The 144,179-nt window shown below is 43.2% G+C and overlaps 3 protein-coding genes and 1 long non-coding RNA gene across 5 annotated transcripts in view; 1 reads left to right on the forward strand and 3 right to left on the reverse strand.

Moving 5' to 3' along the window:
• LOC120537962 overlaps nucleotides 1-1,640 on the reverse strand; it is a 20,782-nt gene extending 19,142 nt beyond the window's left edge. The window contains exon 1 of the long non-coding RNA XR_005635422.1: nucleotides 1,540-1,640. This is a non-coding gene — a long non-coding RNA (uncharacterized LOC120537962). The remainder of the gene's footprint in view (nucleotides 1-1,539) is intronic.
• A 24,346-nt stretch (nucleotides 1,641-25,986) lies between these two features.
• Nucleotides 25,987-70,229, forward strand: rnf11b (ring finger protein 11b). Its single transcript, XM_039767270.1, has 3 exons — nucleotides 25,987-26,507; nucleotides 66,975-67,144; nucleotides 68,333-70,229. Exons 1-3 carry the CDS (start codon nucleotides 26,385-26,387, stop codon nucleotides 68,502-68,504), a joined length of 465 nt encoding a protein of 154 aa, XP_039623204.1. The 5' UTR covers nucleotides 25,987-26,384; the 3' UTR covers nucleotides 68,505-70,229.
• A 3,247-nt stretch (nucleotides 70,230-73,476) lies between these two features.
• Nucleotides 73,477-96,143, reverse strand: ttc39a (tetratricopeptide repeat domain 39A). The gene is made up of 18 exons (XM_039767271.1): nucleotides 95,781-96,143; nucleotides 89,595-89,702; nucleotides 86,854-86,985; nucleotides 83,043-83,116; nucleotides 82,895-82,962; nucleotides 82,720-82,784; nucleotides 82,548-82,647; nucleotides 82,138-82,203; nucleotides 80,208-80,316; nucleotides 80,056-80,123; nucleotides 76,825-76,884; nucleotides 76,133-76,294; nucleotides 75,937-76,028; nucleotides 75,736-75,856; nucleotides 75,542-75,653; nucleotides 75,302-75,416; nucleotides 75,097-75,213; nucleotides 73,477-74,028 (listed from the first exon to the last, which is right to left on the reverse strand). The coding sequence occupies exons 1-18, from the start codon at nucleotides 95,975-95,977 to the stop codon at nucleotides 73,854-73,856; spliced, it is 1,941 nt and encodes a 646-aa protein (XP_039623205.1). The 5' UTR covers nucleotides 95,978-96,143; the 3' UTR covers nucleotides 73,477-73,853.
• A 6,825-nt stretch (nucleotides 96,144-102,968) lies between these two features.
• Nucleotides 102,969-144,179, reverse strand: part of eps15 (epidermal growth factor receptor pathway substrate 15) — a 73,015-nt gene continuing 31,804 nt past the window's right edge. The window contains exons 6-25 of one of the 2 annotated variants that reach the window (XM_039767273.1): nucleotides 143,622-143,687; nucleotides 142,873-142,998; nucleotides 139,607-139,666; nucleotides 137,356-137,550; nucleotides 136,808-136,953; nucleotides 135,313-135,469; nucleotides 130,981-131,066; nucleotides 121,952-122,024; nucleotides 118,806-118,967; nucleotides 117,163-117,360; nucleotides 115,981-116,175; nucleotides 115,138-115,221; nucleotides 114,449-114,551; nucleotides 114,281-114,325; nucleotides 113,738-114,066; nucleotides 110,553-110,622; nucleotides 107,879-107,955; nucleotides 107,440-107,593; nucleotides 106,403-106,587; nucleotides 102,969-103,807 (exon numbers count right to left, since the gene is read on the reverse strand). In XM_039767273.1, coding sequence (XP_039623207.1) covers nucleotides 103,661-103,807; nucleotides 106,403-106,587; nucleotides 107,440-107,593; nucleotides 107,879-107,955; nucleotides 110,553-110,622; nucleotides 113,738-114,066; nucleotides 114,281-114,325; nucleotides 114,449-114,551; nucleotides 115,138-115,221; nucleotides 115,981-116,175; nucleotides 117,163-117,360; nucleotides 118,806-118,967; nucleotides 121,952-122,024; nucleotides 130,981-131,066; nucleotides 135,313-135,469; nucleotides 136,808-136,953; nucleotides 137,356-137,550; nucleotides 139,607-139,666; nucleotides 142,873-142,998; nucleotides 143,622-143,687 — 2,658 coding nt within the window. In that variant the 3' untranslated portion in view covers nucleotides 102,969-103,660. Of the gene's footprint in view, nucleotides 103,808-106,402; nucleotides 106,588-107,439; nucleotides 107,594-107,878; nucleotides 107,956-110,552; nucleotides 110,623-113,737; nucleotides 114,067-114,280; nucleotides 114,326-114,448; nucleotides 114,552-115,137; nucleotides 115,222-115,980; nucleotides 116,176-117,162; nucleotides 117,361-118,805; nucleotides 118,968-121,951; nucleotides 122,025-130,980; nucleotides 131,070-135,312; nucleotides 135,470-136,807; nucleotides 136,954-137,355; nucleotides 137,551-139,606; nucleotides 139,667-142,872; nucleotides 142,999-143,621; nucleotides 143,688-144,179 lie in introns of both variants that reach the window. The other variant, XM_039767272.1, reaches the window with a different exon arrangement.

Genomic DNA, 144,179 nt, shown 5'->3' on the forward strand with positions numbered 1-144,179 from the left:
TCTGCCGCTGAGGCTTCAGATGCCCTCGCGTTTCCGTTCACTTTCACAACAACAAGGCTCAGCTTTGTGTTCCGGCTGATTGAGAGATCACCGAAGAACTGGGGGCACCTGAAGGCAAATCGGGGATTTTCGGGGGTGAGCGGCTGCAATCGCCGTCAATGTCTTTCTGTCATTGGTGCACTCGTTGAAAAAGGTGCACTTAAAGGATGCCTATAAAGTGAAACCGGAGCGCAAAGACTCGTGTCCGTGAGCCATCTTTGCATCATGAAGCGTTTAATCTATAATCTAGCTATGAAATGGCGTCTTTGAAAATATCTACTGTATATGGAGACCTGTGTATCCTCGAACCAACTATCGGGGTTACGTCCTGCCTAACACACCCTGACACCTTGAAATGGATGTATGGATGCCAATCACCTTCCTAATAAGCGTATTCCATGACTAAGTATTTTCGCCTTATATAGCGCCCTTCCTATTTATACGCTTACGATTGTATAGCATCTTACAAATCTATGTACAGCCTTTATATAGCATCTTTTCAAATTTCTTTCAATTCGTCTTTTGTGTGGTGCCGTTCATTTCTGTCATACTGTTATATAGCGTCTTTCATATCTATCTATCTATCTATCTATCTATCTATCTATCTATCTATCTATCTATCTATCTATCTATCTGTCTATCTATTATTATATAGCGTCTTTCATATCTATCTATCTATCTACCTATCTATCTATAATTATTTAGTGCATTTAATATCTATCTATCTATGTACCTATCTATCTATAATTATTTAGTGCATTTAATATCTATCTATCTATCTATTATTATATAGCGTCTTTCATATCTATCTATCTATCTATTATTATATAGTGCCTTTAATATCTATCTATAATTATATAGTGCTTTTAATATCTATATGTCTAGCTATCTATCTATTATTATATAGTGCCTTTAATATCTATCTATCTATCTATTATTATATAGTGCCTTTAATATCTATCTATCTATCTATCTATTTATTATTATATAGTGCTTTTAATATCTATCTATCTATAATTATATATTGCGTTTATCTATTGTCTTTGATGTCTATCATTCTATTATATAGCGCCTTTCATTATCTATTTATCAATCTATCTGTTAAATTTCGTTTATCTATTATGTTGTGTTTCATGACAATCTATCATTCCATTACATGGCGCTTTTCACGTTTATCTCTCTATCGTCAATCTACGATGTATTGCCTTTCACATCTGATTATCTGTCTATCGATCTACAGTGTTTTTACATCCATCTGTCCATTTTCTATATAGCGCCTTTCCTTGCTGTCTTTCTGACTATCTTTCTCTTGCGCATTTATTATCTCTCTGTGCCTCTCGGAATTAAATGCTCTTATTAATTATTAAGCCCCGTTTTAGCACTCGCAGTTTTGCGGACTGCACGCCGACTCCACTGTTTCTTTCTTTTCCTCCCCGATATCTCAGACGCACGGCCCGTACTTCTTAATTCATTCGCGATATACAAACGTGTGGCACTTACAGACTGCAGGCGGTCCTTCTGTAGGCCAGGACTCTCACACGGAAGTGACTTGGGCGCCGACCATCATCGAAGACGAATAAACCGTTATTTTTTGAAAAAAAAAAAAATCCGTCTGTGATTGCGTCCTCTTCATGCACCGTTTATTTTAAATTATGGCGCCACCAGCAACTGTTTCAGTTTACAAATCTGCTTACTTGGAAGTGTAATTACCGTAAGTACTGCATCAGAGGCGCACAACAAAAACCCGACGGCTCCCTCTGCTGCCTGGAGCGCCGCCGCTCACATGTCGCATCTCCTCGTCGCGCCGGGACAGGCCGCTCAGTCTGAGTGTGAAATCACTCTTTTGCTTTTTCTTTTTCTTTTTCTTTTTCTTTTTCTTGTTCTTTTTCTTGTTCTTTTTCTTTTTGTTTTCCTTCCTTGCGCTCACCACGAACTCTGCTCGGCGCGGTTTCTCGCGAGCTGACTTTAGACTGAATAAATACGAGGACGTCACTCTTAACGCTGGAAGGCGAGACGTCGCGTACAATTCACGGATAGAAGCGTCCATCATGTGTTTGAACGACTGCGGCATTTGCTGAGGAATGACAGCGAGAAAAAAAAAAAATAAACCTCGACACTGTAAACGACGTAAACGGCCAAAGCCCATTAAATATCAAGGAAAAGGCGGCCCTGACAACTTCAAATTAATGACGTGTCTGTAGGGGCAAAAGGATATGGCGACAGTAAACGATAAGGACAAGGAGAAGATATCCAGGTCTACTTGATGTCAGGGAGGCTGGAGGACAGTGACCCAGACTTTGAAAGAAAAGCGTCGTAGATGTCGTTAAATAGAGCACAGCGTGGAAAGTTTATTAGAAAGGAAGCGACTTATTCTTTCGCGGAAGGCGCTATATATATCGGTGATTGTATGCTGATTTTTTAAGACGTGCATGGCAACATAACTGCCAATGTTTTAATAAAGACGCTACATGGCATAACTGTTAGCGCGAATCAGACAAGGTGAGGCCACCACAATAGGACATTTGCGACCAACGTCTCAATAGGTGACACACACCGTGAGCCAGCGTGGGGATAGAGGGATGGATGGCTGGAGGTAGCACTTTGGAAGATAAATTGACAGATAGATGGACAGATGTATGGGCAGATAGATAGGTGGAAGGAGTAAATGGTTCATAAGATGGGTGGGCGGGTGGATTAATGGATCCATGGATGGAGGAAGCAGTTCTAATGTTTAATGTATAAATTGACAAGCTGGATGGATGGATAAACAAATGGAAGGATAGATTAAAAAAGGAAAGTGTTTAAAAGACAAATGGATGGATGGATGGAAGGAAAGAGTAAATGGTTTATAGGAATGATGGATGAATGGATGGATGAACGGAGTAGTTTAAAATGCAAATTGATGGATGGATGGATGGAAGGGGTAAATGGTTTATTAGATGGATGGATGGCTGGATGGATGAAGCAGGTAATAAGATGGATATATAGATTGACAGATGGATGGATTGATGGATAGATGGATCACTTTGAAAGCTAAATTAACAAATGGATGGGTGGATGAATGTAAGGAGTACATGGTTTTTAAGATGGATGGTTGGAAGGAGGAAGCAGCTAGCAAGATAAATTGATGATGGGGTGAATAGAATGAGTAAGTGGTTTATAACGTGTGGTTGGATGGATAGATGGATGGATGAAGTGGTTTATAAGACAAATAGTTGGATTAATTTATGGACGGATGGAAGAAGTAAATGTTTAATAAGATGGATGGAGATGTTTAGAGAATAAATTGACAGTTGCAGCTATCCCCAACAAAGAGACTTCCATCAATGAGTGACTTGTGCAAATAAAACATGAAGCTCACATGCTGCCTGACACGTCCAGAGTTCAGGGTTCCAGTTGTCCTATGTTGTTGTCCTATATGAAATTACTCCCTGGGTGTTTCTTTGGGTACTGCAGTTTTCTTCCCAGGCCCCAAAGACATCCACACTCGCTGTCCCAGTGACTCTAAAACTGACCTTGTGGAGATGCATTGGCCCTGAGATGGACAGGCACAGTGGCGTCCCGTCCTGAGTGTGTCCCTATATACACTAAGAATCGGCTCCTGTTCTTCGTGGCTCTGACTTCGAAGTGAGAGCGACGTTCGTGTGTTTCTTTACCTAGCAGTCTTGAGCAGTGCGCCCCCTAGTGGCCAGGACGTCGCGCTGCAAGTCAAGCGGCCGCCCACCCAACTCACGCCGCTAACCCACGTGTGTGTGCGCGAGTGCTTTTATCAACTGACCGCTGGCGCAAATTCATGTACGGTAGATCATTTAGTTACATTTTGACAGCTCAGAATTAGAATTTGAGACATCTGGAAGTACGTGTTGTCCAGTCCCGATCTGAATTTTAGATACAGTGGGAGTAAAACTGAAATGTGGACTAATTGAAGTGTAATCCAGGAAATCTCAGATTTTAGTAGTAGCAGCAATACAATTGCAAATATCTATGATCTAAAGTTAAATAAGTCAAAGGGAAAAACACCTTCAATGGCCTCCACTCATCTCTAACTCGCAGTCTGAATCGTCAGTGGTGAACTGAGTGCGTCTCCGGTTCTCATTTTGATGAATCACACGCATATTGTGGATATCTAAAACATAATCTGGGCTCTTCAGGGTCTGATCACGACTGGTCAAACTCAGGCCTCAAACCTTAGTGTGGCCGGATCAGCCGGATCTATCTATCTATCTATCTATCTATCTATCTATCTATCTATCTATCTATCTATCTATCTATCTGTCTGTCTGTCTAATCCTGCCAACTACGCTATCTATCTATCTATCTATCTATCTATCTATCTATCTATCTATCTATCTAATCCTGCCAACTACGCTATCTATCTATCTATCTATCTATCTATCTATCTATCTATCTATCTATCTATCTATCTATCTATCTATCTAAAACATAACCTCTAGTAAATACTCTATATAATAGATAAAAAGGTATTAAAGGCACTACGTAACAGATTGTGAAAGACAGTATATCATAGATAGCTAGATGGACATATATAAAAGGCACTATATACAAGACTATTTATATGATAAGTGGATACTGTAGATAGATGGCATATTTGAAAGGCACTATATAATTAATAGATTGATAGAAACATGCAAAATGCACTATATAACGGATGTGAAAGACACTTTATAATAGATGGCTAGATATGAAAGGCACTATATAGAAGAAACCATCTTTATGATAGGTAGATACAGTAGATAGAAGATGAAAGGCACTATATAATTGCTGGATTGATTGAAAGGCACTATATACAAGGCATTAGCTCTGTGTCAGGTAGATAGATATGAAAGGCATTATTTGACAGGTAGATGTAAAAGGCACTATATAATAGATAAATGGATAGCTAGGCACTGTCTCTGTGACGGGTAGTCACTGTAGTTTGAAGACAGACATGCAAGGCAACAGCTAACAGCTCTGTGGACCACATGCTTGTTAAGGGGCACTGACTTTCTACACATAAGGTCACAATCTGTGGGCAGGACAACAGCCAGGCCGTGCCATTTTGTCTGTGGTCCGCGGTGCCCCCAGCCCTCCACGTTCCTTTCTGTTGATTTTCCCCACTCTGTCTGTGGCCCGCGGCTTGGCGTTTCCCATTTGTTAAATCGTTACGATGATTGTGATCGTCTCAGGGCAGATGTCTGGCATGCCATTGCTGTGATTTAGCAGCTGTGTGCTGCTCCACTGACAATTCCTTCCAGGGAGCAGGGCAGATCTTGGCAGTTTCGTTCAACTTGAAGTTCTCTTCAGAGTGTGGCAGGCAGATGGCAGAAGACGCCTCCTTGTTCTTTAGCAGCAGACCCCTGCAAAATGCTGGTGACTCAGCTCGAAGTTGAAAGTCTTGGCTTATTTTTACATCCAATGTTAAATGTAGGTGACTCAAGCTCAGCGGGGGGGCCATGCCACATAGCAGCCCTTGGCCTCTGCCTACTGTGCCAGTTGCAAATCAGGCACTGCCTCCAGCTCCTCTTTTCTCCATTCAGTCCCCAAAGCAAATCATGCCAACTGTGGGCCATGGAGAATCAGAACTGAATCCCAGAAGCAGCACCTTTAAGGCAGGAGCCAGTTCTGTAGGGAGCGCCAGTCTACCACAGGGCACACTTCCCCAGGAGAAATGCAGGGAGGGCGAGTGCTTTTGGCCCCGCCTCCTGGGGATCCACCCACAAAATACAAGGAACATCAGAGAACCGCAAAGCACACAAAGATACGACATAAAGAGAATAGAAAGAACAAAAAAGGCTTAATTAGATCATCAAGAAATCAACAGTCCATGGAGTCTCCGTGTTCTCTCCGTGTCTGTGTGGGTTTCCTCCGGGTGCTGCGATTTATTCCCACAGTGCAAATGCTTGCAGGTTAGGTGAACTGACGATGCTAAATTGGGCTCTGGGGTGTGTGTGTCTGTGTGTCTGTCTGTGTGTCTGTCTGTGTGTCTGCTGCTTCTCCGTATTGAAAGGAGGCGGCTGAGGGGCTTCGGGCATCTGATTAGGACGCCTCCATGTGAAGGTGTTTTAGGCGTGTCCAGCCAGAAGGAGAACTTGGGGCAGATCCATGACATGCTGGAGAGATTACACCTCTTAGCTGACCTGGGGACACCTGGGTAATTCCCCATTCCGAGGGGGCCATCTCAACAGCATTATAGCCCCCGGGCAAAGCAGTGCACTAGGACCCCTACCTACACAACATACATAGATTAGCGTGGGGCCCCCGGGCAGCTGCTCAGGATGCCCATGCGTTAAGACAGCCCTAGGGGGAAGGAGGAGGAGGTGGGGAAAATGGACACCTAAGCATCTTTTCTAAGAATCTTGTCCCCGGGACCCTTACATGGATAAGCAGCAGAAAAACAGATGGATGGATGAAAGGATGAAACTGCTGAAAAGTTCAGCGTTTATTTCATGACACCATCTTCTTTTGTTATGGGCGCTGCCATTTTAGAGTGGTCAGTTTAGCAGTTGCTGGGGTGATGCTACCTGGCGGTTTGTCGATGTCAGGGTTGAATTTTTCGATAACAGACGCCATTTTGCATAACCGTCATTAGGGTCACATCCCACATTTATGGGGGGGGTTGGTCTGTAGGGTCGTGACCTCAAGTTCCTCAGCAAGACAAGATAAAACATCAGCGGTAGCACCAAGCTTTACCCGATCTGTGCATAATTCCTTCACAACCCTAATAGAAGTTCTCTCTTTGTGATGACTTCTCATGTCTTGCCCGGTTTTCGACTTCCTGCCTCTCGTGCGGGTTTTGGTCGTTTCATTTATAATGTTATTGGTTTCGTTTTCTTTCCCAGTTTGACTCAAAAAGTGAGTTATCTATTTCTTGCCAAGTCAAGGCACGTATGATGTCACCGGAGCAACCACAGAAAGTTTGCCACACGCATTTTTGGATCATCTGAGATGAAGGACTGAGAAGGAGTTGGGGTGCGAATCTTCTTTTTTTCCCAGTAACGGCACTAGGATCTTTTTTTTTTTTTTCCAACTTCACCACGGATTGTTTCGACTTTGGCTCGATTTTCTTTGTCTACATCTCTTCTGATCCTTTCCATTAGAAAGCTCACTGCCTCCTTGTGAGGGGAGATGTTAGACATTCAATAAATAGCCTTCGTAATATGCTATTTGTACGTGGAGAATCCCCTTTTACTTTCATTTTGTAATTACAATGTGTTTTTGGGTCGCCTCTATATTGGAACACATCCAGAGCCCCTTACGCCCCCCAGAGAGATAGCTGGCAGCCCCCCCGCCTCAGACTCCCACAGGGCTCCATGGGAGTTGGAGTTTGGTGCAGCCCGGTTGGGTTCCAGGGGTGCCACCAGGGGGTGCTGCAGGTACCGTGGATCCCTGTGTGGTGCCACACCCAGAAGGTTGGATGCCCCCTAAACGGAGCCAACTGCCACTACCCCGGGAGCCAGAGTCGGGAGGTGGAGGGCAAAGCTTGCTGGAGAAGGAGTGGAGGCGAAGAGAGAGAAAGCTTTGCTGTACAGGTGGGAAATGGGAGGAAACGATTGCCACCTGGAAAAAATGAAATAAAAGCGTGTGTCCTGCCCCTGTGTGTGTGTGTGTTTCGAGCGCCCTCTACAGGCCACAGCTTGTTGTTTTATTTTAGGGGACACTGTGCTCGAAGGCCAAGGGGGTCAATTGCTGCTTCCTCTCTCAAAACGAAGCTTAAACATCAAAAGTCGATCAGCAGCCGTGCAAAATCCTAATCTTGAAAGTCGCCATGTGTGAAGGCCGCAGCCATCCATCCAATAATAATAATGACGTCAGACCTGCACTTGCTGTAACCATGGCGATTACGAGCGGCGCACTCTGCTCATTTCGAGACACGCACACATGAAATTCATCAGGATGAACCTCAAGGACGCACCTTCACACCTTCCATTTCACACACATCTGGAACTGACTCTGGACTCAGCAGCCATCGAGTCGTGCCAATGGAGGGTCACTGGCACCCCGGGCACCATGGAGTGGCTCATCGCCAGCACAAAGGCCACCGTTAGGGGTCAGCCACAATGAAGCACTTTGATGGCGTCTGTTTTGCTGCTTCTTCGTCTCTCGCGCCGCACACCAGCTGGCACATGAATGCGCCTTTTGTGTGACCAGTCGGAGGCCAAACGCGGGCACTGTTTTTAAAAGCTAAAAATATAAAGGATAACAAAAACAGTTTTGTTATTGGAGGCTTTTTTTTCCAGTAATAATACAGCCCGTTCCTTTAGATTTTAGGAGGTCGAGGGGAAGACCTCGCTGGGCATAAACTGGGAGACGGGTTGATATTGATGTGCTGGGAGTCCACATTCCTAACTGGTCAGCCGGAATTCAAAATGGTGACTCTGATACACTGGTAATAACTGGTTAAACTGGGGCGTGCTGTGGTTTGGGACTCTCTAGTTCAGAACCCTGAATGAGGGCAGTGCCCAGAGCGGCATGATGCCCTACTGGTAATTCTCTGTTTTTTTATTTATTTATTTATTGTTTAGGTTAACTTTATACATTTTGATTGTCTTTTATATTTGTCTTTTTAATGCACAATCTTAGCCCCTTAAGCATTTTACGCTAATATTTATTTTGTTTCAGCCAGCATTTCCTCCTGGCTGGGGTTCAAAGTCCTGTCTCTGGTCTACTGTGTCTAATTCTATTGACGTGATTTATTTCTATTGCTGTTTCTTTTATTCATTGCATACATTTTTCTTTGTGCTTGTGTGTAAGTGGATTAGGCCCGGGTTATGTCCCATGTGTTTTGTGGGTGGTCCCCCAAGGGGCGGGGCCACCTGCCAATCAGCCTGTTTATGGGAGGGCCTTCTGGTTCATTTCTAGAGTGGGGAGTTCTGGCGATTGCTGGGCCTTGAGCTGCTGCTTTTTGAATTTGTGGTACTTCGACCCTGTGCTCTGTTGTTCGTCTACGTCTTTGGAGTCTGTTTTGGGAGTGTGTGTTTTATCATTTCTGAACCTCTGCTCTACTTTACGCCTCTGGATTCCATATTGGGACTTTGTTTACTGCGATTGCTTTGTCTTTTCTTTGGCGCTCTTTGGGTTTCTAGTCAGGGTTTTGACAGCATTTTCCCCCTCTAGTGGGCAATTATTGAAAGTGCTTTTGAATTTGTGCTTTTGGGACTCCCGTATCATGACATATCGTCCTCTGTGTGTGTGTGTGTGTGACAAATAAAATTTGATTTGATTTGAAGAGGACATTGGTGATATAACATACACAATAAGAAAAGGTAAAGAATAAATAAAGATCCCTGAAAATGAAAGAATGCCTAAGTCAGGGTTGAGAACAAGCAAAGTCCTGTCAGCATAACCTGGTGGCAAAGCTGCTGGAAATCGACACATGTAGGTGACACTCACTGGGACGTTTCTATTGATCATCTGTAGTGCCGAGCAGAACAGTTTGAAATTATTTTACAACCAAACTCAATGCTAACTTGGCATCAAAAAATTGCAAAAGAAATCCCATGAAATTTGTGCCATTGATACACGAAGTAAAGGAGTGTCGTTCCTGTCTGGAAGTGTCTCATCTCAAAATGTCAATTTGTATTTAAAGAAACACCTCTACGGAAAAACTCCAGTGAGCTTTAAAAGCCAGGGCTTGATTTTAGGCCTGTGGAGGCCACAGCCTGTCTGCTAAATGTTGGGGTCAGGCTGCCTGGGAGAAGGTCAGCGAGCGGAGGTCCTAACCTGCTTTTGTGGGTCTTTTTGGAAGCCTTGCACCCAGTTTTGCTATTTTGCGTGCTCATTTCACAAGAAAGAGAGAGTAAAACCGTGAAGTCGCCAGGCCTGAAGGACTGAAGCCAAGTTATGTTCTTCAAAATTCAAAGAATTTATGAAATTAGCAAAAGAAAAATGAAACTCAGCAAAACAATGTTAAGGGGGGGGCAACTTAAAGCTAAACGGCAAACTGAGAAACAATTTAAAGGAAAAAGCAGGAGAGACAGGAGCAATAAAGAAAAACGTAAAATGAAAAACAGTGAAACAGCAAAGACGGACGACAAATCAAAATCAGGAACCAAATAACTCAACTCAGAAACAAGGAATTCTCAGGAAAGGTTTTAACAAAGGTTTGTTATCCGCAGCCTGGATGAAGACACTTTAAAATGGACGTCCCTTTAATTACCTGGGGTTTACGACCTTGGGAGACACGCCCCCTAACGACAGGGAAAGCTACCCCGGCAACGGGAACAAAACTGCGCCACTCCCAAAAGAACACAAGACAGCTGCCAATACAGAATAACACCCAAAAAAATAAAAACTGCAAATCCGGAATCCGGAAATCAGGCATTTCTGTCCAAAATTCAATTAGGGGATTTATTATTTTTTTTTTTGTAAAGGATGGAGAAAAAGTTGAAAACCAGAGACACGCAGGGGTCGAAAACCAGGAAACGAACCGATCCCTCGTCAAAATAAGGGAAAAGGCCAAGAATCACAGCCGAGAGTTGAGAACAACAAGTGAACAGTGATGACTATAGGAATTTTAACAAGGCCTGTCCAATCTGAGATCCAACGTAAAGGAGGCGCCGATATTTGTATGGATGTGTCGGCGACGTCACATGTTGTGCAACCCTGGAGAATTCAGGGACCCATTGAGAAAGGTGAAATCCACAAGTCCATAATATCCAAGTGTTCTTCTGTGGAAGGCTGCTATGACGAAATAAATGTCAAAAATGAATTCCTTGGGCATTAAAAACCCATAAACGTTGTATAAATTGACCCAAAACTCAAGGAGGTGCTAGAAAATTCAAATGCAGAAACCGATCACAACAACAACAACAACATTTATTTCTATAACACATTTTCATACAACAAATGGAGCTCAAAGTGCTTTACATAATGAAAAATAGAAAAATAAAAGACATAGGAAGAAAATAAAATAAGTCAACATTCATTAACATAGAATAAGAGTAAAGTCCGATGGCCAGGAAGGACAGAAAAAAACAAAAAAAAATAGAGAAAAAATAAAATCTGCAGGAATTCAGAGACCATGAGACCGCCTGACCAGTCCCCTCTGGACATTCTACCTCACACAAATGACACAGCCCTCTTTGGATTTAGGGTTCTCATGGAAGGACTTGATGATGATGATGGTCACATAGACTTCTGACTTTTAGTCCATCAATGTTGGAGCATCATGATGAAGATCAAAGAAACCGGAAAAAGAAACAGAAGAGAGAGTAGGGGTTAGTATGGAATTTAGAGCCACCATGAATAGTTATTATGATGAATTGAACATACAGAGTATCAGGATTAAATTAAAGTGAAGTTATGAGAAGGCCAAGTTAAAGTCACAACAAATTCAAAGCAAAAACCCAAATTAGCCGGGCTGATCCAAGAAGGGACTTACTCAGGATACGCACACCTCAAGAGTCAGTGACACTCTGCTGGACTCATCTTGTCATCTTCAACACAAGGTCCCACAGCCTGATGTCATGGTGGCCCCACCTTTTGGAAGTTCCACCAACAAAACACAAGGACAAGGACCTTGAAGCACCAATACTAGGGAACAGTGAGCGCTCTGGTTCTCCCAATATCAAGGTTCCAGCTCCAGCAGTAGAATGCCGTGCCTGATGATGCTTAATGGACGCCAAAGCTGTCATTCTTCTTTCTGACAAGTAATTGGTTCTGCAATTTGCTTTACACTCAGCAGGCGACTCTGCTTTTGATTTTCTTTCTGCCATGTCACCTTTTTGATCATTATGCTGTGAGAAAAATACAAACCTGGATAATTTTTCTGAGGTGGGTACTATCCCAATATTTTGCTTCACCACACACATCCTAAGGTTGAGATTAAGACCAGGGTCAAGGTTCTAGCCCCAGTTGTTCATGACCAGCTGCATGACAGATGGACACAACTCTTTCATATACAGCATATGGACTAGCTGTACTACCTGTCTGAGATGGGTTGAAATCTAAATAATCAAAGCAGACCTTAGCATTAATATTTACAGTGCACCATCTATTGAAATGTATTTTGTAATGCATGTAGTAATAAAATGCATTGCCTTTGGCATTCCAACAAATGGTGCTTCACAGATATTTGTAATAAAATACATTTTATTAATACAAATGTTTGTGATGTTCCATCTATTGGAATAACGCATACATAGCAACTGGGTAACACTGTGAGTTATTAACACTGCTTGTGTGAACCCTATACCAAATTGTGTATAACAGAGACATATGCATTGCATTTGCCATTTCAAAAGATAAAACCACCAAAATGTATAGTAATAAAATGCATTGTATTTGTCATTCCAACAGATGGCGCATCACAGACATTAACACTGCTTGTATGAATCCCATACCAAATGATGTATAACAGAGAGATGCGGTGCATTTGTCATTCCAACAGATGGCGCATTACAGACAATTGTATGAATCCCAAACAAAATGGTTTATAACAGAGACAGGTGCACTGCATTTGTCATTCCAATAGATGGTGCATCACAGTCATTAACACTGCTTGTATGAATCCCATATCAAATGACATGTAACAGAGACATATGCATTGCATTTGTCATTCCAGCAAATGAAACATCACTAACATTTGTAGCAATGAAATGCATTGCATTTTCCTTTCCAACAGATGGCGCATCACAGTCATTTGTATGAATCCCAAAGAAAATGGTTTATAACAGAGACATGTGCATTGCATTTGTCATTCCAACAGATGGCGCATCACAGTCATTAACACTGCTTGTATGAATCCCATACCAAATGACATGTAACAGAGACATATGCATTGCATTTGTCATTCCAACAAATGAAACATCACAAATATTTGTAGTAATTAAATGCATTGCATTTGTCGTTCCAACCGATCGTGCATCACAGACATTCACACTGCTTTTTTGAATGTCATACCAAATAGCATATGACAGAGACATATGCATTGAGTTTGTCACTCCAACAGATGGTGCATCTCAGATATTTGCAATAAAATGCATTTTATTAATACAAATGTTTGTGATGTGCCATCTGTTGGAATCACAGATACATAGCAACTGGGTATAACCCACACAGACACCTATCCTTTTATTAAGGTGGATTAAGGTGGATGTACATAAAATAATTACATAAAAACAAAGAACACATGAAGTTAAATAATTTAAAACTGACAAAAAAAAAACAACAAGAAGAGAAATAAATATAAACCGGGGAACAAACTCTGTGGGTAAAAGAACACATAGGAACAAATGGACCTGAGAGAGCCATCCTCTCCTAGCACTGCGCCTCTACAGTGATTTACTTTTAATGGAGAGAAAGTGTGCGGAATGGCAGATCAACACAAGCCCACCACAGAAAACCGCAACAGCAGGAGTATGAAGTCGGCAGAAGTCACTTTGCAGTGATGAGTGTCGGCCAGAAGGAAACCCAGCAACTTCCTGATCAGGTTTTTTGGTTTAAGAATGAGGAGCCTGCTCTGCCTTTCCTCATTACTACTTGGGGGGCATCAGCTTGTGCCTGGTGCCAGGCACCTCAATGCTAAAATGAACCTCCTTGGGTGAAGGGAGCTCACCAGGGCAGGAGAGACGAACAATGGGCTGTCATTAAAACTGATAAAAAGGTCCTGATGTGCAGCAAATGTGGTCATCTATGAATCAGCAGATGAATAAGGGATCTTTTATTTAGTGCCTTCCATATGGTCATCTCAGTTCATGTCTGGTCAAATCTAGTTTAGTCATGAATTCCGATGAAATCAGACAAATGGGAACCACACATGGGCCCCACTCTGAGTTACTGAGTCTACTGAGATGGACCAGAAGGTATATTTGTGTGGTAAAAAACGCTTATAATGATTCGGTCTCATCTGATGGCCAGTGTCCCCTGAAGAGACGTGCAAAGATAAAGGAGGAGGAGGATGTGACAAAGTCTAAGGGCTAATGGTGTAGGGGTAACTAACTAAACCTGACCCAAGGATTTCTGCAGGTAGTTTCATTTTTGTTTTGACCCCCTTGAGTTAAAGACTTCCGCGTCGAAAATCTACAACACAATTAGTGCCAATAAACGGGGGCAGCGGCGGAGACAAAAGCCTTTAAAAAGAATGGAATGTTACGCTCTGCTGCCACCTGGTGACCAATTTGTAATGTGACAGCACTATCAATATTTGAAGAGAATTGCTTGCATGGTGTGCAAGTTCTGCTGGTGGACCCTCATAATCCCTTCCCAAATCCCAAAGGCATGGAGGTTAGGTTAATGTGTGACATTAAAATAGTCCTGCATGAGGAAGCGAACAAGCGTAGCCAGCAGCGGACATGCAACCCTGTGGCAAAAAACATAAAACAGATGGATGGAGGATGATGATGATGAAAGGACAATGAAATGGATAAGTGGAATTGGATAAGTGGGTGGATTAATAATAATAATAATAATAATAATAATAATAATAATCTGTGACTCTGAACTGGATATGTATTGATGCTCCTGTGCACATCATCAGCGTTGTTACCGGTGATCATCGGGTGGTCTTTTCAACATCAGAACCTCGCCCAATTGACCTACCTGTGGTTGATCAGACCATGGCTTCTACTCCTCTCCATGGATCTCCTCTCCAGATACAGAGCCATACTGTGGCCCTTTCGTCCATGTCCTTGATGGCTCCTTTCCTCCTCTGTCCGGTGGTGCCAAGTGTACCAAAGGCTCTATTAGAGTGATGGCCTGGCAAAGCTCCTGTAAGCAAGCCTGATGGTCATTCACCTTGCTTTAGAGTCTTCTATACAGAAGTTCAGCGTAAGATTATCGCACTTGACCTTCTTCCACTCATGAGCATCGTCCGGTTGGTCCTCCCATGGGACTGTCCGCTCTTAATGAACGACGCTCTTCGTTGCTTCTGAGACAAGATGGATGTCTGACCTCGAGAAAGTTGAGGTGGTGTGATGTGCCACTTCTCCAGATCTACAAGGCTCCCACTGACTTTGTATTTCTTGCTCATGACTCTTCACAAGGTTCCACATGTTGGTGAAGTTAGACTTGCTCATCAAGACTTGCTGTAATTATCCAAGCAGACAGCTTCTGTGGTGGGTTTAGGGCAGCTGATTATGACCTCAGATGTACTGATCTTGCCCTTCAGCTTGTGGACAGCAGTTGACGATGTGCCCCAATGTCCCCTCCCTCTCTCTCTCTGCCTGGCCATTGTGGACACACTGTTGACCCCACTTTGCCTCAGTTAAAGAGCTTTGATGGACTGAGAAAGACAACGTACTCTGCCTACACTGGGAACTTCATGTGTCTGACAGACTCTGCCTTCCATAAGTCAGACCAAGTCGTCTTTCGGTCCACAACCTGCTCCCACTTCGTCCAGGTTCCTTGCTGTCTCATCCTGACGGCCCAGCAGAACTTCTCTTCTTCTACTGCAGCTCTTCTTTGTTCCTGAATCATTCTGTGCTTCTCTTTTGCCTTTGCTGATTCATACCGAGCAGGCCTGCTCTTCACCGTGTCACGGCTGCCACTGGGATGCTATGACGTAGCCAGGTAAGTACAATAGCAAATGTATGGATTGATAATAATACCAATCTGTGACCCTGAACTAAATAACTAGAATAGAAAAGGGATGGTATTATTATTATTATATTGATAATTTAATTATATTTATAATTTATTATTATTATTATTATTATTATTATTACTAGGGGGCTTCGCCAACCCCAGCGTCTCTGTCACTCGTGTTTGTGGATTTCACTTTCACCAAACAACAAATCCTTTAATTCTGGCGGATAGGCCTCTTCATTGGGAGGCTTTTGCGCGATGGCAACACGAATTAGACGACCTACAAGTCGCCGACTTAAACTTCAAAGCTGACCGATATCTACGTACTTCTGTCATATCACCTCTGTCCATATATTCAATCTCTTTTTTGCCATTCCGTTATTTCACCAAGTAATAATTTCCATTTGTTTGCACTAATGTGATCTTCACTATCATTTTTCTGAGACTTTCGAATTTTATCACTTCCATTATCTCTAACCTGTGTGTATCGTGCCAACGTTTTTGAATTCTTAACAACATTCCACTTTGTCATCTTCTCTTTGTCTTTTACTTCCATGGTTAAATCTCTTGGCACAAAGTCTCGTCTTGCGGGGCGTCAAAGTGTCTCTCTGGTCAAAGTCACGTCTCATCTTTTGTCCCATGATTGTTTTATGATAATAGAGAGATTACTGCAGTACGTACGCAAAACAATTGCTGCCAGGATGGCCACCCAGTCCCCCAGAATCCTGAAGCAGATCAAACAGGTTTGAGAATCAATGTCTGGATTAAACGTTCTGTTCTTCTATAAATTCAGCTTCATTTTTTTATTATATAGTGCACTGCCATCCTATACTGCACATATCAAAGACATCCTCCGAGCCACTTAATCCAGTTGAGAGTTGCTGGGGGCTGAGCCCACCTCGGATTTCCCACCAAACTCACTGGCCGAGTGCTTTGCTCACATTGATTTTCTGAGGTCCTCACATGTGAAGAAGCGGATGACCTCCCAGTGGTAACAGGGACTACTAAGGAGGGATTGAGGGATTTGCAAGATCTAGAGGGAGAAGAGCTGTGCTGATGAAATAGGCTGAAATGAAGCAAATCACCAGGGCCGGATAATACGTCTCACAGAGTGCTTAAGGAAATTAGTTGAGTACGGATACAAAGCCTTGACACATATTTCTAGGATGGCAATTCTGAAAGATTGCAAAATGGCAAAAATGATTGGGTTATAAATAAAGGGTGGCCAGACAGATCCAAGCAGCTGTAGGCCAGTAAGCTTAATGTGCATCACAGCTTAATTAATGGAGGGAATTATTAAGGAAAAGGGCAAGAGCAGGAGTTAGGGATACATTTCCAAAAGTCTATAAGAGAATGCAGAGGTGAATTGTGGTATCCTAGGGAAGGTCCTCATTTTTTCTGCTGAAATGTCACCCTTTTGTAGAGTTAGAGAGGTGGCAGCTTTCCACAGTCGATTTTCCTAATGCCCAAGGTATTGTAACTTTGTTATGGAATGTGCACATTATTTCATAACTGTTTCATTGTTAGGGATGCTGAGATCGATCAGCCGCCGACGTAAATCTGCCGGCTGTGACTCTCGATCGGTGATCAGTAAATTGGCCAATCACAAAAGCTGATATGTTCAGCCCCTGGTCAGCATGGGCTCAGAAGAGGGAGGTCAAGTTTCACCAACATGCTATGAGGAAGCAAAAAAAAGGATATGGTCAAAGTGGAGCAGATGAGATTATTTACCTTGACATTCAGAAAGCCTTTGATAAGGCGCCACATGAGAGGGCGGGCATCAAACTAAGGGTTTTCGATGGGTGCAGAATTGGCTCAGAGGCAGGAAGCAGAGGGTGGTGATGGTGTGAGGAACCTCATCTGAATTGGCTGCTGTTAAGAGTGGTGACCAGCAGGGGGCAGTGCTGGAGCCACTGCTTTTCTTAATAAATTTGAATGATTTAGATAGGCTGTGGTGGGCTGGCGCCCTGCCCGGGGTTTGTTTCCTGCCTTGCGCCCAGTGTTGGCTCCAGCAGACCCCCGTGACCCTGTAGTTAGGATATAGCGGGTTGGATAATGGATGGATGGATGGATTTAGATAGGAATATTAGGAACAAGCTGGTTAAGTCTGTAGATGACACCAAGATAGGTGAATTAGCAGATAATTTGGAATTTGTTATATCATCACAGAGGGACTTGGACAGCAGACAGGCTTGGGCAGATGAATTTAATGTCAGTAAAGAATTACACATACAAAGTAAAAATGGGAGGTTTGAATACACAATGGGAGGTCTGAGAATCGAGAGTCCACCTCATGAGAAGGAGTTAGGGGTCACAGTGGACGCTAAGCTATCGACTTCCCGACGGTGTTCAGAGGCCATTAAGAAGACTAGCAGACTGTCAGGTTATATAGCGCCTTGACGTGTGGAGGAGGAGTCACAGGAGGGTCTGCTCAGGTCTTTATAACACACTGGTGAGGCCTCAGCTGGAGTCCTGTGTGTAGTTCTGGTCTCCATGACAAGGTCCACAGAAGAGCAACAAGGCTGATTCCAGGGCTACAGGGGACGAGTTATGAAGTAAAAGGAGATTACGAGCAGGTCCGACTGAGAGGTTTCAAGTCATGAAGGGAATTAGTCCAGTGGATTGAGACAGTGACTTTAAAATGAGTTCAGCAAGAACACAAGGTGACACAGTTGGAACCATTAAGGGTAAATTTCACACACACGTTAGAAAAGCTTTCTTCACACAGAGAACCGCAGACACATGAAATAGGTGAGCAGCTAGTGTGGTGGACAGGAGGAGGACTTTAGGGGCTTTTAAAACTCGACTTGATGTTATTTTAGAAGAATGAAGTGGACAGGACTGGTGCGCTTTGCTGGGCTGAATGGCCTGTTCTCGTCCAGATTGTTCAAATGTTCTAACAATTTAAAACTTAATGGAGACAAGACAGAGGGGTTGTTGATGGGTACCAAGACTCTCCTTAAATCTGCTAGAAAAGTCAGCATTGATATTAATGGTTGTACTGTCTGTCCTCCCTCAGAAGGCAGGGGCTTGGTTGTTGTTTTAGATTCCCATCTCATGATCCGCTGTCATTCAGCTGAAGAACATCTCACACATCAGACCTTCTCACGCTGATCACTCCGCTGCAGGACTTCCTCCTGGTTGTGTCGCCTCTTGGCTTGGCGATTGTAGTGCTCCGCTCTTTAGAGCTTCAGGTAAAGTGCTAAATAGACTTCAACACGGACACAATTCTTCAGCCAGAACTTTAACGTGTGCTAAACCTTGGGAGCATGTAACCACTAGGCTGCTCTCCTTGCACTAAATATCGGATCTCTTACAAGCAGTGCCAATGTTAGGTTATTTTGTGCCCTCAGACATGCTTATTAGTGTGCCAACCAACTCTTCGGTAGCTGGCCTGTGTGTCTGCCACCCCCCATGATCTGTGCCCTAGGTGAAGGCCTAATTCACCTCAATGGTGGAGCCGGCCCTGCTGTTCATATGTAAGGCATGCATTATGGCAGGAGTCCTCTCTACAGTATATTTCAGATATGCTGCAATACTATAAGGTCATCTGATGCTGAACGTCTTGTTTCCCCGCACACCAAATGCAATTGAGCTTTTAGTCCTGCAGCACCCAGTTGATGGGCACCTCATAATCTTTGGCTGCTTTTAAAGCCAATTACAAGATGGATTTTCTTAAACCAGCCTTCATGTGCTGAGTGCTTTTCTAATTTGTGTCTTTTTGTAATGTTTTTAAACTTGCCTTATTTATTGTCTTATTTTTATTGGTTTAACTTATTTATGTGCAGTGTTCTTAATTGCTATGAAAGGCACTTATAAATAAAATATTATTATTATTATTATTATTAGGGTCCAGCTGCAGCCTTTCACAGCTCCGTGATTCAGGAGCTCCGCCGGACAGCCAATTGGATTGCAGGTTTGTGTCACATGCCTTGCTTGGCTTGTGTCAGATAGCTCCTCCCCCAGCCCTAATCATAACTGCTGTGTGTAACCAGGCGTCATCAGTGACGTAGAACGTAAAGTGACAGCCTCTTCAGTAGCGTGGAGCGCCGGGGGTCCGCAGCTGGAGTCTACTGTGGCATTGGCGAGGTGCAGATGCATCTATGATCCACTAGGTGGCAGCAAAACCTGTCGGCAGAACTCGGTACTGGAGCGCCGCTGTGGCTGCACGTTTTCATTCTAAGTCTCGTCTCGTCTCGGGTTTTGCTGTTAATTACCTCTTTTGCCTTCATGTTGAGTGACTTTTTATTTAAGACTCTAACCCTTTAATTGTTTCTTTTTTTTCATTAAACAATAATGAGATCCCGTCCTCGAGCTGCCACCTTATTGTGATGGAGGGGTTTGTGTGTCCCAATGATCCTAAGGGTTCTGTTGTCAGGGGCTTTATACCCCTGGTAGGGTCACTCAAGGCAAACTGGTCTTAGGCGAGGGACATGACAAAGAGCGGTTCAGAAAACCTCCTATGGCAGCTCTTAAAAGCTCTTCAAGCACAGAGGAAGCAATTATTTCCGTATTTCTCTGTCTTCTGCATCCATCTCTATTGGCTTATCAAATGTATTAATTTAGGTATGTTTACAAGCCTTACATTTCACGCCATTTGCCTTGCTCTCTTTCTCAGGGGTGGGGATCGATTTGTTCTTAACCCAATTTTACTTTTTGTAAAACATTGATTGATTTGTATGGATTGCAATAAAATTAATAAAACTTCAAAAAAAAGAAAAGAAAACCTCCTATGATACATACAAACATTGGATGGTGTTTTCCCTCACCCAGACGCGTGTCACCGGGGCCCCCCTCTGGAGCCAGGCCTGGTGGTCGGGCTCGATGGCGAGCGCCTGGTGGTCGGGCCTGCACTCATGGGGCTCAGCCGGGCACAGCCCGAAGAGGCAACGTGGGTCCCCCTTCCCACGGGCTCACCACCTGTAGGAGGGGCCAAGGAGGTTGGGTGCAGTGTGAGTCGGGTGGTGGCCAAAGGCGGACACCTCCCTGGTGAGGTGTTCTGGGCACATCTAACCGGGAGGAGGCCCTGGGGAAGACCCAGGACATGCTGGAGGGACAATGTCTCTCGTGGGAATGCCTCGGAATGGCCGTAGGAGTGGCCAGGGAGAGGGAAGTCTGGGCATCTCTGCTCAAGCTGCTGCCCCCGCGACCCGATCTCAGATAAGCGGAAGAGGATGGATGGATGGACGGACAATAATGAGATACAAACACCTGACCAGCTCACCAGTGTCTATCATTCCATATCTGAAAATCTGAAATAAGGAAAGGTGAAGGTCTCAGTGATGTTGATCTGCTCAGGCCCACAAAACACTTTGATGGTGGTCTCAGGAAAAAGGAAACTTAATGGCTTAGGAAATGTCTGCTGCGGCAGAATGAGAGCAACAACAAGCCATGGGATTAAACAACGACGAGAATCGGCTTCTAGTTAGGAAACTGGTTGGAGTTTGAGGCCCCCACTTAGGGTGTCATCTGTTGGCTCCCTGACCCCACATCTCATTTCTGTTTGGGTGCCAATGTACAGAAAAAAATGAACAGAAAAAGAAGTGAATCGGTGGAAAAAACTGGGCTGGAATGAAAACCTGCAGCCACAGTAGCCCTCCAGGCTGGGGGGTTGGAGACCCCTGCCCTAGAGAGAACCACTCGGGCTGTGCCTGTGTCAGGTTATATAGCGCCTTGACGGGTGGAGGAGATGCTGAGGCTTTATAACACACTAGTCTAGTGAGGCTGAGAGTCTTAGAGAATCTTACCTGCCTCAGATAGCTTTATCAGCCATCGCTGAAGGAGTGGTCCAGTACGTCGGAAATGCCTGATAAGATGGGCACACCATGTAATGAAACGCAGCATGTACCTTTACACGGGCAGAGAGCTGCTTGAGTGCTGGTGAATGTCGACAGTACAGGGAGATTGGCAGCTAAACCCGGGGTACTCCATTGCACGTGCCTACAGCCAATCCATCCAGGAGGCCACAAGAACACCGGGAGAACATGGAGACACCAAGCTGACATTGCTTAGTTAGAATTTTAACAATTTGAGGACAAGGCGACAACAGAGCAAAATGTGACAAAAATGAAGGGGTCCGAGGCAACCGTATATGAGGATGTTGGAGGAAAACCCACATGAATACGGGGAGAACGTGCAAACTCCACACAGGTAACATCCAGGCCCAGGATTTGAATCCCAGAACGACGGGGCCCTGAGAGAGCAGCGCCGCCCACCGCACCATTCAGCTGTCCAGTTCAGGATCTTCCTTTCTTTAAAGTCTGAAGGACACGCTGTGGACGGAGCTGCTCCTGTTCTCACACAAGTCATTGTCTATGTGGACTTTGCATGTTCTCCTTTAACCCCCCTTGGGCTCCCTTCCACATCCTACAGCCGTGTGAACATCAGGCTCTGATCAATGACTAAATGGATGCCCTCCAGAAACGTCTTCAGAGCCCCTCACTGCCTGCCCACTTTGCTGTGTCGTCGATTTCATCTGAAGCTCATACACTTGCCATTTTTGAACATCAGGCTACACTCAGGTGCCCAGCATGTTTCCAGAAGGGTTTGCAAATTTGTTAAAAAATCAAAAATGGAAATCTCTCCTTCTTAGACGCATTCGGACCCTTTGTGGCGGTGGCACTCCAGGTGCCTCATGTTTGCTTTCATTCTTCTTGAGAAGTTTCTAGAACTTGGCTGGAGTCCACCTGTGGTACACTGAGCTCACTGGACATCATTCAGAAAGGCACACACGTTGACCTGCGCTTAGAGGGTCCCTCAATTCACACCGCATGTCAGGACCCAAAACAAGCCATGGAGTCCAGGGAGCTCTCTGCAGACCTCCACAATCAAATCGTGGTGGGCCACAGATCAGGGCAAGGGGATAAAAACCATTTCGAAAGCGTGGAGTGTTCCAAGGAGCACAGTGGCCTCAAAACTTGTGAAACAGAAGAAGTTTGGAACCAGCAGGTCTCTTCCTAAAGCCAGCCAGAAGGATGTTGGTCACGGAGGTGGGAAGGACCTTAACAAGGCTTTAGAAGGCCGCTACTGAGAACGTGACTGAAGGACGGCCATCTCAGGAGCACTCCATCAATCAGACGGTTAGATGGAAGCCCCTCTCGAGCAAAAAAGGCTTTTAAAGGACTCTGGAAGCATGAGGGAGAAGATTCCCTGATAGATAGATAGATAGATAGATAGATAGATAGATAGATAGATAGATAGATAGATAGATAGATAGATAGATAGATAGATAGATAGATAGATAGATAGATAGATAGATAGATAGATAGATAGATAGATAGATAGATAGATAGATAGATAGATAGATAGATAGATAGTTTATTAATTCCAAGGGGAAATTCATCTGGTGAGACAATAAAAATGGACTCTTTCAGGGCAGAACTTCAAGCACCGTGTTTGGTGAAGACCATGCACTGCTCATCACCCACCTAATATCCTAATCCATCCATCTGGTGAAGCATGATGGCAGCACAAGGGACAGGGAGACTGGTCAGAATTGAGGGGAATGCAACCACAAACAGAGAGGTCCTTGAGGACCACCTGCTCCAGTGTGTACACCACCTCAGCCCAACACAACAGTGCACCTTTCAGCATGACAATGACCTAAAGCATAGAACCAAGACAACTCAGGAGTGACTTTGGGACACGTCCCTTAATGGCCCACCCAAAGCCCAGACTTAAACTCCATAGAAGATGAAAATGGCAAATTACAGACGTTGCACATCCAATCGAATGGCGCTTGAGAGGATCAGAGTTCAGGCGTGCAAAGCTTGTAGAGACTTACCCACGAAGCCACGAAGCCGCGAAGCTGGAACTGAAAATGGGCTTCTACCAAGTTCTGAATGAGGGGTCTGGACACTTCTACACTGCATTTTTAATAAATTTGCACACATATCTGCAGACATGTTTTCTCTTTGTCATTCATGATGGGTTATTAAATGTAGACTGACGGTCATAAACGGCAACTATATACATGTAAGAGTGGGCGGAGAATGAAGGGGTCTCAATCAGTGGTGTTGAGAGGGAGGGGCTTAAGCCAAGCCCCTGCTCTTTCATCCGTTCTTTATATTGCGACAGCCACAGATTCAGGATGATTGGCGCACCAGCCGGGTGGTCCCTACTAAATAAACGTAAAGCTTTTTGCACAGACTTTACTTCTCTGGAGCTAGGAATCTACAGAGCTCTGTCCCGAAGAACTTTCTGGTTCAAGATGGCGAACTTCTCTCTGCTGAATATAAACGTCTGCACCTGAAAGGGCGGGGCTTAGTTTGAAAACTGGGGGGCCGCTGCAAATGCCTGCATCAGAGCTGAGGGTGACAAAGGGAGAAGCTGTTAATGTCAGCGCCACCTCTCGCCCCGGGCTGGTATTGCTTACTTGAACAATACACTGGAAACTCAAACAGAGACAGACGCTCGGTAAGACGTTGTCTAAAATTAAAAATGCATCACCAGGAGAAGCTTGACACTGACAAAACATAAGAGCACCCAAAGTAATTTGGTTCCACTTCAAGCAATTAGTAAAATAAGCATCAATGTTAATTGAGAGTTCACGAGCTCAAAGGCACTCTAAAAGGGGGCTAAGACCCTGATGGATTCAAATCCTACAAACGCCCTTGGTCTGAAGCCTTTCTGTATGTCCATATAACTGGCAGCCCCTCCGCCATTGGTTCCTTCACTGTGCAGGTGCTGCCTGGCGAGGCTCCTTGACACGTGTCACCAGTGAGACGTTGCTCAGGGTTCTGTCACCCCCTCCATTTAATGTCCTCGCACACACCGGCTGACTTTGAGGTCCGGGCCTCTCAGTCAGTAAGCAGCAGCATATCCAGTTGGGCTGAAGTGAATAAGTGGGTCTCTCTGACTTATAAAGTACACATATGAGGGTCTTGCATTTCAGCCCTCTTCTGAGCCCCCCCAGAGTGTCGCCAGTGAGAAATTGATTAGGGTCCTGTGGCACAGTAGAGGAGTTTGTCATTATGGGTTATTGAGTGTGGATTAATGGGGAAAAAATGGCAAATGTAACCATTTTAAATGAAATCTACAACATCATAAAGAGTGCAGAAAGTGAAAGGGTCACAATACACTGTGAATCCTTGGTCTGTTTCTTGGGGGGCAGAGCCCGCTCTAGGATTAACTTGGAGTGGAATTATTACTGCCAGACCAGTACATCAAAACCTGAAGACAAGACTGGGGTCAGTGAAATATGGAGGTCCTAAAAATCAAAATGTGAGAATGTCAACTGGGGTTGATTACTTATAGTAATGACTGTTTACAAGACTGTCCCAGAAGAATCTGCTCTTCAAGAGTACCATTTCAAAAAATATGTAGGAATTGGGCTGTGTTAGCAATTTTTATTTATTTATTGCTTTTAAAATTTCACTGAAGAAAAGAAATACTAAAAGAGCCAACTTCCACACCTGGGGAAAAAAAATCTATAGTTCCAATTTAAACCACTAGTCAAATGTGTTTTATGATGATGGTATTTTTCTAATTAGTTTACTTGTAATCGTACTAAGGCAGCACCGTAACATAAACGTGTCATTTAGATAATAAAACTACTTGAAAAAAGTAATCAAAATATCCCGTGAAACTGATAACATAATAATTCTCTTAAAATAGACATCTTTACCCACAATTCCAACTTACCGTTTGTCCTGTATGCAAATAATGCTATCTAACTATCCAATCAATTCACGAGATTTCCAGCGAGAGAAGGACGACGGAGAAGTGCTTCAGTGTGCCCAGAGTGGATCTCCTAAATGGTGCTAAGCAACAGAGGTCGACATTTGCCAAGTTTTAATAGAAGCCCATTTGGGAGACGGTGACAGTTTGAATTCGATCGGCCTTTATCAATGGGTTCAAGAGGTGTAGTCCTGTTGCTATTTTGATCGTTTAATTTTTTTTCGCCATGTCTTTGTCTTCATGCTATAGTTTGAGGACTGATATTATTGTCATCATCAACATCATTTTTGTTGTTTGTGTTATCGTTGGATGGTCTAGGTCGTCAGACGTTAAGATCGAACATCACTAATATGCGAAAATAATATAAAATAATATAATCGGACATTCGCTTTGAGTCCGAGTGCCTAAATGGTAGAGCCAGCCTTGTAGTGCTGGACTCGTTATACTGCAGAAGTTGCCCCCGGGACCCTTTCATGAAAGAACATCCATCAAAAATTTTGATTGGACTACTCTAATTATTTATGGAATTTCCTATTCCATTAAAGTTAATCTGGTCCCGTGCCCAATACGTGACACTGAGCCTACCTACACTGCCGTCGGAGAGCGAGGCTTTAACAGAGATTAGACGCAGAACTGTGCAGTTTCGTCAACGTGATTGGAGGGGAGCGGGAGAAGGCGGAGCTTGACCACTCAGCTTCACGACCAGCGCAGATCCGCGCCCACAAGAACGCGTGTGACGAGAAGAGAAAAGTTTGCAGCAGCACCTTTGTGACGTCATTGTTCTCGCAGACGATGACGCCGAGCTTCGCTTCACTTTGCAGGCGGACCCCGGCGGCTCGTCCAAGTTCTCTGCTCGCAGCCTACTTCGCACCTTTAAACTAGCACAAGGGAGGTCACGGACCACAGCAGGCGGGTGTACCGCCGCCAGATTGAGCTCGTCTGGGACTCTGCCTTGTATTCCATCCTTTCTTTTTTTTTTGTTGGGCAATGTAAGGAAGGGAGGACGCCCTTTCAGTTTCCATTCCCTCAGCAGGTAACACGACAGGCAGCGGACGGAGAAACAAAGAAGCAGCACTGCGAGTCGGGAGGAAAAAGAGAGGCCGTGAGAGAAAGAAGAGCGAGGCGGCGCGGCTGAGAGCAAGGACATGGGGAACTGCCTGTCGTCGCAGACCTCGGACGACATCTCCCTGCTGCACGAGTCTCAGTCGGACAGGGCGAGCTATGGAGACGGGACGGACCCGTACAACGAGCCACCGCCGCCATATCAGGTAAGCAAGAGCGACGGAGGGAGAGTGGGATAGAAAGAGAGCGCGAGAGAGAGTGAGGCCGCTCCACCGCTTTTAACGAAATGGACGAGACGTCATCTTTCTTTGCTTTGTGTTCTCCGGTAGTGAGCGCGCTTTGTCGGATTCCGCGACACAGCCAGCGCCGGGCCTCTCGGGCATCTCCGCCCTCATGCCAGGCTGGCTTTCTTCCGAAACTTTTTATTCCGAAACTTCCACTCACTTCGCACCCTGGGGCCGGGACCGCGCGCTCTTTGTCTTCTCTCACAGTGCCGACACAATGTGGCTGCTGGTCTCTGCGTGTTGCCAGCTTGTCCGTCTCTGGGAGGGGCGCCGTTGGCAGACTCGGCAGGGCGCTTGTCTGGTGAGACCCAGCTGGGCTTTCTCTGCCGGGGGAGTAAGTGACCTCTCCACTTTGCGGGATTGAGCTTCACGACAACCCCGATGATTGGCCACGTTGGTCCGGTGTTAGTAACGCCCAGGCAGGGTCAGTTGATGACCAGCCTGGATTGAGCCCCATGGCTCGACACTTTGCATCGACTCCCTGTATTTGGCACCAAATGGTCAGGGTCGGCACAGTGCATCGTGTGTGTGGATTGCCACCATCCCGGTGGGCATTTTGTGTTTTGGCTTGGTGTTTTATTTGTTAAAAAGGTCCTCCTGCCCACTGGCCCTGCAGACCCAGTAGGACACTTTGTCTGGGTTTGTCTTTGACAAGAGTTTAGCCCATTAATCCCTCCTGGCCGCTTTAGGTTGTTGGTCAGTGAGCTGACTGTTTTGTTTTTCAGTTTGGAATGAACACCACTGCTTACTCTCAGCTGGGCATCTTTTATTAGAAAAGCCGGGCCAATTGAGAACCAGCTGGCCTGCTAATCTCTCTCTGTGATTCTGTGGAACTGGGAGTAGTGCAGTTGCTTAGACCCCGGCTGAACCTTTTGTCTGCCTCTGAAAGGAGACGTACCTAAACAGTTCCAGATGGGTGCTTTTTCACAGTTTAACTATAAACTTTATTTGAGAAGTCCTTCCATTGAGACTTTTTTTTCCCCCCTAAATGGAGCTCTGCCAGCTGGCCACTTTACTTGTCTGCTGTGAGTGCCACCTCTTAGATCTCTTTGGGTACTTTTTCTTGGAAAGCCCATTAACAGTGAAACCCAACTGGCCCCGCGTTCTCAATGTCGGCTTTCAGAAAGTGGAGTGTATGACCTCTCGGTTAGGCGTTTCATCTGTCGTCTATTTTTCTGAGATGAGTCCTGCTTGTCTGTCTGTCTAAACATAGTGTCACTAGTTTTCTTCCATTTTGGCATGTTGTTTTGGAGAGGGATCTGTGCATTAAATGCAGCTCACTAAAGAATATACATTGGCATGCAAAAGTTTGGGCCCCCTTGCTTCCAATGTCTGTCACTGTAAATAGCTAAGTGAGCAGAAGATGAGCTGATCACCACAAGGCCTAAAGTTCACGAGGACACAGTTCTTTAATATTTTGAGCAAGATTACATTTTTATTTCCATCACTCACAGGTACAAAACACTAAAAAAATGAAAGGGGGCTGAAGGAAAAGTTGGGTCTTAGTGCTTAGCAAGACCCCCTTACGAGTATCGCATCTATTCATTATCCACTACTTATCCGAGGTCGGGTCGCGGGGCAGCAGCCTAAGCAGGGGAGCCCAGACCTCCCACTCCCCAGCCACCACCTCCAGCACCTCTGGGAGGACCCCAAGGCGTTCCCATGCCAGTCGGGAGATAAGATCCGTCTTCTAATCCTGCAAGATTCTTGGGCATCCTTTCATGCACTGCCCTTTTGAGATCTCACCACAGTTGTTTTTCAGTGATGTTTAGGTTGGGGGTCTGTGAGGGCCATCGCTAAAGCATCAATGGAGTACCTGAAGAGGCGCAAGCTGTTGATTTGGAAGTGGCTTTTGGATCGTTATCTTGTTGTAGGAACCCATTCTCTTTTTAACTTCAACTTTTTGACAAATGGTGTGATGTTTGCTTCCAGAATGTGCTGGTACTTATTTGAAGCCATTCTTCACTCTACCAGTGGCTGCAACCCAAGCCCAAAGCCGATCGGTCCATCGCCATGCTTCATAGTTGGAGATGTTGGTTTTTTTTTTTTGTTTTTTTTCCCTGGTATTCGACCCCCTTTTTATCTCCAAGCACGCCTTTGCACATTGTGGCCAAAATGTGTCCACAGGACTTGTTTCCAAACCACCTCAGGCTTGTTTTAGATGTTAATTTGCAGACTTCATGTGCTAAATGTTGTGGTGAGGGCGTTGACTCTGCCGTGAAGGTCATATTTGTTGAGGTGTCGCTGCACAGTAGAACAGTGGACCACCACTCCAGAGTCGGCTGAATCTTCCTGAAGGTCTTTTGCAGTCAAATGGGGTTTTTTATATGCCTTTCTAGCAATCCAATGAGCAGTTCTTTCAGAAAAGATTTCTGGGTCTTCCAGACTTCAGCTTAACCTCCACCATTCCTGTTAACTGCCTTTGCCTAATAACTTAATGAACTGAGGAAACGGCGACCTGCGTAGAGTTTGCTATCTTCTTGTCATGAGCTGCTGCTTAGAGGAGCCCATGGCTGCCGATTGATGGGATGGTTTGAGGAGTCCCAAGAATTTATACAGCTGTGACATTTGCATCACCAGGCTTTTCCTAACCCTTTCTTATCCTTTTGTAATTCTATTTATTTCTGTTTTGGCACCGCAGGGACTGCACCTAATTTTGTTGTATTGGTTACAATGACAGTAAAGAGATTCTCTTCTCTCTTCCTAGTGATGACTGTGAACGAGTCGTAGCCCTGATGACCTAATGAAGGTCTGAGAACTCCGATATCTTAGGCTTCCTTTTTCACTGTCCAATTTGTACAGAACAAAAACAGAAAATGCAGAAAAGAAATGTCATCTTTAACTTGGTGCCTTTGGGTGATCAGTTTGTCTCTTGCTAACTTAGCAGAATTATTCACAATATTAGACACAAGTCAGTGTGCCCAAACTTTTACTTGCCACTTTATACATTTTTTTTTAAAAAAGCTCATTGTTTGTGTCACATTATAAACTCGTCTAGTTGTGTATTTTTCCCTAAAATATCATTAAATCAGTTTCTTTGGTATGGGGCTTGCATGGCCTGCTGGTACAGGAAAACACAATTATTTTAAACGGTGCAGTATCAGCAGTTTGCTCCTTTCAGTCCCTGAAGTAAATGGCAGGTTTAAAAATACCTTGAGCTCAGCAGCTCCTTCTCCCAGTCGTCTTTGCCAGGCTGGAGACTCCAGAGGACACCCCTCAAAGACCCCCAACATCCCCTGTTGTTCGACTTGCAGGGATGTGTGTGTGCGCCGTGGCTGGAGCGAGACTCGTCTTAATCCGTTACCTGCTTCGCTGTCCTTGCCAAGGTCTCACACCTGATATCGATACCAACATCAAAATTTTAGTGCTGATCCAACACTTCTCGGGTAAAATGAAAGTAGCCCGCAAGCAGTAAGCCTTTCACATGGGGTCTCGCTCTTGAAATGAAGACCCACGTCTCCCCTGATACATTGGGCAAGAATCCGGTCTTCAGTTCAAACGCACAGTATTGTGGAAATGTTTCTCTCCTGTTTATCGTTTATGCAGAGTTTTCTGGAAGTATTATTTAACCAAAAAAAAAGGAATGTGATGGGCACATTCCGGGCATGAGAATCGATGAGAGCCGTGTGGATTATGGCATACGGGTCAAGTGAGAGTTTTTATTTTTTACTATTTTCCTTGGCCGTTTATCCAGAGTTGGACGCTGCCGGCGCCCATTCAGTTTTATTACGTCCTTTCTCCATGAAAACACAAGATTTATTTTTTTTTCCCAGCCACCTTTACAAACGTGTGGTAAGTAACTTATAAATGGGTTAAGTAAATCTTTAGATTCTTAAGTCGATAATATAGGCATACCTTTCTTATTTATTAGTTATGGATTAAACAATAGCTCCTTTCATGTACAAAATCTAGGAAATTCCCAGTTTAATCATCTTGGGGATTTTATGAAGTGTGTTCATTCATGCATACAAGTACAACACTGCTGGTTTTAAAGGTTCATGCTTGAAAATGTGGGGGTGGGACGAATCCTGAAAAGTGCACAAAAGGTTTTAGGCCACTGACCTAGAAGTTGTTTTTGGATTTTGGGCTTGTAGGCAGCAGCGACTGTGTTTTACTTTATTTTATAGACGTCTAATTCTCCACATTGTACTGTGGTAAGAAAGATGGATTTTCAGACGTAACCAATACTGTGCATGGAAAAACCGAACAACGACAGAGGCAAGAAGAACCCGAAGATACGATGCAGTGCTTCCACAGCCGACTACTGTAAAGCCCCTTATCGAACAGAAGAGCACTTCATGCCACCTAATTCAGTGCCATCTCTGTCTGACAATCTGTCAATTTCTGATGAAAAATGCATAAAAAAAAAAAAAATCTGCATCAAAGATTTCAGTCTTGAATGACGGAATTACTCAACGTCTGTGCTTGTTATCTGCACCCTTGTTGTGGCTTTTTTCACCCCCACCCAGACCTGGCGTATTATTTTTGGTTTGTCACGGGTACCAACTTGGGGCTCCATCCACCCTGCTTTGTTGTTGAATCAACAAGATGTCCGTCCAGACTAGCATTTCCACAACGTAGATGAAAGCATCTTCATCCGCACTGTCAGGGGTCAAGATCTGTCACCCGACTCCATTTTAGTCCATGTGACCCCCTAGTAGTACATAAACCGAGGACGAGGATGGGCACAGCGGTGAGTGCGAGAACAACCGAGTTCAAAGTTCCAAAGTGGGTGTCCACATAAAGTGCAGTTGAGGTAAAATAAAGGCCATAAATGATCCATTATAAAAATCGGTGCACTTGTGGAAGTTAAAGTAAAATGAGCAATACATATTTTAAATGCCCATTTCGAAACATCCCAAGACATTGTGTTGGTCTTCCCTGCAAGTCTCACTCTGTCTCCCCAGCTCACCTCAGTGGGTCCACTCACACCTTCAGCTGTGGTCTCCTCAAAGGGCTGAGGCACATCTTGTCGGCTGTCCCTGGATCCTTGGGAGGGTCCATCCGAGTCTCTGCTTGGGGACACCCCTCATACTGCCATCAGCTACACTCCCTACAGGGTGCCTGACCGTGCCGCCTCCGATTCTCTGCCGCTCTCACCTGCTCTCCTGCTTTCGCCATTGCATTTCACTTTCGACACTTGTCCTCTGGACCTTTCTCATTCTGCCCCCTCTACTGCTCAGGCTGTTCTCTTTAAACGTTTGGTGCACATAGGCGTCTACTTTAATTACACACTCGCGGGGCATTGGAAAGGCATTTGGCTGGACCGTGAGTATCTGCACGTGAATGTACAATCGGCCGGTCACCTCATCGAACACAGGAGACGTTGTGGTACGTTGTCACTTACCTGTCACCCTGCTGTCTGAGATTAACTGCACTGTTGTTGTCTTTTTTAATTTTTTGCCCCCTTCCTCTGTCAAGATTTGAACTGCCACAGACTTCACTTTGTGACACGACCAAAACTGCATATCCCGTTCGCCTACACTGGGCGTGCTGCACAGGGTGTTTCAAGAATCCTTGAAGAGTTGGTAACACAACCGGCCACGGGATTTAATTCGAAACTGTAGTGACCGCTAAATTATTTGCCTTTTACGCATACTTTGCAGCGATCAAACCGTACAAAATACAATTTAGATGATTGCAGGTAAACAACGCAACAAATGTACCCTGCTAAGAAGCTGTGCCCATGAAGGGTGTCCAGTCAGGGAATGAGACATAGTAATGGACAGGCTCCAGTGAAGGAAGAGCCCCATAGCAAGCAAAAAACCAAATCGGGTTGTGGTCAGACTTTGCGTTTTCGCCCGTCCACATCACAATGTCGAGGCTGTGGCTTTAGAAGTAAACGGCCCCTAGAGCGTCTTTGTTGTCAGAGGGTGGTGTGGACAAAAAGCGGAAACGGAGACTAATGACTGCGTTTTTAACTGAATATGTAGTGGTGAGGACGGGGCCTAAGCCCACTTTTCAGAGGAAATCTGCCTCTGACTTTGTGTACTCGTGTCATTCACTCAGAATAATGGAGATATAAACAGAAAAATAAATAAATGAACAACGTCACTTATTGTAACTATAGTGACTGGCTACTCTACCTTTGCTCCATTGATGGCACACAAACCCACAACTCCCTGGCATACCAACTGAATTGTTTTCCTTAAATAATATCGAATTTGGGGACTTTGGGGAGTTGTACATTTTTGAAGTTATCTGTCCCTGCTGGCATGATTCCTTGGGCATGAGGGAAGGAAGTGCATTTCTTTCTCCACCTCCCTGTGCCTTTTGGACTGGCATCTCGTTCAGATTTTCACTCTGCTTGTAAGGCTTTAGAGGTGCCTTATCAATTTGTTTGTTGTGGGTGTCTTCTAACTCCATATTTATGTCTGTTGTACAGAGTGGCATCTACTTGGGTGTTTTAACTCTAGAGGAGCCATGCCAGTTTGACAGAGGGCGCCGGCTGGTCTGATCTCGATGGGTCGTCTCATAGGAAGTGTGCATCAAGCGGGTCCTTCAAATGGACGGACGCCTTTCATCTGTGGGGAGCTGGTGATGTGTTGTCTTGTTGTCGAGCTCTCATTAGGCCCAGCTGTTTGTTTGTGGGCATGAAGCAGGAGTAACCCTCATTGGACTCGGTGAGAGACGTTTGTCATTCCACGGTGTGACTGCATAGCAACCGTTGGCACTTTGGAGTTGTCCCTCGGAGACATCTGCATACACTTGCCAGGCTATTTAACATGCTAGCTTAGCCAGAGTCAACTTTGAATCCACTTTTCTTTAATGCACGGTCTCTTGCTGCATCAAAATTGGAAGTTACATAAATAAACACCTTGGGCGGTTTCACGGTACCACCGTTTTTTACACAAGGGTTGCACTGTGCCTTCCATCTGTACGGTCTAAGATGGCTTGAATACATAAACGGAGGCCAACCTTGGGCCTGAACATCACGTTGTCGGGTACGGGGGGGCTGGTTCTTTGTCCCTACTTCAGATTGTGTGTGACGCAGCTTTGTCACAGAAAAGTCCGTTTGCCTCCGTGTGTCCTGCAGTTGATAAGAGTTAATCCGACGAGCGGTGGTATTTTAGAATGTGTCGCCCGTGTCATAATCTCTCTTAACCTCGAGCCTTTCTGATTTAGAGCGTGTTCTGAATTCGCACATTTATCCGCTTTACTTGGTAGTTGGACTCGCTGGCTTTGTCTAAAAGAACAGCTGAAGGTGAAGCCCCCAAGCCCCCTAAGTAGTACAAAAAAAGCTGAAAGCTCTTTATTTTTTATGTGTAAATGAATTGTAAGCAAAATGAACTGCCCGGGCTGTCCAAGCGACGCAGCTTTAACTCCATGTGTTCTGTTGGTGGGTTGTGACCCTGATGGATTTGAACTTGTAACCCCGGCCCCCAGATGGAGCCAATGGCTGTCTGGTTAGAAATGAATGAAGCTGTCGGTACAGCCCTGACCTTTGTGATCGGATGGGGGCAGATTGGAGAGTTCAAATCCCACTCGGCTTTGTGCTCGGCAGAGGCAGGAGGTTGACAGATGTGCAGGTGGTGGGCTTGACCCAGGAGAGTTTTTGCCCCCCATTTTATTAATAAATTAGTTGATGCAGTTTCGCTGCCGATTTTAAAGCGGCCTGGAATGCCCGCTTTTCACGTTGTGAACGTCTGCACACTTCACCTGAGCATTCAGAAGGCACGGGGGGGCGAAGACGTGCAAAGCGAAACAAAAGTTTAAATGAACGTAAGCTGCCCAAATTCGCAGAGTGTGCTTCAGTTTAAATGGTTGAAAGTCTTAATATTCGTGATTGTAGTAGAAGTTTTTACTTCTGTCACCCTGTGGCAGAGGTCCCTAGAGGACTGCCCCCCTAGAAAAGATCAAGAGTAACACCATATTCATGATCGTTGACATCTGAAATGGTCTAAAGTGATATCCCACATGCTTATGTGTGAATTTTGTCATTTTTATCCTTCAGGGAGTGGCTTTTGGAGGCCGAAGACCACCGGTAAAGACTCAAATATCAAAAATATGGTCGTTTTCGTGATTTAGCAACTTCAAAATGGCATAAAATGACACTCCACATGCCAAAGTTACTGACCCCCCGTTTCTTCGAGGTTTTGTGAAACGGAGTAACGTTGGCCCCCTCGTATCCCATGAGGGGTGAACTCCTGGGGGTCAGTTGATGTGGCCTGCACAACTGAACATATTCACTGAAGGCACCCATTGGTTTACTCTTAATCATAAGGGTGTCATTTCCTGCACAATCTATAGTCTGAAAATGGCATATAATGAGGGGATTTGGGGTATACGGGGGGCCAATAATTGGGGGGGGGGTTCGCAAAAAGAGTGACGTTTTACAGAACTAGACATCATGTATGTAATATGTGGGGATGAGCCGGGGCACCAGAGAAACAGACGAAATTGATTTAAAAAATGCTCAAAAGCAATACAATTTTGTTTACATTTATGTCCGGTTGGGGGTTGTGTCTCGAATATCTCAAACGTTTAGTCCATGTAATGCTTTCCTTCGTTTCAAGTTTTCAGTAATGTATCTTTGTGGTCTTTTCTCCTTTTTCATTGTTTCTGTCAGACGTAACACTTGGGACCGGCTGTGGTGAGTGAGTGACATGGGGGTAAAACTTGGCCCCCGCCACTGGTCACACCAATGGCAGAATGTATAGCTGCGTGAATTTGGCATTGTGCAGGAGCCTTCTCTTAGCCTGCGGCTTCTGAGTCAAGTGTGGTCTGTCTCCAGACGTCTCGGTTATTTACAAGGTGGTCTTACTATTGTTAACCATAAACTTGTAGCCTGCACATTATGAAAGTATTGGTTGGGTGACGCAATTCTTTCCTCTCCCTCCTCCTATACAGCAAGGTTTGGGCACACGCCATGCAGACCACCTGCCCTGGACAAATAAATTTACAGAATTTCTAGTGACAAGTCGAGTGAAAGGACACCTTTTATTGTATAATTAAAAAAAGATTACAATATGGAAGCTTTCAAGGCAACTCGGGATTCAACTCATAGATGACATCTTGCCTGAAGAAGGGGCTTGAGTTGCCTCGAAAGATTTCATATTGTAATCTTTTTTTAATTATCCAATAAAAGGTGTCATTTTACTTGACTTGTCACTACATTCATAATGGCTAACACGGTACAACACCCTAGTACTGCAGAATTGCCAGGAAAATAAGCCTGTACAGGTGGACCAGTGGTTAGAGCGGATGCCTCGCACCTCATGGTTTGAATCAAACACCTGCTTTTTAAGTGTGGGGTCTCCACGTCTCTGTGCTTGTTAGCCCACATCCTCAGAGACGTGCTGATCGGGCTCATTGACCGTTCTAGATTTGTGGGCAGGTGAGTGGGCCTTGAGAATAGTATGTTTATTGAAGCCATCCATTTTCTAACCCAGTTAGACCCACTGATAGAGCGCCAGTGCCCATCCTTGCATGTTTAGAGGGCAAGCAGGAGACCATTTGACCCTAGTTTTTTTATGGCTTATTTATTAACATGTTTTTCATACTTACCTAATTTACGTATATGGCAGTGTGGCGGAAGTACCAGCTGCGCACCCGGACGCTCTCCGGGTATCCCTGGTCATCAATGCACAGAAGTAATAAAAGCTTAAAACTAATAAAGGTCTGCACGGTGTTCAACATAAATTTCAGTCATTGCCTGGATTTTTGAGCAGGTGCTTTACCAGTAGAACACCATTTACACCATTACACCTGACGGCTGTGGAATTTTAATGGTAGCTTCCCATTTAAACAATTCACAGCTCCACCTGGTGGATTATCAAGCCAGTGCAGTCACATTACTGATATTTTTTGAGGCGGTCCAGTTGGCAGACAGGGTACCCCAAGATAGTGCCGTGTTCCTCACTAATTTTGCATGGCTGTGCCTGGAACTTGTGTCGTTACTCATTGCTACACAATCTTGCACCCACCCTTTGGCTGATCTGGTCCAAATTTGGAATATTTGCTCTGTAGGACCATATAGACAAGACGCACTACTGTGGAATGCAAAAGTTTGACCCGGGGGGACCCAGTGTATGGTTTGTTTTTTTTTTTTCCTTTTCCTTCCCTGTTTGTGCTGCTCTTTGCACACCAGTGCCAGCCTTTCACTCAGAACAAGCGAAACGACTAAAGCCAGGCAAGCCAACGGAGCGACCAGAGCTTAACGATACTTACCAGGGCAACATGGCCTGCTCCTTCTGTCAGCTGTCTTCTACAAAGTAGTATTGCGCGCGTATTTGCAGGCGGTGTTGGTGAGGCTCAATTGAGTGAAGAAAGTGCAGTGTGTCACTCCTGCTTTGTCAGCTGTTCTTTAGAATTAATATGTGGGTCGAGGCAGACATGACAGCATTCATGTTTACAACCCAGCAAGGTGATACCACAATTCTGGGATCCAGTCTGACCCAAAAAGAACAAATTCTGGACTCGGGAGACAAGAAACCCTGATAGAGAAGCAGTGTAGATGAGGAATGGGATGGCGAGCAGTAACAAGGGTCTCCATTTAAAAAACAAAAAAACGCATGAACCTTTGCTGAGTTTCCGTAACTCATTCTACTGATACCAGGACCTGGTACCTTGGCTAGTAATAAAATAAATACAGTGTATATAAAATGTGATGTGTATTATGTATGTATTTATGCATCTGTTTTTTAAATACAGGTATTTGTTTTTTTCTTTCCACATAGGCCTGCAGTGGAATAAACCATTCTGTCCCTTGGCAGTTGGTCATACATTTACAAAGCATTATTTAGTACATTTAGTGATTGAATATTTCTTTCAATAAAATCTGATAATGGTGAAAGAGGCTGCTAGGTTGACATGGCTTCTCTCCTCAAACGCTCTCATGAACTGATCGGAGTGATGTTGTGTACCCACACACACAAAGGGATGGCATAGAAAGTGCAACAACCCCTGCGGTGTTCGTTTGTATCGGCGCCATCTGAAGACGATCTCCACGTGACGTGAGGCTTGACCTTTGCTGCAATGGAGGTTGGCTAATTTGGCCAAGTCAGCTTACTTATCGTTCTTCTCATAGTCTGCATTTCCATTCATTTATTTTCTTAACCCGCTGGTTCTGTTACAGGGACCGTCACAGAGGGTGGAACCCGTGACAAAGCAGGAACGAGTCCTGGATTAGTCTCTTCCGCTATGGGGTTTTTACTTTTCCCGTGCTGTCAGAGGGGGCCCATGCACTGCTTTGTTGTCATCTTAGGAAATCTGTGTGGCGTAGTGGCTCAGACACACTGGCGAGTAACTGAACCTTCATGTGCTCCAAGGTAGGCGTGATGTCTCTGATCATGGGGGTCACCTTGAATACACCCATCGATGGAGGAGACTTTATTATTTTTCAACCTTCTTTTTTCCTTCGTTTGGGTGAATCAAGCTGACAGGCCGCTATAGTATAGATTTTTCTTTCTTGTATCTTTGCATTTTCTTTATATGGATATTTGCATTTATCATATTAAAAGTGAGTTATAAATTAGTTTTCTATCAGAGTGCATTTTCTCCTATTTGTAAAGCAGCAAAGGTCAGGATCAGGAAGCTGGGCGGGTGAAGCAAGTCGCAGAGGTTTGCCTCCCGAGTCAATAAAGAAGAAAGGTCATGTAAGCTTGTGATGTCTCACATGCAGAAGACGCCAGGCCACCCGGCCTGTTAGAATCGGCCTGAGTTGCTTCACAAGAAGGCGTATGTTCAGCTTCTGCTTCAAACTCATCGTGTCATGAGACCTGCCATTGAGCAGCCAGCGTAAAAAGGAAGCAAGTAAGCATGTGTGTAGTCAGGGCTATGTGAGGGGGCCACTGCCATTGTCTAAGATGGCTGTTTATGTTTGCACATAATTTGATTCTAGCATTGTTAACTTATGGAGAGTTTTAAGGTAGTTTAGAACCCTTTGCACCTGAGGCCTGCAGAAGTTCTGTTTGTCTGAAACATTAGTGCACAGAGTCTCTTAAATAAATGTCAGTAGTTGATTCTTCGCTCGAGGTGAATGTCAGCTGTCAATCCAACTTGAGGGCTACTCAAAGTGTCAGCCTGTGTGTGTTCTGTGCTCGTAAGCTGGTTTCAGAAATTACAAATGAAAACTGCAAATTCACGGCATGTCGCTGAGTTCATCATCAGCTGATTTGGAAAAATGTGTTGCCGCTCCAAGCCTACGCTTTCTGAAGGCCATTGAAAGCGCATGTCGTTGGCAAAATGCTGCCTGACGTGTGACTGAGAAGGAATAGGCCGCTGCGGTCTCACTCCGTCAGTCCCAGATGAACACCTTGGTGCAAAATCATAAGCGATGAGCTGTTAACGAGCAGGTCACAAATGGATAAATAAGTGCAACAAAGCACCTTCTGTGAGTAAACCGCTAAAGAAGCGGACGGTGAAATCCAAAAGGAAACCCAGCACAGTGGCAGGTCAACCTCCTTTAAAATAGCACATTGGGAGTAAATTATTTCAGTGCTGCAGGGTAAAGCAGTGAGATTATTTTCATACATATTTGTATTTTTAATACCTGCTTGTTTTTTTTTTTTTTCTTCTTCTAGTGCCAATTGCGCTTTTAAACAATCAGATTCTTACTTGAGGTTTAGTTACATTGGCGGAACTTGGGACTTTTCTCTGAAAGTCCCATCTGTGCAGTGAGCGTTACCTTGTGGTTTCAGGTGCCCGACTTCAGTTTTCAGTTCATTTTCTTGTATCCGTGTGTGTTTTTTGTTTTTTTTCTTTTCTTTAGCACACAAAGGCCCAAGTGTTCATTGAATTGACAGTTCTTATTTTGTAATCCTGATTGTGTTTGTGTGCGTGCCCTTTGATGAACTGGTATCCTGTCCCTGACTTGATGGGGTTTGTTGCTTCCCACCTATGTGTCTCTATTATATATAAAAAAAAAAAATCCTGGGATGAAACAAGACTTTTTGTAGATTTTTTTTTTTTTCCAAGTCCCATGAGATGAGACTTTGGCCATGAGATTTGTTCAAGTCCCGCCCTCCACTCGAATCATATTCATCCACGCACACGGTAATCTCCTCTCTCATTGGTGTGAATGCTTTTGACAGACACAGTTCCTACACGCTCAGCTCTTAAAAATGTAAACGTTTTCCTCACTTTAAGTTCCCAATTAAAGAAAATGTATTCTGTCCAAATCTTATTGAAGAATTTCGTCACGAAGGGTTATCAACCCGAAGAAATGAGTACACAAGCAATCGTAGAACTGAGAAACGAAGTCAAATGAAATTAACGCCAAAAATGTCGATTGGTTACAAGGCAAATTGGTTAAATGCGTATCAATAGACTCTGCTGAAACAGTGATGAAGTCTCACAGTGCCACCTGGTGGAATCCTTCAGATTTACACAAAGTACATGTGCAAGTATAGACGGCGCACCACTTGCACAGTTTTCAGTTAGGTGATGGAAAGTATCAATAAACAGATTTAGTAGGTACATATGGTAAGATAAAGGAAGTAGTGTATAATACTCTTCTCTCTACTGTATAAAAAAGAATTCTGCAACGAGACGAGACTTTTTGGAAGATTCTTTCAATTCCCGCGAGATGAGACTATGGCCATGAGATTTGTTCAAGTCCCGCCCTCCTCTCAACCATATTCTAACATGCCCTCTCACGGTCCTCTCGCCTCTCATTGGTGTCAATGCTTTTGACAGACACGGTTCTTATTCTCTCAGCTCTTATAGATTTTAATGTTTTCCTCACTTTAAGTTCCCAATTGAAGAAGACATATGTCCAAATCTTATTAAAGAATTTCATCACGAAGGGTTATCAACAGTAAAAATGAGTACACGGGCAATCCTAGCACGAATTAACGCCAAAAGTGTTGATTAGTTACGTGACAAATTGGTTAAATGCGTATCAGTAGACTCTGCTGAAACAATTGGTGGTGACGGTGCGGAAGATGAAAACATCAACTTACAATATCACGAAGAATATCGACAACCGTTAACACTGTGTGGTCTTCCACCGGCCGAATTACTGTAGAAAGAAAGATGTATTGTGATATCATTGCGTAAAGTATCTATCTATCTATTATATAGTGCCTTTCATATCTATCTATCTATCTCTATCTATCTATCTAATCCTGCCAACTACTCTCTATCTATCCTATCTATCTATCTATCTATTAATGGGATATGCAGTGGGACAAGTTTAGTTGTATTAAAAAATAGCCAAACAAGTCTGACATGTAAAATTTTAACAGGCAACAAGAAAAGTAATGTAGTCCATCTAACGTGAGACACCAAACGAGATCTTGATATGCCAATCGTATTAAAACACTAACCGTTTCCTGTTAGAATAGCTTTTGCTATGACAATTAAGTCTCAGAGCCAAATATTTGAAAAAGTCATTTTATTTTATAGAGAGAGAAACGAAATTCACTCACAGGCAGTTGTACGTTGCATTGTCACGATGAAAGTCCAAACATGGAATCAAAATTCAATGTGATTAACGAAAATTCAATTCAAAAAATTGTTTTTACTGAAGTTTTACAGTAAAAGTGTAAGTTTAAAAAGTATTTGAGTGTTAATTTCAAAGCCAAACAAAATGAAAACGTATAACACAATGAATAACTCTTAACGCAACATTAAACATAATTTACTTTCAAATTATTACATTTTACTATTTTTTAATGTGGTTAATTACTTGTTGTAATGTAAAATAGTTCTACTGTATTATGCATATGTAACAATTCCCATGAAAATAACAATCTGTTTACAGTCCCTGACAAAAGTCTTGTCGCTTGTGTACAAATTGACCTGAAGTGCCGCTAAAATACATTTCTAATCGAGATTTTGTTACAAGAAATGGGTCGTTTCAATCCCATCAGCTTTTGTAATAATGTTTCAGTGCAAAACGAAACTGACAAAAAGTATTCTAATATTCACAGCTTGGTAAAGGCCATTGAGTCAATTTCTGGCAAGTCATAAGTGTTGTCACCTTGTCATATGAGCTTCACCTGTGACTAATAATGGATCACTTAGGTCTCAGGTATGTATAAAAAGAACCCCAGTACACTAGACCTTCACATCAACTGCAACTAGACCTCTGCAAACATGCCTAAGATTCACCCTGAGACTAAAGTGTTGATTATCAAGAGGCTGAAGACCAAATCCACTGCTGATGTGGCAAACACCTTCAATGTGTCTCAGCGTCAAGTTCAGAGGATAAAAAAAAGATTTGAAGAGACTGGAGACGTTTTTGACAAGCCCAGGTCAGGAAGACCCTGCAAGACAACTACTCGAGAGGACCTTTTGTTAGCTCGAAAATCCAAGGCCAGCAGAGCCCCACGAGACCTTGTCACCTGAAGTCCCTGTGTCAACCAGAACAGTTTGTCGGATTCTGTCTCGAAATGGCCTCCATGATCGAATCAGTGCCCATAAGCCAGCACTAAACAAAAGACAATTGAAAAACCGTGTGGCATTTGCCAAGGCCCACAGCCTGCTAAAAGGATGGACGCTGGAAAAGTGGCAGAAGGTGGATTTTTCAGATGAATCTTCTGTTGAATTACACCACAGTCACCGCAAATATTGCAGGAGACCTACTGGAACCCACATGGAGCCGAGATTTACCCAGAAAACAGTGACGTTTGGTGGAGGCAAAATCATGGTCTGGGGTTACATCCAGTATGGGGGTATGCGAGGGATCTGCAACATCAATAGTCTAAAATACCAAGAAATCTTAGCTACCTCTTATATTCCCAACCATAAAAATGGCCAAATTCTGCAGCAGGATGGTGCTCCATCGCATACTTCCATCTCCTCATCAAAGTTCCTTAAAGCGAAGAAGATCAAGATGCTCCAGGATTGGCCAGCCCAGTCACCAGACATGAACATCATTGAGCATATGTGGGGTAGGATGAAAGAGGAAGCATGGAAGGCGAAACCAAAGGATATTGATGAACTCTGGGAGGCATGCAAGACTGTTTTCTTTGCTATTCCTGATGACTTCATCAATAAATTGGTATGAATCCTTGCCAAACTGCATGGATGCTGTCCTTCAAGCTCATGGAAGTCATACAAGATATTAAATTTGGATCTCACAGCACCACTATTTAATTTGCTGACATATTTTTGGATTTGCAGTAAAGTTGTTCATTTTCTGTACAGGCGACAAAACTTGTCTTGCCCAAATTTGACCTTTCTGTCTTGATTAAATGATAAATCTTTTTTCAGTGAAACTCATTTATTTCAGTGCATTAAACATCATTTGGGCGGGCTTCAGCTTTTCATATGAGCGATTTCTAACACCAGCTGATTCATTAAAAGTCAGGTTAATAGCAGGAGTTTCTACAAAATAGAGAAGCGACAGGACTTGTGTCAGGGACTGTAAATTGTATGTCCACATCCCCATGCGCGAGCGACAGAACCGCAAAGCGGGTAGCGCAGGCCCGGAGGTTGGTGAACGAAGTGGGCAGGGGGCAAAGCCCCCTAGTTATTAAAGGAAAACGCATGGCCTTTGCACAGTACAGACGTCCTCTTTTTTTCTTAGATAACATTTATGTAAGCTGCTCCTTTTTTTATAGTGCTATGCGGATTTTTTAATTTTTTTTTTTATTTGTACCTTCTGCCATCATGAACCGGAGTACTTATAGAAATTAAAGGGTGTCAGTTGCAAAATCTCTAATGGGCCTTTCTGTGTGGAGCTGAACAGAATGAATAAAAATTGTCAAACGCCTTATGTCGTGCTTGTTTCTGCTGCTGGTTCATCTCTTTACGATGGTCACGTCCCAGTGCAGTCTTGGCAGGACCCCCGCATGTAAACGGAGAAATCAAGTGAGAGCCTCCAAGAGAGTATCCCCTGTATGCCACTGCGTGAGAGCCTGTTAGTCTCATGCCCCACCGGGCCACACAGATAACAAATATAACAAATCGAAGGGGTTGCCATTTTGAGAAGGTGGCACTTGGTACTAGGGCTGCACAATGTACTGCTACTAGAAAAGTACTAAAAAAAACAAAAACTAAATTTTAAAACAGTACTACTGGTGCCAGCATTTTGGGATTTTTCAGTACCAGAAGTAAATGTTTGCTTTCTACTCCATGTCCCATTCTGCTGCAGCTGTGGAAGAACATCCACTTCTTAGACTTAACAAAACAAAAGTGCCCGCTTTGACACATTTATTATTGCTGAGGCGCCATTGAAACTTCATGGAGACCCTCCTCCCCTTTTGTGTTTTAAAGCAGTTGGGACTTGTCCTGGGGGATGGTTTGTGCTTCAATGCCTTCGGGACTTTATAGAGTGGTGTGTTGTGCTGTAAGTTGGCACGGCACATGATTACCAAGGCTGCGGTTTTGGAGTTTGGAACCTTTTCTTACGGAGTCCCTAAAGCTGGCATCAATACCGAGGTCACAGTTTCAGTACCAATCCAACACTACCTCTGGAGCACCATTCTGATCCAAACCAGCACTACCACCAACAGTGTGGCCACTCTTTAGTGTAAACTCACCTATTGTTACATTTGTAAACATTTATTCATCAGCGCTGTGTAAGCCATTCTCAGATACCAGGCTTTTTTATTTTTAAATCCTTGACTGCTAAAAGTCTGCTTGGCCACGGATTAGAGGAATCCATCCAGACGCTGCCTGTCCATTTCTGCCTAATAAGAAGAGTTGTGTCCTGCCCAAATTAATCATAACTTCCTGAGCAGTTTCACAAGAAACACGACTCCCCCGTGCTCTCTCTGTTCAGGCCCTATTTATTTCATGAATACTCTTTTGTTTGGCTGTTGAGTTATTTGAAATGTGAACCTTTTTCACAGATTTTGTAATTTCACGGAGGCCTTTGGCAGTCAGCACTGTATTCCTTTATTTTAAACACCGTCAGCAATGTGTAATGCTGACTTTTCCAATGCCGTGTCCTTTGTTGTCTCGTGGGCGCTTGATCGGGCTCATACTGTCGAGCCTCTTGCTATTGTTTTTTCTTTTTTTTTTTTTTGTTAGCTCTTTGCTGCCTCATGGATCAGAGGGGCTCATTAAAAAAAAAGAGGTGGTGGATTTGTCTCATTATATTTATTTTTTTTTGATTGCAGATTATTTTAAATGTAAACTGCGAGCGTTCTGGCTGTGTTGATGAGTCTGTCTGGAAGCTGAGCTTCTGATAAATGACCGTTCCAAGCCCCTCTCTGTCTCAGAGTTGATTGTTTCAGAGCCAGCTTACAGCCTAGCCTGTCTTTTTGGCAACGTATCCAATGAACCTGTGGTGCCTTGTCAATTCCAGAAGTGGCATCTCCAGTTTCATTGCATCCTTCTTGGCCCGCATATAACTGTCCTCTTGCTCACCCTGATCCGAATGAACTAGCAGCATATGTGAATATACAGGACTGGACCGTTTGTGATATTAGATCACCTTACACAGTCAACATCACCACACTTTTCTAATGAAGCAATTAGAGAAAACTTGATATCCTCAATCCAGTTCAGGATTGTAGTGGGTCGGAGACAAAAATGGGTTCATCGCAGGGTCCACCCACGTGCACACACAGTTCAAATGGAGCAAACTTAGAATCACCTTCTGTTTGTATTGAGGCCTCCATTTCATTTAAGAGACGAAGTAGGGAGTGGGGGTCCTTTTAATGTAACGACATTTGAGGATGATTCCAATGTGAGATTTATAAAGAACTAGCAGTCCCCCCGGGGCTCCGCCCACGCAGTAGTGAAATGGGACAAACTTGAAAAACCAATAAATAAACGGGTATCGCTAGCTAAGCGGAGGCAAGCTACGCTCCAAAACCTAGCGAGAGGCAGACTGATTCGAAAGGAGGCTGGTGCCTGAATGAGGAGGGCCGTGCATGGCTCCCCACTCCTGATGTCACGCTGCCTCTGCCCTCAGCCCGCATCCTCTGTCTTGGATTAGCGTGAATATATTGCTCCTGCAAGTGAACTATGAAGCCTAACGCAGTGACAGAAGTCGCAAAATCAACCGGAATGTTCAAGCAAATTATTAAAAAAATCTTAAAAAAAAAAAAAAAGACAGATGTTGGAGATATATATATATTTCAAATGTTTGTCCCTGTCATTTGTTAATTGTCATAGCGAAAGCTATTCCAACTGTAAACTGTAAACGTTTTAATATGAATGGCATATCCAGATCTCCTTTGGTGTCTAATGTTATCCCCTGAAGATGGACTACATTACCTCTCTTGGACACATCCTTCTTTCTACAGTAATTTGTGAGGTGGAAGATCAGACGGTGTTAACGGTTGTTGCTCTTCTTCATGATATTGTACGTTGATATTTTTATCTTCCGCACCATCACCACCATCTGTTTCAGCAGAGTCTATTGATACACATTTAACCAATCTGCTGTGTAACCAATCGACATTTTTGGCATTAATTCATTTGACTTCGTTTCTCGGTACTAGGATTGCCCGTGTACTCATTTTAACTGTTGATAACCTTTCATGATGAAATTCTTCAATAAGATTTGGACATATGTCTTCTTTAATTGGGAACTTAAAGTGAGGAAAACGTTAAAATTTACAAGAAATTTACAAGAACCGTGTCTGTCAAAAGCATTCACACCAATGAGAGGACCATGTGTGGGTGGGACTTGAACAAATCTCATGGCCAAAGTCTTATCTCGCGGGACTTGAGAAAATCTTCCAAAAAGTCTTGTCTTGTCACAGAATTTATTTTATACAATAGAGAGACGAGTATTATGCACTACTTGCTTTATCTTACCATATCTACCTACTAAATTTGTTTATTGATACTTTCAATCGCCTAACTGAAATCTGCGCAAGTGGTGCGCTGTCTATACTTGCACATGTACTTTGTGTAAATCTGGAGGATTCCACCAGCTGGCACTGTGAGAGTTCATCACAGGGCGAAGACGTCCGGTTATGCTGTGTTGTGAGTTGAGAAAAGGAAGATGTTGAAGACAAATAACGGGTAATATGGGGATAGATATTTGGGAGTAAACCGCAAGAAAATTATTTGTATATTATGTACATTAAAGAACCATCAATAAATCAAATTAATAATTAACAATTGTTATAAAAGTAAAGTCAAATAAATCAGATTCTGCAGCTACATGAATAAAGGGAAGGTACCACCTCCTTTTAATGGAAATAGCTCAAAAGTTAATAGAAATCTAAGTTTTGTTCCTAAAACTTGTATACTTGTAAATTTGGTTGACAGAAGTGAAAGCGTACTCAAGTTATCGTGTTTATATATATATATATATATATATATATATATATATATATATATATATATATATATATATATATACACACACAATTCCAAAAATGGTATTATTGGGTTCAGAGGACTAAAACATCGACATTCATCAGAATTTTGAAATAGAATTTTTGGATGATTCCAATACTTTCCCTTTCATTTTTTGTATACAAGAAAGTAAAAATAATTTAATTGAATTAGTGTATGAGAAACTGAAAATTTTTTTTTTTTTTTTATTTATTTATTAATTTTATTACAATCAATACATAGCAATCAAGTTTTACAAAAAAAGAATTATGCTAAGAACAGATCGATCCCCACCCTTGAGAGAGAGAGCAAGCCAAACGGTGTAAAATTTAAGGCTTGTAAAAATACCTAAATCAACAAATTCTCTGTGCTTTATAAACTCATTTCAAAATATTACTGATTAGATCCTGCCATGTTTTGAAAAACTCTGCACAGATCCTCTAACTGAGTATTTGATTTTTTCCAATTTTAAATAATATAACACATCAGTTTCCCACTGACTTAAAAGAGGAGAGTTTGGGTTCTTCCAGTTTATCAGAATAAGTCTGCGCGCCAACAGTGTAGTGAATGCAATCACAATTTGTTTGTCCTTCTCCACTTTAAGACCCTCTGGAAGAATCCCAAACACAGCTGTTAATGGGTTAGGAGGGATTGTGAGTCCAAGGCTGTCTGAGAGGTAATTAAAAATTTTTGTCCAGAATAATGTTAATTTGGAGCAGGCCCAGAACATGTGACCTGTTGAGGCTGGGGCTTGGTTGCAACGTTCGCAGGTTGGATCATGCCCTGGAAACATTTTGGAGAGTTTTAGTCGAGACAGATGTGCTCGATATATAATTTTGAGTTGTATAATTGTATGCTTTGCGCATATGGAGCTTGAGTGAATTCTCTGCGTTGCTACTTTCCACTCCTTTTCTGATACATTAATTGAAAATTTTAACACCATTTATATTGCAATCTGAGACACAGCAGAGCGGACAGCATCATCACTCACAGAACCAGGTTTTTCAATAGCTTCTTCCCCGCCATAGTCAGACTGATGGCAAAACAAAATTACTGAATTTGTGAAATAATCTCACACTACTTCACTTGTCATGTAAATGACGAGTGATAAATATGAAATATTTAAACTGTGCAATATCTGCAATATAATTGTATTTTTTGTGTAGATATTTTTGTATAGTGTTGGTATAATTTATATCTATATATATATATATAATTCACTAAGGCAAGACAACCATGGAAAGCACACCGGAAGGGGCGTGGATTGACTAAGCTGCCGACAAGTAAGACACCTATGGCGTACGCAGGAAGGAGCCACACTGGAGGTGAGTCGCCATATCCAGCGTGTGAAACGGTTTGCAAGGGGTATCCCATGGGATCCTTAAAACAATCCTTTACAACTGAGGTTAAAACACAATAAAGTAAGCAGTCTTTAAAAACCGAGTTTTCGGTTACAACGCACGACCGCGTGCAGCATAGCAAAGTGTTTTACACGCTACATACAGCAATTCGCATCTGCGACAAACATGCGTCTTCTTCGATGCTCCTGCAGGAACACAGAAAGTCGACGTGAGTCACAGGTGCATCTGGACTGTGCAAAGACGACAACGACTTGAGTGACGAGTTGGAGGTGGGCACATGAGCGATGGCGGTCCGCCAGTTTTCAGTCACGGGCGATTGTGTGTTGGTTCGTTCCGAGCATTGTTACAATGTTGCTTTTCTTGCTAATTTATTACATTACCGATTTTTCAAATGTTAATTTTCTCCCTGTGCTTAAAAATCATTAATAAACCGGCCTGATTATGCGGCGTATGGTACACCACGGGTTGGCTAGTTTATTATATTGTTCTGTTTTTTTAAAGTGTTTACTTTAATAACTCTGAAAGAGCTCTGCACAAGAATCCAGTGTGCTTTGACTGTTAGTTTTATGCACAAATGGCAAATAAAGAAACCTTGAACCTTATTTACATTTCGTCAGAGTTGGTACATTTTTTGACAACTCCAGTAACCCAGTAATTGCTTTCAACTCCCGACTCCACAGCCCTGGCCGCTCTACGCACCGCTACCCTCTTGATGCTGCGATTTCTCAAATCACGCTGAAGCAATAAGGGTCCCTCATGAGAAGACTTGTTCTGTTTGGGGAATCGAGAAGAAAGCTGGCTTTTACTTCAGTACCGAAAAGCTCAAAATGGGTTCATTTTCAATTACCAGTATGCCATGCGAGCCCACTTGCCGTTGAAATGCAAGCTGATTGTTCATATCATTGCACTTTCGAAGCTTAAATGCATCATATGTCTTTATTTTTAATAAGATGAAATCGGCAATAATGAAACTGTTTTGCCCTTGAAAGAGCATCAGGATTTTCTGTCTTTTTTTCACGATAAGTCATCAGGTTTAAAAAAATAAATAAAATAAAATAACCTGCAACTCTGCACTTCAATTCAGGTCCTAGTTTTGGAACAATTAGACAACAGGGACATACAGTAATCGCATAAGTTACACTGCTCTTCTGCAACCAAGTGTAGGTCTTGATGTACATGACAGGATTAAATGCTTTCTTATAATAAAACAAAAGGAAAGTGGAACTTAAAATGCTGTTTCATTGTACTCTTTGATGGCACTGTTTAGGTGTGTCTCAAATATAACAAAATAGGTGCGAGACCACCTAAAAGGTCAATAAAGGAAGGGCAATAACCTAACCAGCCTTCCTGAGGAAGTTCACCCCAACTCCAGCCAGCAGGCCTCTGGAAACATCACAAGAATTATCGTAAAATATTTCAAAAACCCCACCAGAGGGAGGCTGACCATAAACCCCTAGCACGTGCACAAAAGAGCCACACAAAGAATTTATTCTCAAAAACCGCAAAATGCAAGGAAAAGTACAAAAAGAGCACAATGAATTGGCAATAGTTGTTGGGTAAAACACAATCCAAAGACATGCAGGTTTGGTGGATTGGCGATTCTAAATTGGCCCTAGTGTGCGCTTGGTGTGCTTGTGTGTGTCCTGCGGTGGGTTGGCACCCTGCCCAGGATTGGTTCCTGCCTTGTGCCCTGTGTTGGCTGGGATTGGCTCCAGCAGACCCCCGTGACCCTGTGTTCGGATTCAGCGGGTTAGAAAATGGATGGATGGATGGATGTTGGGTAAAAGAGGATCCTTCGAGTAAACGACTCCCAGTAGAGAATCTGTAATCGTAATTCTTAAGGCGGTCCCAAGGAACCTTGCATAATCAGAATGGTCCCAAGAGAGGCAGCAATGCTCGCAGAACTCCAACCAACACAATAATTTACTGATCAGAGTTTACTCTGCTTTGCCTTTAAATAGTCAATGGGAGGGCTCAGAAGTGATGTCAGGCGGCTCCGCCTCCTGGGGGGCTCAACATACACATTTAAAAGGGCAGTACATCATAATATGACAACCAGGATGGAAATAGAATACATTTAGACTGAGATATAGCAAACGTTTTATGTGAGCTGCCCATCCGAGTTCTGTCCCTAGTGTCACTTCAGAGAGTGCTGCTGTGAAGGTAACAATAGAAAATGGGGCTTCATTTGTGACAGGTAGGATAAAGTTGGCAGTTTTCCTATTATGGAACTGAATTAAAAATAACAAGTTTGTAGAGACCCACCACCATTTGTAGGGTTGCCCTAAATACTGACACGTTCAGGGGCCGCTGCCGTAGACATCTTGTGAAATGCAGCAGCTGAGAGACCACCGAGTCCCATCCCCCTGAAATCCTTATTCATGTCCAGTAGCCTTGAATATAAACATCCAGGTGTTTCCTGTTATTGTGTTGCTGAGATTATTTATTCGGTCGAGTGGCACCAGCAGTCAAGCGCATGCCCTAGTTAAAAGATAAATAAACAAAAGCACAATGTCACATTCGGGATCCAATCAGCACTTGGCTGGGAAGGCTAAGAGGCGTGACGTGCCGTAAGCCGCTTCACACACTGGCATCTATCTGCATGGGCAGGGAGGGCGGTGCTGTGTTTACACCAAATGAGGCCATTAAACGGACTCCAAACATCCAGCAAGCAGTAAGAGCTGCCAGAAAGCAGAACATGAAGTTCTTTTATGTGTGTCATTGTTTAACTGGAACATCCAGATGCCTTATTTAGATGAGCTTGGCTGGGTTACGGTTCATAGTGACGTCGTCCAAGTCACGAACAAAGCAAGGAGTCTGCTGACTTGACAACACCAAAGCAAATAAATTCAACTACGAGTTTGTCCTGCGAGGTCATGGCAGCCAGCCGGGCAAGGCATGTCAGTCCAGTTGGCTTGTGGAAGGCTTTCAGTCCCAAGGATGCTGCCCTGAAGCAGGGATTGTATAAGATGGGGTGCAGGGGTCCTAAGATTTCAACCTCTGATGTGAAATAGTTGAAGGGGGGCTGTAAATAAAGTGCAGGAAACCGCTGTTTGTTTCTTGTGTTTCTGTTTCGGTGGGTGGAGGTGGTGGCCACCCAGTTCAGATGTGCACAGTGGATCCAAATTACTGGCGGTGATCATTTTGTGGCGATACGGTGACATTCGATCAAAGAGTTTCTCAACGGTGAAGCTGCAAACACCGAGGAGTGTGGTGGGGTTTAGGTGCAGGTGTGTCCTCGTTGGATCAGTGACATAACGGTGACGCTGGGGGCTGACAGACGCATACACGAGAGGTCAGCTGACTTCACCAGGAGGTCTTTGTTTAGTTTGTCAGTGTTTTGCCCAGGGAGAACTCCAAGTGGAGATGTCTGCCTTAACCGGGTTACTTACTCACTCCCCCTATCCCAGTTTTGTGTGTCCATGTGACTCCGTGTCACCTTATTGCGTCACTTGTGTGTCTGCTAGAGGGAGAACTCTGACACGATTTTGTCGTCGACTCTCAAGTTAATAGGTTTGCCTCACTAAACACTTTCTCTATGTTGCAGTTCTCCTTCCTCCGCCTCCATAGCTTGAGCTTCGTGAGAGCCTCAGGATGGGATGGCAGCCAGTTTGAGATGTTTTTGGCAGGACGTGTTGTGCAGGGGAAGCCCACACTAGTCAGCTAATTGGTCGTTGGAGAGAGCTCAATCCTGCCTTCAGACCCATATTTACCTTGAGCACAATAGAAATCACTGCATGCTTCAAAACTACCTCATGTTTAAACCTTTTTTTTTTTTAGTCGTTTTTTCTTAAAAAGAAACATGCCACCATTTCCTGCATCGGCTCCTCTTAAGAGTTGCTGTGCCTGGAGCCTGTCCTGGCAGCTTTGGATGTGAGGCAGGACAGCTGTACCGAGGTGGGTGCCTGTCCTTCACAGTGCCTCCCATGTGATCATACTGGGCCACCACAGGGTCAGCAGCAGCGTCTTGGAGTCGACTGTCGACATGTAAGAAATAAATAAGGAGCAGCAGGGTGGAGAAACACAGTTGAAGTTGGACGTCTCTTCACACTTGTGGTGAATTCTTTCAAACTCGCTTCATAACCCTCCACAGATTTGACACTAACAAACTATACATTTGGAGCATTGTTTTAAACTACTTTGTGCTTTTTTTCCAACAATGTTCACAGACCTCTTTGTGTTTCACTTTTTATTGACCGTATCGTAAACTCGATGAGGAAGGAGAAACTGAAGACGTTTTGAGTGGGTTATAATGGCGACAGTGGTCTACTGCGTGTGTCCCAGAGGGCCAGAGAAGGCTCTGCCAGCTATACTGGGCAGCTTATTGTGGCCATCAATGTGACCTGAGCTGAGCTGTGCACTGCACCACCCTGCTTCTCTGCGATAAAACAAAAGGTATACTCCACGCGTTTCTGTGTGTCACTTACCTCTAATGTAGCTGGCAGCGATGGCTGAGAAATGAGTCTCGTGCTCCTGTTTTCATGCAGAACAGAGAGAAAATGCTGGATAACCACACAAGACAGTGGTGACCAGTGCTTTACAGCAACGGCAAACTAATCGGGAAAAAGTTGGATGTTTAAGATGTGCAACTCAAATACCCGCACATACGTATGTTTAATGAATTGACTTGTCGATCAACTGATTGATTGTCTGTATTGTTTGTCCTGTGAATCTTTCTCCTTTTTTATGTTTCTGCTGCTGTATGAATCTGAAGTTTATCTAATCTAATGTAGTAATGGAAGACCCCTGTAACTTTAATAGTTGGTGTTCGATCCCCTTGGAGGTCCGTCGGCCCACTGATATACATAATTTATATAGAAAAGCATGTGGGTGCGGGGTTGTGTGCTTTGGAAGTTCTTATAGCTGAGGGTTGCGGATGTGGTCTGAGGTGACGCTACGCATGTGTTAACTAAAGGGGACGCAGGCACAGATGACAGCTTTGACTTTCCTCCACCTCCTGGCTCAACTCTCCAATTCAGGCTTTAGTTTTGTAAGTTCTACAGAGCTCAGAAACTGGGAAATTAAGTTTGTTCCATTACAACAACGATGTTTATTTGTAGAGCACGTTCACATGCAAATTTTTTCTCTCAAAGTGCTTTTACAAGATGAATAAAGAAGAACATCCATCCATCCATCCTCAGCTTATCCGAGGTCGGGTCACGGGGGCAGCAGCTTGAACAGAGATGCCCAGACTTCCCTCTCCCCAGCCACTTCCAGCTCTTCCAGGAGACACAGTCCCTCCAGCGTGTCCTGGGCTCCTCCTGGTTGGACATGTCCGGAGGCGTCCAGGGGGCATCCTGATCAGATGCCCGAGCCACCTCATCTGACTCCTCTCGATGTGGAGCAGCAAGCGGCTCTACTCTGAGCTTCTCACCCGATCTTTGAAGGAAAACCCAGACACCCTGCAGAGGAAACTCATTTCGGCCGCTTGTATTCGCAATCTCGTTCTTTCGGTCACCACCCACAGCTCATGACCATAGGTGAGGGTAGGAACGTAGATCGACTGGTAAATTGAGAGCTTTGCCTTATGGTTCAGCTCCTTTTTCACCACGACAGACCGATGCAGAGCCCGCATCACTAAGGAGCCCGCACCGATCCGCCTGTCGATCTCACGCTCTGCACACTCCAACCAGACCCCGAGATACTTGAACTCCTCCACTTGGGGCAGGATCTCGAGAGGGCACTCCACCCTTTTCCAGCTGAGGACCAAGCTCTCGGATTTGGAGGTGCTGATTCCCATCCCAGCCTCTTCACACTCAGCTGCGAACCGCTCCAGAGAGAGTTGAAGATCATGGCCTGATGAAGCAAACAGGAGGACAACATCATCTGCAAAAAGCAGTGACCCAATCCTGAGTCCACCAAACCAGACCCCCTCAACACCCTGGCTACGCCTAGAAATTCTGTCCATAAAAGTTAGGAACAGAATCGATGACAAAGGGCAGCCCTGGCGGAGTCCAACTCTCACTGGAAACGGGTTTGACTTACTGCCGGCAATGTGGACCAAGCTCTGACACCGGTTGTACAGGGACCGAACAGCTCTTATCATAAAGAAGAATAAGATTCGACAATAAGGTCCGATGGCCAGGAGGACAAAAACAAAAAAAAAAAAACTCCATAGGGCTGGAGAGAAAAGAACAAAAATGAAATCTGCAGGGGTTCTGAGGCCACAAGGCCACCCAGCTCCCCATTGGGCAAAAGGCGAGGAAGCCGGTTGAAGCCCAAACTTGCCGACGGTCCCCAGGACTGATTTTTGAGAGCCTGTGCTGCGACCAGTAACTTTACGTTGGGTCCCACAGTCTGTGCTGTGTGTGTATCATAGTGAGGCCCTAGAGGAGCCATCGTTGCACTTGACCAAGACATGTAGTCAGTTATTTGCGCAGTATCCGGTGCTGCCGTCTGGTGTGTGTAGTTGGGTTTAGAGGATGAGATATAACAGTATATTTTATTATATTTATTAAGAGTTTTAATTTTGTCTCTCTCTGGACTCCCCCAAACCCCCCCGGTGCTTTATGCGTGGCTGGCTGGTCGGAGGGCAGCTCGCGTTATGCTGATCTCATGGTGCTCCAGACAGAAAGTGCCGATTCACTCTTAAACGGGACAGGATGACGCTCTTCGCTTGGCCTGGCAGGCAGTCAAGGCGGCTCTGCGCACCCCTGTCAGTATGCAGCTGCTGATCTTGCAGAGTCCAAGGCGCTCTTGGAAGACGTGGTGTGTGGCGGGGGCGGGCGTTGTTGGATGGCAGTGCTGTTGCTTGCAATAAAGTCTTGCAATGGAAGCAGCTGTCATGTCTGAAGGATGAGCCCACAGTGTGTGCCCAGGTGTCAGATTGTGGGCTCGTCCTCGCTTGTGTTGGCACAGACCTAATTCTCTACTATGTGAAAAGCCTTCTGAAGTCCTGCAGTGCTCCTTGGACTCGCCCTTCCTGGTGGGTTGCCTTTCGGTTGATAGGGCACCCATTTTATGGTCCCACTACTGAAACTGTTGCATTCTGATGGCCTGCGCCCCGATTTTATTCTTCCTGAGACATGTTGAAGATGAGACCGGTGAAGCTGACTGGCATGCTTTCTAGTTTTCTCGAACCGTTGAGCGCTGGAATATTTTTTTAGCAAAGGAGTGCAGTCCATGATCATCCCCAGTTTTGATTTATGTTCCAAAGTTTATGCCAATAATGAGAAACCTCCTCTTCATCAGCCAAATGTGCAACAATTGTAATATTATACATGTTACGCTCTACTGGCAAAAAAATGCAGCTGTTAATTGAAATTATTTTTAGGACAGTCGGCGTCAGAATGCTCCAGCCTGTGACAGGCCTAGGCTTTAGACTCCCTGTTGGGATGTGGTAGGCTGTGCTCGCCTTTTAAAAGGCATTGTCTGCAGCAACCGCAAAGGCTGCATGCTTCAACGGGTGTCGAATTTGAAGTAGACGCCAGCCGATCCGACTGGCTTAGACTGTATGTGTTTCCCTAATTGTCTCTTGACAGATAACGTGGATTTTCTTGGATGGACTATAAACTAACACCCACTTGTGCATGTGCTTTTATTTGGATCGACATTTTACAGGCCTGGCACGCCAGCCGTACACTCGGCCTTATTACGGATTTATAATTCAGGAAGGAACGGGGCATCTGCCTTGGTATAAGAAGCCAAGTGAAACGGTGCATACGCAGTGAAGTGCCTGTGTCTTCTGCCAGTCTGTGAAGGTGCGAGATCTCTTGACGCCTCTCCGTGCCATTCGAGGTGAAGCCAAGCGTCCCTGCCATGTAACTGTTCTTGGCATGCAGGTAGGGAGAATTTTAGCTTAGAGAGAGATGAGAGAAACGGGAGTATGTAAGCAGACAAGCTGGCAACCTCACAGATGGGGGCATGACTGTCATGAACTTCCTGAGCACTCAAATTATCTCAAAATACTAACTACATCGGAGGAAGGGGGGGATTCTAACCCTGGCTAGTAATGAGAGGGCAAACGTAGAATCTTTATGAATATTTATTATACAACAGCGAGTCTCATAGCAAAGAGCAAAAGGGGTTAAAAAATCCTGAAATCCACGTAAACACAAAATTAAATAGAAATCTCATCAACGGCAGCACATTCAATGAACCGCAGGGGACTTTGAGTTTTCTTTCATCTTTATAAGGCTGAGGGGCAGGCCCTTGATGGTGAATGGCAGGTGGCCCCGCCTCTTGAGGGGGAGAGACCACCCACTAAACACCTGGTACATAGCAAAAAGATTTACGTATAAAGAAATTTTATGTACATTTTTGTGGATATTAATGACTTGCAAACTGTAAAAGGTTGGGGGTGAATTCTGTAGAAATGAATGGAGCAAGGCCTTTGTTTTTAAGAGACGTTTAACTCTTTCAGGGCTGATGTCGACTTTTGTCAAAATTCAGGGGTAAACTGTGACAAAACTCGCCCTTACGTTTTAGTTCAACTCTCTTTGCTAGAAGGACTGTTGCATAGCTTTGTTGTTTTTACTTTGATTCCCTACGCGTGCATGAGTAGCGAAGAACAAACAACCTCTTAAGTGGCATCGACATCTGGCGAGAGACCAAAGCGAATGTGCAAAGCAAAATATTCCATGGATGTTTTATGTAATTCCGTTAAATAGGACTCTGACTTGTCAAACTCTGAGTTTGGTGCAAGTGATCTGAAGATGGATATCGAAAACGAAAGTGAGGTACCAGCACCATCTGATCGGTCCCCAGCATATCGTGGCGCTGAACACTTTCATGTAGCTGATGCGCCTACAGCAGCGTTCACCTGGGAGGACCAAGACTTATGATGACAAGAGGTACAAACCATATTGCGTCACTCTGCGACCACCACCCAACCAGGCTGCTGGCCCACTGTGCATTCCTGCTGGCTATCGAGGTGCCACTGCTGCCAGAGATGCCAAACAGGTGCCAACAGCAGCCACAGCACATAGCAACAGACGTTTTATGTTGACTTATGTGTGAAACCATTGCTTTGCATGCTTTTCAGAAAACTGAGTTTTTTGGAAAAAATATTCGACCGTTAAAGGATTATTTGTCGTGTCAAGGAGGGCACCTAGTCTGGCGATACCAGTCACCCCCTCATTGGTGGTTTCCTTTACCCAAGGTAGACTCGACTCTTTGTTACAGGTGATATGGTGAAGGTGGTATGAATCAGTCGGCATAGACGCAGTATCAGTGTTGTATTCCAGAAGTTCAAGTTTCACTCAGGAAAAGGTCATCTGACTGACAGCCCATCAGCTTATGCTTGGGAAATGGTGGCAGCAGTCATAGCAGCACTACAATGGTGGAGGACGTGTGGCGAGATGTTCAGATTCATATTCTCTGCCAAACGGCCTACAGGCTGGAGTATCTGCATACCGGCAAGACATAATGCTGGTAACTGGACTTGAGGAATATGGGAACTGTGGCATCCGTCACACAGCCAAGCCGACATAAGAATGTGCCAAATGCAATCAATTTGTGAATTTCCCCTTGGGATTAATAAAGCATCTATCTGTCTATGAGCGAAACACGGTGATAAAAAGTGTCCTTTTCTGTTTTCAACCAGCTGTTTGCGAAAGAAATGTTGAAACTGTGAGCTTGGGGGACGACACGGTGACCAGTGTTTAGAGGATTTTGAAAGGGACGGATGTTTAGTCCTTCGTGTGCTGTGACGTAAATAACATTATTTATTAAACACAACAAAATAATCACGCCGTTTAATGATACACCGGATTGTTTTGCTACAGGGGACCTCCACAGGTGGACTCGCGCTTGTAAATGGAGGATTCTTTAAGAAGCCAATTTCCTGCCTTATCCTAGTTTTTTCTGCCCTGTGCCGGTTTGGTGTGTGCATGTGAACACGCCGAGTGAACACTTCACTGGATATGAATGAGGACGTCAAAGAATATCACGAGAGAGGCCTGCGTATTCCTAAAACAAAACGTGGCTGTTGGTGACACTTGACCCCCCGTCTTGGTCAGCCTCAGATCTGATTAGCAGAAAGCCATTCTTTGAAGATGGACTTGAAGTGATAAAGCGTACAGTGGGTATAGAAAAGAATCCCCCCTTCAAAATATTTTTTTGCTTTACAGCCTTAAATGAAAACCAAGCTGTACTTCCTCAATGCAACCCGTAACATCTAAGTGAAAGGTATCACAGCTGCAGTTCAAAAAAGTTATTAAAAATCAAAACCAAGACCTACTGAGATTAATAAAGGACCCCCATGTCACTGTCATTTTCTTGACCCACCTTTTGCTTTAATGACAGCCATGAGTCTCTTGTGAATCTTCTCTATCAGCTTTGCACACCCAGATTGAGTGATATTTGCCCCCCACTCATCTTTACAGTTTAACTGTTCACATTGGCTGGTGAGCGTTGGTGGTCTGCTATCTTCAGATCTTCCCACTGATTTTCAGCGTGATTTCGGTCTGGGCGCTGATTGGCCACACCAGGACATTCACTTTTTTACTCCTTCAGCCACTGGATGGTCACTTTTGCTGTGTGCTTTGGGTCATCTTTGTGTTAAGTGGTGAACATTTCTGCCTATCTTCAACTTCCTGGCAGAGGGCAGCAGGTTTTCCTCAAGAATCTGACAGTATTTTGCCCCATCCGTTTTTCCTTCTACCCTAACGAGAACCCCAGGCCCCCCACAACAGGATGCTGCCCCCTCCATGCTTTACTGGAGGTATGGTGTGTTGTGGAAGGTGAGCTGCATTGGTGGACCGTTTGGTGTCGAGGCCAAATAGTTTGATGTTGGTCTCATCTGACCAGAAGACATTTTTTCCACTTGGCATCAGAATCTTCGAGGGTGCATTCTGGGAAAGCTCAAACGAGCCTTAATGTGGCCTTTCTTGAGAAGTGCGACCCTCTTGAACAAGCCACAGTTGTGGAGGAGCGCTTGTGAAATTGTTGTCACCTGCACACCACTAATGACCATCTGTGCCATCAACAACAACGTTTATTTCTATAGCACATTTTCATACAAATAATGCAGCTCAAAGTGCTTTACATGATGGAGAAAAGAGAAATAAAAGACAAAATAAAGAATTAAAATTAGGGAACACTAATTAACATAATAATAAAAGTAAGGGCTGATGGCCTGAGAGGACAGGAAAAAACAAACTAAACAAAATCTCCAAACAGCTGGAGGAAAAAAATCAAATCTGCAGGGGGTCTGAGATCACCTGAGCAGCCCCCTCTGGGCCTTCTACCTCACATCAATGGCCTCAATCAGTCCTCATTGCATTCAGGGTTCTCATGGAGGAATTTGATGATGATGGTCATGTGGACTTCTGGCCTTTAATCCATCAGTGTAGGGACATCACAGGGCTTCGATTAGGTGGTGGTGGCAGAAAACCGGAAAAAGAATAGAAGAGAAAGTAGAGGTTAGCATGGATTTTAGAGCCACCATGAATGTGTAAAGATAATTAATTGAATATACAGAGCATCAGGATTTAACGAAGAGGAAGCTATGAGAAGGCCATGTTACAGTAATGAGTTTTCAGCAGTTGTTTTAAAGAGCCTCCACCGTATCAGCCTGCTGAATTCCTGTTGGCAAGCTGTTCCAGATGTTAGGTGCCCAACAGCAGAAGGCCGACCACTTGTTTTAAGTTTAGCTCTTGGAATTCTAAGTAGACCCTCATTTGAAGATCTAAGGTTACGATTTGGAGTGAAATTCGAAATATGAGATGGAGCAGATTATTTAAGGCTTTGTAAACCATAAGCAATATTTTAAAGTCCATTGTAAATGATACATCAAATCCTGTAACTCCTTCAAAGTGGCCATTGGCCTCTCTTACCAGTGTCCTCCTTGCTCTTCCATCCGGTTTGGAGGGTCCAAGTAGTGCCAAACACTTCTTTATGATGGACTTTACTGAGCTCCTTAGGATTGATAAAGCCTTTGAGATGTTTTGGTCTCCATTATGTCCTTAAGTCCGTCCACAACTCTGTCCCTCAGATCTTCTGAACGTGGCCTGCCACTCGTAGTCAGTTGTGTGCTGTCAGTTGCTCTGCCAAGCAAGGGGATGAATGGACCAGGAACAGCTTCACAAATCACACTCATTACAACTGAGCACAGGTGGGAGGAAACCAGTAACCGCAATGGATATGGTGGGCACTGACACCTGATTGAGTTTAGGAGGTGGGTGATCTTTTATTAATCTCAGGATTTCTTGTTTTTTATTTTTTTTTTTTTCTGAACTGTAGCTGTGATTTCTTTCACTTGGATGTTAGAGGTTGCATTTGAGTAAGTAAAGCTGGGAAAAATATTAAGGCTGTAAAGCAAAAAAAAATTGGAATATTTTGAAAGGGGGGATTCTTTTCTATACCCACTGTAGATAAAGAGTCGTATTAAAGTGTATGTAATGAAGGACAAAATTTGGGAGGGGTCCTTTAGCTAAGGATATATTATACTATAAGCGCGTATGAACAGTCTGCCTGTTACAAGCCTTCTGACATGAGATAAAAGAACGTAAAAAGACAGGAACGCCTTTAATGCTAATGTTAGTAACCTCCTGCCCTCAGGTCTGAGTGTGGCTCCCAATGTCCCAGTGCAGTGACAGGGACACCGAGCTTTAAAAATGGTGTTGTCCTTAGCCGAGGTCCTGACTCTCTCTGGTCATAAAAGATCCCTGAGTCGGGTGTATCCCGGTTTCCAGGCTAAATTGCCCACCATGGCCTATCCATTCAAGAATGATCCCCTGACTCTGATTGGCTAACTGTGTCTCAGCCCTTCACCACCTAACAGCTCATTCGTGGCGAGTGTACCGGCATAAAAAAAATGGCTGCTGTCCTATCACGCAGGTGGAATGGATGCACATTAGTGTGGTGGTTGAAGTGCTCTGTGAAGCGCTTTGAGTCGGGAGAAGAGTGTTCTAATAATTCTTTACATTTCTAGAATTATCATTGCATGATGTCATTTAAGATGGGAGCGGCAGATTATTGGGTTCATTCGCTGCCTCCACCTCACGCTGCCCTTCAGTTGTTGGCAGTGATGCGCCTTTAAAGCTGCTCTGCCAACTGCCATAAACTGGAAAAGGGGAAGATGTAGCAGGAGAACAAGTTTGATTGTCGGGTTTGTGTGACGGCTTGTCTAAAATCGGAGTGACCAAAGTGTCACAGTCATATGTAGATGAAGCGCCTTTCAGCAATGTTCAAGTGAAATAGGAGGGCATCATGAGGTATTCGGAGATCTCTCTCTCTCTCTCTCTCTCTCTCATTTGTGCCCTCAACTCTAATAGGAATGGAGCTGGCAGCCTTGGCTTGGTTGAAACTTTGGTTTTGCGGTTTTTTTTTCCTTATTTTTCTGATTCCCCAGAGGCTGAGTGACTCATCACCCTGGAATGAAGCTCCTCAGCTGGCTCACTGCGAACGACTTCTTGCACCTGCCAGTTTTTAGCGGCTGGCACTTTCTTTCTGTTGCAGGAAATGTTCCCCTTGTGAGTCAGTGGGGCGTCCAGCTGTTCCAGTCTGATCTTCTTTTAGGAGTCACTCGGCCGGTTTGTGGCTAAAGTCTGCATGGGTGGCACCTCGGCAAATGGCAGGCCCTTGGCGTCCTCCTCTAACCTGTCTGCTCTAGCGCCGCCTCGCTGCTGCCATGCGGGGGGGTCCAGTCCCGACTTGAGCAGACCTCCGCTGCGACGTGACCTACTTCTGTGGGCTTTAGCAGCCCCAGGGAGCTCTTACAGTTCAGTTATGTCACAGCATAAAGCTGGCAGCACCTCGGTGGAGTGAGGACAGCCGGCAGACGTGACTCGCCGGATCATCGCCGTTAATCTGCTCCTCGTGTTTGGGGGAGGAGGTGGGTGGCACAATGGGCTGCCTGAAGCGGCCCTCGGTCAAGATGTGAGGAGCCTACGGGAGCTTTGGGGTCCGTCAATTGTGAGACCTTGGCGTTCAGGACACAAATAAGACCGCCAGCTGGCTCTTGGCTTTGTGCTCCGCTGTGGCATTTATAGTGGCAGCAGATTTATGAGGTGGACTTTTTTTGTTTCCCACAGGAATCTCATATACCAGTGGGGGTAAACGGGGGGGAGTTACCCCTGGAAAATGTCCCTCGTTGGCCACATGAGCCTTTCCATTCTATTTTCGTGCTTACAGTCACATTTTTTGCGGTTCATACGTGTCAAGTGATGATTGTTACTCTTATGTGGTACTAAGCTTGGCGAGTTAGAAAACAAAAAATGCAACTTTGCTAATTATGTTTAATACTAAATAATAATGAAATAAGTTAATAAACGCACAAATGCTTATTAAATTTAATAAACTTAAAGATTGTGTAGACATTTTCAATTTGATATACTTGGTTACATTTCACATGACATTTGGGGGAGTGGCAGAGCACAGGGTCAGCCATGTCACTGCGTCCCTGGAGTGTGTGACAAAGTAAGTACCCCCCATGAGCTCTCTGTGTTGTGTGAACATAATCAGGATTTGCTCTTGAGGTGCCCACTGTTTTATGTTAAGCACTAGAAAACACGCGGACCACCGGTCCTCAAGTAGAGCAAGTTGAACTGTTCATTTTGGAAAGTCCATGGAAAAAATACAACTTCACAAACATCACTGATGGGTTTTTTCTTCTTCTTCCTAATGTGGACTTCTTCATCATGCGGTCCTGATCAATAAACACACTACACCCACTTGATTACCAACTTGAAGGACGAGTGTGGTGTGTCCTGGGGGGATTATCCGTAGAGGGCCTTGTGAGAATCGAGATTTTATTCAAATGAACTTTTCAGCCCAATAGTGAGACCCTTAACGGATGGCACCGCTTTTCTTTCTGCCTTGTCACTTTGTTGCCGATTTTTCTTTTCTGAGGTTGCCGCAAGCTGAAATGTTTTGACTTTCCAGAATGTGTCCAGTTCGAAGCCCCAGTAAGTTCACATGTACCAGCAGGATGCCATGCCGTATGTGTCTGACGGTGAGCAGGTGCCACGGCTGGCGTCAGTCTGCCGCTTCATCACCTAATCGGCTTCTGCAGTTTGCTTAATCCTCAGCAGATGTTGCCACCTTTTCTTTTTGCCTTGTCATCCTGTCAATTACTTTGCCGTAAGAAAGACGCAATATAACTTCACTGAGGTTGGCACTACCCACATTTTGTGCTTGACCGGCATGTATTGCATTTTGAGACCACGACGGTTGTACTGGCCCTAGTAGTTTGCGAGTAACCGCATGACAGACAGACAAACAGACCTTAGCATTTGTTTAATATACTGCATGAGCACTGTCTGTGCTACCCATCTAAGACGAGTTGAAGTAGTCAACGTAAACCTCCGTGTTTTCACTGTTCATGTTTACAGTGCACCATCAAGTGGAAAGTGTTTTGTCAAGCATGTAGTAATAAAAGGCATTTCATTTTTCATTCCAACAGATGGCACATTGCAAACATTCGCACTGCTTTTGTGACTCCCCTACCAAATGACATCTAGCAGAGACAGCAACTGACGGGCATTTCTCCCTCTTATTAAGGTGGATTAGCGATGAGCGAAGCAGGCAAGTTTCGATCCGAGTGCAGTTTCACAATACTGACCCTAAAATTCATTTGGCAGGCAATTACAGAATGCAAAGGGGTGGAGTGGAAAACAGAGAAGCCCCCCCAAAGACCTGCTTGCTCTTCTGCGGATTCCTGGATTCGTTCTTTTTTTGCACCTACATAAAGTCTATAATTTGTACCCCACTGGTGAAATGAATTCTATGTATGCCTCTTGCCGGCACCATGTGTTGGAGTGCAGTACGTTTTTGGTTTTTGTTTTTTTCAATGTGACATGTTGCATATTTTTCCCCCCAAAGGATGAACTAAAACGCCTCATTGTGCACAGGAAAGGAAAGCTCAGCACGTGGATGCTTTGTTTGTTTTTTTTTTTTATTTTCACTCGAGGTCTTTATTTAAATACTGAATGACAGACGGGGACGTGTGAAATGAATACATTAAAACACTTCTGGGCAAAATGTGCCACGTGGTGTGTGGTGTGAAATTTGTTTCTGAGAAGCGAAACCCTGAGTTTTGCACAAATGGTTTCCCTCTCATCGCTGTTAAGCACATGGGTAGCGTTTTTGGTCCTCTGCCCTGCCTCCTGTATCGGGTGGTCTATGGAGGCGGGCCCACCTACTTCTAGGCAGCTGGGCTACTCAAGCGGAAGACGTTTTTTTGTACTCGTTTGGATTTTCTACTTCTGTGCCCCTGGTTACTGGTTTGGATTTTCTCCGGTTCTCTCCTAACATTTCTGCCATTTGTGGTCTTCATACTTTATTTGTTTTAATTGTTGGTAATTTGCAAAAAAAAAAAAAAATCAATCATCTTGTGATTTGCGGGCGGCCAAGTGTCTTCCTAATAAGCGCAGGTGTTTGTTTTACTTGTGACCTTAAAGAAGTGCAGCTCAGCCTGAACTGGGCTACTCTTAATCACGTGTGGCCTCTTTGTTTTTTAATTGTTGAATTTCCGCATTTTGATGCAAATCCTACCACATAAAGTACAAAAACGGGGGCTCTGAAGACCCACTTAAAAGTCAGCACCTGCCTTTATTCAAGAGTGGGCCTCTAGATTAGGACTCACCTGAGGCCGCCTAACCCCAACTCAGAAGGCAGGCCTCGATCTGCACAGGCTCACAACTGGGCCCAGTGGGTCCTACAAGTGGAGAGAAGTTAAGCAAAAGAATAAAAAAAAAATATATATATATATAAAAATATACTGTAAGTAAAAAGAGCATATAAGGCCCAAATAGTCCAAATACAGGGTGATTTGTTTGTTTTATTGTGGGCACCCCCAGCACACACAGGGACACTTAGAAGAGGCTCCGTTAAAGGATATAATTTACAGTGGGTACGGAAAGTGTTCAGACCCCCTTCAATTTTTCACTCTTTGTTATATTGCAGCCATTTGCTAAAATCATTTAAATTAATTTTTTTCCTCATTAATGTACACACATCATCCCATATTGACAGACAAAAAAAAGAATTTTTGAAATTGTTGCAGATTTATTAAAAAAGAAAAACTGAAATCTCACCTGGTCCTAAGTATTCAGACCCTTTGCTCAGTATTTAGTAGAAGCCCCCTTTTGAGCTCATACAGCCATGAGTCTTCTTGGGAAAGATGCAACAAGTTTGTTCACACCTGGATTTGGGGATCCTCTGCCATTCCTCCATGCAGATCCTCTCCAGTTCTGTCAGGTTGGATGGTAAACGTTGGTGGACAGCCATTTTAGGTCTCTCCAGAGATGCTCAATTGGGTTTAAGTCAGGGCTCTGGCTGGGCCATTCAAGAACAGTCACAGAGTTGTTGTGAAGCCACTCCTTCGTTATTTTAGCTGTGTTCTTAGGGTCATTGTCTTGTTGGAAGGGAAACCTTCGGCCGAGTCTGAGGTCCTTAGCACTCTGGAGAAGGTTATTGTCCAGGATTTCCCTGTACTTGGCCGCATTCATCTTTCCCTCGATTGCAACCAGCAGTCCTGTCCCTGCACCTGAAAGCATGATGCTGCCACCGCCATGCTTCACTGTGGGGACTGTATTGGACAAGTGATGAGCAGTGCCTGGTTGTCTCCACACATAGGAGGGCTGCAGTGATGGTTGACTTTCTACAATTTTCTCCCATCTCCTGACTGCATCTCTGGAGCTCAGCCAAAGTGATCTTTGGGTTCTTCTTTACCTCTCTCACCAAGGCTCTTCTCCCCCGGTAGCTCAGCTTGGCCGGACGGCCAGCTCTAGGAAGGGTTCTGGTCGTCCCAAACGTCTTCCATTTAAGGATTATGGAGGCCACTGTGCTCTTGGGAACCTTAAGTGCAGCAGAAATGTTTTTGTAACCTTGGCCAGCTCTGTGCCTTGCCACAATTCTGACTCTGAGCTCTTCAGGCAGTTCCTTTGACCTCCTGATTCTCATTTGCTCTGACATGCATTGTGAGCTGTGAGGTCTTCTGTAGACAGACAGGTGTGTGGCTTTCCTAGTCAAGTCCAATCAGTAGAATCAAACACAGCTGGACTCAAATGAAGGGGATCTCGAGGATGATCAGAAGAAATGGAAAGCACCGGAGTGAAATATATGAGTGTCACAGCAAAGGGTCTGAATACTTAGGACCAGGTGAGATTTCAGTAAACCATAAAGACTTCTGATGAACTGAGTCCAGTATGGCAGCAGGTGACGATGGTGTGTGGCGGCCCTCTGAATGGCTTCAGGTGTTGGCGTCATTGAGAGCCCCCAACTGAGACGAAATGTCACAGACAGGCAGCCGCAGGACGGTACGTCCGTCCTGACAGAATCCGCAGTCCATGGTGGTTGTGATTGTCCTCCTGTGGCGTTTGATGCGTCAAAACCAACTCAGGCAGTTGATTGCGCTCCCCTCTGTGTCTGTCTTGGCTTTGTTATTAAAGAGCCCACGTCAGTTGTCCTTCCCAGCATCCCCTGCACTCTCTGCCCGGTAGTGTGTAATACTGCCAGGGCTGCTGGGAGTTGTAGGCAACTTTAGGTTGTGCTGCTGCAACCGTAAGACGAACCCGTCTGGGCAAAATCCAAAGGAGCTGCACCTCATCCTAGAGACGGGGGGTCCGATACTAAAGAATCCAAATGGGGACAAGAAAATCTAAACGACAGTCTGTGTCCCATTTAGCTGACTTGTAGGCGGTGGGGATGTCAAAGTTGCCGACCGCCCGTGCAGATCCCATCGCCTGAGTGAGGACGTCCGATGACACAACTGGAGATCAGAGGTTATGACAAATGACTCGCCCGCAGAGCTTCACGTTTTCAAAATATCTTTCACCAAATCCCCCTCACGTTGGCCATACGCGCCAATTCTGTGGTCTCGAGGGTAAGAGGTGGGGGATTCATGAATGGTGGTGGTGGTTTGTGTAATGCCAGTCTGCTTTCCTCGTAGGAGCAAGGACAGGTTCCAGTCTACCATCCGACACCCAGCCAGACCCGCCTTGCCACCCAGCTGACGGAAGAGGAGCAAGTAAGGATCGCCCAGCGCATCGGCCTCATCCAGCACCTCCCCAAAGGCGTGTACGGCCCCGGCCGGGACGACTCGGAGAAGAAGATACGAGAGTGAGTCTTTAAATCTTTTACACTAGTTAGGTGGTCTTGTCCTGTGTGCACCCCCTTCACTGCCCCTGTACCTGCCAAGCCAGTCCTTTACTGGAGTTCCTCTTTCTTTCTAATTCCAGTCAAATTCTGTGTGTGCGCCAGCTGAGGAGATCACTCAGGGTGTCGCTCCTCCTCCTCTTCCTCAAGATGGCGCAGCTGGGATGCAAAAATCTGAACCTTGGGGGTCCCGAGCAGCGATTTCTTCCCCTCTGGTTATCAGATTTCCCTGTTCAGTTCAATGCTTGAACTCGCTGCCTTATTCACATCCCAGCTGGGCCATCGTGTGGAGGAGAGAGAGGACCTTCTGGGGGGTCACAGACGTCCTGGGCGAGTTCCTGAGTAGGGACGATGCCCTGCCTATAAAGAGTATTCACCCCCCCCCAGACATTTTCACATTTTATCATTACAAGAAATGGTTTAGCAGCGGGTTTCATTTGGCATTTCTAGACCTCGGGTCAACAGCAAAAGACTCTTTAATAAGACAACAACGTGAGTGTCCTGAGGTGGCCGAGTCCTGATCTCAATCCAGTGGAGCACTCGGGACTGGCCTTGTCAGGGGCTTCTGACTCACGACCTCCATGACACCTGGCACGGCGCAAAGAACAAGAAATGTTGGCAGCACCAAACACAGAGACTCGAGGCTGTCATGGCTGCCACCTGCTAAATGTGGGGAGCTCTTTTAGACCACCTAGCAGAGATGCGTGGCCCCTCTGACATTACAAGCCCCTTTTTGTGTTGGGCGGCGTCAGAAAGTCAAATCCCCGGCGATTCAATCTTATATAACAAGAACATTTGAAGGGGGTGCATACTTTCTTATAGGCAGGTTTGCGGAAGGTCGCCCCCTGCTGGCCGTACATGTCACTGGTGTAGACTGGCCCCTGTTTGGACATCTGTCACTCTTCACAGAGTGTGCCACTCTTTACATGGCATCTTTCAGGGGCACTGCCATCACAACCCAAGTGTGTCCATTTTTGAGGGAGATGACATCCAGCCAAACCAGTGGAGTGGAAGGGACGCTAACTGCCTGTGCCCGTGCCACATGTATGAAGTGGCAGAGAAGGTGGCACTTTGTGTTGCAGATGCCGTAGGTTTGAGAAGTAACCATCCTGTCGTCCTTTCTCTCACTGGCTTTGTGTGTTCCCCTTGCAGGTGTGTCATCTGCATGATGGACTTTGTTTATGGCGACCCCATCCGGTTCCTGCCCTGCATGCACACGTACCACCTGGACTGTATAGACGACTGGCTCATGCGCTCCTTCACCTGCCCTTCCTGCATGGAGCCCGTCGATGCCGCCTTGTTGTCATCCTATGAGACCAATTGATGTGCCCAGCGCAACACTAACTGACCCCCGTCAAACCCCACCACCTCCTCCTCCCCAACATCCCCCCAACACTCCTCACCCTTTCTCTTCCCTGGTGGTTTTAAGATTGGAGGGGGGACGGGGGCTGGCATTTAGGTGGATGCACATCAGATCCCTTCTTGGACTATCGGTGGGCGTTTTCCAGATTTATGGTCCTGCTGGTTCAGACGACGGAATCACCGGGCGGGGGTTGGGTTGGGGGGTTGTGTTGAGAGAGAACAAGAAATGAAGACGGGACGAGGCTTGTGAACGGAGAAGGTGTGAGCTGTTTAACTGAAATTTGAGCGGGTGACGCCTTGACCCTCTTTCTGCTTGGCACAGTCAGATCTTCCCAGGATGGTTTCTGCCCAATTCCTTCATTACGGTCAAGCCTGCCCGGTGCCAAAGCAAATCCAAACACTTTATTTATTTATTTATTTACTGGACACTGAGACAGAAAGAGCCGTGGAAATTCACGAGTGGAAGACGCGATGCCAGTGCTGAGGGGTTTGTACTGCGAGGAAGCCCACTTTGTCATATTGGGGCTCCCACCATGACATGTATCTTCAAGATGCCCTCTCGTTTGTTTTCACCCCAAGTAATGCCCACTTGGTGGTCTTGGACTTGGCTCTCGAAGATTAGTAGTGGAAGGTGGCACGAGGCCCATTGCACTTCTCTTCACAGGTCTTGACGAGAGCCGCCGCCACCTCACCTCGGACCGCTCCTCCATGTTGTAAGGTAAAATGGCTTCAAAAATGAAGGGAACCCTTTTTACTTCTCAGTGTGGTGGCTTCTTTGTCTTTTAATTGTTCAGTCGGCCGCACGGTCGTCTCGCGCATTTTTCCCTTTAAATCCTAAATATTTTCCAGTGGCAAGTTGTTTTTTTGGGGGTGGGGGGTTAGGGGGGTCAAAAACTGAGGTGGCACTGCTTACCATGTGGGTGCCATCTTTTGTTAACCTTGGGAGACTCCCACCCGGTTATGTTGTTCTTGTGCCCCGCCCCTAATCTTATGACCTTGTGCTCTAGCTCCACCCATCTGCACCGCGTGGGCTCTAGCCCCGCCCATCTGTCCCGTTTGGGCTCTAGCCCCGCCCCTCTGTACTGTTGCTCCGCCCTCAGCCCAGCCTGGTGTGCCGTCTCCTGATTTTCAGGTCCCTTGCTCAGTAGGTGGTCTCGTCTTCATGTGACCCTCATTGTCTTCTTTTCAAGTCCACTGTGGATTTATTTATTTTTCTTTTCTCCGTCAACTCTGCCATCGCCTGTCCAAGTTGTTCACCTCCTGTTATCTAACAGTACTGCAGTGCAGATGGGCTGCCTTTCCTGGCCTTCACAGACCCCCCTGTACCCCCACCCCATGTTCCTGATGCCCCCTTTTCTCTCTCCTGCTGCTTGCTGCCCACCTTTTCTTAGTAGATTTGTCTCCAGGGTGCCCCCTTGCCCCTTTACATTCTGGGCCTTCCTACTCCAGCTGATTAGATGCCAGCGCCGTTCCCATGGAGAGCTCTGGCTGGCGTCGCCCGGATGGAATCTTTTGTTTTATTCTGAAAGACTCTGAAGTGACTTTCTTCTCAAACAGGTCAAGGCGTTATCTGGTGGACTTGGGAAGCTTCTGTTTTGCACAGCCCTTGAGTGGGAATTTTTTTTTCCTCCCCCATTCCAAATGGAATCCGTTGCCTTAGGTGTTTTTAATAAAAAAAAAAAAAAAATGAAAGTTTGTGTGTGTGTCAGGCCGGCGGCGCGGTGACAAAGCGGATTTGGACCCCCGAAGGGGGCGGCTCTGGCATCTGGAAGTCCTTGGTGAGGAGGCTGAAACAGAGAGCCCCGATGGAGACCCCCAGCACTGGAGCGGAGTGTGTGTGTAAAATGTTTGTACCGTACACACACACACACACACGGTCGAGGCCACCGGGCCTTTCTATTGTCGTGACTTTGAGGCATCACGTGTCACAACTCTACAGTCTCCGCTTGATTTCCAGTGGTGGTCTCGGCCCCCTATTAGCTCAGATTACACCCAATTGAGCTCAGCCTTTATTGACCAAACCAGATCTCTGGTGGGTTTCCATAAACTTAGTTGGTATTTGGTGGCCTTGTCTTTTAATTGGGGGTCCCCCATCCACAAGCTCCTCGCCAGGCCTGTTGTGTTTTTCGCTAACTGCCCCCCCCCCACCTCTCGACAGTGCTGGTTTGGTGGTCTCCTGACTCCCTGGTGACACGTCTGTCAGTTTCAGGTCAGGGCTTTGCGACGGCCACCCTCTGTCACCACTTTGGAGGTGTGTTTGTGTCCTCGTCCCCCAGTTTTGAACGTTCTGACGAGGTCTTCAGAATTTGTAGCTCGTCCTCATTCCTTGAGGTGCCATTGATGTTCTGAGCTGGCCTGCCCCCCTTACCCCCACAATGTGGTGTTTCCACCTCCATTCATGGCAGTGCTAACGACGACCCCCCAGATGGCCAGGGCATTGTCCTGCTGATCCTCTGCTAGCTTCGGTGGGCCTTGGAGTGGAGACGGCCATTCAGTGTGTGGTGAATGATCACTCAGTGGATGGTGTGTGTCTGCTTTGGTGCCCAGTGCCCCCCACTGCTTTGCCAGTCCCTTTTGCTGTCATCTGGGGCTTCACTTGAACCTTTCACAGCAGTGTTTGGGAGTTCATGTTGTCCCTCGGTGGTCCGTATGGATTTCTATTGGCATTCAGTTGCTAGTACAGAAGGTTGTGTTCCTTTTGCCCCACCCCAGACTTGTGGAGGCCCACCACTTTAAACACCCAAACCCCCCCTCCCCCCATTTCCAGGTTGGTTGCCTTGGATTTCCCCCCACAAGATACGAAGTTTGGCCTCAGATCCCCGCCCACTTACATTAACTGACCAATCAGAGGCTTTGAAGAGCCGTGATGTCATTTTCTGGAGTCTTCCAGGCTGTTTAAAGAGACGGAAAACTTGTGACGCACAGGGGGTCCGATGTGGTAAATAAAGGCTGAAGGTTTATGGAGACCCTCATCGATGGAACAGGTGGAGTTTGGTGGTCTCCACTGTGCGTGTAAATATTAAATGCTAAACTACAGAGCAGAATTTAAATGTTTGATACGCTTGAGCCACTGCTGACCCCCTAAAATGTGCCAGTGATGCGTTTGGTTTGTTAGCAGACCACCTTGTTGATGTGCTTGCTGTTGGCCCCCCTACTGCTCTCATCTCACCACCTCCATCACACTTAACGTCTCGGTCACCAGTTAGAAATTGCACTGGGGGGTCCCGTTTCGCTTCATCACACACAGACACCATGGCTGTGACCCCCAGGGCCTCCAGGTCAGAAAGCAGCGTTAAAGTAGGACCCCCAATGGCTGTCAGTGTCTCTGACTCCACTGCCCTCTCGGCTACTCGGACTGCAGCAGGGGACAAGGATGTGGCCTCGGACCCCTTGGATTGCTACTGCATGGTGGGCCCCCCGGCCCTTTGGCACGATGGAGAAGCTTGGCTTGTGGATGTCGATTCAGAGACGGGTGGGACGCTTTCTTGTTTGTGACATCTTGGGGGTTGTCGCCAAATACTCTGCCAGCCCACCATCTTCTCATCTGAGGTGGGTGGGACGTTGTGTGGTTGAGCCTCGCAGTGCTGCACATGGTGGGTTTACACCCGGACCCTGTGCTAGCTGGGGTAGACCACCCCCTGTTCAGCATTAAGTGACGTGGCAGACCTTCGTAGACGCAGGACTGGACTTTAATACGTGGGCACAGAAACCCAAACTTTAGCCAGCGATGTGATGAGCAAACGTCTTTGGGCGAGTTTATGGCGTGAAGAACGAGGACACGTCTGTCACACGAAACCCCTCACTTTAATGAGCGTCCTGCAACTGCACTTCACCAAATGCTGGGGTCCCTCGACCTAACGGGAGGGTCACATTCTGCCAGTGGGGGGCACAAGTCCAGGTGGGCAAATCTCGGAGATGCTGTATGGCCTAAGACACCACGATGTCATCGTGCAGCACCTCCATGTTCTTCAAAATTGTCATCGTACAGCAGGACCTGCCAGAGCCTACCTTCTGCGTGTGGTGACATTCACTGCTTTGCCACTTTCATCTTCGGTGACTTTTAACTTTGAGTAGCAACTGGACCTGTGAGAGAACGGGGAGCAGTGGACAGCACAGCAGGGTAGGTGGGGTAGGGTAGGCCCAGCAAACGATAGAAGACCACCAATGTGGAGTGAGGCCAGCGTCCCGGCGGTGGTCCTTGACAAGACCACTCATTGTAAAGGACCCCGATCACCTTCTCACCTTTGCCAAGTCATTGTGGAGTCTGAGACTGTGGCAGCAGGGACATGACCTCGGACCCCTTAAGAAGCCCCCCAGTTGATTTTTTTGGTTTGCTCTGTCATTGCACAAAGTGCCCACAAGGTGGAGTGTGTGGGTGGACCAAAGCCAACCCGTCCAGGGTGGTCACCCCACTATGTCTCATGCCACCTCGGGTGGTCATTTTCCCCAGGTATCCTTTAGGGTGTTTATGATTCACTGCAAACTCATACCCCTCTCCCTCTCCCTCTCCCTCTCCCTCTCCCCCAAGCCCCCCACATACCCAACTGGGCGTTTCTTAAAAGTTGAATTTGAGATTCACGTAGTTAGATAAAAAAAAAAATGGAGAAAGCAGAAGTGCAAAAAACTATTAGTCAGCCGTCTGCTGTGTGGGCATGTGGGGGGTACAGCAGGTGTCAATCACTGCCATGGCATAGGTTTTGACCCCCCAAGCCTGCAGTCAGCCTGTCCCCCTACAGCACAGCTTCTCCAGCTGGAATCCCACAGGACTGGCACGGTGGTCCATCTGGCTGTGCCCACTGACGGTGAGAAGCTAGGACATGTGTGCCATCGGCTGGCAAGGCTCCGTTTACTCCATTACAAACCAAAGGCGAGTGGTTACAAGGATCTGGGGGTCTCTTTAGCCCCTTTGTCCACAGCCACGCATCAATCAGAGGTGCATTTTTGATTTTCTTTTAATGCCAAATCCAACCCACACTGCCCCTTGGGGGTCTCATCCATTTTAAGGCAGCCATTGCAGATTGGCACCACCTGCTGGCTTACTAACGCAACACAGCCGTCATTTAAAAAGCAAACCTGCTGCCCCGAAACTGGGTGGGCGCAGATGTCCAAGAGGCTCAGGAGAAACTGAATTGATTCTTGTCCACCGCCTGAAATGGGCGCAGGCTGGAGGGAGAGAGAGGGGGGGGTCGGGACCCCTGACATGGCAACAACCAACTCTTTGTTGTCTAGGTTGGCATGTAGGGCTCCAGTGGAAAACAGATGCTGGCACTGCCCCCCGCTCCAGGAATTGTCCACCCCACCGCACAGTCTCTCAGTCGCCTTCTCGGAGGGTGGCGTTTGTCGTCTCCTGCTCCCTTGCCACGTGACGGGGTGGCATCGGGGACGAAGAGCGAGATCCGTTTCCACGGGCCAGCTTTGCTGTCTGCAGGGCGGCTTGGATACGGAAATGCGTCCGGGACTCCATGGAATAATTCTTGTAGTTTTGCCTGAAGAAAGAAAAAAAAAAAAGACAAAAGAAGACATCGCTAAAGAATGAGGAGACAAGTGGTGGCTGAAAGAAGGTCGGAGAAGGTGGTCTTCTTACGGGGATGATGTGCCTGATCAGCCTCCTGCACCCCCTCACCCGTCTGAATCTGAGCCTTCAGATCTTCACCCATCCACCTCCACTTCACGCTAAAACCCCCCAGTCACTCGTTTGCCCACATACGATGGTCTCTCCATACCACCTCAGCCTACTCTCCTGCACTTTCTCTTCCCCCCCATTTGTTGCACCTCTGAGGGTCTCCTTTCTTATTCTCCACCTCCTTTGCTGTCTGTGTCTCGGCTCCATCCACCAGCATCACAGGCCTTAAGACCCCCGACCCTCGCGATGGCCTCCTCCAGCTGTTCCATCCGCACTTCATTCTGCCTCGAATTCTCCACCGCCGATCCCCGCTGTTTAAACGTGTCCCCCTTTGTTTCGGTGGTCGCGCCTGTTCGGTCTCCAAAGGCCCTCTTTCTGGTGCTATCAGCCTGCACTTTGAGGCCACACCCCCATCAGCAGCACAAAGAGGTGAGGACCCCCCAGGACTGGGAGCGTAAGTGGTCTGCTCGCCCACGATCGCCGTGTCACTCCATCACCCGTCTTCTCCGACGCTCTTATGGAAGGTCATTTGTGACCCAAACGTGTGGCCTTCCTTGTGCCGCACAATCACGAGGTGAGTTTCGCATCGGCGCCGTCGGTCACATGGCACGTGATCTTCGTGTCACTTTAAAACGCGGTGACACAGCACGTCCCGTCCACATTCGCTTAGCGGTCGCTTTGAGTTCATCGCGTTTCAACTCGAGACCCTCACGTTCATGAGCCAAAACCGAGATGGGGTCGTATGGTTAATGGGGGTCTGGCGGCAATCACACCGCAAAGGAGGCTACAGAACCGGAGTCTCAGTGGTCCACTGCTGCCCTCTAGTGGCCAACGTGCCCATTGGGCCTGCAGTGGGTTGGATTTCTTAACACAAGCCCTGTATGAAGTCAGACCAGCGGGCACCCCACCAACAAGCGCCCCAAGTCCTTACTTGGCATTTTCCAAGAACTTGATGGCTTCATCCATTCTTCCCGACTCCATACACAGCAGGCCGTGCTCCAGCAGGGCGTTGGGTGCCAGGTAGTGGTCGTATTTAATCCGTGCCTCACTGCAGAGAGAGAGCGAGAGAGATGCCTGATGTGGTCACTACACCTTGACGACGGTGGGCACAAACTGATGAGCTGACCCCTACTTACTTGCAGTGGATGAAGTTGAAGTACTGCTCGGCCTCTAGGGGGCAGCCCAGGTGCTTCAGACAGAGTCCTTTGAGGAGGCTCAGCAGGCACATGTCGTCCGCCGTGTGGTCCGCCACTACAAGAGAGCAGTGTCAGTAGAGGTCAGTCGAGTGCCCGCTGCTCATGTTGGCATGATGGGGTGTGTGTGTGTGTGCGTGTGCGCGCCAAACTCTCCATCACCCCTCTGGACTGAGGGCCTACCTGGCAGCTGCTCCAACTTGTGCTGGGCCTCATCCAGCGTCTGCAGCATCCCGACGGTCAGGTCTCGATGTCTCCCGATGACTGTGTAACCGTTCCAGATGTACATCATCTCCTTTAAAGAAAGACCAGAATCCATCAGCAGGGGTCCATTTCTACACTTTTTTTTTTTAAATAAACCACACTTGGGCACCTACCAGTGGGGGCACCTGCAGTGGGAGGGTATCGGGCACCAGGTAGCGACGAGCTTTACGAATGGCAAACTTCTCTGTGGGCAGCGATTTCCCCGCAATCTTCTGTTTCATGGTGGTCACCTGTCTACAGAGGAAGATGTGCACGCCAACATGAGTGGGCAGATACAGGGCACAACTTGCCCATCCACCTGGGACACCACCTACCTGAAGATCTGCACCTCATCCTCACCAAAGGGCTTGCAGTCCTCGTCGCTCAGCATGCTGAGGTAAGCCGCCTTCATGTAGGCATAGGTGGCCTGCAGGGGGGTACAAAGGTTCAGTCCATCATCCGGCGGTGACCACGTCGAGCCGCCCCTGCCCGCCGTCGCGCTCACCTGCCAAGCTGCCCAGCGCCTCTCACCTTGGACCAGGAGTTCTCCTTCCACAGCAGGTCGGCGTAGAAGTAGGCCATCTTCCACTGGCGCTTGTAGGTGAAGCACCACATCAGCTCCCAGTAGCACATGTGGTGGAACTGCTTCCAGTGCTGCTGGGCCTCACAGCACTCCTCGAAGCGGGCGATCGCCTGAAACGGCCAAGAGTGAGGTGCCAAGCCAGGTGCCCCCAGGCCTTACGCCAATGTCTTGTACAGAACAAGCATCAACACAGTGCCAAGGTCAGTGGGTGCAACCGAGCGGGTGAGGAGAGCTCACAGCCTCAATATAGCGCCTTGCAGTATGGCTCTTCAGAGCACAGGAGTCACAAAGTCACTAACATGACAGGGGGAGCTAATGAGGCTGGGATGAGACCATAAACCCCCCAAAACACAGGCGCTCTTCAATGAAGTAAGACAAGATGGGATAGGGGGGCACCTTAAACACGCGGGCCAGCACAAGTACCAGGGCCTGTGTGACATCGCTTTAGGAGGTCTCAGCATTTAAACCGAACCAATGACAAGAACATAAAAAAGTGCTGCAGTTGGGGGCACCTTGATATGGAGACCCCAAGTCAATCAAACGATGAAAAGACAAAGGCGCTATATTTATTACCACCCAAATGGTGACCTTTGCCTGCATGGGCCATCAGACTTAATCACAGAATAGAGTTGAACCTCACCGTGTCCAGATTGCCTTTAATCTCCTCAATCCGGCCAGCAAAGAACAGAAAGATCGCCCCCTAGGGGAACAGAACATGAAAAGCGGCGTTAAAAATACAAGACAGTGCGGTGTGAGCAGTGCTGCCAGCAGGGGGCGCTGTTTCATGGTGAACACTTCAATAGATAGAGGCACTATATAATAGATAGATAGATAGATAGATAGATAGATAGATAGATAGATAGATAGATAGATAGATAGATAGATGAAAGGCACTATATATTAGATAGATAGATGAAAGGCACTATATAATAGATAGATAGATAGATAGATAAGGCACTATATGATAGATAGATAGATGGATGAAAGGCACTATATGATAGATAGATAGATAGATAGATAGATGAAAGGCACTATATGATAGATAGATAGATAGATAGATAGATAGATAGATAGATGAAAGGCACTATATATTAGATAGATAGATGAAAGGCACTATATATTAGATAGATAGATGAAAGGCACTATATAATAGATAGATAGATAGATAGATGAAAGGCACTATATATTAGATAGATAGATGAAAGGCACTATATAATAGATAGATAGATAGATAGATGGATAGATAGATAGATGAAAGGCACTATATATTAGATAGATAGATGAAAGGCACTATATAATAGATAGATAGATAGATAGATAGATGAAAGGCACTATATGATAGATAGATAGATAGATAGATGAAAGGCACTATATATTAGATAGATAGATGAAAGGCACTATATAATAGATAGATAGATAGAGTGAAAGGCACTATATAATAGATAGATAGATAGATGGATGAAAGGCACTATATAATAGATAGATAGATAGATAGATGAAAGGCACTATATAATAGATAGATGAAAGGCACTATATATTTGATAGATAGATGAAAGGCACTATATAATAGATAGATAGATAGATAGATGAAAGGCACTATATATTAGATAGATAGATGAAAGGCACTATATAATAGATAGATAGATAGAGTGAAAGGCACTATATAATAGATAGATAGATAGATGGATGAAAGGCACTACAGTCATGTGAAAACATTAGGACACCCTTTGAAAGCATGTGGTTTTTTGTAACATTTTTAATAAATGGTTATTTCATCTCCGTTTCAACAATACAGAGAGATTAAAGTAATCCAACTAAACAAAGAAAACTGAAGAAAAGTCTTTTCAAGATCTTCTGTAAATGTCATTCTACAAAAATGCCTATTCTAACTGAGGAAAAAGATAGGACACCCTCACATGTATTCCCTCTTAAATTGGCTCAGATCTCACACAGGTATATCACACCAGGTGCACATAATTAGTAGATCGTTACTCTGCATGTTGAATGAGGCTTGCCCTATTTAAACCTCAGACATTTAGTTTGGTGTGCTCCTGACTGTTGAAGTGAGAGTGAGCACCATGGTGAGAACAAAAGAGCTGTCAGAGGACTTCAGAAAAAAGATTGTAGCAGCCTATGAGTCTGGGAAGGGATTTAAAAAGATCTCAAAAGATTTTGAAATCAGCCATTCCACCGTCCGGAAGATAGTCTACAAGTGGAGGGCTTTCAAAACAACTGCCAACATGCCCAGGACTGGTCGCCCCAGCAAGTTCACCCCAAGAGCAGACCGCAAGATGCTAAAAGAGGTCTCCAAAAACCCTAAAGTGTCATCTCGAGAACTACAGCAGGCTCTGGCTACTGTTGATGTAGAAGTACATGCCTCTACAATCAGAAAGAGACTGTACAAGTTTAACTTGCATGGGAGGTGTGCAAGGAGGAAACCTTTGCTTTCCAAGAGAAACATCGAGGCCAGACTGACATTTGCCAGAGATAAAGTTGACAAAGACCAGGACTTCTGGAATAATGTTCTTTGGACAGATGAGTCCAAAATTGAATTATTTGGACACAACAGCAGAGGACATGTTTGGCGTAAACCAAACACAGCATTCCAAGAAAAGAACCTCATACCAACTGTGAAGCATGGAGGTGGAAGTGTCATGGTTTGGGGCTGCTTTGCTGCAGCAGGACCTGGTCAGCTCACCATCATAGAATCCACGATGAATTCTACTGTGTATCAGAAGGTGCTTGAAGAACATGTGAGACCATCAGTTAGAAAATTAAAGCTGAAGCGGAACTGGACCATGCAACATGACAATGACCCAAAACATACTAGTAAATCAACCAAAGATTGGCTGAAAAAGAAGAAATGGAGAGTCCTGGAATGGCCAAGTCAAAGTCCAGATTTGAATCCCATTGAGATGCTGTGGGGTGACTTGAAAAGGGCTGTACGTGCAAGAAACCCCTCAAACATCTCACAGCTGAAAAAGTTCTGCATTGAGGAGTGGGGTAAAATTTCCTCAGACCGATGTCGAAGACTGGTAGATGGCTACAAGAACCGTCTCACTGCAGTTATTTCAGCCAAAGGAGGTAACACTCGCTATTAGGGGCAAGGGTGTCCTATCTTTTTCCTCAGTTAGAATAGGCATTTTTGTAGAATGACATTTACAGAAGATCTTGAAAAGACTTTTCTTCAGTTTTCTTTGTTTAGTTGGATTACTTTAATCTCTCTGTATTGTTGAAACGGAGATGAAATAACCATTTATTAAAAATGTTACAAAAAACCACATGCTTTCAAAGGGTGTCCTAATGTTTTCACATGACTGTATATAATAGATAGATAGATAGATGAAAGGCACTATATATTTGATAGATAGATGAAAGGCACTATATGATAGATAGATGAAAGGTACTATATGATAGATAGATAGATAGATGAAAGGCACTATATATTTGATAGATAGATGAAAGGCACTATATAATAGATAGATAGATGAAAGGCACTATATATTAGAAAGATAGATGAAAGGCACTATATATTAGAAAGATAGATGAAAGGCACTATATATTAGAAAGATAGATAGAAAGGCACTATATAATAGATAGATAGATGAAAGGCACTATATAATAGATAGATGGATGAAAGGAACATTATGATAGATAGATGTGAAAGGCGCTATATCATAGGTAGATACAAAAGGTACTACAATATCATAGCTAGGTAAACAGACAGACAGAGAGGAAAGGCGCTATATATCACAGACAGATAATATTTTAGTTGTCTCCAAGAGAAAATTTATAAAGTGCATGAAGTGTGGTTTGAAGGTCTTGGGGGGCTTCAGCTTTAACGTTAAATCCGACTGCCTGCCCGGCTCACCTTGGGGTACTGCTGCAGGTAGGGCTGCAGGAGTCTCTCCGCGTCATCCACGTCTCCTTCTCCAGTACCTGTGGTGACAGTCCAGTTAAATCAGGCCACTCAGACTGAGACTTCACAGTGGTATCAAACCCCGCTGAGCGCACCAACCTTACCCAGAACGAAGCTCAGGAAGGTGTGATAGCAGAGGAGCAGCATGGTGCACAGGACCGACCGGAAATTTTGAGTGGACGCCCCCTCTTGGAGCTGCTGCAACCCATAGCCCTGGAGAAAAGACGACATTCAGAAAACAGTCCGGTCTAACTCCCCAAAGCACATCACAGCACATGGAGACCCCCCTTCATGAACACCATTAACATGAAAAACAGTGCCCTCTACCAGAGACACAGCACATTACAGTCCCGTCCACAGGAAAATTCTCCAGTATAGTGGAGACTACAAGGGCGCCATCTTCTGGCAACAACTCACACTACAATGCCTTTACTCCGACATTTGGACCCGAGGGGGACTATCTGGACACCAGGAGGAAACCCATGCAAAACACAGGAAGAACATTCAAACTCCATACAGGTAGCACCGGCAGACCACAGTGGTCTTATTGCCAGCACTGCTACCCCTATGCCACCTCCATACATTATTAAAAATGTCCAAGTGCAGCACAACCTATTGAGAACAACCCTGGCATTGTGCCCCCCCTTACACAACACCACCACTTACCAACAAGGCTCACACTATGGCGTCCTCTGCTGATGAGGACCTGCACTACAACACCGGCGTTCTCACTGAAAGCTCTTGCAACAGCGCCCTCCTGTGGTAAGAGCCTGAACTACAATACTGTAGACCACCACCCCTAACAACAGTGTCCTCCTCTGGCGAGAGCCCACACCATACTGCTGTAAAACCTCACGCTACAGCACCATCTACTGCTGAGAAACTACACTGCACCTTCTTCTTGGCCTCAAGAAATGCCTTATGTTATAGCGCCCTCCTCTGGTAACAGCAGACAATACTGTTTCCTCTTTCACCAGTACAACCTCACACAACAGTACCCTCCACTGGTAAGAACAAAACGTACAGCATCCTGTTCTCCCAGGTCGACATCGTGCCACAGCGCCCTCCACTGGTAAGTACCTGCACTACAGTGTCACCTCTGCCCAGTAAAAACCCACAACAGTGCCCTCTTCTGGTAAAAACAAACTCTACAACATTGTACTTCCTTGGGCAGACCTCCTGCTACAGTCCCCTCTCCTGGTAAGATCCTGCCCTACAGTATCTTTACCCAGTAAAAGCCCACTGGTATGAGCCAACAATACAGAGTGCTACTCCACCAATATGCCATCCTCCTTCACTCCCTGGCAGTAACCCCTTACACTGCAGCGCCCTCCTGTGGTTACAATAAGCACCAACGTGTCTTCCATCTGCATGCTTCAGCACTCTCTTCTTGTAAGAGTCAACCCCGCAGTGCATCAAGCCACCAGTGCCCCCCTCTAAGACAGAACAAAAGCTACACAGTAAAATACTATCTATTATATAGCGCCTTTCATTTCTCTCTGTTATATAGTGCCTTTTATAACAATCTGTCTCACAGCACTAACTAATTTTCATGGCACAGTGCCCTCCTGTGGTGACAACTGTGTCCCCTGACATTAACTCTTGAGAAATGGCGACCTCCTGCACTAGAGCACCCACCTTACTCAATCAGGAACACTTTACCTAATTAAGAGTAAAACTTCACCCTTCAGCGCACTTCAGCGCCCTCCTCTGGCATAAACCAATCCTACAGCATTCTACACCCCAGGTAGACTTCATGGTATAGCGCCCTCCTCTGTTACGAACTCACACAGCACTTGCATTGCTTTCCAGTAACACCTTAGGTAACGGCACCCCTTAACACTCCAGCGCCCTCCTCTGGTAAGAAGCATCAGTAGGGGCTCACAGGAGAGCGCCCCCTGCTGCCAGCAGTGTGCACGCCAATGCATCTCACCATTCTTGGGGCAACATGCTTCAGCGCCCCTCCTGACAAAGTGCCTTTAACACGGCTTTACAAAAAAGCCCCCCCAAGCGCCCCACCATAACCTCACTCACCTTATTGCCTGAGAATCCCACAAATTCCAACAGTCGCAGTATCCGTGTGGGCAGCATGGAAAGAGTCTGGAGGGAGACGGAGTTTTGGAAGATAAAGGTGAGAAACAGCGCCGCCACCACCTGTACATTTTATGATGAATTACTTGACAGATGCAGTGTGTCTTTATACTCCTTGCAGTGTAAGGCGCTATAAATACAATCACAGGTGCCTCAGATGGGCCATCAGAAGTCACTGCCACTAACTGAAGTACAAACATAGAACTGGGCAACGCACACCAACTACCAATAGATTCCCACGTGGTGTAGCTGGCATCAGGCTGATCTTGCTGATGCCATGCAATGCCACCGCCAACAAATCTCGAGTAATCTGTGCCAGCTCTCGTAATCATAAACCAAAATGGAGTCCTCACCAGATTGAAGGCTCCAACGCCCAGCTTCACACCTCCTTCCACATGCGAGTGGCCCTCTGACCGGGGGCACTGGGACGACTGGACAATGCCGTGCAGATCCCTTCAAAGAGAGTGGGCATGAGTGGGCATCCTGTGGCCGTCCCCAACCATAACCCCACCTTGGTGCACTCACTTGTACATCTGGTAGCTGTTCCGCACCTTCATCCCTCCCTTGATGAAGCTGATCATGTTCTCATCCTGAAAATCAAGAAAACATGGACAGGTAGGCACCAGTAGGGGGAGCCATACAAGAAAACGGAGGGCTGATGGGCAGACAAAGGGCACAAAAGCCAGCAGTGCCAACTGACCTGCAGGAAGGTGAGGGCCGCCCTCTGCAGGAGACACTCGGCATAACAGATCTCGGCGTGGAGCTCCTCTGGGGACACAGGAATGGACAGTAAGTGGGGTGCCATGGGGGGGCTCGAGGAATCATAAGATGGGGGTCTGGCCACTCACCTTCGGTGAACTGCTCCCCCTGCCTGTGGATGAGGCTGTTGAATGATTCTGCGACCGACGATTTCTTCCTGAACCTGTCAAATGCAGATGAACAAAATGAAGTCACGAGGGGTGGGCCAAGGGTCTGAACACGGGTTCAAGGCCTGCAGCTCGGCTACCCAGTGAAGCAAGGCAGCAGGAGAATCCAGTCAGGCTGAGACAGCAGGAGCCCCAGTCCCCCCCTCATCTACCAGCGGCCACTTCCACTGGACACTCCACTAGTGACCGAGAGGCAGCTCTGGCGCACCCTACAGGCCAAAGGTGGCAGTGCAAGCCGAATAGTGAAGGGCAAAACTAAAAGAACAAACAGGCTGACCATTGCCTGACATTCCCACTCCAAATTAGGACCACCTGGAGCCAATCCCAGCAACATCAGACACAAGGCAGGAAGCAACCCTGGGATGCTCACAGCCCACCCTCACAGATTTAGATGATAATATTACTGGGGGTCCAGACCCTCATTGCCAGATTAGATAAACTGCTGGACGTCTCAGCATTAGTGCTGAGGCATTGGTCTCATCCAGAATTTGATGTGCCCAAATAAACCTGAGGAGAACAAACTTTACAAAAGTGACGACTGGATTGGAGTTGAACCCGGATCCTGGTAGCAGCAGGGCCAAGCGATAGAACTCGTTACTGTGTGATATGAAACCCAAAAGAAGCCCACTGGGTGCTGGGAAATCCCCTCAGCTCAGCTGGACAAGCCAGCACTCACCAACTCTGAGGACAAGGATTCAAGGCCACCCTCTCTGTGCCAGCATGCAAAATGGAGACTGGCAAGGCACCAAGTGACTTCCCTTAACTGCTGTGCCACCATAACACCCTCAGCCACTGAAATAATAACTGCAGTGAGAAGAAAATCTGCGTAATGAGGCACTGAGCAGAAATCATGGGACCCTCATCCCAAGACTCCAGTTCCAGGCCGGTCATGTTGGATTCATTAAGCCCTGAATCACAAGACAGCCCTTCCCTGGGACATTCCACGACCCACATGCCAGCCCGCCGGACAGGAGCGAAGGCCCAGTTGTGCGTCTCTATGGTGGGCGTTAAATGACGTTAAATGAGAGGAACGTGACACTGAGGGGCGCTTGGGGGTTTAAATCACCGTTTGAGTTTGGATTGATTTAGTTCATCAAACTCATACGTGTACCTTTTAAAACACAATGCAATTAAATGTCCTAACTGAGAGTCCGCGTTTTAATGGCACTTTAGAATATCACACGCACCCCAAATAGCCAGCTGACGTTTTGTCAAGGCGGCACCGACCGATGTCCGGTTGTCAGGTTGTGGAGGGTGTACGGCGAGTCGTACTTCATACAATTTAAATAAAAAACGGGGCCGACCGACCGACCGACTGACTGACTGCGCGTGCGTAACAAGTAGATAACCTGGTTGCGCGCGACTAAGCGGCCTTTTAAATGACTTGTATTGGGGATGCGGAGAGGCAGTAGGACGAAGGAAAGGAAAGTGAAATGAAAGAACTTCACTGAAGGCAACTTAATCAGCAGCTGAAGTGGCACAGAAAGTCCATTATTATTAAAACTGGACATCACTTAAATTAATTTCAATTTGATGCCTAAATCCGTTAGTCCGTCAGCCCACGAGAGCTGCCGATTTAAGTAAAAGCGCGTGTCCGGCCGTGCGCGCGACTCTGCAGCCGTTTTAAATGATTTGTATTGAGGATTAGGTGAACGTGGAAAAGACAGAAAAAAAGCAAACTGAAGATGACTAATCTGACAGGGTAAATGTAATCAGCAATTGATGTGGCACAGAATGTCCATAATACTTAAACATGACATAATTTGAAATACCAAACAGAAATTTAAAATCGATGCCGAAGTCCGCGAGAGGCCAGCTCAGGTGAAAGCGCGTGTCCGGCCGTGCGCGCGACTACGCATCCGTTTAAATGACTTGGATTGAGGATCAGGAGCGGCAATCGGACGAGGAATGGAGGCAAACATACCAACTGAAAAGAGCCCCACCTGAGAGAAAACCTGCCAGAGTGAAGTAATCAGTAATTGAGGCCGCAATGAATGCTCATGTTACTTAAACCTAATATTTATTGAAAGATTAAATCATTGAAAGCAGCCAATGGGGATTAAAATCGATACTAAAGTTCAGCCGCCCCCTCGTAGGAATTGAGTGGAACGCGCGTGTCCGGCCGTGCGCGTGACAGCCACCTGTACGGAGGACAAGGAGCGGCTATGGGAGTTCAGGAGAGAGAAGCGCACATTGAAAGAACCTTTCTGATGGTAACCGTGACGCCGTCAGGTAAATCAGTAACTGAGGTCACACAGAACGTTCTTCTGCTTTAAATCGGACGATTCTGAAGATCGACAAGGCTTTTTAAAATGGGAGGTTTTGAAATTATAAACACACCACACTCTGTTCGATTTATCTCAACGAAAACTGAAGAATGAGTGAAGTAAATTTCAATGAAATTGAACCAGGAGCCACGTTGTTTCACACAGACGGACAGGCAAGAAGTGCCTTTGTATTTTAAGTGAATGAACGAACCAAAAAAAAAAATAAGCGGTAAAAATAAAATTAAAAACAAAAACTAAAAGGATAACCAAATTAAATTAAATGAAAAATAACTCTCCACCCATCAGTTGTCTAACATGTTTATTCCAACTAGCACTTGCTATTGGATGTGGTGGGGAAGACATGGGCGGGGTTTACTGTCAGACCCCGCCCATATTCTGTAATCCACCACTCGCTGCAGAACATGGGGTGTCCTGGGGACTGATGTGGGCGGAGTTACATGCCAGACGTCATCCATATAATGTAATCCTCCACTAACTGCAGGGATGGGGTGGGGTTTGAAGTGGGCGGGGTCAGGCGTTAATAATCCTCTCCATGGAGCATGACACATGAGCGTTAGCAGGAAGGTACGATATTAGATGAATATTTATTTATTTCATTCACTTATAATGCTATTCTTTATTTATTCATCATTGCACAATTAAACACTGCCCCCTACTGGACCAGAATGCAGCACCATCATAGATGTGCTGAGCTGCTGCGCCATGAAGTCAGTGCAGTTTTAGGATGGAAGTCAAGGTTTGGGTTTAATGGTAAGACTCAGACATCTGAACCCCCAACCCCCATTGACCTCCATCCCACCACATGCCACGGGCTGCAGCCAGGACCCTCTCCTTTATCCAGTTCACAAATGAAAAAAACAGGTTAACCAATTCATATTTAACAATTGGAGATTATTTAAAAAATGAATGCTAATGAGGGTCTACTGACCATAGTAAACACTGGTATTAAAGGGTGGGTGACTCGGCTGTTTTACAGATGCTTCTTGGGGTCACACCATGGGGGCCATACAGAAGCCAGGCCCCTCCAAATGCTTCAAGCTGATCTATGCAAGTCCAAGGGGGTCCTTTGATCGTTAATCAAGCAGGCTGCTGACTTCCACGATCAGGAGTGAATCGAGTCTCTCTAATCTCCAAGAGGGATCCCACCAGACCCCCTGTAACTCGCCTCTGGTCCTCCTTATGGTTTGCCTGCTGACACGCAGAGAATTGAGGGGCACATCCACCAAACCAGCAGATGTGTTGTGTTAAGATCTGCTTCTTCTAAAAATATTATAAGCAGTACTAAAAAGAGAAACTGGACTCCACGGAGTGAGCGGAGAAGCTCGGTGCCTCCATCTTTCCTGACTGTGTAGGCAGGGCTGTGACAAAGGATGGAATGATGGCGGTGTCATTCACCCCCACACCCCCAAAGTCAGGACCCTATGTGGTACCCGCTTTCACCTTACCTCTGGCACACGGCCTGCGCCTCCTTCATTGTGTTTCCAGCCGATATAATGTCCTGAGGGTCAAAGGTCATCATGGCCTGCATCTCCTGGATAGTGGCATAGGTGAGGGCGTGATACATGCTGTCCTTTACCCTGAAAGAAAACCACAAATAAACTTGGATTGGGCACAAAAGGGGGCCGGGCAGTTTATTTTATTGAGTCATTTTAAACCGGCAATTACATGCCACAGGGGGGCAGCAGACAGCAGAGCGGGCACATACACACTGGAGCGGTGCCAGCTGCCATATGAATGGCAGGACTGTCTCAGGGGTGCGGGGGATTGGTGATGAAAAAAAGGAAAATGACACAAGGGGACAAATAAAAACACTGAAATGACACCAATTATAAAACGTCACTCGTGTGCTGTTGTGTTTTCTTCATCTTGTTTTATGATTATTTGGGTTACCTTGAATTATTACTTCTCGTGTCATTTCTGCTTTAATTTGCTTATCCTTTATTCTGCGCGGTTTAGATCTTCAAATGTTCTCTCGTTCCTTGTGTTTTGTGGATGGAGCCACGGGTAAGAGCGAGGGTCCCAGCAGAGTCTCACCGAGTTTTGTTAAGCGGTTCCTGGGATTTCGTTTCATTTCTTATGGATTTTTGGACCGTGCACTTGGACTCGTTTTTAGCCCCCCTTCTTTAGCATTTAAAATTATTTTCTTGGCCAACGCCGACTTTTGAGATGCTTTTGTTTCCGTTTCTTTTCTTTTTCCAATTGGAGTCCCGGTAGGTGACGTGACCTGCTCAGGGTCTCACAGCGTCAGTGATGGGATTTGAACCCACAACCTCAGGGTTTGAAGTCCAAGGCACCACCCTGCCTGCTTTTTGTCCATTTTTGCTGTTTCTCTGAATAAATGCATCATTTGTATTGTCGCTCGTCTCAACAAGCCTGTGATCTTCTCCATTTATTGAATTTTTGTTTTAATTTTGGGGTTAGGTGGTATTTTGAACGTCTACAGCCAGTTTGGACTTGGGTAGGCCAAAGCCTGCTAGTAGTAGTTGGGTCTGGCTGCTTGAGCTGTAGCCTCATCTGGGCAGGCTGGTGAAGGAACTGGCCTGCTTTGTGGCTCTCATTGGTGGCCAAACAGCCCTGTGTGTCAGATCGGTGGCCCCGTTACACAACCTACACCTACTAATGGTGGTCAGGAAGGCCCAAGTGTCAAGGTCAGCTTACTGTAACACATTGTTGATTGAGCGCCCCACGTCACACTACAGCTTGGACAACCAAATGTATGACACCTGCTGGTATGAAGTACCTGAAATGTCAGACCCTGGCCACACTAGAGCCACCCCACCCAACAAATCGGCACTATAGTGAAAAATGATATGAAAGAAAATGAACTTTCACATTCACTTTTTTGGTTGATGCCTTCATCCATGGCATGTTGCTCCAGGCAGGAGGACATCACTCTGGTATGCGGACCCCAAGGTAGCCCCAGACTCTGGAATGAAGTTTCAGGTGTCTCATTATGTGACCTAATATGCCACGTATGGACCTACTTAGATTACTGTAGATTAACATGCTAAACGTGCTTTTGTATATTCACACCATAAAGGCTTTGGTAGCTGTGGTGCGCGTGTATGGGGGGCTCAGAAGGTTAAATTAGGCTCAAAACACCACAGTGGTGCACGAGTGCCAGGGATCGAGAACTCGGGCAGGTGAAGGCACTCGTTCAGGGTGACATGGTGGCAGCAGTGGCATTTCAACTCACAAACCTCAGGCACTGAAGTCTAAAGCCAAAACCGCCGCACCACACTGCCTGCCTTTCTGGTGGTGGCTTTTATGTCTATTATCATCCACAGTTATATAGTGCCTTTCACACTTATCATTACCAATTTATAATTCTTATTTTTAAGGTACAAAATAATAGTCAGACAGCTGTGTATGGCACTACAAAAATTAACCAATAGATGTCAATAAACTCTATGAGCCTTTAAGGAACAAGAGGAGGCCATTCAGTCCGTCAGGTTCGTGGGTTTAGCCAACAGCCAAGCGGCTCAGTGTTAAGGTGTCTGCTTCAGTTCTCTGGTTTATATGGCGCCTTACACAAACCTCTCTCTATTATATGGCGCCTTACACAAACCTCTCTCTATTATATGGCGCCTTACACAAACCTCTCTCTATTATATGGCGCCTTACCCAGCTACTATTTGGCCGACTCCTCTATCCAAGGCCACTTGCAGCATTCCAGACACACAGGTGGGCTCAGATCCCGCTAACCTCTCGGCCTCAAGTCTGACGCCTTACCCGCTCCACCTCACTGCGTAATTCCTTAATATTTCGGGATATCCTGCATGTGACATTTCAGGTAATTCATCCCAACTGGTGCTCATTGTTTAGCACACGCATTTGCCTGTCCAGGCTGTACCGAGACGCATGGCGCTATATGGAGTTCAGATGCTTATTTATATCAAGTTGTTGATTTAGAACATGTAAGGAAGAATTTCTTTGTATTTTGTATACGTGACTATAAGGACCCCCAGGCCTAAAATTCAAAGAGTTGCTGAGCCGCACGACAGAATGTGGACACTATGGGGCAGGTCATGAAATAACCAAATGAAAGGCGCTATATAGGGGGCTGCGGTTCAAGCCCTTCCACTCATCCACCACCTGACGCCACATCCTATTTGGCAAATCCCTCCTGCCACCTCACTCCAGGAAAAAGAAGACCACCGTGCCAGTCCCCTGGCTTGAGAGTTACCTCGGGTGAAGCTGAGCCAGCGCCTCATCAAACTTGTTGCTCAGGAACAGGTCGAGTGCAGCCATGCTCTCCTTCAGGGCAGCCTGCAGGTCCGTCGGCTCCGCTGTCCTGGCACAAGGAGACAAAACAACAGGATCAGCTGACACGGAGATGGGAGAGGTGGCAGAGTTTATGTGAAACCAAACGGGCCCGCCATCCTCCTTGGCACCCCCGATTGACCTTACAGGTGTATGGCAGATGCCCTCAGGTGTGGGATGTGAAAGCTGCACCTGCATCATGTCTTCTGCCCCGTGGGCCTACGGCACTTCAGTGGCTTGGCATGTAAATTCCTGCACAATTTGGAAAAGAAAAATGCCACGTAGGCAGAAGAGACACACGGGCAGCGTGTAAGGAGGTCAGGGAGGGGAGGGCGCTATATAGAAGTGAACTGAAGATCTGGACTGGCATCGATGCTTGTGGTGGTGTAAAATCTGGCTTGACAAATCTATTTGTTTATTTGTGTGCACACTTCGATAAAAAGCCAAATTAATAAATACCCGTCTTTTCAAATTTGAAGGCACGGTGGCACCTCTGGCAGCTCTCCTTGTGTCCATGCGGGCTTTTCTTCCCACCACACCCAATGTACTGACAACTCTAAAGTGACGAGACTTGAGGCAATCAGACTTTATTTGATAGAGCGCCGTGAGCAGCATTCACCTTCATGGGGTGCCCGACGGCGGCAACGTGCGAGTGATGGATGGGCGTCTTCACCAGCCTTGAGTTTGCCACTCTTGGGAACCTCCAATGAAAGAGCGGAGTTGAATTTACACAGCAAATTTATGAAATTGGATTTTGAGTTTCAGTATGTAGGTGGCAGGTTGGCACAGTGGGTAGCCCACAAGCCCGCAGACCCCGCATTGTTATTATTAGGATTATGTTTCTTAAATTCATTGCAGTTGTATTTGCCCCGTTTTTGGCGTCAGGGGTGTAACGGTACAGCGGGGTCTCCCACAGGTCATAAAAACTCCCCTTAGTGTTTAGTTTGACATACAAGGACGGACGACTCCGGCAGCAGGTTTGGTTTCCAGCTGACCTTTTGGGTTTGACTTTTGCTTCTCGTCTCGTCCTTTTGTTCTCGTTTGCCAGTTTTTTCAAACCTCAACATCCAACTGGATGTCAAAAAGTAAAAAACCAAAGACGTAAACCAAGTGGTGAAGGCGACGGACTTGCAGCTCACCGAGGAGGCCATTAGCCAGCAGGCCTGATGAGGTTTCTATAGGAGCAGCTTAGGAGGCTTTGAAGCAAAGCAAATACCGAGGTGTGGGTGTGTGTGTGTGTGTGTGTGTGTGTGTGTGTGTGTGTGTGTGGAGGGGGTCCTTCTCTATTAAAAAGGTTAATGAGGCCCCTGCTGCCAAAATAAATAAATAAAAACACAATAAAAGTAACTCCACAAAATGTCAGCTCGCTGGAACAGAAGGCTCCTACTGGGCCTCTAGGGATGGAGGATGAAATCCTTTAGGCTTACAGAAAGCCCTGCAGTAAAGGGGAAGGACACACACACACACACACACGAGCAGCGAACTCGGGTTCAAAGTGAGGACATCACAGCTACTTCAGTATGGAGCAGGACCACAACATCACTCAGTCTGGGTTCAGCCCGCATGGGCCACAAGGTGGCGCTGCACTTCATACAGGGATACGGAAGAAAAGTCCAACGGAGCAAAGAGGGGACCAAGGCCGCCAAGAAGAGAAACAGGAGGTCACAGGTGGGGGACGCTCCCAGCCTTTCTGGGGACCTCATCCCCATTCCTTGAAGCCCGCACTCAAATCCTTTTTTGAGACTAAGCAACTGTTGGGAAAAACGTAAATCATAAGCCAGGTCATGACAGCCAAGAGTCACCATATCCCCTGAAGTCCGCCGGCCTGCCAAAGAGTGAAGTCACTCAGATCAACGCTCCTCGGGTGAAAGCAAAGCTAAACATAATCGGAATGCAAATAAGCCAGTGGGCGGGGCTTAGAAAAGGGTTGGCCACACCCAGCAGTGGCTGCTCGCTTCGGTCCGACCGGTTTGAGGACGTCACTTGATGCCTCCTGCCACTGCTCCACGTGTATCTGCTGCGGCGCCATTGACAGCACGTGCATCAACTAAACAAGCAAAGTGGGCAAAACGTATAAAAATAAAGAGACAGCAAAAGGAGTTCGGAAGTATAATTGACAATAGTTTAAAATGCAACTGCTTATTTTTCCTGATTATTGTTGTTTAAGATGGAGAAATCGTGAGTGCTCTCCCCTCGACTTTCTCATATACTCAGATATGGGGATGAGTATGTGAGGAGTGGCGGCATGGTGGCGCAGTGGGTAGTGGGGTTGGCATGTTCTCCCCGTGTCTGCGTGGGTTTCCTCCCACAGTCCATAGACATGCAGGTTAGGTGCATTGGCGACCCTAAATTGTCCCTAATGTGTGCCCTGTGGTGGGCTGGCGCCCTGCCCAGGGTTTGTTTCCTGCCTTGCGCCCTGCATTGGCTGGGATTGGCTCCAGCAGACCCCCGTGACCCTGTAGTTAGGATATAGCAGGTTGGATAATGGATGGATATGTGAGGAGTAAATCACAAGACGATGATATTTTTATATTATGTACATTAAAGAACAATCAACAACAATTCAAATGAATAATATACATGTATTGAACAATTATTATAAAAGTTGATAAATCGGACCCTGCCGCTGCATGAATAAAAGGTGAAGCACCACCTCCGGTTAGCGGAAAGAGCCCAAAATGTTTAGGACCGAATACTTGTATGCAAAATTTGGTTGACCGAAGTGAAAGTGTCCTCAAGTTATCCTGTTTACACACACAACGGTATTTTGGGACTCGGCGATGTCTAAAACGTCGGGATTCATCAAAATCTCGACACTTTCCTTATACTACTTTAACAATCGCTTGAGATCTGTCCACCCTGGCAACTTTGGGTTCCAACCCCGGGTGGGATGCCACTTGATCACCAGGCCACAGGTAAACCTAAACCTGCTGCCACCTTTTGTCTGCATAAGGTGGTACGCCACCTCAACTGGGCACCCATCCACCCAACCATAGGGCCACTTGTAGGTCAAAGAAGAATAGAAAAACCACCCAGGAGTGTGCCAGGTCATTATCTGTGATGGGCTGCATGTTCTCCCCATGTCTCCACACACCCTTAAAGATGCAGGGTCCTAGGTGACCTTGTTTTCCTCTTTATTGTGTGGTACCTTCAAATGTCCCCCTGCCGTCTATACCTGTGCCCTCATTCTTCTGTTGTAACAGAGCAGACATTTACACTTGAACTGAATTATTACTGGTGATTTGGCCAAAATAAAATAAGTGTGACAAAACATACTCTATCATTAAGTAGCAGTGCGTCCATAAGCGTCTCTCTGCTTACCTTCAGTCAAGCTTGGTCATCACTACCACATGTCCTATGAATGGAAATGGACAGAGTTGTCTTCATCATGGCCAGAGACACAGACGGAGGTGGTCTTCTGTGCATGGCCAGGGGATGACAGGGAGACACCAACAGATACCATTCCTATCAGAAGTCCTGAACCAACAGGGCGCTGGGGTACAGAATGGCCACCGCTCAAAAACAGCCATTCTTCAGGCCAGCGGGTCCACAAAGCCACCTTTTCATACCTGCCCTCCAGTCCAGAGTTGCCCCCCCACCCCCAGGCTTATGGAGTGTCCTGCCCAGAATGGCCCTTGCCAACCTGCTTCGAGGACCACCCCAGCACCCTGCAATAAATGACACTCCCAAAGCAGGACTTTGCATAAGCATTCCTAACGCTTGTTTGGGGGGACAGAAAATGACGGGGGCTTGCATAAAGAAAATGGCTTCTTTGTTTAAATCACTACTAATGCTTAAATGACAATTCTCAATTATCAAAATATTCGCCTGCATGTAAACACAACGCAGGACTGAAACAAAGAGCTGAGGCATCATGAAGAAGCAGCACTAACCGCTGTGCCACCATGTTGCTGCCCCACAGGTTTTTCTCAATTGTTTGACTACATTAGCGGGGCGTTCGGGGGCCACTGGTCTTTAGAAGTAACATGACGTGTGACAGGATTACCGGTAGGCAGAGTGAAGATGCAGGAGCATTCTGAGCAAATCCAAATGTTATTTTATTACTACATGCAATATTAATGCCGAACATTACAAGTGACTACAACTGCTGGATGGACAGAAATCAACTCATCTACCTTCATAAAAGGACAAGTGTCTGTGTGTCCGTTTAGCTGTTATGTCGCTGTCATTCCAACAGATGGCGCATCACAAACATCTGTTGTAGTAAAATGCATTGCATTTGTCACACCGGTGCATGGCACGTCACAAACATTAACCCTGCTTTCACAAATCCCATACCAAAGGGCAAATAACAGAGACATATAAAGTTCAAAAGTTAGTACATCAGAAACATTTGCAGTAATGCATTTCCATACTAGAGGCTAATAAATAGTGCACTGCAAACAATATCACCTTAGACAGGTAGCACTGCTAGGACAGATGTCTGTGTGTCCATCCAGTTGCTAGGGTTAGGAAGAAAAATTTTAAAATGGGCAAAACGTGTTAGACAAAGGGGTAAATAATAATAATAAAACAGTAAAATTACCAAAGAAGGGTCTAAAAATAAGAAAATTAGTGTTATCCACCTATCCTTTTATCCGACATTATACAGTTCCTGTAATAATAATGACTGAGCGACAATAACGATAAACAGATGCGCACATCAAGAAACCAAAACCCTGACAGGACGGAGCTGAAGTCGCTAAGCCCGGCCGATGTGAGAGACACCACCGATGCACTTTCCAAGTAAAGCAATTCACCTATGAGAGTCAATATTTGATTCTCTACTGGTGGTCCGAGCAATCCAAGAGTCGCTCCCAGAAGTTTAAAATTGACGGCTTTCAAACAGAAGTAGGATTGCTATTGTTTCAGACTATTTGAAAGGTCAGCGATTACAAATAGCGTATAAGATTCTTGATCCTCTACTAAGGACCTTTATCAGAGGGTGCAACTTCACAAATTTCTATTATAATCAATAATATTTAGACTTTAAACATTTAAATTGGAGTACACATTTGAATATTTCACACAACTCTTCTAGTTTACTATGTACTTCTACCACATGATAGAAATCTTTCTTTTTCTTATGTACACCTCAAATATGGGCAGAGTACAGTAATTCAGATTTATTTATATTTACCTCATTACTTGCCATTAACTGCTATTTTCACTTCTGCTTTTCATTGTCACGGTACTCATAGTTGAATCTAATCTAATATTCTAATTATAATTCCAGTTCCCAATCTCTCCCATTGTCTTGGCAGTCCCTGGTGGTGTTAAGAAGAGTCAGTGACTCACTGGACAGTCGGGGTCACCCAGTACAACCCCAGGCAAATGGAAGCACTCAACTAAATTTGAACCTGGCATCGTCTGGGGCACAAATGCCCTTCTGTACTTGAGGAGTACACTGGAACCCAAGCGGCATAAGTCCGACAAACGAGACCGGGGGGCTACGTGATTGGTGCGCATCTTCTGGAAACCCGGTTTAGATTGTCCGAACAGGTCCTTTCTCAAACATCCGATCACTTTTAGGACCCCTTGGTAATGGTTTAAAAAAGAACTCACCCTTGGGTGTGAGTGAAAGGCGCTTTACTGACGGCCCGGTATCCCCGTTCTACGCCGCACGTATTTTAATTTAGCATAACTGCGACCGTCTAAAAGGGGTTCCATCAATTCGGAGCTGCGGGGGCTACCCAAGCCACTTTGGGCTCATCTCTGGGTGGCAATTCAGTCCCATCCCAAAGGCTACTCGCCTCCAAACTTAACTCGTGCTCTGGACATGCGACCACTGCACTCCACACCCTTCTTCTTAAGAGTCCAGTCCCGTGACATTTTGTAAAAGATCGCAGTCTTCCTCAAGCTGAACTCGCTGGATTGAACGGTGTGCTCAACAAGACACGCACTCGCTTCTGGGGCAGCACTTTCACGCCGTTCGCTCGCCTCACTTTTTTTTAGACAGACGAACTCGGTCGGTTCAGTTGCCTTTCGCGAACATCGTGCCCGATCATCTCACTGATAACTTCAGCCCAACACTCCCAAGCTCGCCAAGAGCCACCCTGGCTCGCGCCCACTTTTGAGCTTCACCCGGAGGACAGACACACAGACTTACCTCGTGCTGCCCGGAAGCTTGGGGCTCATCCTCCATTCTCCGAGAAAACTCATGAGTAGGCAGCCAGCAGGGGAAGCGAAATGAACGGGAACTTCGCAGGCTAGCCGAGCACGAGCACGAACCCAGAAAAGGAGGCGGCCACTAGGAGGGCGCGCGCGGCAGGTAAGGAGAGGCCTGTGCCCAAGAATCTCGCGCATGCCCACAGGGACCAGGGCTTGGCGATGAGAATGTGGGAGTGTTAAGGGCGCAGAAACTTGCGGATCACGAGGGTGATTTAGGTCAATAGGATAACATGGATGGATAGATAAATAAACAGACAGATATCTGATGATATCATTCTTGTATAAAAAGTTCACTGTGAATGGTATTTTCTAGCCAGTCTTCCTCCCAGCATCCCAATGCAGAAAGTTTAAAGCGGACACCAAATTCAAGGAGAGCAAGGAGCACAGAAGGCACCACGAACCAACAATACATCAACAAGGAAATGCCACCTTACACAGGAAGCAATTTTAGTAAATCTCAGCTCTTTTACCGCATGAATACTTACGAAAAGGCGAACTCCACCCTCTATTGTAAAGCTGTAATTCTCAGGGACACGGCACCCGGTATTATTATAAGCAGGTATTCCACCTCAGTGAGCTCATTCAGCTGACTTACTCATCGACAGAAATACAGAAATGGCTCCATCTGTTGCTTTAGTCGTCAAGGTGAGACACCACAGGCTTGCCATCTCTCTACAGTGCAAATAAGTGACAGCAGCACATCTGCAGAGTCGCCAAGTTTTTGGGATGTCCCAACTTTCAGTCCATCAGGTTCATTTATTTAGCGAACACCTAATCTGTCCCGATATCTCATCAAGATCCTTCTTAAAGGTTGTCAATATGTCTCAGTAGACAGAAAGTTGCCTGGCAGGGATGATCAACCTTTGAGTAAAACACTTTTTAAAAATCAAGGTGTCGTAGTGTTTCTTCAGAGCAATGCTGCAGAGCAGGGGATGCCAGCTCCGGTCCTGGTGGACCACGGTGGCTGCAGGTTTTCATTCTACCCTTCTTCTTAATGAGTGACCTGTTTTTGCTGCTAATTCACTTCTTTTGAACTAATTTTGATTGACTTGCTCTTGAAGACTCAGACCCCTCAATGGTTTCTTTTTCCTTAATTAGCAGCCAAACGATAATAACATAGAAAATGAGCCAAAACAACTGGTGTCCATCATACAATATCTGAAAATAATGAGATATGAAGGTCTCAGGAATGTCGATCCGCTCAAGTCACCAGTGCTCTCAGAAAAAGAAAATCAACAATTTCAGAAATGTCTGCTAATGTACCACAAGAGCCACGAAACTAAGGAAGGAGTTTAATTAATGACAAGAATCGGCACCTCATTAAGCAACTGGTTGGAGTGAAACTGGTTGGAGTTTGAGGCCCTGACTTAGTTTGTCTTCTCTTGGCTCCCTCACTTCACATTTCATTTCTGTTTGGTTGCCATTTAAGGGAAGAAATGAAGCAAGTCAGAGGAATGATGCAGAAATTCAGGGGGACAAATCGTAAAAAAAACAATTCAATTAAAATGAATTCACAAGACGTTAATTAGCAGCACAAACAGGGCACTCATTTTAAAAAAGGGTTAGGATGAAAAGCTGCAGAAACGGTGGTCCACCAAGACCGGACTTGGCAAACCCTGCCGTAGAGGAATTGTTGTTGGTTCTCCACAGAACTATCCACATGAAGGTTCCAGAAAGAAAACGTTGTTATAAATATGTACCAAGTTCCATAAATAGCCATTAGCAAAATAACAATAGGTTGCTGATTTTAAAAGACCGTTTGTGGCACACAACAACATAAGGCAATTTCAGGATTTCTTGATCTGACCGCATCCTTCCTGCTGGTTCCTACTAGACATGGAAGATTCTGGAGATGTCCACATTTTACGTGCCTTTTCAAAGCCTTAATACCCAATTTCACAGGAAGAGAACTCTTCCCAGAATGAAAAAGTTCTCGATCAAGTAACGGTTCTACATGAAACTACACAACCCAGTAAAGTGCCACTGAAGAATGTAGAAGTGCGGGGACATCACCAGGTCACTTGTTTTACTTTACTTCACAGAGCGTTTCCATTGAGCCTGACCTGAAGGCATGGAAATGATGGAAATTCCCTGCAGTGAGCAACATCTGGGTGCTAACTTGTCAAAGGTACGCATGTTCTCCCCACGTCAACTTTTAGTCCGATGTTCAAATGGACGAAGTTCTGAAAGCCTAAGAGGTCTTTAGGATAAGCAGAATTCACGCTCTTATTCCTTGTAACACAGAGCATCCTGCTGCCTTATGAAAATATCGATGTTACGGATGTTATGTTGAGTACCCAATGATTACTCCGATCACAAAAAGATGATAGAATGTTAAGAATTGTCAAAAGGGAAAGCAAGCATGGGCCAGGATACCAGAAGTCAAAAAATAGAAATGAGCTCCCAAAACGCAGAGGCCAAAGCAAAAATCAAAACCCGACGGTAGGGCTTACTTGCTAAGCTAACAAGCACTAAACCGTTCAAGAGATTTTGATCCACCAAGGGATAACTTGAAAGTGCCATCACACTCCTATTTATATGTATTGAACAGTGACGAGAAAGGCGTGATGGTCACACAATCAAAACTAATGCGTCACGTAAGCAAGAAAAAAATCAAGACAGCAATGGTAACCCATTCCTGCATTTCAACTCAAAGCACAGAACATCAGAAACAGAGTGCGCAAGTGTAAAAATCTAAATCAGCATATACAGTGGTGTGAAAAACTATTTGCCCCCTTCCTGATTTCTTATTCTTTTGCATGTTTGTCACACAAAATGTTTCTGATCATCAAACACATTTAACCATTAGTCAAATATAACACAAGTAAACACAAAATGCAGTTTTTAAATGATGGTTTTTATTATTTAGGGAGAAAAAAAAATCCAAACCTACATGGCCCTGTGTGAAAAAGTAATTGCCCCCTTGTTATAAAATCACCTACCTGTGGTGTATCACACCTGAGTTCAATTTCCTGATTACTGCCACACCTGTTTCAATCAAGAAATCACTTCAATAGGAGCTGCCTGACACAGAGAAGTCGACCAAAAGCACCTCAAAAGCTAGACATCATGCCAAGATCCAAAGAAATTCAGGAACAAATGAGAACAGAAGTCATTGAGATCTATCAGTCTGGTAAAGGTTATAAAGCCATTTCTAAAGCTTTGGGACTCCAGCGAACCACAGTGAGAGCCATTATCCACAAATGGCAAAAACATGGAACAGTGGTGAACCTTCCAGGAGTGGCCGGCCGACCAAAATTACCCCAAGAGCACAGAGACGACTCATTCGAGAGGTCACAAAAGACCCCAGGACAACGTCTAAAGAACTGCAGGCCTCACTTGCCTCAATTAAGGTCAGTGTTCACGACTCCACCATAAGAAAGAGACTGGGCAAAAACGGCCTGCATGGCAGATTTCCAAGACGCAAACCACTGTTAAGCAAAAAGAACATTAGGGCTCGTCTCAATTTTGCTAAGAAACATCTCAATGATTGCCAAGACTTTTGGGAAAATACCTTGTGGACTGATGAGACAAAAGTTGAACTTTTTGGAAGGCAAATGTCCGTTACATCTGGCGTAAAAGGAACACAGCATTTCAGAAAAAGAACATCATACCAGCAGTAAAATATGGTGGTGGTAGTGTGATGGTCTGGGGTTGTTTTGCTGCTTCAGGACCTGGAAGGCTTGCTATGATAGATGGAACCATGAATTCTACTGTCTACCAAAAAATCCTGAAGGAGAATGTCCGGCCATCTGTTCGTCAACTCAAGCTGAAGCGATCTTGGGTGCTGCAACAGGACAATGACCCAAAACACACCAGCAAATCCACCTCAAAATGAAGACTTTGGAGTGGCCTAGTCAAAGTCCTGACCTGAATCCAATTGAGATGCTATGGCATGACCTTGAAAAGGCGCTTCATGCTAGAAAACCCTCAAATAAAGCTGAATTACAACAATTCTGCAAAGATGAGGGGGCCAAAATTCCTCCGGAGCGCAGTAAGAGACTCATTGCAAGTTATCGCAAACGCTTGATTGCAGTTATTGCTGCTAAGGGTGGCCCAACCAGTTATTAGGTTCAGGGGGCAATTACTTTTTCACACAGGGCCATGTAGGTTTGGATTTTTTTTTTCTCCCTAAATAATAAAAACCATCATTTAAAAACTGCACTTTGTGTTGACTTGTGTTAAATTTGACTAATGGTTAAATGTGTTTGATGATCAGAAACATTTTGTGTGACAAACATGCAAAAGAATAAGAAATCAGGAAGGGGGCAAATAGTTTTTCACACCACTGTACAGTAATAATGCATGAATATTGCAGTCCATTGATGGATGTGCACACTGCTGCCATGAATTTGGTTTGAGAAACATTTTCAGCTATCCCTTAGCATTCAAACACTGCTTCAAAGGATGCACCCAGTGCTGTAACAACGCACCACACATGACTGCTGTGTAATCACCGTCCAGCACTCTGCAGACTGGATTCATGGGCTCATGAAGACTGAAGCAGCCCCTCAGTAGTATTCTGACTTCATCAGAACAGGCCAAGTATTTCTCAGTCCTGCAGCGTTCTCATTCTTTATCACACACGAGCCACCCATTCTTATTTTGTGGTGACACAAGTAGAGCTTAGTTAGGCAGGTATATCCTTTCTGTGATTAGTTATACATTCCAATATGGCTTCCTGTTCTGGCTGTCTTGTACTCGGTGGACAGTTTGTACGAGACAGGACAGCACATACTAACAGCAGTTTTCTGGGTGGAGGCCCATTCTTTTTGCACTAGTGACAACATTGTGAATGTATATACTGGTAACATTGTGGTTCTTGCTACCCTGAAAGTCACTTACTGTAAATATCTGCTCTTGACCAATGTCCCACAAAAGAATCCACTGGCGCCTACCTACCAGTTTCAAAGAGTATGTTCTGCAGGAGATGCTGCTGCAGTTTATTTATGGAAAAGGTAAAGCAACCTAATAAAGTGGATATTCAAGGCTACGGCACACACTTCATTAACAGGTAACAAAACTGAGGTCTGAAATCAAATGGGCAGACACTCCAGGGATGGGCCAAGGTAAAAGGTGGCATTAGTCACAGGCCTATTTTACCTGTCATGTTGTCAGACCTGCACATCCACTCTTTAGCAACAGAAACAGGCAGCAGCACTCCCATTTGACAGTTTGGCTCATTCTTTCATCCTAATGCATTCAAGAAGGAAATCGGCCACATTTTTTATTTTATTTTTAACTTTCAATTTCAATGCTCTTTTATAAGAATAGGAGGACCTCTGCTCAACTTAAGTCATTAAACCTAGAGCTCACTTCACGCATGAACAAATGAAGCTGCTGCCATTAATGTAAAATTAAAAGTAGACTTTGAAATGAAAACTAGATGGCCAAGTCTTTTCTACAGAAGTGTGCAAACAAAAAGCTCCTCTATGGAATGTAGCATCCAGGATCAAAGTGTGTCCAGCTGCTCTGATGCCCTACCTTCAGGCGGTCTGAAAGAGCCAAAGCAAACAGCTAAAAGTCACACAGAAGCTCAGTAACAACATCACCCAGACATCGCCCACGCCAGGTAGTCAACAGGTCACTCAGAATCCACAAGTCGGACCCATTTTGATCTGCTTAAAAGGTTAGCCCAGAATATCTGAGCACCAAAGGCCAGTTTAGATTTACCTAACACAAACAAATCCACAGATCTGTCCTACAAACTCAGCCCATAAACAACCACCCCACCCCAGCAAGACAGGCTTGTTCTAAATTAAAAGAAAATTGTAAGCTCCCAAATGACTTTAAAAACTAAAAAATCTGCACCTCTAGTCCCAGAGGAATCTATGAACACAGTAGCCATTCACCAGGGGTACTCCGGTCTTGGTTCCATAATTTTGTTCCAATGAATTCATTCTGCAATCCTTGCTGAAATAATAAGATATTTTTATTCTAAGGGTTATTTTGTGAACCAGGATGGTTACACATTTTCCATGCTCAACAATTTTTCATTCTCAGTTTTTTCCCAAACTATAAAAATATCCTGTGTGATGAGCTCAAAATGGGACCAGGCTAGTTGGTTTAGAAAATAAAAACTAAAACAAAAATGAATCCACACACTTAAAGCCAATAGAATCAGATACATTTTACATCTTAACAAGCAAATTAACTGAAGACTATAATCACACTGGCAGCAATAATCAGCTTCAAATTAAGAAATTTTCTGGAACACAAAAAAACAACTTCGGCCACTGTGGTCTCCAGGGCCAAGACTGAGACTACATCCACACTACTACACTTTCATTTTGAAATGGCGTTTTTTAAAAGAACAATCCCAGTCCACACTAGCGTTTTCACATTGTTTACAAACGCATCTCTGTCCACAATAATACAACTGAAAATACAAACAACAGAACTGTTGGCCTACCTACGCTAAGCATGCATGCATTGGCAGAAAAAGCCTCGAAGGAATGATAATACTGCCGGCCTTATTACGGGATTTATTACAAAAAAGCAGATCCCAGTAAATTATTTGCTCTTTCACACATCTGTGCAACACAACCAGCGCCATGGAAAGCAATTCTTCTTGTTTGCTATGTTGGAATAGTTTTCTTCCATTTAGGGTGATGCCGTCGTAGTGAGCAGGATGCCATCAGGGAAAGGCTATGGTAGAAGCATAGACAAACCACAGCACGATTCGAATCTGCACACTGCAATGGTGGGCTGTCAGTGTGCAGAATGCTGGGGTAGTGTGGATGCATTGTTAAATGTAAATGTGGCAGTGCGGACATGGCCTGAGAGACTTGCCCAACTCTAATCCAAAATGTCAACTCCTTTCTCTTGTTTAATTATAGAGTACTTTACACCTCAGTAGAAAATCAAACTAGAGAGGACCACTGCTGAACACGCTGAAGCTACTGTAAAGTATTAAATAATCCAGACCTTACATTTTAACATTATAGTTATTTTAATTACATGTTATATACTCCAAATTAATCAGTTTCAGAAAAATCTCCAGAAACAATTATGTAAGGAATGGGATGGGGGAAACAAAAGTGACAAGTTAAAAAATAAAATGAGACTGTGTAAAAGGTCCTGTTAGGGGTTCAGTGGTTTCTGTTCTGTTCTCTATTCTATGCAAGTCACATGAGCAGAAGTCTCCACTTTGAAACCCGTGGTTCGATGAGGCCAGCCCCTCCATACCCATGGCCAAGTGTGGATAGGGCTTCCTGTAAAAGCAACAGCAGCATTGCAAGAGTCAGAGCACACCTTTCATCAAGTCACTGTCCAGTATTGTAGTGGTTATTCACATTGCCAAGTAACAAAAACACCTCCTTGTAGGGTCGAGGAAGAGACTTTGACTGGAGGATCTGTGCAATGGCTTATTATTTGTTTAAAATGATGCACATGATGAGGGGTTCAGCTGCAAACTGCCACTAGTCCTCCTCTCTCTAGCTTCACAATATGGCATTCCTAGCCAGAAGCCCAAACGTGGGAGAGGCTGAATGGCCATCCCTCAATAAAGTATGTTATGGGAAAGCAATCAGAAGAACTAATTTTGTGGCAAGTAGCGGAAGTGTTCTTACCTCAGGGAGACTAAAAGCATAAGGGATGCCATTTAAGATCTGGTTCCACCTGGCTTCGCAAATTTCAAAATCTTCCCACCACCAAAACCTTCCCACCCCCTTCTCTATCCTTGTTCCAATCAAGCAAGGACCCCCGCAGTGCTGATTTGGGACAAAATCCATCAAATCCTTTGCATTAGGTTGGTTGCTTTAAGGTCTTGAACACTTGAGGCCAGCGACATGTGGCCATGGTAGCCTGGCTTCCTGCTCAGGCCTCTGATATTTCAGACTTGCTAAGGGCAATGGCAAGCTCCAGGTCTTCTTGTTCTTGTTGGGTGAGGCGTGCCAGCCTCTCCTTCTCTTCTCTCTCACTCTCTCGTTTTGCCCACTCAATCAGGTCCTCCTCAGTTGAATACTGGGTTTTATGGAAACAAAGTGGAGAGGGGAAAAAAAAAAAAAAAAAAGAATTACACGAGGACTTGGAAAGTTTACAAAGGGTCAGACAAGAATAAAATGCCACAAACTGGGTTATGTGAAGTGGCTTATTAATTAGCAGGGTGAATACGCCTTCTCATTTTCCAAAAAACCAGATTTTCTGGATAAACAAGTGTAGTGAATTGGCATTTTTTTTCCTGTTTAAATGTAAAGGCCAATGCTTTGCTGTTAACTGCCCAGCCTGAAGTTGGCATAGTGTTATTTAATTAAACACCAGACAGCCCACTAACAGGGGGTCTCATTACTGGAATCAATCTAGGCTCAGCTCATTAGAGTCACACAGAGACAATATGTTACACGCAGATACATTTAACATGATTGGGACAAGGCAGCAAGGGAAAAGATACAACTTAGAAAGAGCCTAAATATTGGTTAGCTGCAACACAGTTAGTCAGAACATCTAAATGACTGAATTGGAAATGGATAAGAATGCTAGCCTCTCATTCTCATCTGAAAATATTGGGAAGTAACAGTTCCATTAGTGATACAAGTGGTACTGTCAGATATAATATTTTGCACAATACAAAAAAAATCCTTATCAGTTTTCAGTCTGAAGTTTTAACATGAACATTTTGAGCACTTGCTCCTGAAACTTTTCTTCATATGCCATGTGAGAATTTACAATGACTTGGAGAATCTGTGTAACTGCCATATTTCACAAAGTTGATGTCACCTCCTACTAAGATGCTAGAGATGGCATGATGAAATTGCTCTAGTGTTCCAGAGAGTATTTAGAATATATCTTTAGAATCAGTGTTCTCCTGGTAGTGTTACTCTTGGTGAAAGGAGGGTCTAGTCAAAGAAGGATCACATGAAAGGATAATCATGATAATTCAAACAGGAGCAGAACAGGCCCTGCCTTTAACAGTGACAGCAGACTCCACTCTTGGAGAGAAGCCTTGGGTTATGCTAAACTGGAGTGCTCCTCATCACTGCCATAGCCTGGTGGGGCTCAAAACATTCAATACTATGAAAAACAGCAGTGTGGGCTCATAGCTCAGGAACGATGGCCAAGAAAAATACTAATAAAATGACTCAACAGAACTTGGCAATTGAATCTTTACAAAGATGTGCGACTGTAGTTCTCACCCTGCATACCAAGGGTGACATGCACTACAGCTCCCTAGGGCATGAAATCACAAATAATTTACATTGATCTCTCTGCACATTTATCACCAAGTTATATGTAAAAGTTTGTAATTTGTATGCCTGCCTGATATGTTTATTAGAATATTTTATAATCCTTAATGAATACTTCTAAGGTTTCCCTCCCTCCATTTCCCTTACACACTCTTTGCTTGGTTGCTCACATGAGCCTTTTTTCTGGTGTAAAGTACTTTGAAGTCCAAAGAAACTGGAAGTACAAACACTCTTACTATATTCCTTTTTTTGAGCCACTCTAGTAACTCTAGGGATGATCTTTCACTAATATTAATGTCATTGCCAGGTAAAGATATATTCTGTTTTATGTGCATGAATAACATTTAGTGTTCTTTTCATGGAAAAGGGGTAAATACGTATTGTGCGGCCCACTTAGCTTGTTGCAGCATACTGTAAAATGAGGTTGAGAAGCACCGATTATGGAATATTACTTAACTACTAAGATTAGCTGTAATTTTCGTGTGAAATTAAAATGTGTCAGTCAGATATAGATGGACTGAACTCTTTTCAACAAAATTAGCTTTAAAACGCCATGGACTGACAGCTTGCTGGCACAGTGGTAAGTGATGCTGCCTGGGGCATTCAGCATTCATTTTTTGTCCATGTGGAATTTGTATGTTATTCCCATGTCTTCATGGGTTTTCCTCCCACATTCCCAAAGACACGCATGTTACGTTAAAATGCTATTTGAAAATTGGCTTGGTTTCGGTAGGAGCAAGTGAAAGTACATGAATGGTAAGGAACTGTTATACCATAAAGAGCTGGCATTGTGCCCTGTGCTTAGTGCTGCCAATCAGCTGGATTAAGAGTGTTCAAATGACTGTTATGTGACACTTAGGATGTTGTCACCAGGCATATGGGAGGATACTTAAAATCTACCAAGACAATTAAATATAGCTGGAATTTAAACTGGTGGATGGAAAGTTCACTTTAGTGTTACAAAAGGCTCCATTTTTCTGAAGCTGGTCATATTCTTTGTATTGCTATCGCTACTCGCATCAGAAGAAATGGATGGAACATGGATAAATACGTATGAATGTTCACGGCAGTACATATGTATAGAAAATGCTGATGAGAAGAGACTCACACCTTTGTAGTTAAAATGCTGCAATGTCATTACCAACAATGAAAACTTTTTTTATTTTTAATAAAGCACATTCTACCACCATATCTGGAAGTGTGTGAAATTCTCTTTGTAGTGGATAGCTACCACAAACATCATACCAACCCAAGCTGTAATGACTAATGTTGCCTCATCGATCAATCAGTGGGGACCACTTTTTCTCACAGTAGAATAAAAATGGACAAAAATGCAAGAATATCACCAAAGTAGGTAAATAAAAAGCAGGCTCACATTGTTGAACTTGGCAAAGTTCTCTGGGTCTGTAGAAGTCTTGTTTGTGGAGAATGAAGAGAAGGGGTCTGGTAATGCTTTGTCTGTAGAATCAGGATGACCGGAATCACCTGAGCCAAGTGGAAGAGGAGGCTCAAGACGCCTAAAAGATTCAGTTTCGGATCTGCAAAGAGATGGCCGCTTACCTGCAGACATTAGAGAAAGTGATTATTGGATGTTTTGAAACTAGTTCTGTGGCTTATTTAGCTACGCAGTAGTCTGCTTATCTATAGTCACTTTCCCACCGCAGGGCCTTTTTTAGAAACTCAGGAACTTTTCTATCCTTTCCACCACACGAACTTGGTCTGTTTGTAGTTCCTGGTACTTTTTTAGCTGCTAGTCCAGGGTATGCACTTTTTCCTTCAACCAGAAATTCTTAGCTGTGGCTTGGGTGATGAATTGTGCCGATTAGCTGACCATAAGCACAAGCAGATTTGTTTGTAGACGTAAAGACAGAGCAAAGCATCACTCCTCATAGCTGCCTCCCTGGTGCACCATGCCCTATGCCACATCAAATGAATGAGTCCCGTTGTCCATGAAGTACAGACAGCATCAACGCAAATGTGGAGGGGGTGGCGGGTTAGCGGGTTTTGGTAGGGGGAGTTCCCCATAAATACCAGAATGCACCTTACTTCGTACTGCATCACTCTTCTTTGCAAGGCACATTTCTGGCATAAAGGTAACATTTCCTGTTATGCTGTGGGAACACAACGTACAAAAGTGGCCAGGGACCACAAGTTGCTCAGGGGCTACACTGCACAGGCACTCAATGGCTTCTGAAAACAAAGTTCCTGTGGTGAGAAAGTGCCTAATAATAAATTTTTTATTCATAACATTAGGCAGAACGCCTGTGTGTGTGTGTGTGTGTGTGTGTGTGTGTGTGCATCATTTACAATGCTTAAAAGGTAACACTTTCCTTGCAGACAATCTTTTAAACATAGCTTTAGACAACCTTTGAGATAATGGAGTCAAAAGAGCAAATACAAACTAGAAGTTACCTGGAGGAGGAGGAGGGGGGCGTGTGGGTGTTCCTGTCTTGGGTGGCAGTGCTGGAGGAGTATCTGGATTCTTTGGCAGTTCCTCTCTAAAGATATTTCTGCTTCCAAATTCTTCCACACCAAATGTGGAGCTGAATGGATCAGGGCCATTAGCCTGTGAAAAGTGGAACAACTTAACAATACACATATTGTAAAGCATTCTTGGTTAAAGATGGATGCTATATCCTTTATTTTTTTTTTTTTTTTGATGATGATTTTCTAAATTGCTTCAAATTCTGAACAGGGTGGATTTTTCTGTCAATATAAGCTGTGCAGTAAAGGGTAAATGGAAAAGTGATAGTCAACTTCTTTATTTTTCTATGGTCAACATTACTTGGCCTAAGTTGGTCCTTACTTTTTGCAGCCCTCAAGACTGACTGGAAATTACTGTGGCACTCACCTTGTCCAGATTGCTGAAGTCTGCAAAACTGCTTCCAAATGGGTCATTCCCAAATACGGAGGTGAAAGGATCAGAGCCTGAAATTCAAGGACACAAGTTGTGACACTTCTGAACAGAAAAGCTGTGATGTGTAAATGCAATAATTGCTTATGGAGACACCGATTACACATTTGTGCTATTTTTAAAGACTGTTAAATCTCTGCATTTTAAAGAGTACATTTCATAACAAATGTTACTACAATTAAACAAATGGGCAAAGTAAATAAGCAGTCTTTCAGTGGACATAAACAGAGAAATAAATACACAGTTTGCAGATACCCTTATGTCCCTTTAACTGTGCTCATACAGTCCTTTTCTATTTGGTTTCACTGCATTCTACAGGTAATCAGTAAAGCAGAGATAAAATTGATTTACAGAGGAAACAATTACAAATTTGGGGTAAGTATTGTTCATAATGTTTAATGTTACTTTTGATAATCATCAGCAAAAATGTCCTTTAGAAATTCATGCAACTTTCTCTTTGAGCTGGCCAAGTTCTGAGGCAACACACACACACTGAAAACAGAAGAATACTTCAGAAGGTTAGCTGAAGTTTTTTAAAATAATTACTGTACATACATTTAAATTCTTCCGCAGATAAGTCTGGACTTGTTTACCATATAATTTCCAGTATTTTATAATGTCAGTTGTATGTCGAATGAAGAAAACTCAAATTATTGGTCTAAGAGATTACGATATGCTAATGCCTACCCGAGAGAGTTTTTCTATGTATTGTGCCTACATGACCACACGGTAATACCGAACTATTCTGAAGCGAGGTTTGCACTGTATTGTATCTCATACATCTTTATTGTAAGAGCATCCCTTATTTACAATGGAGTGCTCGATCAGAAGAAAATATGAAGAGGAAAATAAATAAATAAGTGTTGCATTTTTGAACGGGCATATAAGTTGGAGTCTGATTTTATGATTGATTTTTTGGGTTTCAAAACCTGACTTATACGCGAATATATACGGTAACTGGTCAATATTTTTTAAGAACATGAGACCTACATGGCCATAATAATGCCACTGTACTATAAATATGGTAATATGTCCCAGCTTACAGGTAAGCACTATTATAAATCTTGGTAATCCTGGTCTTGACTGACCAAAGCCATTCACTGTACAAAAGGAGAGTGAATAGAGGATGACCAGATAAAATCTTTTAACCTCAAGAAATTGAGAGCAAATGCAGAAGGGCTTGGCTGTGAAGGAGACAGTTATAAATTATGTAGAATGAACTCAAAAGCAAAAAACAACAAAAAAGAATCCAAAATTAAAGTGGCAGAATCTTCATCTTCTTTTGGCAGAATGCAAAATCCTAATTATTTTCCTGTATGCTAGAAATGTATTCTAGCAGTGTATAAATAAGGACTTAGATATTGTAAAGGAAACAATTAGCTATCACAGATGATTAATTATTAATATTAATAATTATTGCATGTCTTCACCATGCTTCTGTAAGATGATGACCAGATGAGCTTGCAAAGTGACCTTTCTTCACAACCTCAACCAGTTTAAATAGCCAATGCATATACATTTTAGTTTGCACACAACTGATAAATATTTTCATTCAAGAAGTGTGCAACTAATGTTAATTTTCTCTTGAACATAATTATCTTCTTTGGATGTACAGCTCAAAGACATGTGATCAAGATTTGACAAGTAGTGTAGTGCATTATTCTCTTATGCAAGCCTAAAACTAATGCTTTAAAAAGTACTTCAATTTTTGTATTTATGAAAAGCCTTAATTTCTGAACCTTCACATGAATGTTGTGTTAACTGGCTAATCTAAATTCATCCTGTGCAAGAGACTGCGTGTGTGCATAAACATACAGTACGCTGTGAAGGACTAGCAGCACATCTAAATTCATGCCTTGAACCCGACGCTGTTCCTTTAACTGGACTGAGTCACATTAATCTCACCACTGAAGTTTCTATAATGTTTTGAAAGACCATCTTGATGCAGAATGTTTTTTAATCAGTTTTTGAGATCTCCCTACAATGTATCAATAAATAATCTAGCATTCAAGAAATCTCGAGCACTTTCTTTTTCGTACAGTGAGATCGTTTTCTTCATTCATCAAAATACCTATATTACATTTTGAACGCCTCCAAACCATCAAGGTGTTCTTTTCAAATGGTCCATGTCTAGGACTGGTGTTCTGATCAAATTTTCCTTCAGGTTCCTCAAAACTTGCCTTAAGTATTCCTTACCCTGTAAATGCCTCTTTCCCATCGATACTGTTTATTTCTTGATGGCATTTAAGGCTTTCTGATTAACCATATACTGTACATACAATATTGAAATAACCTAACCTGAAAATGCAAATCTAACATGCATGCCCTGGAAAGAAGCATGGCATTGCAAGCAGAAAGTCATTTGAAAAATGTGTATATGCAAGGTTGGGCGAATCAATGAAAGCTAGTACAGTATACATTAATCTGGCAGTTATTTCCTAGAAACATTCTTCCATGCTTGCAGCCACTGAAATTTGCACTTTTGAGGTACATAGATGATAATTGAATCTACACTCTACTAATTAATTTCATTATATACTAATCATGAACATGGCAGGCCCTTCCTTATCCTTGCCACATAATCAGGCTAAAAATGGTACTCCTTACTCACCAACATCTGAAGCAGGAGTAACAGTTGTGCCTCCTGGGGCAAATGGGTCATTTTTCTGCAACATCTCCATCTGAAAAGCAAGGAGGTACGGATTTTACAAAGACAGCTGTAAGACAATATGAACTCCTATTCTCTATAGTGTAGCTTGCTAAATGAACTTAAGTTTATACTAAGATCCCAGACAATATTTTTCTCTTTAGAATTAAAAGCACGAACACAACCTATTTCAGCTAAGAATAACGGACACAAAATTCCGTCAGTCTTGGCACAGCCAAAGTACAAGTCTAGAGCTGTATGGCAAAATAGACAAGTCAAATTCATCATGATCATGAGTCTTAACAGTAAAAAGCAACATGAGGTAAGCTGGCATAAGACAATAATTCAGCATCCAACTGGTTATTGCAAGTACCAATGACAAAATAAACACAAATTAACCTTAGTAAGGGGAAAAGAACGTTAAATACCTACTGTAATAAGTACATAAGTTTAATATGTCACTGTGCCCTGTACAAAAATATTTTATAAATCCACTCACATGTACAGCTAACACAAGGACAGATTTAGCACACAGGGGTTCATCATTTAGAACTGCTAGGCAAGCATTAGAAGAAAAGAAAGTGACAACCGCGAAAAAAGGGCCTTGTACTATTTCTGTGTGACAGAGTCAGCATGACATTGGATCTTCTTTTCCTTGTTTGGAATGGCATGATTTACCTAAGTGGGGGCCTGCACATGGAGAAAGGGTACAGTATAAAACCTTGGAACATTGCCCAACACACCTTTGAAGCCGACGGACGGATGGGAGACGTCATCCGATCCTGAAAATCTTTCCAGCGCAACGATGAAAATAGCAGACTGTATACATCGAGCTCCCACTTCGGTGAAAAGTCTTGTCATGGCTTTCTCGTCCGTTATGCCACGTAAATTGTCATTAAAGAAAGCAAAGTTATTTCTCCTATGCGATTTCTTACCGCTGTATCACTAACGGAGGGGTATCGCCTTTTAATATTACATCAATATAGTTTCGGGTTATGTAACTTGCCGCAATTAAAAAAAAGAACTTATTCCAATCGGGGAGCTAGCGCCCCCTGCTGGATAGAGTGTGTAGGGCCTGTGACATAAATAAAGGAAAGTGGCAAGTGGTTAAAGATTTACAATGAAAGCAGCTTTATGTAACTTATTTGCTAGTCTTGCACAATTCTCAAACAAGAATACAAATCTGGGGACAAGTCATTAAAATGTTTTTACTGAATAACTACACCCATTAGGGCAGCTTCTTCCTAAAAACACCCTTCCTCAATTCCTTCAGTTTGTACACCATAAAAACCGCCAAGGTTCCAGAAGACAGCAAAAGAAACTGAACAAAAGACTTGACACTGAGATATAAGTAAAAAGCTATGATCAGGTCAGGTCAGGGAGCATGCACTGGTACAGAAAATTACCACACCCAACACACAATGAAATAGCTGGGGATCCTGGTTGGCAACCCTCCAGTCAGACATACGGTCCAGTCCCACCCTCTGAAAATGACCATCAATCTGCCACAGCCAGGTGTAACGTGGGTGTCCCCTTGGCCTGGTCCAGCCTCTTGGGTCCTTCCAAGCCAGATCACCTCCGAACAATCGTGCCGCATTGCCGCAAGTGTCGTAACTGACACTCCCTCACAATGCAGGTAATATGTGTCATTCAGGACTCCATGAGCACAAAGTCAAACCAGCGGTACCCAAGGTTTCTCCAAAGAGACACAGTATTGAAGGAGTCCAGTCTTCATCTCAGGTCACTGGATAGCGTCAATGACTTGAAGCCATACAGCAACACAGATAGCACAGATTATCAGGAGTACCACACATCTCTTTCCAGCGACCCCATGCTCTCCCAATCGGTCTACTGACTTCATAGGAAAAGTCAACCGAGAGACATGAAAAAGCTAAAATTGCCATTATTAATTTAGAAGCTTAGTAGCACAAGGTAAGTCAAACTTAAAGATTAATTTGTATGTTTTAATGAGTGCTTTAACAGAAGGGATAGCCATTTGGCTGCATGTGTTCGAGCAGTGCTTCTGTTTGCTACGTAATATAAATAATGTTTATATTATTTAATAAATAATGTTGTTGTAATCTGTGAGTTCAACTACTGCATCACTACATGTCATGACAGTGAACAAAGTCTAAATAAACATTGTGGACTATGGGTACACAATGTGTTAGAATGCTGTGGCTATTCTAGGATGGTATGTTTGTGTTTCCAATTAGACAGTAACATTAATTACCTTCAGTTTTTTGTTTAGATGTGCAGTCAGAAGGGGGTATGCTATTGAGCCTTGTTGTGTTTCTAATGGTGAAGTTATGCAGATTTGTTGATTTGGGTGTGTTGTGTACTGAAATCTGCATCTCCTGTGGCTCTTCTTAATCAACTCTCTTATCAACACTCCTTTTCACAGTGTATTATAACCAGAAATTTGCCCTCCGTCAGACCAGGTTAGTAAGAGCCCCACTGCTCTTTGCAGTGCAAATCACCACCCCTACCTTGAATGCCACCTTCATGAAGTATTTAGCAAGTGAGACTACATTTTCACTGGTATTACCATGTCTCTTAATCTTGCAGTAGCAACTGAAAAACAGCAGATGGCGCCATGTAAACACTACAATGTCACCTATCTGCTTACACAATATTTTAGGAAGCAAACAGCCGTGTTCACAGTAAAGTACAAGAAATGCAGTTGTACAAACAAATGCAGTAAGAAATGTACAAAGATTATTAACTAACCAAAGATTAAGTGTTTTAAAAATTCATCACAATAAAGACCTTTATTTTCTCTATATAGTAAATTTTGCATTTCCATATTAGCCAATATTGGAATTAAGCTGGGTGTATTTGCAAAAAAATGTTTCCTCTAAATCAGTAGGGAAATGGATGGTGCCTACATAAAAAAGAAGAGTGTAACCACACTAAAGCTGTCTTTTTTGGATGTGGAGAACTCTTCCTGAAGTCATATTACACATAAGATGTAATGGAAGCTCAAGTTTTGTTACATGCTCTAATGTGGTGGGCAAGTAGAAGAAATATACTAGTTTCACTTAGTAATGACACCCAAATGAATAAGATACAAGCTACAAATACTAAGTATGTGCTTAACAGTGGAAATCTATCAATAAAACTAAAAAAAAACTATCAAAAATACTAACATTGGAATGCTCTGGACTTATAGAGGTACTGCTGAAAGGATCTCCTTCATCTCCAGTTCCAGGTGCAGTGCCATTTGTAACTCCAACTCCTGTTTCTGTTCCTGATTCAAAAGGATCTTGCCTGAGCTGGGCATTGGTAGAGCAGCTAAATGGGTCCTGAGGTGCACTGCCAGTGGCTAGAGCACCAAAGAGGTCTGCATCGGCTGTTTTGCCAGATGCCATGCTAAATGGGTCTGCTGTATTGCCAAAAAGGTCATCAGTAGGTTGCTGGAAGAAGGAGTCTGAAGCAAATGGATCTGTGCCCTTGAATGGATCTCCACCAAAAGGATCTTTGAAAAGAACAAAAAGGTTCATCATTTCCATTACAGTTCTACAACCTCTTTTACCACACTTTTCAAGCCCAAGTAGAACAACACTCCCAAGGCTCGGTTAAACCACAAGATGGTTCCATTCACATTACTTAACATATCAATCAGCTTGCTACAATGAAAAGATAAACACAAATAAAACTAAAAAGATAAACACAAATAAAACTAAAGTTACCGGAGTCTTCTGGCTTTCCAAATGGATCGTCTTTGAAGGGATCACCTGAAAGAAAGAAATAAAATGAACACCTTCATAAATAAAACTCCCTGCCTAAAAGAGTGTCAAAAATTACAGTAGACTGCAACCATCAAGTTCACAGCCAGAACCCTGTAGCAGTTCACTCACTGTCAATGAAGGGGTCCGTACGGAAGAAGTCCAGGTTACCATCTTCAGGTGGGTTTATTTGAGGTATCTGTACTTCTTGATCCTCTGGCACTATAGTTTCATCCTTTGGGGAAAAAGGGAAAGACTAGTCATGTCAGTTTCCTATCGGACAGGTCCACCTATATTTTTGTTTAAATTAAAGGTCAGACGGAAAATTAAACTTCTACATCTCCCAGCAGCCTCACAGTGGCATTCACATTAATGAACTGAGTTACTAAAGCGCAATGAAATTTTGTCTAAGGTGCCTTCACTTATTAGAAACAGAACAGCCACCTGCTGCTGAAAAGGGTAACGTTCCTTGATTGGGAATAAAGGGACGACAGGACTTGACCAAAACTGACAGTTGTGACCAATAAAATTGCCATTAATTCATAAAGGGGGCTACCCAAAATAAAAACAACAAACATGTTTAATTGGTTTAACAAATGTAAAAAAATATAAAAAAAGTGTTCCACTTCAAAGACACCCCTGCCAGCCCAGCACTTCAGCAATCATTGTATTTTATTGTACACAAACGCACATCTTGAAAACTGACTTCTAATCGCCACATTACAAATCTGATAGGTGAATGAATCATTCAAAATGAGTTTGTGTGTGACTTTATTCCAAACTAGGAAAATGGCAGGAAAAAAAAAAAAAACCCCACATACTCTTGACTGCAAGTCTTTGCCAGCAATATCTTCAGTGCTGCTACAGGGCGAGTGCTCAGCAGATGCCTGTTGGTTACTTGTCTCCTACAAGATTAGAAATAACAAAAAAAAAGTTAGTCAGTTTATTAATTTCCCTAACTCCTGTTAAATATAAAACATTACAACATCATCATGCACAGCAACTGCAACTTGTATCTGCTGCTCCTTCAATTACATGCTGTACTCAATGTTAGGCTTTCTAACAGTAAAATCTTGGTCACATCACAGACAGGACTGACTACCCACCCACATTAACAATTCAAATTTCCTTCCTTCCATGAAACAATTTCCGGTCTTCCCTCACTTTGTCAAAAAAATAATAATTATGTGCACTTTTTTGAGAAGCCACTGGCAGTTGGTCACGTGGAATTGTCCTGCTGTGTTTGTCATTTAAAACTACAATAGCTGAACAGGGCTCGCAGGGCACAGAAGCTTTTTTCTGCTTGATTTCACTCAATTGGCGTTGTTGCAACTGGCCTAACAGTGCAGATAGCAGGCACTCTGTATGTGCTTTGCTTGCATAAATTGGTTGGGTTGCACATGAGCTGAATTCAATGGTATGGTAAAAACATGTATATGAATGGATATACAAGTGTCTGCTATCTTGTCTCCATATATCTCTTAGCTTCGACAAATCAAAGCTGTCAATGTACTGACATAAATTCAAGTGACTTCTTTAAGGGATCTCTGCACAAAGCACCTAGGGAAGCATACCTTCAGTAAGAACAGGTTTCCTATAAGGATTTAATAGCTTGTGCCATCACTGTGACTCAACAGAACTACTAATGGTGCAGCAGCCTCTACCTGGGCTTCAACAAGTGCTTCCGAAGGGGTCTCTGTAGTTGAATGCGGCTCTGTGGCCGCTGTCCCTTGATCTTCCTGATCCACTGAAAAGTGCTCTTCCCCTGTGCCATTAACTAGCTTGAGATGACTCCGCCAAGACAGCTGTTTGGTCACATCACGGTGAGATTCCTGTAGTTCAAACAACTTTCCTTGTACCTGTAAATAACCACAATTACAATAGGGTTACTATCTTCCACATGTATATATAACCACATCTGTGCAGTGGTGGCACTTAAGAGAGTCAGCCCTTTCAAGAGCAGACATCTTAGAAGTCCAATCAAATCACTAGCAGTGTTGCATGACCACATGTGAATGACTATTCATTAGGTGTCGAAGTGCCACAAGGAGTGAGCTGAAAGCTAGCTAGTAAACTGTGTTCGAGGGTTACGGTTAAGAAAAAGAAAGCATAAAACAATTTACACTTCAAAAGGACAATTTCATCATTGGAAGCTTCATTATGTAATTGATCATGGGAGCAGAAAACAGTAGAGCTAGAGCAGCTGCAGCTTTTTACACCTCATTAAAATAAACATGGATAACAGGGTGAAGAGATACATTTTACGGGCTGATCTTAATAGACATAAATAAGTAGTAAAAAGAGGTATGGTAAATAGGTATCTCATTCAAAAATCACTTTCTGAATTGCTAATCAATATGATCAATAGCTTAAACTCTATGAAGCCAGAGAGTGACTATGACGTGTGTGTATGTGTGAGTGAGGTGTGCGCAGGGGGAAAATAATGCGTCAAGCCTACATGTAAATATGAACACTAAAAGGGTTTTCAACAAGCGAAGGGAATTCTTTAGATAAAGTTCAATCATATTTGAAGGATGGTGCAAAACAGTAATAAAAAGCAGCCTAGGCAGATTCACCAAGACCTTTTTCAATCAAGAAAACTAGGACTTAAGAAGAAAGTAAAATGACAGCTTTCATTCAAGACCATCACCTTCAAATCTTCAATATAAATTTCAATGCAGTGCAATCTAATGATGAGTCTTCATGTGGAAGCAAATAACCAGTGAAACTTTAGTTTAAATCACACCATTGTATACTGAACAATATCTCCATTAGAACCCGCTTAACAAGAGCTTGAGAAAGCCCAATTTCAAACGTGTTACAGATGTCACAGAATAAAGACTCACTTCTGTAATCTCTAAATGAGAATCACGTAGAGACATCTGTAGTGGCTCCAACTGCTTCTTGCTCTCCTCAAGCTTTTCTTGCATTTGTACAGTCTCAACTTGCAGCTTTTTCAGATCTTCACGGGCCTGAAGCAGCTCTTCTTCATACTGTGAGATCTTCTGCTCCTGGCTTGACACCTGAGTTTGTAGGTATGATATCTGCCAGGCAAGAAACAAAGAAGGAAAGTTAAAATCTGAATGCAAACCTGCCAGTCTCTTCTGTACTGTTATGATGAGTATGGGAGGGGGGGATCATTTTCCATGAAAAAGCTAAGAAAAACTGTTTAAACTATGCAATACAGGTAAACAAAACTTATTATTTATTTTCCTTTAAGCTTTCACACTCTGACGTAATACAAGATGAGCTAAGAGACTGCATTATGAATATATTTAGTACAATCATTTGCTCTTCCGAAGCAATAACTTCAGAAATTCTCTAATGACATTTGCTATCAATGGCAAGGAACTTAAAAGTATTATACAAAGATTCTCAAGCAGAACCTAGAGATTTTTTTAGTTGTAACCTTCTCACATTTATGTTATCTTTCAGCTTTGCCCCAAATTACCAATTGTAGATAATTGTTTATTACATTCAAAGTCAATATAGTAAGGTCTATTGACCATTTCCACACTAATAAACAAATCCTGGCATGGCTGATTACTTTTAGGCAGAACTAAACAGTAATGCAATGTACAGCCAAATAGATAGATGTAAGTTCTATCAAGAAGCATTTTCTGATCACTGCATTTGCTTGCAACAAATTGTAAACATCCATTGAATGGCTGGAGGCTATCAAACAGGGATGTCTGACAAACTTTAGGACCCATTACCAGGTTTTAAGAATGAAATGATGACTGGGGCTTACAAAGGACAGTAAGCATGTTAACTTACAGCTTCTGGGACTGCAAAGGTTGGTCTTTAGTCCACCTTTGGGATTATTTCCACCAGTAAAGAAAACCTTATGCTAAATACAAGTAACGTCTTAACACTTTTTACCAATAATGCTGGGTAGACATCATCATCCTGGTCTATCATCATGACAAAGTAAATATAAAAGCTATATTGCTTTTGACACCCAGTACTAGTTGAGAAGAGACATGAATAACTATTTACAGAAATCAGCTGGATTTTAAATGCTAATCATGAGATCTTGTGGTAGCACTGCTGCCTCGCAGTAAGGAGACCTGGGTTCGTTTCCCAGGTCCTCCCTACGTAGATTTTGCATGTTGTCCCCGTGTCTGCGTGGGTTTCCTCCGGGTGTTCCAGTTTCCTCCCACAGTCCAAAGACATGCAGGTTAGGTGCATTGGCGATCCTAAATTGTCCCTGTTGTGTGATTGGTGTGTGTGTGTTTGTGCCCTGTGGCACAAGGATTTGTTGCTGCCTTGCGCCCTGTGTTGCCCTGTGTGCTCCCTCCAGCAGACCACCGTGACCCTGTGTTAGGATATAGCAGGTTGGACAATGACTGACTGACGACTTTACAAAATAATTCTGGCTTTATGATATGCCATTTAGATATAAAGCTACCAAAGATAAAGCATGCTTAGCAAAGACTGCTAAAATCCTGCTGGCCTTACTATTTAGCAAGGAGCTTATGAACCCTACCAACTGGCTCTCCTGGGTACACTGCTGCCGAATTTGACTGAGTTGTTCTTCCAGAGTGACCTTCTGTTGGTCCAGCTCATTAAGTGCCTCTTGAATCTCTTGCCGCTGAGTTTGAAGTCTCTGTAGTTCCACGTTTTCCCGATCCACTTCATCCTGAAGATCCTGGCAATAGTAAACAAGTAAAAAAAAAGGGAGTTACTAAAAAGATTTATAAAAGGAAAACAATTTCAGATCTATCCAAATGAAATAGACCATTGAAGGAATAACGAGACTCCTACCTCAGACTTTATTTTTTTTTTTTTTTAAATCATTTTGCACAATGTAGTTAGATCACAAACATGCATTTTCATATAAGAAGACACAAAAACATTATTCTTATTGGCAGAGTTAATTATGAAATTGCAGGGATTCAAGCAGCATTCATTTTTACTCTTTAGGAAAGGGAAATTAAGCTCTGTTTCAAATTCTGCAAATCCTGAGCTTCCTTTCAGTGGTGGAAAACAGCATCTGTGAAATGCACTGTCATGTCTGGTAGTGACTAGGCAAAGCTAAACATTTCTTTCTTTAGCTTGTATAGGGAGTAGATCCATTAAGGCTTGTACAAAAAATGGAATATCCAGACTCTTTCAAATAGCTACCGTTTGCAAATTAAACTTAGATAAAACTGAAACAGTGCTGGTACACTTTAATTTGCTATTGCCGGAGTTTGTAATGATTGGTTCATTCATTCACACAAAGGTCACTGTCTCATAAACATAGAAGACAAGAAATTTTACATGGCTTACTCAGCAATTGTCTGGCTTTGTTCACATACATGGGAAGCCAAGAACTATACTGGGTCTTGAACTGAGCAACAATTGGGCTGATTTTTGTGGAATTTGTCATTTGTTTTGGCCCTCAAATCACTGAATTTGCCTGAAATTTCTGCAATAAACCGTATGTGTGGACAGAGTCACTGACTATGACTTGCATTGAGGAATGAGGAATTACTAGCAAATCTACTCCCTAGTCAGTTGAGCAAGGTTACTGAAAGGTCTGAGAGAAAACCTCACCATTCCAGTTTCCCTTGTTTCTGCAACAATGATAAGGAGGATTGTTGAAGAAATAACCTCATGAGTACTACAATGCAAAACACTGATGGTTAAATTATTTGTGATTGAAGCAAAGGGATCAGAACCCATTTGCCACTTGGTTGCTGCTTTTCTGCTTTCCAAAAAGAGGTTGGAAAAGATAAAAGATGAAGTAGATGAAAGAAAACTTTTCCCTCATGGAATATGCAGTTGGGAGATGCTTATTGTGGTTAGCAGCAATTGAAAGGTGGTCAAAAATGATCTTTACACTGCTTCTGCAAATTAACTAGCTATCAAAAAAGTAATCAGTATTTTTGACAGTATATGATGCAAACATAAATATACAGCTTGCCTACTCTTACTTATCATGTTGACTCCAAGTTAGATTCACTCCAGCCGTGATTCAGTTGAAAGGGGTTCAAGCAGGCTAGGCTTGAAGTGTGTAAGAACTGTCTTTTGAGGTTACAGCACATACGGTTTGTTTCAAACAACTTATTGATTTTTATGCTAATGAACTAACCAGTTACCAAAGATTCTTGCATTTGAAATTTTGCAATTTTTTTTAGGAAAGAATACTATGATCTTTAGAATGAGCTAGAATGGTTTTTCTTGAAAACATCCTACAAAGCATCAAACTTCACACATGTAGACACAGGCATACATGAAATGACATTAATTAATACCCATCATTGACACCCTACTCACTAATGTGACGAAACCTGAGCGTTGATATACTCCTGGGACTTCAGATGCAACACCTTATGGAACTTGCATTCCAAGGAAGCCAAACCTGTTCTCCATGGCGTTATCTACCAATGTGCCATCCAGATCGATACACCTCTGAAGAACAACCCAACTTTGAAAGACATTTGCCACAAGAGCTGTGCTGGCATCAGTACACACACTCCTGGGCCTACCTGCTTCCTTCCCTGATGAAACAGAACCGCTGATGTCGAATTTTGTGTTTATTCTTGGGATGGTTCCCACACCCACCACTGCCACCAAACTCAGCTGCCATCCTCCATTTCACCACCTCATAGTTGTTTGTTGTGGAGTATAAATGCACACAACGTACACACTACTCTAGTGACAATCAATTTGCCACCATTCTGTACTTGAACACAGCAGGGGTTGCCCAGTCCAGCACACTGTCAGTCCCATTCTCAGACTACACAACGACGCATGTTTCGATTCTTTTCGTGCAGTAATTTAAATTCTACAGCCTGTGAAATGTCATATACATAAATATGGGCCACCCTGTACATCAACAGGCTGTTACTAGGTGGTCGTATCTTCCTCGCTTATCTTTAAACAGCGCTATTGAGCCATTACCACAAAAAGTAAAAATTGGTACCAAAAGTCTCCACTGAGTGACTTCCATGGCTATTGCACTATAGCTATTTTGTGCATACCTGTAAAAACTTCACCGTCTATTTGAGCCCCCATTCTGTTTGACAATCATAATTGCAAACTAAAAGCCAGATCCACTTCTGAGCCGCTATGACCATGTTAGCTGCTTTCACAAAGACAACTTTTCAGACCGTGGCTTAAAGTGCTGATGGCATTTAGTCTTGCAGATACAGCTAATCTCAGAGAAACGATGCAGTCACTGTCTGGAAAAAGCTAATTCAGTAGACAAGAGCACTGATTTGTGAAGCAGTTTTATAAAGGCCAAGACTGAAGTGGAACCCCTCCCCCCACCACTCGGTGGGTCAGACACTGTCTGGATCATCATAAGGCCATAGCTCACCCCACCTCCAATACTTTGGCAAGTCATATTAAAAAGCCCTAATTCTGGGAACAAGAGGTCTCTGCTGAAATGATGCTTGGATGCTCAATCACATTTTTAACACTACAGCAACTTTCTCTCCTAACAGACATCATATATAGCATCCAACAGACAGGAGAAATAGACAGAAGCACCAAACTAAATTCAGTCATGTGCCTGGAGAACAAAATGAAGCAAAAGAGACTAGTGTAGCTTAAAGAAAAAATGCAGTACTTGAAGTGATGATGAGCAGTTAGTTGAACCCCACCTCAAGCCATCACTACCACCTATCATTATCCAAACCGTACCTGCACCTCACCAGTCCTCTGCTTGATATTTTCTTCCTTTTCCTTGATGTCCTGCTCCACAGATGTCTTCTCCCTGGAGGACCAGCACAGGAGACACGAATACTTAATTGCTGCTGACACAGAAGCAACAGAGAGCCAGCCCCCTGCTCCTTCAGAGAGCTCATTCTTCACAAGCATGGCCGCCAACTCTGGTGATGCCAGCAGCTGACACTGGTCTACAGGAGTGAAAGGGATGAGGTGAATGAGAGAAAGTCGGGGGAGGAGAAGGGGAGGGATCTAGATAAAGAGGAGAGGGAAGGAGGGAGGATGAGAGGAGAGGAGAGAGATGGAGGGCTAGCCTGCAAATGTTGGGCTGATATGGGTGGGTTATACAACACCTTGCACCACAGTTAGCCAAATCCACCTGCTCCCTCTTCTACTCATAATGAAAAGAGTCAAAAGAAAAGGAGGAAAAAAAAAAAAAATGCCAAGGGAGGAACGCCGAGAGCCATCTTCACAAATCAATGCAAGCAATTACCATGGCAACAGTGAACTGTCAGCAGCAGGAGACATTCTTTCCCCTTAGCTATAAACACTTTAGGTACAGTTGCTAAATTTAACATACAGTAACCTGCACCTGCAGTGTAAAAATGGAAAATAACTCCACTGGCTAAAGATGGATGTGTTTTATAAAGCCTTCATCTGCCTCTGTGTGTATTTTTTTTATGCCTCTATGTGTATTTTTTTTTTTAACACAATTCATTCTAATTTTACTGGGGATTACATACAAGAAGAAGGCAATAAAAATCTTGTATATTATTATTAAAACACACCACTCCCTCAATTTAAAAAAAAAAAACACAGACTTGATTCATATTGCAGAGGTGAGCACATCCAGTGCTTATTAATATGCCCACCTTAAGGTTGTCACAGTAGGTTCAAATAAAATTAGCATGTTGTTAAATCCTTTAAATGAGGGGCTAAATATTTAAATTAGTGACACTTCAAAACGAAACACAAAACATAAAATGAAAGAAAAAAAAGTAAAGCATGGCAAGAGTGGCCACATTTAAGAATATACATCACATAATCAATTATAAATAAAAAATATACTCTATGCAACAAATTTAGTAAATAATTTGAAACTGAATGCAAAATGTTTTTGTCTCATTCCATACACTTTGTCATAGACAACAAGCATGGACTGGCATCCTGGCCGAGATGGCTCAACGTTTCTTACTGGTCAGGAGGCCAGTATAATGGAGGGACACTGGGAGACAACCTGTATAGAGAAAACAGGTGGCACCCTCTTTTCATGGATACCCACAGGGCAGGCTGGGAATTGGAGGCCTGTGGGATAGCCTTGGCTGATGCCAGGGGGAGTTGCAGGGGAATGCCACCCCTTCTGAATTTCCATGAAAGGATATTAATTCAATGGTGAAATTAGGCAACTGTTAGTAAGTCTTTGAGTTATCACTTATCACATATGATTGGCTACAAATGAACACTAAGAGTTGGTAAGTTTGTTTTTCATTGTTACACGTTATTTTGTCAACAAAAGAAATTTGCGTTACTGGTAATTACAGTAGTTTGAATTAATTTAATAAATTACATTACGATCAATGAAATCATTGTTTTATAATTTTCCGGTAAGAGATCATTTTTAATTAAAGCATAGATATTCTTTAAAATTTTGAAATTTACAAACCGTACTTTTGATTTGCACTATGCATTTACTTCTTTGTCCTTATGTTTAATTTCACAAATTGTATTACATATATGTTTTGATCTTTAATTAATTTTGTACTGTTTATGAATCAATTCACATTTCTTCTCACTTTCCGAATTTTTTGGATTGCTTTTACCTACATTTAATTTTTTATTTGAAAATGAGAGTTAAAAAGCACAAAGCATCACAAAGGCAGAGGAAAATTAATCAGTAGCATACACATTCATGCTTTGATTTTTCATTTAAACAGAATGAAAGAGTTAAAGACAGGGCTAGAATAATATCTAATTTTGGGAAAATCTAATTATTCATCTTATTTAGTAACAGTTTATTAACTATGTTGCATGTATTATTATTTTTAAGTGTTATTTAATATATCAACAATACAAAGAAATTACATGGTACAAACACAGAATAACACCGGAATTGGAAATTTATTTAATCAGGTAAAAGATCTATCAGATTAACTTGAAATTTGAACAGGTGCATGTTTTGTTTCACAAGATGACATTTTCATACAATTATTATATAATCTCTACGTATTGCAGAAAGTTGAGTGGAGAACACTCCAGGATTTGTATTTTTTTATTTAAAGTTGCTGCCTCATGGATCCAGTATCCAGGGGTTGAAACCTGTGACTGGCTGCTGCCTATATGGAGTTTGGCACAACACTCTGGGATCCCTTTCAAATCCCCAGATATGTGCAGTTTAAGATAGCTAATTATTCTAAAAAAGCCCTGTATTTGTATGTAAATGGCCCCGAGACAGACTGGTGCTCCATCCAGGGTATATGTCATACCTTACGTTCAATGCTGCTGGGCTAGCCCCTTAACTCCCAATCAAATTAAATGGTTTTGAGAATGGAATATTAATGGTGCTCTGGAAATGAACATTCTAGATGAAAAATACAAGCCAAGACCTATTGCAACAAAATGGTTTGGTGCCAAAACACATCCTGGCAATTGTAACACTAAGTTCATACATCAAAAATCATATGAAACAGTAGAAAAATCTCTTATGACATTTCTGCTTGTTCAGAAAGACTACTGGCCTGTGTTAAACCTTCTCCAGAAGCATCAGGAGAACTAAATGCACAAGAGAGTGAGAACATGCTTTGTTCTTAAAGAGGACAAAAGTGTTTTAAACCTTATAATTGCACGCATGTTGTCAAAGGTTTGGGGAAATGGGTAACGAGAAGTGCATTTTGGAAAGAAGCCAGGAAGCACTTCTGTGCTCCAAGAATTATGGGACTCTGGAACAAACTGTCGAGACATACATTTGAAGGAGAAATCTTAACAACGTTTAAGAAGTATCTGGATGAGATACTGGAACAGCAAATGGTCTTCTCGTCTCTCAAATTTAAATTAATAAAAAAAAAAGAGGGATATGCAAATTATTCACAAGCGTTCAAAGAACCTTCTCTAACTCATTCAATGGTTGGGTACCTTAACAAAACATTAAAAATGGCTTTCACACTGTAAAACCAGCATCAGCATTACACGTGTCAAGGGTCTTTGAATTATCGACTGTCTATTGTTATTTACAGCAAGGGAAATGGCTTTAATGAGAGGCCTTTCTGCAGATGGTGTACATCTAAAGGCAGGAGTGTAGTACTCCCCTAGGTTTTCTTTTTAAAGTGAACATTAACAAATGGTAAAGATAAAGTGAGGTGCACATGTTTGATACATCTCTGTAGAGAAAACTTCATTTGTCCCAAAGGAAGAAATTTAGTACACATCAACACAAATTGAAAGTACTATGAAGGAGTATAAAGCAAACACTCAAAAATATCATCACTCAGGACGAACTGGCAGCTGCACTTTATATATTACATCTGTCACATCAGTAACTTAACCAACAAAGGTAACTGCTAAAAACAGCCATCAAACAACATTCAACGTATGAAAATTTTGCCACTTTTTTAATATGTAAAAATCAGACACCAATCAAAATTCTAACAGTTGACAGCTTAACACTGATAGGTTTAGGCCATTTCTAAATTTACAGGCTATGGGAAATTAATTTTTATGAAGTATAAATGAATATTACAATAAGTTAATGTCATCCTACTCAAGGCAATAAATTCAATGCACTACAATTAATTCAAAATCTACAGCAAGGATTATTAAAATATACATAAATACCTAGCAGTGTAAAGTTCATGTATTTCTGCATTAGTATCCACTTAAGTACAGATTTATTTACTAATGTAATAAGCAACAATGGATGTTACAAGCTGTAAATGGGAAATGAGCTAAATAAAAATACAATTTCCCATATGTTAGTATTTATAAGGAATTTGTTTGCCAACCTTTACAACTTTTCATTAAAAGTCATAATCCTACAACATAAGCAGAAGAAATTTACCAGCAATGTCCTTATTGCCCTTCCTAAATAGGAGGGACAAGATAGTGAAATGCTCACAACCTTCCTAATCCAGAAAAAGAAACAATTAAAACCATAATCGGTCTACAGAGTGATAGAATTTAAAAGTTCAGGTGAACATAGCTGAAAAGCGACAGTGAAATATTCATCTGACACACTGCAGACAGTAGGATAACAGCTCCTGTATTTCCTTTGAGCTATCCACGCCAAGCCTTCAGAGTTCTAATTGTGTTTTACTGATGGTGTACTACAGTTTACTGGATTATAACAAATTGCCTAATGTGCATATCATTATGATAAAGTCTTTTGGAATACAGCATTGATTGCACTTGATTGAACAGTGAAAGATCATGTCTGGTTTCTACAGGGAAAGAGCAAATGACTTAGTTAGACCATTTTAATTGAAAGCAACATGGCATGGTTTTACTCCAAGTTGATTCTTCAAGTTACATCTAATGCAATTCACAGCATCTATCAGTGTTTTCAAGACCACAAGTTAAAACAATTAAAATTTAGTGGATACGCATCTTTTAAAAGAAAAACATACTGTCATTTGTCAAAAAGTTCATATTTCTGGCATGATACCACAATGGTTAGCACAGCTGAGTCAAAGTTCCAGGGTCTCCAGTTCAAGCCCTCACTCTAACATTGACGGATTGAAAGTTTTGATATTAGGCATATGATGGGCTCAAGTTAATGCTTAGATCTCTGCCTAAAAAACTAAATTTCAGGTTTTTATTAAATAAATAAATATGGCACTGTGTAACTATTTTACAAATATTTGATTTCATATTCTTTGAATACAACCTGTAAAATCTAGTTTACTTTTACTGTATGCTGTGTTTAATCACCATATTAGCAGGATAACAGTCTTATGGTACTAGTTTATCATTAAGTAAAAAAAAAAACATATTTTAAGGTAATCTACAAGCTTATGTGAAGAATATTTTATTGTGAAAATGCCTTTGAAGGCTACAATTAGCCCACAATAAAATAATAAAACACAAAACTAAATTCAATTACTGGGACCGGCAGTGATGCATTTATCAATAAATAACACTAACTCTTCCATCTATAAGCAAAATGTGTCAGTGATATTTTAAATGTCACATATTCACCTCCAAATCTGATCCTACTTCCATAAATGATGAACAAGTGCAAGTGTCTGATTCCACATAAAAAAAACAAAACACTGAAGTGCTGTCTAAAATTCCTACTTCTGTACTGAAAATCCAGAACACACAAAGCAGCAGCATAGCTCAACATTATGAAACAGATGTTTCTGCATTACAGGTCAAGCTATGAAAAAAATCTGTTGGCACATCCTGTGAAATGAGCAATGATGTGCCCATGTGACCTTGATTCAGTAAAATGAAGAAAAGGAATCGTAGAACACCCACTATAACAACATTGCAAGGTGGGGGTTAGGGTACAATTGATTCAGTTTCAGTACTGGGATAGAAGGCACCTCCACATTTGGTGCAAGGGCCGTATGAGTTTCTCCAGTTTCACACAAATAAAAATTCAACCGAGTATTGATTTTCTTGCACTGCTGCAGCTCTTCAGTCTGACTGTACATTCTGCTTTTGACATTAACTCTCCAAGAAAGTATCAATAAAGAAATGCACAGCGCAGTGTTCCCTAAATAATCAGCACTTTTATGTTGTTCAAAAATGAACTGCAACTTATTCAGCTAGGCAGCATTACATGCATAAACAGACAAAAGAAATCTCTCTCATATCCCAGCCCAACTACTGTGCATGTGCTTAATCCTAATTAATTATTTAAAATGTTCTTCAGATTTTTCTCTTGCAAATTTAAGGACTGCAACACTCTAAAGTTTTGAATTTGCATTACTTGCTGTAATTCACTGAGGTAGAAAAGACGTTTAGACCTGAGTGAAGTGCTGCACCACTTCTTGTCTCGCTTACCTTTCACTAGAGGCACTGCGTTGCCTGGGCGATTTCAAGCAGTCCCTCACCACACGCATCATCATTGCGGCATGCTGTCCCCAATCCTAACACCGCATAGCCCCAGAGCTGCCCTTGATCTCCATATGGACATGAGCCATCAGCCCCCTCCTCCTTCCCTATCAAAACACACACAGAAACACACACACACACACACACACACAACACACGTTTACAAGCAGAGAAGGAGTCAAATGTACTCCTTCACCTATTCCTCCCCTGAAGAATTTATTTCAGCTGCTCGGTCTCACATGAACACAATGGCAGGGGCAGCACAAATATTCAAATCAAGCAAATACGACTTGCCGTTGACTGATTGCCCTCCCTCTCCTCTATTTAAGCCTTGAGGCAGCTTGTTACACAGGAGAGCCAGCCTCTTAAAGGTGCTGCTGCTCCTGCTTAGAAGATTGGACTGCTCCTGTAAGGACGCTAACCTCCCTTTGTCACTTGTGCTGTGCTTGGTGTCTTTCCTGGCCAGAGGTCAGGTCTCCTGTTAACTTAATTGTGTGTGTCGGAGGGGGGTGTCACCACTTCTGACTTTACTTAATGGAGAATTATTTTCTAAAGTGTACTGCTTATGATTTTACTTGCTTGACATTAGCTGCAGTCAACATTTTTCTGATGCTTAAACAAAAAAAGCTGCTGCACTTCGACTTTGTGAATATAAGCAGTACTAACCTAAACTTCTGACTCGGATACCTGCAGACCTCCTGTTCTGTTGCTTCTGAAAGGTGGGGTGGGGTCCACTATAATTTTTGTGTTATTTCTAACTAGCACCAAATTAAGCAAAGGGATTAAGTGGGTAACACATAATAAGAGTAAGGTCCGATGGCCAGGGTGGACACAAAAAACAAAAAAAAAAACCTCCAAAAGCTGGAGAAAAAAAATAAATCTGTTATGTACCCCTCCTGAAGGCAGGAACAGGATATTAGATTTAGTCTAAGACTTTATTTAAAATGGCACTGCTTATTTCTAAGAAATCACATTCTGATTTGTCACATTTAACTTGTCTTTTTCAGTTTGAAGTTATATTTTTCTTGCAAAAACAGAGTATCTAAGTATTCAAACTTGTATTCCATTTTAAAAATGCTTAATAGAAGACAGTTGCAATATAACGCAACAGTGCCAGATTCATATTCATTATATACCTGGTAACGTATTATAACCACTGGAGCCGAATGTTAGCCTCAGTGTTTAGTTTCACCCACCTCATTTTATTTTGGTTTCTCAACACCACCCACAAACAAAGACAACTCAGCCAGCAAAATAATTCTGTGTATGTGGTGAATGCAAGGAAGAACAATGCAAGCAAGGCAGATGAGGAAAACACCTGCCAAATCGAAGGACTAGTAAATATATTGTGGTTCTGAGAGGAGACCCTGCAAGAATCAATACATAATATACACTATAGCCCCATAATGTTTTTCTGTCTGTACATACAAACAAGTAAAATTATGCCCTATGTGAAGGGAGTTTATTAAAGATTATGGAAAATTCAGAGCCTGATTTCACTCTGTACTGTTTTCCCCCAGTACAGCACGGTTTGTTTTGCACCTCTGTAACAAATCTCCAGGGTGACAGAGACTCCTGGTCCTAAGCCACTTTACAGTGTTACTTGGGAACACTCAATACAATATACAACACCTGTGTCTAAAATTTCACTGAACCAAAACAGCGCTCCTGTTTTCACAAATTGCTGTTGAAAATAGAATCAACAGCATAAGTAACTTCTTTTAAATATTCTGAACATCATTGCCAGTCACTTCTGACATGCAAGTACAGAGATTAGAGCTGTGCCTCAGGGATAATGGAAACCAAACAGACTGAGATTAATTGTGCTTTTTTGGAGTCAAGAAAAGTGAAAAACATACAGACTAATAGAGCTGGCAATGAAGTGTGTCAATAATGGTTAAGAGATACCTTTCACTTAATAACAGCATTCAGCTATTTTGAATTCTCATGACACATTCTAGATCGCGGGTTTAGTTCTGGAGGGCCGCAGAGGTCTCGGAATTTTGTTCCAGCGCCACTGCTTAATTACAAGCCAATGCTTACTGATTACCACAGCTTATTTAATTTCATGGCTTGTAGTGTTCTTATTATGCCAAATCCAGTCAGGTCATTCTTACATTGTAGGTTTTCCTTTAAAAGGATATGAATCAAATGAATCACAGCCCAGGGCCAATTTGTTATTTTGCATTTACATTTTGGAGTTCCATTTCTTTCTAAATCTTTTATTAAAACAAATATATCATGATGAAAACACACTTGTAAAAGGGATGAAGTCTGATGAAGAAGTGCTGGTTTCTTTGTTATGCGTATCTCCTCGTTAACTGCAGACAGTTAAGAAAATACAATTTTTAAAATTAGGGGGTAAAAAAAAAGTCTTCAGAATCTTAATAAGAGAGTGAACGAAAATGAGCCACAAAATAACTGACTTGAGCACTAAATGCTTCACTAACAATTGGCTTCTTGTTTAGACACTAGGTTGGAATAAAAACCAGCAGCCAGTGTGCATCTCCAGGACAGAACATAAGCACTGAATGATGAAAGATGCCTCATTTGAAATCGCTGCATTTATTCTTAAAGATCTATGAAGGCTAAGACTTCCACAGTTCTACTGCACCATCGTCATCATTTCTCATTTTCAATAGTACACAAAGGCACAGGTATCTACACTCACTAGATAACCATCACAACTAGTTAAGGGGCCTCAAAACCCATAAATATGGCCCATGAAACAGTATTTTGAATTAATCGATTCACAAATATTTTTTTTATCCCCTAGAATATACAATATCTCCTATATTAGGCTTGGTAATAACTGCATCTGCTGTACTTTTGGGCCAGGAGTTCAAGGTCTATATTTTGTAAGGGGTGTAAAGATGGTGCCACACATAATTTGCCAGCACAGGTTTATATGAAAAAAATTCACCCAGCTCCATGAAAATATCCCAAACACTCACCTCTGCAGCTCCACTATTTCGTTGTTCAGAGAATCCAGTTCTTTGATAGCAGAGAAATCAGCCATTAAATTACCTGGAGAACTGCTCTGCTGAAATAAAAACAAATGGAGAAGAGTCTTGGAAAACCAATGTAAATAATTTAGGTCTAATTAACAAAGACAGGCCTGTTTTGGGTAAAGTGCCAGATGATTTTAGGTCACAGAAAAAGAGGAAGGTAGAATATGCTGTAGCTCGTTCAGTTAGGTATTTTGCTCCTAAATGATTCTATAAGTGTTAATTAAATTAGCATGCACTGCAGAGTATCGCTGGAAGGAATGCTTTGCCTTCTATAGATTAACAGGTAGACAGCAGAACCAAATTCAAGTTAATAGTAGCACCTAAAAACAGTTTGAGAAATGACACCAGGTAGTCAGTTAGCTCTCCATAAATAGACAAACTTGAAAAACCTTAATTGTGTTTTCAGGATTTTGCCAGATCATGCAGAGGAGGCCAACTCTACTGCAACACCCGATCTTGCATTGAAATACAGCAAATTTAAAATAAAACTAAGGTAAACATTGGTGTTTAAGATATCCCATGCACATGATGTCATCTGCTAAGATAGTATCTTCCAAATAGAGATAACTTTGAAGTGTGGTATTCTCAAGATGAAGAGATCAACTTAAAACCAGAGTTCTTAATTTGTTTGATTGACAGCTCATTTGGCTTCCTCCAGGTTCTAACACCTCTTAAACAAACTAGCACCAGCACAAACTAGTATCAGTGGTGGGATGCATCCTGGGTATCAAAAGCTCACAGACAAACATTTTAAGTGCAAAACATTCATTTCTGTGGAGTTGTAAAATGGGTTTAGGGCATGCACCACACTTTTTCCAATTTTACTGTTGGTCTTACTTTCAATCAGCATTATTCTTTGGAAAAAGGAGACTTTGACTACACCACACCATTTCTCTTGTAGAATATTGATCTCATATCCCTTCATGACAGCAGTATACCTATTTATTACTTATTGCCCTTGAATGGCCACTCTTGTCAGATCATGTTCCTCATCTCAGCTCTTTCCTCATTTTTCTTTTTCCATCAGGCCTGTATGTGCTCTTTAAACCAGTTCAGCTTATCTATGTTCTAAAGGTCTATATACATCAGTTATTGCCCAAAGGTTTTTTTAGACATAGTTCTTTCCTCCATTATAGTCATGGAAGCCTGGTTTCTACAGTTCATTTGTTTTTGCAGGTGGCTTATTCTGTAAACGTTCTCTTAAAAACTCAATTTTGTGTAAAGGGCTTTACTGTAATGCTATGGATTTTTAATATTTTAGAAATTTTCCTCTAGCCTGTTGCTGAAAGTTTTTAATAACCTTGTGTTAAATTGTACATTCACATCATGCTATTAGTAGCAGAGCTAACCAATAATACGTCTTCCAAGACATACATGAATTTATCTTAAACTCATTTGAAATATCTGGTACTGCTTGTATGTAATCTCATTCATGTTATTATATGACTCAGGAAGAAAACTGTCTGCATTTGAGCCTGCATGGCTGAGTTATAACAAACAGGCTGAATATTATTAAATATGTATTGTTTTTTCAAATGTTTTATTTCCAATATTTATTAATTTTGAGCGATTTGTTTAATTGCTCTCACCTTAATGTTTGTATGTTTTTAAATAAAGGTTAAGTGTTATATCACAGCCCCCTCTAACTGTAAATAGACAGGCTTAGCAACTAAGTTGACTGAACAGTTAGACCATTAATCTTGAAAATGAAGACACTGGTCAGCATTAAACACCATTTAAAAAGACACCAGCAGGGTATAGAACGCACATTTGGTAAGAAAGTGAGGTATTTATATGAAATTTAGTGAAGAGACAAGATTATATACTCTTCATGAATATCTTTGCAGAAATGTTCTAATCGCGGTGATGAAGAACATAAATTGTTTGATAGTTTTGTCAAGAACACCAAAGCCATTGGGGACAGAAAGGTGTCAGAAGTCCAAAGACGCCATAACAACCTAATACATTTTACAGATTCATTTCATTAAACTTGTCTGGTTAATCAATAGCTAAGATATCCAAAACCTCAATATTTGTCAGGATCCCGGCCTCAACTACCGAACTTAGTAGTTTGTTCCAGTTTCCCACAACATTTTGCATTAGAATTGGTTTCCTTTTTGAATGTACTTTCCCTTAACATCTACTAATGTTCTCCGTTACATGATTCATTAACTAAAGAAAAGTGTCAGATATATGAGAATCTTGTGTTAACGCTTGGCCCCACATTCATTCAAGAGCTTGTTTTGTGTAGTTCCATATTGTATTTCCAATTGATATTCCATTCATTAACAAGTAGCACTTTTCATGTGTCTACATTAAATGCATTTCCCAGAGTGGCTTTAAAGCTTATGGTGACTGCTTAATAATTAACAGATTTATGGAATTTGGAATGAAAACTTGGACACTGAGGAAAACGTGCAGGCCTTACACAGAAATTGCTGCGACGGAAATTCTGTAGCTGTGAGACAATAATGCCATCCACTGCACCATTGAACCACACCACTTCAGTTTAACTTAATGCAACAATACGGTTTTTTAATTTATAAATCCATGATAAATATTAGTTGCTTCTTCCGCTGAAATGGAAACAAACAAAAAAGAAAATGCAGTAACATAGTACATTACGAAATGACACAGTGAAGCAGACAGATCAGTAAACAAAGCCATAGTAATAAACAATTAAAATAAAAATGAGTAAGTAGGAAACACTAGAAAATGAGAATTATAAAATATCAGACACGCCAAGTAACACCCACAAAAAAAAAAAATCAGCCAACTGCAAATTGGTCAATCAATCAATAGTGCAGATGTTTGTACATAATAACAGTCTTGTGATAGGTCAAGCAGAGGAGTTAAAAATGTAATGGTCTCCCGGTACTGATTTATACCAGATAGTAGAAAGCATATACTGTAGTTTATTATTTCAGTGTGTAAAGTTTAACATTACAGGATACATTTTCTTCTGTCATCCCACCCCCCGCCCCATAAATGTCCTGTATGGATAGGAGTGTGGCTCCAGTGTTCAATAAGGCCATTTAAATAAGCTGGCAAAGGGTGCCACAGTGCAGTTGCCATATTAGGCTGTGATGTATCTACTCTATCTGATGACTCTCTACTGTGTATCTGAAGAAATCATTGAGGATTTAGGAGATCAGACTAGCTTTATTCTGCATCCTCAGAAAATGAATGTGCAATCAAACCTTCTTAATAAGACGTGGTGTTAAGGGACCAAAAAAAACCCCCAAGTGATGCCAATCACTAAAAGATTAAAAGGTACCCGCAACTCCATCTACAGAATCTCCAATTTTCCTGAAGACCGTGACCTTTTTCCTTGCCCTGTGGATGGTGAGGGGCAAATTGTAATTGAACCATTCGGTAAGTAGTTTACCAGGCTCCTAGAAGGCACTCTCACCATTGCTGGTTAAAACCATTACAAGTACTAAATAATCAGTAAAAGTCATGATAGAATTGTGTTGTGCTTGGAAATACAACTGCATTTTATTTTCTTACTATGTCTTTTATTTTTCGATTCTTCATTATGTAAAGCACTTTGAGCTACATTTTTTTTGTATGAAACTGTGCTATATAAATAAATGTTGTTGTTGTAATTTTAATAAATGTAAAAACAAAAGTGCAATGGACTGTGTACAGACTCCTGGAATGCTCTGGGGTTTAGAATAAGCATTCCCACAAGCTTGACAGTCTGAGGTCAGGGGAATAACAGAGTTGAATGCTGAGATAAAGTGAATAAAAAGTCATAATTGCTCCTTTTATTAAGATGGTTTAGTGTTTTGTGGATGGCTGTGAAAATCTACCATTGCTATTATTGATATCTGTCATGGACAACTGCTCAAAGCACTTCATGTTGTATAAAATAAAGGCTAACCTTGAATAAGAGATGCTTTAGCTATTGCAGCATGTACAGCAAGATAGTGTAGGTACAGCAAGAGAAAGCAGCCAGCTGACAGCATGAAAAAGAGAATGTAAAAAAGACAGAAAGTTATGCAACACTGCACTGATCAAATAGCAAAACTCTAGGAAACTGAAAATGTTATTCACCACAGAGTCACACAATCACACAGTTAAATCTGGTCACAACTGACTGAAAGGACTCATTGGGAAAACACGTGGACATCTTTTCAGTTCAGTTATAGGAGGCCTAAAAGGCACCATCAGGCATAAGCAGGTTTACATGAACCCAGTGCCGAGTGCACTGCTGCTAAAGGTCTAAAAGTTTCTCAATCTGCCTTTCTCTCACCCCACCCATCCCCGTACCTTATGTATGACACCTCGGTCAGAAGGAGGTATCATGTCTGCGGTTAGCACATGTGGAGGGTCAGTTCCTTTTACCAACTTCTGGTTGATGAGATGTAATGCTAAGGCAAACTGCTCCTTGGAAAGTTTCCCACAGTCAGCTGTGTCACAGAGCTCCCTGTATGATCAAGTCAGATATATTAGATGAAGAGCTACCACATTTTTACCCACACAAATCAGTTCAGATGTTACTTTTAAATCTGGCACTATTCAGTGGTTTCAATTACAGTTATAAATGTACAAAAGTCCAATCAAAACCAGACAACAAAATTACTTACAAGAGACAAAAACTACTTAAAATAGAGGGTTGACATACCCTGACTTGTCATTCATCTCACTATATACGAGTATAGTGCACATAAATCCTGCTTAATTACATAAGAGGATTTGAGCAAACAGAAGAATTAGGAAAAAAGCAACCTCTGTGTACACAGAAGAGATAAGTATTTACAGAAAGAACCAATTAACCAGAAACTGTGCTAAGAACCATAAAAAGCAAAGAACAAAGCTTTTTGATACTCAGTAGTTAAAAGACCAGAAAATTAAACTCCCAGATACAAAATCATGGGTGAAAGAAATACCGTCTCAAAGAGAAAGACTTTTCTTTACATATTTCCAAAGATAGCATAAATATGAAATACAGTCATGCGTCAATTTATGGTCGACAGAGCTATGTAGAGTGCCATAGGAAAACAACAAGCTAAGAATGTTCTAGAAATGGCCAAAACCAGCCAGTATTATTATTTAACAGGGTCTCATATTTTCTGACTCTTGGAGGACCCTTTAAGGTTTGTTTTCATTGGCACTGCTCAAAATGGCTAATTCTTATGCATTCTGCCTGCACCGCCTACCTTCCACCAGTGTCCCTCCAACTTATGGTCCGGCAACTCAGTTTTCCCTTACTAGCAGTTACTGTGAACTGCCCCCTTGGTGAAACGCACGTGATTGGGGGACACCCCCCCCTCCCTTGGTGATAGGAGCTCACTTAGAAATAGGGAAACATACTGTATCATGCAGTGCTGCTGATCACTGAGGCGACCCACTCGTGAACCAATAACAGCAATCTGCGACCTGCCCCCATTGACTCGAGTCATGACTTGGTGGTTAAGAAACACTGGCTTTAGTTAACCCACTCACAATCCAATGATCCAATAATGGTTGGAAAACACTGCCTTACATGGACTGACTTGAAGATCGGTTTCTGCTACTCGTTACCAGCAATTAAAGTATGCCTATCGGTGTCCCACATCAGAGCCTTAGAGCATCAGTTGCAATGCCCTGTACACTTCGTAAATCGCCATACTGCGGACACGCCACCAAATGGAGCCATAAGTTGGTGCATGACTGTATTGGATAACTGTATAAAGTTAATCATTACTGTAATTAAAACAATGTACTGTATTTCTGACAATATATAAACAAACAAGTAAATAGATAATTGGCTCCTGCACCTTACCATATGTGAGCCAGCATGGTGGAGGGAAGGCCTGTTTTTAAAAAAATTTCCCTGACCTCTGGTCCAGACACCAACCCATCTTTATCTTTATCTGTCTTCAAAAAGATTTCGTCATACTTGGCTTTGTCAGCAGCACTTACTACCCACTGTTGAAAGAGAAGAGGAAAAGTGAGAAGCCACAGGAACAGAGAGGTGGAAGTGGACAGAAAGCCATAGGGCAAGTTGAAGATTGATGTGGATGAGAATAGACAAGTGGTAGTGGTGGGTTAAATAAACACACAAATAAATGAATAACAGTCTATTATAGAAATGGATGACACTTATTAATGTACCATCAGCACTCCAACACTGTTGAATAGTATTTTCCTACAAAATATACCTGTAAGCATGCAGATGATGGGCAAGTAACAGCTCAGGAAGATACATCAATGGAAAATTGTGTCATAAAAATGTAATAGTTCTATTTGAGCATGGCATTCTGGGACTGCTTCATGTCGCTAAGAAAGTATTGAATACAATTACAATGAACAAGCAGGTTATACCCATACCGGCAAAGTTTTAGAAGCCACCACATTGCTGGCAGGAAGAGATTGTCGGGACTCCTTGGAAGAGGGAGGAGAAGGCAGAAGAGGCACTATGCTGGGAAGAGTGGCTTTCTTCCTTTTAGATGGTGGTACTAGAGCAGCAGGCAAAGACATTGGCACAGGCTCCTTTTCTAGGGCACGGTATACAAGGTACATTGCCTGCAATACACAGATGGAGATAGAGAGAGAGAGAGAGACAAAGGATGAACAAGTTCTTCTGCACAAAGGAAAAAGGCAGCATGAAACTTTTAAATGCAGTAAACAAGCCCCTCCCACGTTTAAGTGTGAAAGAAAGTTCAAACTAAAATTATTACTAGAGGAGGACACAAGATAGTAAAACAATTAAAAATGCTTGTAAACTTCACAATATTTAGGCAGTTGGGAATTACATGTCACTAAACACCAATATTAAATTAAAGTGGAGCAGTTAAAACTGATTAACAGCAAAACTGCTACACTAGAAACTCACTTGTGTGTGTTTTAGTGCAAAGGTTTCAGAAGTAACAAGAAACACTATAAACATTTATAAGAACAGAATAATTGTGAAAAGCTAAATTCTAATTCACAACTTTCCAAAAAAAAAAAAACTTTCTAATATTTGGCAAAAGCCAGTAGGGAGCTAACATGAGCAAGATAGTACCAAATTCAATTTGACATTAAAGCAAAGAGGTGATCTTACACTTCAAGAGTCTATAACAAGTAACTCTGTTTGGCCCATTTTATTTCCATGTAAATGGAACTTTAGTGATGGGATCAAAACATAGCTTATCAAGTTAAAGTTCAGATTCTGATTCTAAGATGTTCAGAACATTGAGGTAAGTTTTAGCATGGCATTGGTCTGTGGAAAATTAAAATTGATTTTAATGTGTTAAAGTTACAATTCTTGTTGGAAAATTGTTTTTTTTTTTTTGTAGTGCAGATGTCCTGAAAGACTACATCTCAGCAAAGGTGGGACATTTTAGAACAAGTGCTTTCCAAGGTAACGATACTGAATCTTGAGACCTATGTACAACGATAACAAAAAAAGACCCATCTTCTTCAAATAGGCTGCATCATGCATGCCTTGTTAGAGGCTCCAGACCAATTGTTTTTCGTTCAGTTTGGTCCAGCACATACCCCCATATCCTTCAAATACAGTCTGAACTATGTCCAACAAAGACTGCCACAGTAATTGTTTAATTTAACCCGTATTTGTGCAGTTTGTTCCATGGGACTTGGCATATTGATTTGCTAAATTTCTGCATGAGTAGTTTGAGACACATCATTTTTAGATGTACATGTACACACAGTCAAGCACACACACACAGAAAGAAAAGAACATAACTGACAGCTTGTTTGACCTACTAGATCATATGCTTGATGAACAGAAAGAAATGAATGAATGAACACACACACACACAACTAGATCTGTAAAGTTCAAGATGGACAATGATATTAAGTCACCCTGCACCAGCCTATCTATGCAGCTTTTTTTACTTAACTTGACCAAACTGTGTTTAGCTTCAAATGAATTATTATTGAAGTTGCTCATTAGATCAATTTCCTGCTCATTTTACTCTAGACCACATTTTATTTGTGTACATAATACATTTTACACAAGTTAATGTTCTTCACTATATTTTGTATTTTCCATTGAGCTACTTCTTGTTGTATAAAGTGAAATTTGCATGGAAGTACTGAACAGCCCATTCCATACCGATTTTTTGAATTAGGTGTCAATATAAATGTTAGCGCTCAAGAATTATACAAAACTTGTTTTACACATTTATTTACAGTACTGTTGTATGGAACTGACTTTATAATGATCTAATTGTAAAGTATTTCATGTCGAGCATCAGCATTTCTATTTGCTTTACTGCCATCTACTGATTGCATCTATAGATGCAGACACTACTATTCAAATGTCAACAACCACTCAACAGAATTAAAAATTGCACATTTGACTGGTTACCTAGAAAAATAAAAATATGTCTGGAAAAAGAAGTGTATACAGTGTATGATCTCTTATTAACTTACTTTCTTCTCTACAGGGTCATACAGACATTCCTAGCAGCACTGGGCATAAGGTTGTAACTGAAACTAATCTTGGAGAGATTTCCAGTCCATAGCAGACTTGTACTAATTCAAAAATAGAAATTCTTCTTGCAATTGAAGTAAAACACATGACAAGCACTAAAACGCTACATTTCAAATAAAACAAATTAAGATTCTTTACCACAGCAAATTCATCCCGATCAAGCATTCCATCTCGGTCAATGTCACTCAGGTCCCAAACCTGCAAGGGGGAGAGAGAGAAAGTACCTTTTCAGCAGACATTTACATAATATTTTAAACATATCCTTTCAGATATTCATTTTGTTTAGGAACATTAAACATTTTACAAGAAGAAGAGATGATTGATTCTATTAACTTTTTATTTTTCTTTCTAAAGATGCTCTATCTGGTCACAATTTCTAAATACAGTAGTGTTTAAAACTACATTTTCAAAAAATGAAGTTACAAGCAACCCTTTGGCTTTCAATTGTGCAATCATTTCTTATGTCATAAACTAGTATTTAACAAAATAAAAACCTGCAGCGCATTAATTTAATGAAAGCAATTAACAACCCACACCTATCTTTAAGATGAAAATAAGTATTTAAGCAGTTGATTGTATCAAATTGATGACCACACTTACAATATTATTGCCCAGGAAAATAAAATATGAAATTACTTTAACAATAGGCACTTCATTTCATATTTCACCCACTTTGTCTGGTAAGGGTCACACTGACAAAGCACTGAGCTGAACCAGATGGGATATTTAATCCCCAGGATATTCCTGGGAAACTCCAAGGGACCCCATGCTAGAATGGATGAGACAGTATAACCCTACACTGTAGGTTATAGGACTCTGCCAAATGTGTGACCTCGTTTGGTAAATTCATGGACAGTATAATACAGCTAAGAGTGGGACAGTATCCATTGTGTACTGGATACACAGTTCATTTACCCACAACTCTAACCCTTGTAGCTATTTTGATTGTACCTCAATTGTGTGTGTTCTTGATTGAAAAAGTAAACACGTGCAGTAGAATAAAATGTATAAAATGACTGCCGTCTTCTGCCAAGTAATAGATGGCGTGTGGTGATACTAATTGTTTGATGACCGGACACTGAAAGAGAAAACTGATGATGATGTTTTAAACATATTGGTTATACTTATGCAGAAAACACAAACTTGTATAAATTTTCCCTACTTACAAACAGGAATACCTACAGTGCACACACTTCCTGCAATACTACAGTCAATGCATTTTGATGCAACATTCATTTGTGTGCTTTGGTATTTTTATCTTCACGAACAGGTTAAGGAAACTGCTTTTTGGTAGGTATTTTATCTTGCGCTACACTTAACAGGGGCTTGGATCTCATGCCTTCTTGATGGTATAGAAATGGTACTGCCATGATGTCGAACTGTTCCCCCCCACCCAAACCCCTAGGATGACACACTGCTTTTCAGGCCATGAGCTCAACTATTTTTGTATCTTGATTTCATGGTTAGTTCTCAGGGCCTTTTTACAGAATCTAGTGGAGTGTGTGTTCTACTTGCCTCAGAGGTATCTAAAAGTTGTCATGAATGTTTCCATTAGGAGTATCATGTTTCCTTGCAGAAGGCACACTGACGCAGTTGTAGTGCTGCTGCGTCGCAACAAGGAGACCAGGGTTCATACCCTGTGTGCTCCCTGCATTGAGTTTGTATGCTCTCTCTATGTTCACATGGGTCCACCCCTCTGGGTTTTCTGGTTTCCTCCCACAGTCTTAGAAACTTGCAGGTTTGGTGAACATGTGTTGCTAAATTTGCCCAAGCAAGTGTGCACACACACCAAAGTGTTGTTGATGCCTTGCGCCTGCAGACTGCTGATGACAGCTGCCCTGGGACCCTGGCCTAGATAAGCAGGTTAGGAAAATGGAAGGATGTTTCCTTTTTATAAGACGCACATAGCTGACCACTCCAGGCAGATGAAGCTGCTTCTTGTATATTTGTAATACCTGAAGCCACAGGGAGGAGCTGCTTGCACGGTATTTGTAGGCATTGTTGACAATCAATATGAGTGTATTGGAACCAATATGAACTGGCAATGACTAAACGATATTTGCCTGTAACATGGCATTATTTTAAAACTGACTTAAGTGTTGATTTTGCCAGAAATCTTTAATTTTTTAGGTGATACACTGGAGGATAACCTAGAGTATTTTTTTAAAATGCAAATCCGTTTCAATGGAGTGTTTTGTTTGAGTCAGTCTTCTACATATGGGGATGTATTAAGTCTGCACACAGAGAGGAGTTTAGAAGAAGCAAATATTTTCATGTAGATAAAATGGAGTCCTAACAGAACAATTGTGAATTGGTTGAATGGTTTTACACTGGCTTATGAATCTGAGCAGACACTGGGAACAATTTGTGTTAGGTGCGGAGAAAGAGTAGAACTGGAAGGATTTACATTACTAGAAGCATTTTTTCCCAGTGCATGAAAGGTTCGGTTTACAATAGAAATATAAAAAGGGATGTAATGGTGCACAAAGTTAAAATGTGTATACCGTTAGCTGTGGTATAAAAGGTCTGCAGTCTAATCTGTGTGTTAATGTACATAATACTTCAGCACCAAAGACATGCTGGCAAATAATAATCAAAACATATACAACTTTGAGGGCAACCAAAATTTCTAAATTCTAAAATAAAACCAACATGTTGTTATCATACCACTTCTATAATGCAACCCTACGAAACATGAAATGCACCACCTGATTCTGTCTGTGATTTGAGTATGCCTAAATCTTTCAACTCATCAGGTAGATACACCTTCTCCTAAGCAGTAATTAGATAAGTAGTTTCCAAGCACGAATAGTGAGCTTTTTCTACTTTTTCTACAATTACTTTTCTGTGCAAAGTCAAGTGTAAAGGCATAGATACCCATATTAACCTGTCCATTAAAATGAAACACCCAGTGCCCTGTTTTACTGTACACATGGAGAACTCCTGCATAGCCAGCCACAGTCAAAGTAAAGATACCATCTGCCCATGAGCAATACCGGAGTTAAGTGCTAAAAGTAACTGCAGCATTAAAAGCTGACAAAATCCAGTTTTCAACAAGCAGTGGCAATATCCCACTGCCAGGTCAGCCTGACAAATAGGAAAATTTCCTGTCACGTGAAAGTAAGCAGAAAATTTTCTAAACAAATGATGGCAGCACCAGGAAACCATATTTAGTTTGTAACATTCTGTATCTGCAGCCGAATGTCAAAACTGCCAGCTGATGTAAGGTTCAGCACAAGCTGTTGAGATCACCATTTTTCTCAGAAACGATATACCAGTGTCTATGTTTGTACTATGTTTAGCCAAGTATAAACATATGCTTCTCAGGAAAAGAATGAGCAAAAGAAAAGAATGAAACTAATTAGCCACCATAACAATTTTTATGAAATATTACTCCTACTTACCCTTCCCAATACATCCACAGGCAATTTGGAGTTTAGCAGCACTGGTTTGACTTTATCTCCAGAGACCATACCCTTTGCTGGGCCAAGGCTGTCAAATATAGTATCAAACTTTAACTTCTCCTCTGGCTACAATGAGAGAGAGAAAGACAAATACCCATAATGCAAAATGAAGACTCTTCCTTGCCAGCAAGAAAGTATACATATTGGCTGCAACTAGAGAAAACTACAGTAAGTGCCAGCAATTAAATTTAAGGAGGATTGAGAAATTACCTATGCATTCTACACTCTGGCCACATCAGCTGGGCTGGAAAGGAGCTGTAAATAGCTATGGGGAAAGCCACTACTTGACTTGGAATTACTGGAATAAACAGCTGAGGGAGGGGAAAATCATGTGTTTGCAGGTTAAATAAAATACCAGTGAATGCAACAGCCAAATTGAATTTATTGATTCCCAATGTTATAAATTATCTGGATTGACACAGTTTGCAAAATTAAAGTGATATGCTGGCTGTAGCTCACCAGTTGGTTTAGCAAAACCTAACAGTGAACGAATTTAAACTGAACATGTACTCTTCTGATTTGTTGTGTTTTATTCCTTTTTTAAGGTACATGTGTAGCATCCATCGTTACATGAAGTAAAAATAATAAAACATGGAAAAATGCTTGGAGTTAAACACCAACTATATGTGAAGAATAACTATTTGACTGCAACCTGAAAAAATGAAAATAACAAATGCTTAGGCACATACCTTAACTGCCCAGGCCACATCACTGGGCATGGCTCCTGAAACCAGCAGGGGACTGCTAGTGTCATGCTAGAGAAAGAGAGGTAGAGGGAAAGAAAGTACAACAGAGGTAGGTTATCCAAGCTTAGATAATTAGTTCAGGCTAAACTACTTCTTGGAGAGTGCTTTATTGACTTAGTGCTACTTTTAAAAATATCCTTTTAACAAGACTAGTGGCAACCTACAACTCTCAATTTCAAATCCACTTACAACCTTCACAATAACCAACTCATACAGGCTGAAATGCTTACAGCTACTCTCATTACCCTTTACCTTGTTCTCTTTTAAAAAATGTAGGCAACACCATTCTATAAAATATTTTACACACAGTTCTTACCAGTTGAAAATTCTACTTTGTTGAACATGGACATTACTTTTATTACTGTATTTCTCCTCTATTAAATACAGACACTTTGGCAATATTTGGTTTTTACTTGCTCTTCACAGAGTACAATGGACAGCATACTGACAAGCAACCAAAGTCTGCTTAATAAAAATAATTTACATACTGAAACCAAACCC

This window comes from Polypterus senegalus, chromosome 10 (genome assembly GCF_016835505.1).
Source record: "Polypterus senegalus isolate Bchr_013 chromosome 10, ASM1683550v1, whole genome shotgun sequence".
NCBI classification, from domain to species: domain Eukaryota; kingdom Metazoa; phylum Chordata; class Cladistia; order Polypteriformes; family Polypteridae; genus Polypterus; species Polypterus senegalus.

What these genes read in the sequence shown, in the direction of transcription:
- rnf11b (XM_039767270.1), top strand. Translation starts at nt 26,385, where the DNA reads ATGGGGAACTGCCTGTCGTCGCAGACCTCGGACGACATCTCCCTGCTG. An exon ending in AGCCACCGCCGCCATATCAG is followed by an intron (nt 26,508 to 66,974) that starts GTAAGCAAGAGC and finishes CTTTCCTCGTAG; the next exon opens with GAGCAAGGACAGGTTCCAGT. An exon ending in TCGGAGAAGAAGATACGAGA is followed by an intron (nt 67,145 to 68,332) that starts GTGAGTCTTTAA and finishes TTCCCCTTGCAG; the next exon opens with GTGTGTCATCTGCATGATGG.
- ttc39a (XM_039767271.1), bottom strand. Translation starts at nt 95,977, where the DNA reads ATGCGCGAGATTCTTGGGCACAGGCCTCTCCTTACCTGCCGCGCGCGC. An exon ending in GGGGGAGCAGTTCACCGAAG is followed by an intron (nt 82,963 to 83,042) that starts GTGAGTGGCCAG and finishes CTGTGTCCCCAG; the next exon opens with AGGAGCTCCACGCCGAGATC. An exon ending in AGGAGAACTCCTGGTCCAAG is followed by an intron (nt 76,029 to 76,132) that starts GTGAGAGGCGCT and finishes ACCCCCCTGCAG; the next exon opens with GCCACCTATGCCTACATGAA.